At 40.3% G+C, this 144,179-nt stretch overlaps 2 protein-coding genes across 6 annotated transcripts in view; both read left to right on the top strand.

The window, feature by feature from the left end:
- Positions 1-4,336, top strand: part of LOC124798456 (cytosolic carboxypeptidase 1-like) — a 503,581-nt gene extending 499,245 nt beyond the window's left edge. For 2 of the 5 annotated variants that reach the window (XM_047261878.1, XM_047261877.1), the window contains one exon: positions 3,934-4,335. In XM_047261878.1, coding sequence (XP_047117834.1) covers positions 3,934-3,939 — 6 coding nt within the window. In that variant the 3' untranslated portion in view covers positions 3,940-4,335. Of the gene's footprint in view, positions 1-3,933 lie in introns of all 5 variants that reach the window. The other 3 variants (XM_047261876.1, XM_047261875.1, XM_047261879.1) reach the window with 2 other exon arrangements.
- Positions 4,337-71,661: 67,325 nt separating this feature from the next.
- Positions 71,662-132,464, top strand: LOC124798105 (protein TIPIN homolog). The gene is made up of 6 exons (XM_047261356.1): positions 71,662-71,804; positions 94,092-94,260; positions 104,330-104,432; positions 105,904-106,102; positions 129,820-130,041; positions 132,121-132,464. The coding sequence occupies exons 2-6, from the start codon at positions 94,104-94,106 to the stop codon at positions 132,394-132,396; spliced, it is 957 nt and encodes a 318-aa protein (XP_047117312.1). The 5' UTR covers positions 71,662-71,804; positions 94,092-94,103; the 3' UTR covers positions 132,397-132,464.
- The last annotated feature ends 11,715 nt before the right edge of the window (positions 132,465-144,179 follow it).

Below are 144,179 nucleotides of genomic sequence, written 5' to 3'. Positions count from 1 at the left end.
AAATACTTCTGGTAACACTTCCAAAACATGTTTTTCATCTGAGTCTTGATTGAGGGTGGAAAGGAGCAGCCATGAGATGGTGAACACCACATTTAAAAAAAAAAAAATCTTCAGATTCGTCAGATGTGAACTGGGTGTCATTGTCAGTAATGACGTATATGGAAGATGTTTTTCCATCGCAAAAATTTTTGACAAAGGAGAAATTGTTGTCACTGCAGAAGTAGGCAGACAATATATCACATACAGAAACTCAGAACAAGCATCAATTACAAGCCAGTAGAATTTCAAAAAAGGTCCCGTAAAATCTACATTAATTATTTTCCAAGGAGGCTGTGGATCTAGCCACTATGACAAAGGACGACAGGAATCCACCTGATGGTTGGCACACTGAGGGCAGGTTGCAACAACTCACACTATTTCCCTATCAGTGCCTGGCCAAAAAGGAGACTGCATGCCAACGTTTTTGTATGTGACACATCCCAGTGGTCCACATGTAATAAATGCATAACCTCACATCAAAGGGAGGACTTAACTACAACCTGAGGAGCGGTGTCCTCTGTAGCTGACAGCAGCACTCTGCCCCATACAGAAGGATATTTTTGTAATACAAAATAATTTCTCAAAGGATCAGAAGCATGGCCCAGAGGTTAGTCCAGCCAGCTGTTGTACAAAGCAAAACAGGTAACCTTATTTAAAACAGGTTCCTCAGCCACTGTGGCTGCAATTTTAAAAGTGCGGGCACTGCTGAAAAAGTGACCAAACAAGGAGCTGATTGCAACTTAGGTTTCAAAAACTTGTATGCCCGGTCACAAGCTAGTAACCAGTGGAAAGGAACATCTGTATAATAATGTGTGGAGAGGTCGTACCACAGTAGCAGCCTCCAGATTGAATTTGTGATAGTACACAATTTTGCCTAAAAATACCTGTAACTCCTTGATGTATGTGGGGTGTGGAAACATGGCAATAGCATCAGTATGCTGGAGCAGTGGTTTAATGCCAGTGTGTGACACTTCAAAACCCAAATAAATAATGGATGGTTGAAAAGACTGTGTCTCATCCATATTGAACTTTAACTCTGCCGACTGTGAAACAGAAAACAGAGCATGAAGGTTCTGCAAATGTTCCTCTGGAGAGGCACCAGATGTTACTATATTATCTAAGTAGTTGATGTGGCCTGAAACTGATGTAATAAGTTGCTCTAGAAAGCGTTGAAAAGTAGCTGATGCATTTGCCATACCAAAAGGCAAACGCTGGTATCGATAAAGCCCAAATGGGGTATTGACAACTAGAAGTAGTTTGGATTCCTCACTGAGTGGCAACTGTAAATATGCCTCTCCCAAGTCAATCTTCGGAAAATAGTGCCACTCCTCCCAGCAATAATTTGCTAATAGCCAGTCAGGGCGTGGTAAAGGATAGGTATCAATGATTGACTGTGCATTAATAGAGTTTTAAAAAATTATCACAGAGGTGTTATTCACTGGTAGGTTTTTTGACTATCACCAGAGGTGCTGATCCTTCACTGGAAGAAAGAGGTCAAATAACGTCAAGGCATTGAAGATGATCCAATTCTGCTTTTACCTGATCCTGTAAAGTTACCAATACCGGGTGAGCCTGGAAAAAACAGGGCGAGCAGACTATTTCATTGTAATATAAGCTTGAAATTCTGTAGCAGAACCCAGTTCTGGAGAAAATAGAGAGGAATATTTGGCACTAGAAACAAAATACTCTTCATCATCAATGGAGAATCCAAACAGTTTAAAAGGGCCCAAATCAAACAGATTTTCAGTGTAAGCATTGTCCACAGCCAGGAATGTTAATGAATGAACGATAGCCTTGTAAGTCACAGGTGCAGAAAAATGTCCAAGAATGGGATTCTGTTATTTGTTATAACTAGCCAGCCTCTGTGACACTGGAGTTACAGGGGGAGAATACAAGTCCACTTAAGTCTGAGAATCCAGCAATACTGCTGCTGCACCCATGTCCACCTGCATTCTCAATGACTTGTCAAACACACGCACTTCAATGTGTAACTTCCTTTGAACCACCATCACTGCTGACACATTGTTCAGTCCATGTTCATTTCATCCTCGCTCAGATTTGGAAAGGAGTTACATACAGAAGCAACATGTCCTTTCTTATGGCACTTATTACACGTTACACTGCTTGGGACTTGCTGTCCATTGGTGTTGAATGAAACAGTATTGGTATGAAGGCAGTAGAGCACGAAGCTGTCACTGTTGTGACTCTGACTGTTGTCACAAATGCCGATTACTTATATGATGCTGAGATGTCTGCTGGAATGCTGCTATAGTGTGTGTGTTTCCTTTCAAACTGACTGAAGGCTGGAAGGGGTGAGAGCAATTGATTTCTGAAACTTCAGACCAGGCCTCTATCTGGCCACCTGCAGCCAATGAAACTTCAAATGACTGAGCTATGTTCACTAATGCCCTAAGCTCACTCTTGAACTTCCCTACCAGGAGCAAACAGTATGATTGCATCACAAACCTTCTGATCAGCACAGGATTCCTTATGAATGTTTGTCACAAAATACAACAGCAGCTAAGTCCATGTAGTCCAGCTGCCAATGCCTTGTATGACTGTTTTGGCTACTTTAGGTACTGGTAAAACTGCACACGAGTAGCAGTAACCAAGTATATTTTCAGTGATAGGTAGAAAGTAACTCTCATATCAGATCAAAAGAAAGACTTGGAGATTCTTGTAAAGGGCCGAGCTTCCACAACAACTGATACCTGTGAGGTGAAATCCCTGACAGAAAAAAGGGCCTTGCAAACGTTTAAATCTGTTACCCTAAATGCCTGGAAATGTTGCCATGGGCATTTATTAGAAGCACCCCAGTCTTCTGCTGCATCATCGCACGCAGGGAACTGCAGTGGATATGTTGTTGGCAGAACCACAGGTTATACCAGTGTAGTAGCTAAAGTAGATATAGCAACTGTCTGCACCTGCTGTTGCTCAAGAAGGGATTTAAGCACTGCCTCCATGAAAAGTAAACTCAAAGGACTAGTGATTGAATTGGAACACATGGACTCAAATCCCATCCTCATCGCCAAAAAGTGTTCTGACCCAAGAACCCTGTAATTTATTGCTTGAACAATACATACTCCCAGAAGACAAGGTACAATACAATACTTCAGTTCTATATTACAACAGTGGGCACAGCCAGCAGGCTGCATATGCAGCTGTTTCTGTATTAGCAGGCCGGGTGGCTTCGAGTGACCAAATCAAGCACGAACGTCATGCTCAAAATGTGGAGCTGTGCACATGCAAAATTGGTAGTTACAGCAAAAAGCCTGCAATCCAGTCTCCATGTTCTCTTTCTGTACATTGGCTGCTGATTCTCCACCATTTGATTATTCTTTGCTGTTTCCGCGTTACTGCTCAGTTCTTCCATTCCCTCACAATGTAGTATTTTGCTATGCATTTTGACTCCACTCTTACTCCCAATCCCTTGCCATAGAGGTCATGTCCCTGTGAAAGACCCATGTGCACAAACTGTCCCAAGCATCTACCCAGCACACCTATTCTGTTTCCATCACAGCCGTATCCTGTGCCGTCAGAGGCCATCAAGGTCACTTGTGGAAACAGTTATGTTACACATCAACTCCTCTCCAACTTCTGTCTTTTGCAAGGGTATGACACCAGCTAACTGTTCACATATGTAAATGTTTGCTTTTAAGTGGGAAGGAGGGGGAGGAACACACACTCTGTGGTATTAGTCTATTAGTCTCTTTGCTCCGAGGAAGGACCAAAAAGCATAGCCACAAGTTGAGTCTTATTTATGTCTGTCTATCGACAATGTTACTCCTTCAGTTGTTTATAAATGATACTTTCTTTCAATATAACATCCATTAATGTGGAAATTGCCAACTGAACTGAAATACAATTAATTTGTCGATTTCTTATTTTTTCCAGGTGTGAAATACTTTCGCCTGGAAGCCAAGAAGATGCAGCTAGTGATTCTCCAGACCATAGTGACAGTAGTGAATTTGATGATGAAGAATATCATAGCTAGGTGCCTGATTGCAGCTATCAAAACATGTGAATGTTTGGTTTTTATATATTAACTAATATGTACCTTGTCAGTGTGTTCAAAAATTATTTGTCTTTTGTATAGTGTTTCAATGGGATGTGCAAATGTATAAATCCTTCGATTGTTCAGTGCATTTCAAAAAGAATAGCTTGTGGGAATACTTGTGTAGTGAAATATTGTTTTTGTTTGTTGTTGTTGCACTTCTGATACCTCGTCCACTAATATCTCTGTTATAGATGAAGTAGTTCAATATTTCCATTTTATGCTTCCAAGGAATAAAACAAGTATGTGTGTACTGTGTATTTATATTATAGCTGTCAAGGCACTATTGCAGTATTCTACAACCTATATAGATTCATAATTGTTTGTGACATTTTCTCCCCCACCTCTTCCTTTGAATTTCATGTAACATTTATATTTTGGTTCCAGAGAAAGAACCATTGGTTACAAAACTGAGAGATACATGCTATTTTCTTTTGTGTTAAGTAATAACTTTGCTTCCTTTCCTTGTATCAAATGATTGTGTTTCTTACTTACATGGAAGGTTCTACATAATAAGAATGAATTTGATAGCACCTCATAGATTTTCTGTAGTTGCAATAATATGAAGTAGGATAGACAACTATTCACCACTTCGAAGAAGGATCGAATGGCAAACAGGAACATTTGAAAGTATATTTTTGGGTATTATTAAGTTGTCACCTAAGTTCTTCATCAAATGCAGATGGAGACACACACACACACACACACACACACACACACACACACACACACACAATCTACCTCTATATGACTAGTATAGGTTCTGTCGTCTGGTCAGACAGACGAAACAATAAGTAGGAGGTGCTTATGACACTTCCCATCTTGAAGGATGCAGCAAACTGAAAAAGGAATAAGTGATTTTTACCACTACAAGAAGATGCCACAAGAAGATATCATGATGCAGGGATTGAAGCTAATACTAATACATAGAGAGATCACAATGTAAATTGTCACATTGTAAAGAGCAAATAGTGAAATGCATTTTTTTTTTTTTTTAAGAAACTATCATTGCAGTTTGTGAACACTGATCGGAATCACACCCCATGTATTATTTCACAAGAACAATTCATTCACAGACAAAAAAGTATTGTTTGTGGTAATTATCATGATTGTCTTGCAAAATTGTAGTAAGAAAGTTCTGGTAGAATGTAAATACATTCACAGTAAAGGAGGCAACTCACCAAAAATCAAAACATTGAATCTTCAACATGAACACACAAGAAAGACAGAAAAAAATTGCTATCTTGCAGAGTAAATCCTTTCTCAAACTAGGGTACACACTCATGAACAAAAGTGCGCATGCAGATCTGTGATCTGTGCCCCTACATAGTACCTGCTGGACACACAGTGCCAGGAGTGCAGTTCGGCAGGATGACTAGGGTGGGGTTGGGTTGGAGTAGTGGTACGTGGGGAGGGTTTAGAGAGAGAGAGAGAGAGAGAGAGAGAGAGAGAGCTAGTGACTTGGAGGGACCAGCCGGTTTGCTGGTTACGAGTGTGGTAGGGAGGAGTGGTAGGTGCGTGGGCTAGGCATTGTGATGCACAGGTATCGGAGCAGGAATGGGGGTGGGTGAGTGGAGGGGAGCAGCGTACAGTGAAGATGACCAGAAGAGGTGAATTGGGAGAGGGTGATAGCTCCTCTTCCTTTGTCCTATGACCCACTCCAAGCTCCTCTCCCCTTGTCACATTTATTGTGCACTGTTACTCACTGGCTCTGACATCTTTACATCACATGCCTAGCTTGCACATCTGCCACTCCTACCTCTCACATTCCTAGCCAGCAACCTCCCTCCAAGCTGATAGCTGCCAATCCTCAACCACTCTTCCCGCCTACGAGCTCTCTGTCCCTCTATCCACCCCTTCTGACATGACACCTACCCTACCCTATCAAGGTGTCAAATGGCACTCCTGGCTCTCTCACTGTGTGTGTGTGTGTGTGTGTGTGTGTGTGTGTAAATCTATTATTTTGGTGGAAATTATTAAGTGAAACAAAGTAAATACTCATTCTGTTGAAGTAATTGATATAGTGGCATATACAGCAATGATTACATATTGTGCTTTTCTTCCTGCCAGCAAGAAATGGGCTGCTGAATTAGCAACTGTCTGTCTGTCTTCAAAAGCTTACACACAAACTAATAATTCTATGGAAAGCTGTAAGAAAAGAATTACTACTACACGCAGTAATTGTGTGAGCACAATAATAATAATAATAATAGAACTAATAATAATAAAAATAACAATAATATTGATTTTAATCAAAGAATGTCTAGAGAAAATGGGTTCGTTACATAGCTCTCACAAGAAGTGCTGTATGAATATGGAGTAAGCAGATGTCAGTCAGTGGGAAGCATGCAAGAAGGCCTCCTCCATAGGCATGTAAGACTTGGAAGGAATGGTATTTATCTGTGTGAGTATTACTTCCTCTGGATGTGTTGTCATCTAGTGGGCAGTCTGAAAACTTAGTGCCTAACTTCGATTTTAGATCTACAATAATGGATGTAGACAAGATTAAACTTTCTCAATGGCTGAAAGCTCAGACATTCAGTGACACCTGCTACTGAATGGAATTCATTTAATATTCAGAGAATGACCAGAGGGAAGATATGATTCACCAATCAGCACATTAAGGGTAACCTTGGGATTGGATGTGTACTGGTATATGTGCACGTACGTGGGTATTTTTGTATTGTACAGGTTTGCAGTCAGTGGATACTGCATTATATTATCCAGAAACAGAAGACTGAAACTTTACAATATTATGAAAGGGATAGATTACTACTCACTGTAAAGATGTCCATCTGCTTAGCTGAGTGGTAATGTGCTTGCCTACAATGCAGTGGGCCTGGGTATGGTTCCTGGCCAGGTTGGAGATTTTCTCCACTCGTGGTCTGGGTGTTGTATTGTGTTGTGTTGTGTTGTCATCACTGATGCACAAGTCACCCAATGTGGCATAACCTGAAATAAGACTTGCACCAAGTGACCAAAATTCCCTGGACACAGCCTCCCGGCTAACAATGCCAAACAATTATTTCATTTCATTTTTACTGTAAAGATGACCATTGAGTTGCAGACAGGCACAATGAAAGGATTGTTACACATTTAGCTTGTGATCAGAGCCTTCTTCAGGAAAGAACACACACACACACACACACACACACACACACACACACACACAAGCAAACACACCTCATACACACGACCGCTATCTCCAGCCACTCTGGTCAGAATGCAATGGTACTGCAGTGAATGCAAGCAGCAATCTGGAGTGGTGAAGAGAAAGGGAAGTGATAGCAGGTTATGGATACAAGGAGAGTTGTCAGCATTACCTGGCGGAGTGTGCAGGGACTACAGATGGAAGGGCACAGCTGCAAGGTGCAGCTTCACGGGACTGTGGGGGAGGGAGAGAGGGGGGAGGATAGGAGTAGAGAATCCACCACTCCCAAGAATCAGATACGAAGGAGTACTCCTTTTCTTACCCAGTAACACCCTGAATTGGAAAACCTGAACCACATCCTTCGCCAGGGATTTGACTATCTCTCATCATATCCGAAATGAAGTACATCCTACACAAGATCGTTCCCACCCCTCCTAAAGTGAAGTTCCATCACAACATTCCTAAGCCACTCTCAATCCCAACTGCTTGCCACAGGAATCATATGTCTGTGGAAGACCCTGATGCAAGACCTGCTCAATCAACCCAACCAGCATCCCCTATTCCAGTCCTATCACAGGCGTGCCCTACCCCATCAGAGACTGGGCTACCTGTGGAAGGAGCTTGTCATGTACCAGCTCTGTTGCAATCATTGCACAGCTTTTTATGTTGGTATATCTAATAACCAACTTTCAGGAATTCCTAAACTCCAACTTGACCTCCTTCACCAGGTCCCTTCCTAAGAGAAGAAAGAACAGCCATACACGGGAACAGCCATACACAGCCTCAAATTAGATCCTGACCTATTCATCCTACCTGCAAACGAAGGTTCCACCACTGTCATTATGCATCACAGTAACTATCTGGCAGAAGACCTCTGTCAATTGTCTGACTCTTCCAACTATAAACTCTGCCTGAGTGATCCCATCCCAGAAGTCCAGCATAACCTCCAGTCTCTGCTTAAGGTCTTAGGCCCTTCCCAGAACCTCTCCCCTTATCCATTTCCCTCCTCACCTCTATGAAACACCACACAACCACCTTCTGCATGTTCCCAAAATCCACACACCCAAACAATCTTGGATGCCCCATTGTAGTTGGTTGTTGTGCCCCACTGAAAGAATTTCAGCACTCATTGACAAACACCTCCAACCTGAAACTTCCTGGCAGATTAAAACTGCGTGCCAGACCGAGACCCGAACTCGGGACCTTTGCCTTTCACGGACAAGTGCTCTACCAACTGTGCTACCTAAGCACGACTCACGCCCTGTCCTCACAGCTTTACTTCTGCCAGTATCTCGTCTCCTACCTTCCAAACTTTACAGAAGCTCTCCTGCGAACCACAATATCCTTTCTTCCAGGAGTTCTAGTTCTGCAAGGTTCGCAGGAGAGCTTCTGTAAAGTTTGGAAGGTAGGAGACGAGATACTGGCAGAAGTAAAGCTGTGAGGACAGGGCGTGAGTCGTGCTTGGGTAGCTCAGTTGGTAGAGCACTTGCCCGCAAAAGGCATAGGTCCCAAGTTCGAGTCTCGGTCCGGCACACAGTTTTAATCTGCCAGGAAGTTTCATATCAGCACACACTCCGCTGCAGAGTGAAAATCTCATTCTGGAAACCTCCAACCTATTGCCCAAAATCTAGCTCCTATGTCAAACATCCCAACCACGACTTTCCACCATCCCCATCCCTTTACCTCCTGGATCTCCACTCATCACTACTGATGCCACTTCCCTTCACACCAACATCCCTCATTCCTACAGACTTTCTGCTATTGAACACTACCTCCCAATATCCTTCAGACTCCACACCCACTTCCTCATTCCTCGTACACCTTACTAACTTTTTATACTAACTCACAAATGCTTCTTCCTTGAAGGGAAGGTATATAAAGAAATCAGCAGTACAGCTGTGGGCACCCACATGACACCTTCTTATGCTAACCTGTTTATGGGCCATCAAGAGCATATCTTCCAAGCCTCCCAAAACCTCAATCCTCTAATCTGGATCAGGGTCATTGATGATCTCTTCATGATCTGGACTCAAGACCAAGACACCGTATCCTCATTTCTTCACAACCTTGACACCTTCTCTCCCATCCAGTTCACCTGGTCTTCCTCAACCCAGTGTGTCACATTCCGAGACATTGACCTTTCCTCTCTGATGGCTTCATCTTCATCTCTGTCCACATTAAATCCACTAACAGCATGTGTATCTTGACAGCTGCCATCCCACCTACATCAAAAACTCCCTCCTATACAGCCTGGCCACCTGGGGACAGCTTATCTGCACTGACAAGAACTCCCTTGCCTAGTATACTGAAGGTCCCTCAAAAGCCTTCACAGATTAGCACTGTCCCCTAGACCTAGTCCAAAAATGATTTCCCATGCCATATCCATACACACCCAAATCCTCTCACAATCCCCAAGAACCAGGTACAAAGGAGTGCCCCTCTTTGTCACCCAGTACCATCCCAGACTGGAACAGCTGAACCACACCCTTCATCAGGGCTCTGATTATCTATCACCATGCCCTGAAATGAGGGGAATCCTACCGAAGATCCTTCCCACCCATTCTAAAGTGGTGTTCCATCACCCAGCCAAGCTCCACATCATCCTTGTCCATCCCTGCATCACTCCCAATCCCAACCCCTTGCCACAGGGATCATGTACTTGTGGAAGGCCCAGGAGCAAGATCTGCTTAATCCACCCATCCAGCACTATTCCAGTCCTGTCATAGGCTTATCCTACCCCATCAGAGCCCAGGCTACCTGTGAAAGCTGCCTTGTCATATACCAGCTCTGCTGCAATCATTGCACAGCTTTTTGTATTGGTGTGACTACCAATCAGCTGTCCACCAGGAGGGATGTATTCCACCAAACTGTGACCAAGAGCAAAAAGTGGACCACCCTGTGCCCCAAATGCACCTGAACATAACATCCTTGATTTCAATGGCTACTTCACAGCCCTGGATATCTTGATCCTTCCCTCCATCACCAGCTTATCTGAATTGGGCAGATGCGAGTTATCCTCACAACACATTCTCTGCTCCCAAAATTATCCCAGCCTCAACCTCTGTTCCCACAACCTCCACCTAACAGTTTTCTTCCCTCTGTCCTACTCCTCCTCCCAGTTCACATCCCCTCATCCTCATTGTGTGCTGCTCTCTGAGAATGCAACCACCAGTCTTTTACGTGTTCTCTGCCCCTCCCCTTCCCCCCCCCCCTCTTTTCCACTCCTCCCCCCCCCCCCAAGTCCCCCTCCTCTCATCCCCATAGCACCCCGACACTGCATCTGACAGCCTTGTCTGGCTAACATCTATTCCTGGCATACTCTACCAGCCAGTGCTGACTCCTCTCTCCCCCACCCTCACACCCTTTCCCCCACCCCTCTCTGGATTGCTGCTTGCATTTGATGCAATACCAGTGTATTCTGGCCAGATAGGCCTGAGATAGTGGCCATATGTGCCTGTTTGTGCACGTTTTCTTTTCTGAATAAAGCTCTGGCTGGAAGCTAAATGTGCAACAGTTGTTTGGTTGTGTCTGTCTGCAACTGAAGGTGTTGAACGGCAATCTATTCCTTTCATAATATTGTTGGTATTCCTACCTGGACTTGCCACTGTTTGAAGACTGAAGTTTTGTTAGGAGATGTTTGTATTTTTTTGATTCTGTAAATTGCAGTTGGTAAGACAGTAATCACATATTTGTATGTGGGAGAATGTCTGCTTTGCTAAGTTTTTTGCAACAATTTAAGATAAACAGCAAAGGGCGGGCCTTCATAGAATTTTCTTCTATAATGGCAGTGCACCAGTTCACGAAATGGCCAAAACAAGAATTTATTGAACAATTAAATCAAATCTCATCTCAAAACCAGGTGCTTCAGCAGATGTCTTACATTGCACATTTGCTATCACGTAATTTCTCTTTCTTTCTAAAAGCAAAAGAAACTGTGTGCGTATCTCATTTGGAGTCCTTAGGAACTGCTGTGTGTTCTCATGAAACATTAATATACAACATTCTCTACAAGATATTTCATGGATTACTTCTGAAGTCACTGAAGGAAATGCACTGGTACGTAGTAAGTGGAGAAGAGTGCTTGGAGGATGTATGAAGACAGATTTGAAACGAGAAATTTACATTGCATTCTAAAAGAAATCCACACAAAGTGTTGGATGATATGTGGAATGTATACATGGGCTTATGTAACAGATTTAATTTTTTTTAAAAATATTATGAAAAGGAAAGTTGCTACTCACCATATAGTGGAGAAGCTGAGTTGCAGATAGGCACACCAAAAAGACTGTCACAAAATAAGCTTTTGGCTATGGGCACCCATATGGCACCATCCTCTGCCAACCTATTCACGGGCCATCTAGAGGAATCCTTCCTAAACGCCCAGAATCCTAAACCCCTCAACTCCAGTGCCGAGTGGTCCCTCTCGAAATATACTGAGGGTCTCACTGAGACCTTCACAGACCATAGTTATCCTCTCAACCTTGTTCAGAAACAAATCTCGTGTGACTTATCTTTCCAGTCACCCACCACCTTCCAGTCTCACCATCCAGCCACAAAGAAGCATTCCCCCTCATAACTCGGTACCACCCAGAACCAGAGAAACTGAATTATATTCTATCATCAGGGTTTCGACTACCTCTCATCGTACCCTAAAATGAAAAAGTCCTGTCCACTATCCTTCCCACCCCTCCCGCAGCGGTATTCTGCCATCTACCGAACCCCTACAATATACTCGTCCATCCCTACACAAACCCTCCTCCCAAACGCTTACCTCATGGCTCATATCCCTGTAATAGACACAGATGCAAGACCTGTCCCATACATCCTCCCACCACCACCTACTCCAGTCCGGACATAAAACTCACAAATTTCATCAAAGGCAGGGCTACCTGTGAAACCAGTCATGTGATCTACAAGCTAAGCTGCAACCACTGTGCTGCATTCTATGTGGACATGATAACCAACAAGCTGTCTGTCTGCATGAATGGCCACCAACAAACTGTTGCCAAAAAACAACTGGACCATCCTGTTGGTGAGCACACTGCCCAACATGACATTCTTCATTTCAATGACTGCTTCACAGCCTGTGCCATATGGATCCTTCATCCCCAACACCAGCTTTTCTGAATTGCACAGGTGGAAACTCTCCGTGCAGTATATCCTACATTCCCGTAACCTTCCTGGCCTCAGCCTTTGTTAGTCATTGTCCTCACCCATCCATCCCTTGCCTGTTCCGATTCCAGCACTACACAGCCCCCTATTTCACCAACACATATTTTACTTCTCTCCTTTTCCGCTATCCCCATCTCCCACCTCTGCCCAGCTCTCCATCTAACCTCCTGACTGTGCCTAGCTGCCCTACCCTCTCTCCCTCTCCACCTCATCCCTGCACAGTCCCCAGCAGCACTTCAGTGTCCCTCACCCCTACCCTGCTATCCCTCCCCCTCAACCTTCACCTTACCCCCACCTAGTTGTCTCTCCCATCATGCACTGCTGCTGCTGCTCGTAATGTGGCTTCAGCTGCCACAGATTGTGGTCATGTGTGTGTGAGATGCACTTGCGTGTGCGTGTGCATGTGTGTGTGCGTGTGCGCATGTGTGTGTCACCTATTTTTGACAATGGCCTTGTTGGCCAAAAGCTTATGTTGTGACAGTCTTTTTCTTGTGCTTATCTGCAACTCAGCATCTCCACTATATGGAGAGTAGCAACTAACCTTTTCATAATATTGTTACAGTCCATCTTGGATTTTCCATTGTTTAATAAAAAATTAGCTCCTTGTAACAGCCAATCATCTCCTGCTTATTTAAATCAAATGACTCAGAGTTTTCATAAATTATCATTCATATTAATTTAGGGAAAATGTGCTTAAAACTATGTCATTAATTAATTTGTCACTTTATGGGACTGAAGGAAAAAGATTGATTTACGTTTCACTAATTTTTAAACATTCAGGGTCTTGAAGGTAAAGTTGAAATTCTGGAGGAGTTATTGCCACAGAATAAGTATTTTTTCTTATGTCTATCTGAACATTTGCTAAAAAACCAGAACAAATACAATACTATGCACCAGAAGGTTATAAACATGGAAACAGTTTTTGCAGATCTCAGTACCATAACAGTGGTACTGTTATCTATGTTTCAATTGAAATAGAGTGTAGAGCACTAGATATTAGATGGGCATGTGTATAGAAACACTTTGAAATTACTGGGATCATATGTGATATAATGAAACTTTATCATAGTATGTATCTACCATTCCCAACTCAGATGATAAAACTTTTTTAGATAATTTAGGCACTGTACTCTGCTACATAACGAAGTGGAAACACTATGTAACTGCAATTGGGGGAGACTTTAATTCAAGCTTTGAGGCAACATGTAACAAACCCAGTGTAAATAAGTTACTGAATATGCTAAGGCAACACAACGTTCATCATGTAAATTCAGAACCAACAAGACTAAAAGCATGCTTGGATAATGCTTTTGTCAATTGTGTTGTTGATATGTACTCCACCAAGGAAAAGGAATTTGTTTTCTCAGACCACTCCATGTTAACAGTAGAGTTAAGACATTTTATAAAAGGGGATGAGAGCAGGCCTGCACAAAAGTTAACAAAATGTAATACCTTAATATTAAGACAACACAATCTCAGAAAACTAACACACCAGCTGAGCATAACTAAATGGGACAAATTATTTCAAAACTGTGATTCCAGTGCCCAAACAGTTTATGAAACATTCCACAATTACGTAATAGGTAATTTAAAAGCCCATCTTGTTCAAAAGAAATATCATAAAACAAGAAAGGGTAAATTGTGGTACACCAAAGAACTGGAGAATCTAAAAAATGAGCTACTGCTGTTGAAGCGCCTTGGAAAAATAAATGTTGTTGTTATGTGGTCTTCTTCCTGAGACTGGTTTGATGCAGCTCTCCATGCTACCCTATCCTGTGCAAGCTTCTTCATCTCCCAGTACCTACTGCAACCTACGTCCTTCTGAATTTGCTTAGTGTATTCATCTCTTGGTCTCCCTCTACGATTTTTACCCTCCATGCTGCCCTCCAATACTAAATTGGTGATCCCTTGATGCCTCAGAACATGTCCTACCAACCGATCCCTTCTTCTAGTTGTGCCACAAACTCCTCCCCAATTCTATTCAATATCTCCTCATTAGTTATGTGATCTCTCCACCTAGTCTTCAGCATTCTTCTGTACCGCCACATTTTGAAAGCTTCTATTCTCTTCTTGTCCAAACAATTTATCGTCCATGTTTCACTTCCATACATGGCTACACTCCATACAAATACTTTCAGAAATGACTTCCTGACACTTAAATCTATACTCAATGTTAACAAATTTCTCTTCTTCAGAAATGCTTTCCTTGCCATTTCCAGCCTACATTTTATATCCTCTCTATTTCGACCATCATCAGTTATTTTGCTCCCCAAATAGCAAATAAGTGTCTCATTTCCTAATCTAATTCCTTCAGCATCACCCGACTTAATTTGACTACATTCCATTGTCCTGTTTTTGCTTTTGTTGATGTTCATTTTATATCTTCCTTTCAACACACTGTCCATTCCGTTCAACTGCTCTTCCAAGTCCTTTGCTGTCTCTGACAGAAATACGTCATCAGCGAACCTCAATGTTTTTGTTTCTTCTTCATGGATTTTAATACCTACTCCGAATTTTTCTTTTGTTTCCTTCACTGCTTGCTCAATATACAGACTGAATAACATTGGGGATAGGCTACAACCCTGTCTCACTCCCTTCCCAACCACTGCTTCTCTTTCATGTCCCTCAACTCTTATAACTGCCATCTGGTTTCTGTACAAATTGTAAATAGCCTTTCGCTCCTTGTATTTTATCCCTGCCACCTTCAGAATTTGAAAGAGAGTATTCCAGTCAACATTGTCAAAAGCTTTCTCTAAGTCTACAAATGCTAGAAACGTAGGTTTGCCTTTCCTTAATCTATTTTCTAAGATAAAGCCCGGTCCACACGCAACGATCTGTCTGCGCAGATGTCTGTACATGCAAAAGATCGCTGCAAATGTGGTGTGTTCACACGACACAAACCCCAATCTACTACTCGCCCGCCATCTGTCGGTGTAGAAAAGAAATATCAGTGGCAAGCGACTACGCTCCCCGAAAACGTCAAAATTTAATTCAGTTATTTTGAAAAATAGAAATGGAGGAAGTTCTGTTGTGGTCTGTGTTCGCAACTTGTGTTGCAAAAAACATTCAGACCAACCGCAGGAAACAGAGAAAGCGGTCAAAATGGTGCAGGCAGTGGCTGCTAAAGTGAAAGCAGTTTTGTCACGTAAATTTAGTGCGAGAGTTGCAGGGCGAACCTGTTTTGTTTTACATAACCTCGTGATCCATTTCCTCGCACATTGGCACTCCAATTTCATCTTCAATTGTACTCCTGCTTGGTCTTGGCGTTTCTTGATCACTAAGAAAGCCAAGTAGATCAAAATACCATAACGTTGGCTGGTATACTTGATCTACTCCTACACCAGATCTTCTAGATTTCTGAACTTTGGATAACTCTTTTCGGTAAACAGTTCGCTGACAGACTAATTTACTTGATTTGCCTTCATGAACTCATCTTTCAGGAAAGCGTAAATAGCTTCACATGTGTTGGGTATTATTTCACTCAATGCTTGTTTCGATATTGCAGATGAAAATTCCAAATCATTGTAGCTCCTTCCTGTTGCTAGGAATCTTAATGTTACTGCCAGGCGTTCATGAGGAGAAATTTCCCTTCTCATACAAGTATTTTTCTCATAATATGAGGGGTTACATGCTTTAAGAGATAATTATAAGTTTCGACATACATCTGCAAATAATTTCACCAGTTCGCAACGAAATTATTTTTTTATTACCGTTTCTCTGTTTGCCGAGGCGCCAACTGCCCGCAATTTTTCAAGTAGAGCATTGTATGCTGCTGTCTTTTTGTCTCGATCACTATATTCTTTACTTTTAATCTTCCACAAACATGGGTGGTTTCTGTATATTTTAATGCATTCACTTACAAACTCTCGAGAACACTGACGAGTATCAGCCATTTTAATGCCCTGTGCACACAAATACAAACACTAGACTGAGCAAACAGCTGTTTCGCGCCAGATTTGCGACGATCTCCTGTCCATAAGCCTGGTCCACACGCAACGATCTGTCTGCGCAGACATCGGCGCAGATGTCTGTACATGCAAAAGATCGCTACAAATGTGATGTGTTCACACGACAGAAACCCCAATCTATTACTCGCCCGTCATCTGTCGGCGTAGAAAAGAAATATCAGTGGCAAGCGACTACGCTCCCCGTAAACGTGAAAAATTTAATTCCGTTATTTTGAAATATAGAAATGGAGGAAGTTCTGTCGTGGTCTGTGTTCGCAACTTGTGTTGTAAAAAACATTCAGACCAACCGCAGGAAACAGAGAAAGTGGTCAAAAGGTATAGACAGTGGCTGCTAAAGCGAAAGCAGTTTTCTCACGTAAATTTACTGCGAGAGTTGCAGGGCGAACCTAACGACTGGCGAAATTATTTGCTTATGAGAAAAAATACTTGTATAGAGAAGGGCAATTTCTCCTCATGAACGTCTGGCGGTAACATTAAGATTCCTAGCAACAGGAAGGAGCTACAAGGATTTGGAATTTTCAACTGCAATATCGAAACAAGAGTTCAGTGAAATAATACCCGCAATTTTTCAATTAGAGCATTGTATGCTGTTGTCTTTTTGTCTCAGTCACTATATTCTTTGCTTTAATCTTCCACAGACATGGGTGGTTTCTATATATTTCAATGAATTCACTTACAAACTCCCGAGAAGACTGACGAGTATCAGCCATTTTAATGCCCTGTGCGCACAAATACAAACACTAGACTGAGCAAACAGCTGTTTCGCGCCAGATTTGCGGCGATCTCCTGTCCACACGCTCCAACTTGTCTGCGCAGATGTGGTTTGAACCCACAGATTTGAGAGGTTTCGCTCAAACCTCCAACTCCAACTTCCAGGTTTGCACACACCTGAGGTTGGTGCAAATCTTCTGTCCACACGCAACGATCTGTCTGCGCAGATGTGATGTGCGCAGACATTTGCGCAGACAGATCGTTGCGTGTGGACGGGCCTATACGCTCCAACTTGTCTGCGCAGATGTGGTTTGAACCGACAGATTTGAGAGGTTTCGCTCAAACCTCCAACTCCAACTTCCAGGTTTGCACACACCTCAGGTTGGTGCAAATCTTCTGTTCACACACAACGATCTGTCTGCGCAGATGTGATGTGCGCAGACATTTACGCAGACAGATCGTTGCGTGTGGACGGGCCTTAAGTAGTAGGGTCAGTATTGCCTCACTTGTTTCAACATTTCTACGGAATCCAAACTGATCTTCCCCGAGGTCGGCTTCTACCAGTTTTTCCATTCGTCTATAAAGAATTCGTGTTAGTATTATGCAGCCGTGGCTTATTAAACTGATAGTTCGGTAATTTTCACACCTTTCAACACATGCTTTCTTTGGGATTGGAATTATTATATTCTTTTTGAAGTCAGAGGGTATTTCGCCTGTCTCATACATCTTGCTCACCAGATGGTAGAGTTTGGCAGGGCTGGCTCTTGTGACGACCTTTAGTAGTTGCAGTAAAAATTTGCTTTGAATTCAGTAGATTGTATTTAGTAGATTGGTAATTTCTTTAAGTATTGTTTAAATTCTATTGTTTTGTATTGCATATCACTTGCTTGTAAATGTCCGCTGCCTGTTCACGGAGCTGACCAACCTTAGTTTTCATTTATTTTGACCAGTGTGCAGCCATACTTTCTTTACGGTCCAGAATAGTCTCTTGACAAGAGGAAAACAAGAGACTCTTGTTCTCGTGACGTGCAACTCCCGACATTCCGATCGTGTGACGTAGCAGTGAAAACCGACTCACAACCGATAAATTACAACTCTGTTGACAACTGACGGCCGTAGGTCAAACGAACGTCATTGACTTACCGTTTGTAAATAAGTGAGCTATGGCAGACGATAAACTGTCAACACTAGATTCAAACGAACAGAATGAAACGAGTGAAGTGTCGCGTCACTTGCGGTCGCGCAGGATAATTAGTAGGGCTGAGACACCAATCGAAACAATTGTAGAAAGTGAAGTGGGAAATCTTATGGACTTTGGTGCTTCACACCATAATGTTACCGGTACTGTACTAGACAATGCCAGCATAGTTTCTGCCACTAGTACTCGTAGCCATATACCAGTTACAAGGGAGGCAGGTGAAAGCAATTCAGGGGTAGTGACAGAAGATGTATTCAAACAGCTACTGAGTCAAATGATGCAGGACGGAAATCGCCAAATGGGGAATTCCATTAAAAATGATTTGAAAGACGAAACTCGTCAAATTAAAGAGGAAAATAGACAAATGTTTGAAGATAAACCTTCTACAGTAAGCGAAGAAATAAAAACTGTTAGAGAAAACGTAGCCAAAGAAGTAGCAGAGCAAGTTAAGGATGCTGTTTCTCAAATGCGAAGTGGAATAATTTTCGAACTGAATGACACTTTAGCTGCCGGCTGAAGTGGCAGTACGGTTCTAGGCGCTGCAGTCTGGAACCGCGAGACCGCTATGGCCGCAGGTTCGAATCCTGCCTCGGGCATGGATGTGTGTGATATCCTTAGGTTAGTTAGGTTTAACTAGTTCTAAGTTATAGGGGACTAATGACCTCAGAAGTTGAGTCCCATAGTGCTCAGAGCCATTTGAACCACTTGAACCATTTGACGCTTTAGCTACCATGCAAAGCGAGACGGCTGACATCCGAAACGCAACCAAGAATCTTGACTCCACCATAACCACGGTTAATCACAGATTAGAAAGAGTAACTACTCAGGTAGAAAAACTAACCGAGGGAATGTCGAACTTGACTCTGGAAACTGAAACGAAAGTAAAGAAGAGGCTAGATAGTCATGAGAGAGAATTTAGAGAAAAGTATGAGAACTGGATTGCCGGAAAGGGCAAATTTGTCGAAAAATAAAATTAACAAATACCTAGTAGAGACTGTGAAAGCAACCACTCTTGGTATCTTGTCAGCTCCTGGAAGCTCCGGAGATACCGTAATGTCTGAACTCGGTAGCATTAGGCATACCCTTCAGCAACAATTTACAAATGGGAAGCAAGAGGTAACGGAACAACTAAATAACCTGAAGGCACTAGTGAGTAGTAGTTCCCGAATACAGAGACCGAATTAGCCTAACTCTTTAGCCTCTCAGAGGAAGAAGATGAATTATTTCGGCAATTCCGAATACCTGTTGTATCTAATGAACACACTTCACCACCACATATTCCAGTTAGTCACCGAAACCAAGGATCTGACTCAGTAGTACAAGTGATGCAGGAAGAAAGCATGATAAAGCATCGAGTTTTTCAAACCTTTAACCCGGAAAAACGAAATATCCACCCAACTGTTTTTCTTCGTGGATTCTCTGGCATTTTTCCAAATTCGTGAACTGATAGACAGCGTATCCAATTTGTTACCGGATATATAGGTGGCGAATCGGCAATATGGGGAACAGAACTGGTTGATAAGTGTCGAATTTATGAGGAGTTTGAGCACTGTTTCCTCAGTAAATTTTGGAGCGAAGGTGTTCAGAAACGCCTTCGTAAAGAAGTCTATAGTGCAGAACAATTTGGCCCCAGGAATAGTAGCCTCAGAAAGTACTTCGAAAAATATCTTGGCAAAATCAGGTATTGGGATACCCCTATTAATAGTAAAGATGTAATTATGATTCTCAAGTCTAATTTACCCATATCGATTCGTGAAAAGCTGATAGCCAAACCAGATGATGATCGATATTAGATTTCTGTCGATATTAGATTCCCTAGACCTTATCTATGTGGACATGAGAGCTAACCAACGAGTTAAAATTTCATAGAGTGGCTGAGATACTAGTTACAGCGCTCCTAGCGGCAACTAACGCTAACTCGGCCGCCATGTTCTCCTTAGTCAAAACATTAGGAAAGCGTTACTGTTGTTTGTGTTGGAAGTGTGTCAGCTGTTGTGATATTACTGTAATATTTAACTTTTCTAGTTGACTTTTTTGTTACAAAATATAAAGTCAACATGCCTGCAGTGTGTTCAGAGTTCAACTGCACAAATCGCAGCGATAAAACAACAAATATTTCATATTATAAGTAAGTATATTAGTACCGAAATACGACACACGATTTTTAATGTTTATTAAAGAGTCATTTGCATTGGAACTGTAATTATGCTTAAGACAAATGCAGGAAAGTAATTTATTTATCGTTGATTACAGATTTCCTTTAAAAGATAAGGAAATTACAAAAAGATGGGTTATAAATATGAAGCGAGAAAACTGGTTTCCTACTACAGCCAGTTACCTCTGTTCAGCTCATTTTGAAGAGAAATATATGTACCACACAAATGTCCAGAGGCGCCTTTTGTCAAAAGCAGTACCTACTATCTTTAACTTTCCATCACATTTACAAAAGCAAGATAAAGTATTACGACCACAACCCAGAAAGCGATCTTTCGACAATTTGCAAGATAGTGCTGTTACAGTGACATCATTAGCACAATGTAAGTCAATAATTTAATTTTACTCAGTGTTCTTATTACTTTGAATTACATACTTTCTATTATAATCTTATGGTGTAACTCTGTTTTAAACTTATGATGTAACTGCATTCTTTCAGTGCCTGTCGGACTCACATCTGTTTCTGCTGACCACGATTACTGTCTACCAAGCCCAAACAAGTTGAAAACACAATATAACAGAGTACAAGTAGAGAATGTGCGACTAAAGAAGAGGATAATGCAACTTAGTGTACGACACAAAAGAAGAATAGTGCAGTTACAGACTTTAGTTGCTGGTTTGAGAAGAAGGCTATGTAGTTCAGTTTCTGATATGTTAAACAGTGAACATGTAGTTGGTTTGTTGAAGGAGCTATTGGAACTTTAGTGCATTGCTAAAGTATGCCATTATTCTCAGCAAATAAGGAAATTTGCCCTGACCCTACACTTTTATTCTGCCAAGGCATACAGCTACTTACGAAAATTTGTGAAATTACCCCACCCAAGAACGCTTCGACGTTGGGCAATGTCAGTGGGTGGCCATCCAGGTTTTGCTGAGGAGGGTTTCACTAAAATTGCCTCTGAAGTTGAGAATAGCACAACCCAACTTTTTGCAACATTGATGTTTGATGAGATGGCTATTAAGAAGGACCTTGTTTGGGATGGGGAAAAAATAAGAGGCTGTGTATAGTGAGACAGGTGACAAACAAAATTAACTGTACTGACTGCTTAGAAGGTATTTTTGCTTGTATTGAGGCTAAAAGAACTGGATTGATTGCAGTGAAAGATGTGAAAACCAGTTTAATCAATCCAGCTAATGATGTTAAACTTCGTAATGTTGCTGAGAAGGTTTTCAGAAATAATGAGGACATAATCCTGAAATGTCAGAAAAACGTTTTGTTGAGGTTCCAGGCAGAAGTGTTGCAATTGGTGAGAGGCTCCTTATTTATAAACAATGAACGTCTTTTTACAGAAACTGAATTTGGTGAAGAAACCCATTATGTTAAACTGATAAAACTGCTGCTCAAACATTTTTTTGTATGTCGAATAAATCACCTATGCAAATCAAAATCATCTGAGCAGAGAGGTAAAGTTGTGAGACAACTATACACGAAGCTTATTTTATTTAAAGGTCAGTGAAAAGACCGAAAAAATACGAATGTCAGTTAAAACATTGTAAAAATTAAATGTAAATAAATTATTTTACTTTTCTTGTAGATTATTATTATTATTATTATTGAATTACTATGCTTGTGTTAACTACTTGTAACACATATTTCAAATAATATTCTCGTTCACAGTGTACTGGTTTTTGAGGCTTTGACTGTTTACTTTGAAATAGCGACAAAAATATCGCATTTTGCGCCCGTTACTGTTTCTAATAGTTAACCACAGCGTGTTTAGGAGTTTCACCGTAATATTCTGGTGGTACCTGCTCTAATTGTATTAATTTATGGGCAACAAGTAACGTTGGACAGACTTATTTGAGTAGTCTTGTAGTGTTATCTACCTCGAAAAGTTTAGGCATATTTCGACAAAAACATCCCTTTTTGCTGTCAGTGTACACTGAAATCACTGCTGTCTATTGCTTTTTTTAGAAAAAATAAAGCTAGTAGAGGCTATTTCAAGTAAGTCAAACGCAGTTACAAGGGGGCGGGACACAGCAGACGAATGCCTTGACTAAAGAAAACGGCGGACAGAACTTCAATTTGCTTCAAACATGGCGGACCTATAGCCACTCTATGAAATTTTAACTCGTTGGAGCTAACACACCGTGGAATACTCCGCACAATTCTTGGCCACAACATTACGAGAGTAACGGCTACGAAAAGCCAGAGAACGGTTACAAAAATAGTAACGATTGGCAAAACGGAAATAAAGGCAATGGGTATCCGTACAAACGGAGTAGACATAATCAACACAACCGATTCAATCCCGTGTATAACACGACTGGTAACCAGTACGGCAATCAACCGTACGAGCAGAAGTTTGGAAATGGTTTCAGTCAAAAAGGTTGGCAATATCAGAGCGGATCGCAATGGAATGCACCGTACTCGCGCAGCCAACACTCAGATTACGGGCAGCAACAAACAGCTGATAACGCCCACTCATACCCACACAACTCCGCGCCTAGTAAAAATCAAGCGCAGGGAATGTACAGAAACACACTTTTTTTTCGGCAAGCCACAGTGTGAAGGTGGCTTTCACCGTAACAATTCCGGAAATCATAATAGTAATAAAAATCATCAGACCCAGCGAAGGCAGTACAATCCCCCTGTATTTTTCGCAAACGCGGAAGACAGTAACACGTATTGGACACCAGAACAAACGCAACAACATTTTGACACAAGCTTTGTGCATAACAGTAATTTTGTTCCTCAGTATTCTCATAATGCCAGATTGGTCGAACTTTCTTATGATGAAGGCCAATCAAAACCACACAAACAGGAAAACTCCATCTGAAAGCTCCCTAAGTGATGCTGAGAGACAGAATGGGGGCGACCACTTCGATGGAGAGACTAGCCATGAAGTACTTGTACTGAGATACAATGACGGGATTGACATGAGACAAGAATTATTACAAGAGAAAGAGACGAGTGACGGTGATGAGCCGATAGATGACCAAGTGCAAGCTATGACAAAACTTCCTATAGCCGGATTTTTGACGACTGTAATCCTAGTCACAGGTGCAAATATTAATGCTATGTCCTTATGTTTCTATAAGCAAATTAGTAAATTAATTAAAATTCCAACATTACCCGTCCAAGGATGTTCAATAACAGGAGCCATCGGCTCCCAGACACAAAAGGTCAGTATGCAAGCTTGGGTACCAATGGATATTCAATCAATACCCATCAAATGTATTTTCCTCGTTGTCAAGAATTTGGCAGTGCCATGTCTCTTGGGAATGGATTTTCTGCGACGAGCCCGAATAGATCTCTATACAGGCGTTTGCACGCTGTTAGTACAGCAGACAGAAGTTGCACTGGAGTTAGTGAAAGAAAGAGTAAAAACTTCTGGCACTTCTAAGAGCATTAGATTACAAAGGATGGGCAGAAAACCTCCTTGTCGTAATCATTTCAACTTGTTTTATGGTAACTGTGATACATTTAACGATACAATAACAGTCTTACCCTCTCAGCAGGAAATAACCAATAAGGCTGCAGAATCAACAAAGTTATCCGAGCCCCAGCGACAGGAATTATTCAATTTGTTCTCACACTATATCAATGTGTTTTCAAAACGACCTGGTATTATAAAAGACTATGAATATACCATGGAAGTGGTGCCGCACAAAACTTTCTGTCGCACGACATATCCCATACCGTATGCAAGAAGGGAAGCAGTTCGTAATGAAATTAAGAAAATGCTGAACTGGAAAGTCATAGAGTATTCTAATTCGCCATATAGTAGCCCATTGTTGACGATTTTGAAACAGGATAACACAGTACGACTCGTACTTGACGCACGAAACATAAATAAAATTGTTGTGCCAGTACGAACGAGACCTGAAGCTATTGAAGAACACCTGCAGAGATTTTATGGAATTAAATATTTGAGTAGCATAGATTTGAAAATGTCATTTTGGCAAGTGAGACTAAATTCTAACTCACGAAAGTATACGACGTTTATCTTCGCCGGCAGATCCTATCAATTTCAGGTCATGCCTTTTGGATTGAATGTTAGTTCTGGAGTATTCATCTCTGTCCTAGATCATGTTCTTGGTCCAGATCTTATTGATGAAGTCACTCTCTACGTTGATGATCTTTTAATTGCCACTAAAACCTGGGAAGGCCACGTTGAACTAATACAGAAAGTGTTTCAGCGATTCCTGGAATACGGAGTCACTGCCAACTTGCTAAAGTCACACTTTGGCTGAGCCGAAATCAATTTCTTAGGACACGTCATTTCATCTGACGGAATCCGTCCTGATCCGGCTAAGCTAAGTGCAATTAAAAATTTTCATATCCCATCTTCAAAACGACAACTTAAAGGTTTTCTTGGACTCGCTTCATTCTTCAGAAGATTTTTATCAAAGCAAATAATGAACAACCCTGAGTTATTAAAATTGTTAAAGAAAAATACTCAGTGGAATTGGACTGACGACTGTCAAAAGGCACTCCTCGATATCAAAGAAGCTTTGTTAAATAGCAACATTCTTTCAGGGGTTAGGCGCATGTCTCTTCCAGATCCATGAAGCCAATGGAAAACCAGACATCAGAGTAATTAGTTTTGCTAGTAGGGTTCTTGCAGAAACTGTACGATCCTATTCTGTTACTGAATTGGAAGCTCTTGCAGTAGTTTGGTCTTTCGAGAGATTCAACTACTACATCAATGGCAAGAAAATCAAAGTCTATTCTGGTCATCAGGCTCATAGTTTTCTTCTGACATGTAAACTCCTACATCCTCGCGTAATGAGGTGTGTCTTTTCTTACAGGAATATGACTTCGAAATTATCTATATAAAAGGCAAAGATAACATTATTGCGGATGCTCTATCTCGCATTCCTGAAGGCTCTTCGGACAGTACTGAACTTTTGGAACAAATGTCAAATTACAGAATTCTTTTGATGAAGGATCCAAACATCTGAAATATTTTCTTGATCTTTGTCCAATTGCAGGAAACTGATCCAAAATGGAGAGGTGTGAAACAGATCCTCGAAACTAATCCTACCCATCGCATGTGCAAATATTACAGATTGCATAATCAAGTTCTTTTCCGCACAACATCATTGTCCGCAGGAATACACATATTTCGTGGGGACACTTTGGTCCAGAAAAGTGTAAGCGTAAAATAGCAAAGTACTGCTACATCCCTAACCTTCATAGCATTCAGAAAACCTGAATTAATTCTCTCAGACAATGGGCCTAACTTTGTCTGCAAAAGATGGAGACTTTTGCTTGCTAGTTATCAAATTAGGCAAATCCTTATCTCCAAGCTTAGACCGCATTCGAACCCGACTGAGAGGGTGTTCAAGGAGTTTAATCGTTTTATTCGTACTTCTATACCAAATCAGCAGACTCGCTGGGTTGACTTTGCGTCACCTTTCGACGAAATTGTGAATAATCTACGACACCTGTCTACTGGTTTCACTCCAAGTGAGTTGTCTTCTGACCAAGAGAAAAATGAATGGGTCAATTCAATTCCTAAGTGTAACAGCACAAGCGCTAGTTTAGAAGCCAGAATAAGACAAGCTCTAACAACATTAATAATAATAATAATAATAATAATAATAATTTTATTGTCATTCGGTCATTACAGCAATAGACAACGTCATATACATACTAAAATACAATTAACAGTTTGAAAGAAACAACAGGTTTCTTGTTAACATTATAGTATTATATTACAGTTGATAAATTCTCTTATGTCATAGAATGGGTGGAGGACTAGCCAGTCATGAATTGTTTGTTTGAATAATTGTTCAGGTAATTCTTGAACAGATTGAGGAAGTTTATTAAATAATTTGTACCCCATGATTTCGTAGCTGTTGAGTGACTTTTACAACCTGTGGTAAGGAATATAGAGGCACCTATTCCTTCTTGTATTGTGGCTGTGTACATTTTCTCTGGTTTTTGTTTCTGGTAATTTCTTCTTCGTATAAATTAGAACATAGTATATGTACAAGTTTATAACAGTCATGATTTTCTGTTCACAGAACAATGGTTTACAGTGTGCCTTATATGCAGAACCAGTAATTATCCTAATAGCTTTTTTTTGCAGTATTAATATGTCATGTACACAGCTAGAGTTCCCCCACAAAATAATTCCATATGTTATTATACTCTGAAAGAATGAAAAATAGGATATTCTAACATATTTTTCAGGAACACAATCCATAAGTCGCCTTAACAGGTAAATAACTCTAGACAATTTACCACTAATATATTGTACATGTTGACCCCAAGATAATTTATCATCAATGTATACCCCCAAAAATTTGACATAACTTGGATCGTCTGACAGAAGCTTGTCTCTAAGACTACAGACCATCTGCTGTGTTTTGTTTTCATTCAGCAGGAATCCATTTGCCTTGAACCAATAGGATGCTTGGTCAATTGTCTTTGCTGCACAAGTTTTAAGGCTATTGAAATCCTCACTAGCATGAAGAAATGCTGTATCATCTGCATACAACACAGTGGTGGACTTGATAAATGACGGCAGATCATTTATCATTATCAGGAACAAAAAGGGGCCCAGCACAGATCCCTGCGGAACACCTACCTTGACTTGCTCTATACTCGACATTTCTCTCCCTACACAAACAACTTGCTTACGATTCTGAAGATATGATTTTATTAATTTAAGGCTGTTATGTCTAATGCCATAGAATTCCAGTTTTTCTAGGAGTGGCTTATGCTTTACACAGTCAAAAGCTTTGCTTAGATCACAAAATGTGAGTTGAGCATAGCCCTTATCCTCAAACACTTGACCACCCAAGCCAATTTACGCAAGAAGGTGTATGACAAACGTATTAATAAGGTGTTAACTTATAAAGCAGGCGAAAAGGTCTTGCTAAAAACACACTTTAAACCATAGTTGCTCTTACGCAAAAATCGAAAATGGCAAAGCCTTTTCGAGGGACCTTACGAGATCCTTCATGTACCGCACACAGGTTGTTATCTGATTTCTGATCCCGCAAATGGAAAAATAAAAGGGTTATACCATCACTCTGATCTTAAAAAGTATCATGCTACAGAATAAGTCAAAAGGAAAGCTTTATAATGGCAAGAGAAGGTTAGCCACTAGTGACTAAGTGACAACTGATTTGACTTCGTTAAAAAAAAAAAAAAAAAGAAGCTTAGAATAAATTACACAACAGTGAGTCTATCTTGCTATAAAGCAGAGAATTTAAAATATGTTATCTTGAGCCATAATTTAAGTACAGACAAGCTGATAAATAAAAAAGTTCTTGTTTAACAAAGAAAGTGATCAACTCCAAGAACTCTAGTTTTAAGATTTCGTTTTAAGGAGATAATATTTAAGAGAGAAAAATGAAATATAAAGCGAAGGATGTGCCTAACAAGCCGGCTTCTGCGATATGAAATGGTAAAGAAGTGAAAATAAAACATAGTATGTAAGAAATTTTTTTTAAGTTCAAGGAGCAATTTTCGTCAAGGTCGCTTGACAATTATTGGTTCCTGATCCCACTAAAAAGGAAAACAAGTAACCAGTTTCTAAGTCAGCTATGTCTAGATTAAGTTCTAAGGTACATAGAAATCTGGAACAGGTTCATCTCTGCATTAAAATAATGTAATGTTTACGAAGCATGTGAGTTACTTGTAAGTACAAACATGACCACGAAAGCGGTATCCTTCAGCTAGATAAACAAAGCAGCATTAATTGTAATTGCAATACGAAGGCAGATACATTCAAAGCCATAAGTGAAATAAATACCACGTATAAGAGCGTAAGTCACAAGGACAAAGCAATGATGACTTACGGTCATATATAGAGGTCAATGCAGTGTAGCGCAAGCAGGCGTCAACGCGAGAATAAAATGACAATGAAACCGCCGGCAAAACAAAGCAGCTAGTTCTTAATTGGAGTGCGTACGCAGACGTACGGCGCAAAGGAAAATTAATTTCTAAGTCATAAGGAACAAGGAGTTGCTTGCTAGATTTCTTCTTCTGTGTACTATTATATCTATGTCTTTCTTCTGAATTTGTGTGAATATCCTAACCCGCCTAAAACCGTCCCGCAGACATGACGTCAGAGATTGAGAAATGCGGTTGACGTGGAAGGCTGGTTTGGCATACGATATTCAAAAGGAAACGAGTGAACGAAATCGGGAAAAGCTAGTTTTGAAATGTCTTTATTTTGCCTTTTAAAGTCAATCCGAGACGCAAACCGAGATCGCGATAAGGAATTTGAATATTTTCTTGAATGGTGTTCTGTCCTGATGTGAGAGGGCGATCAAATGTGACTGATTGATCCTCACATCTAGTAAAAAGAAAATTTTTGTTGAAATGACAGTGATAACTTTAATGAATCTAGTGAATAGAAAGAACGATTCAAATGAATTAAAATAATAATAATAATAACCGCTAACAGATCGGAGAAACTAATGTATTGTGACTGTGTACTAAAAGCATAATTAGTCTTAGAGATAGATGATGAACAATGTAAAGCGAAATGTTAAGGTAGTTACCAACAAAGCAACAGAAATTGAAATGGACATGATAATCGAAGTTCTCAATTAGCAAGCTTCAAAGTGAGACAAACTATTTCATTATAAACTGTAAAAAATTTGTGTACATAGTAGTGTATAAGTGAAGGCTTAGAATGGTGTGGAAGTCTGCCACAGACACGAAACAATGCGTCGCTGTTATAAGTAAGTGATAATTTCATTCACGATGAAGATAAAAAGTTTTAAACGTGCAGGTAGGCCGACGGACAGTGATAGTCCGGTTGTGTAACCGAAGGCGGTGATGTGATTAAGCGCAGTGCATCGGAAACCAAGTGTAAGTGTTAGCTGCTTTGCAAAGTGCGAACGCTAGCCTACCTTAAAATCTTCAAAATCGGCTAGAAAATGTGGAGACAGGGATGGTTTCAATGGAGTCTCTGCCCCTGCTAATCCTCGTCCCTCCGCACCAGCTCAGCAAACCACAAAATACCACAACACCAACGACGCAACGTTTTCACTAAACCGTGCGCGGAAAAGCTGAAATACCGCGTGGAGGCTAGTGAACGCCTCGAGTTGCGATTCAGCTCTAGCAATCAGCCTGTGCCAACGTCCATCGACGCAACAAACGCGTTAAATTTAAAGTGATGTACCAGCACAGCACTCCCGCTGCAGTTCGACGTGACGGACTTTCCATGAAAGCCGCTCCCAAAATAAAAGACTCTTCCATGAGTTCACAACATATCACATACTATGCTAATGTCATATCCCGTGAATGAAATGCGAACAGCCAAACCACACGCGAATAGTGACACAGGCAAATTCCTATGAATCCCACGTCCTAAGTTTAGCTCGGAGAACGCAAAGTAGCGATCCAACTTCTCAAGGGATAAGCTTCACCTGGAGAAGTATCAAATTTTAACGTACCTGTCAAATACACAAACAATGAAAGCGTAAAAATCATGACAACTAGTGAGCAATGGAAAATGGACACGTGTGAGAAATTCTATGTGTGAGAATTATATGTGTATAAAAACGGACACGTGTGAGAAATTCCGTGTGTGAGAATTATTTGTGTATAAAAAGATGAATCATATGAGTTTTCTTTCAGGAGAAGAGAGCCGATGATCTCTGGACAATGTATAATCTCCATTGTAAACATCGTAGATTTACTTTCTTAGTTTTTAAATTTTTTGTGTATCTTTACCTTAAGAATTGTCTTTGTCTATGAATGAGAGATCACCATATTATTTTTTGAATAGGCATTTACTCTCCTCTGCAATGCAACTTCCGACTGATCAGACGATCCAACAAGAAACAGCCGCACACGGTCGGCGTTCGCAAATACATTTCCACCGCTGATTATTGCTATATGTTACAGCACAAAAGTAAACACTAGCGACTACGAACGGGGACATTTATAACTGTATGTTTATGTATACACATTACGTAAACATATCGTCATAACAACCTTCTTTTATGATTTTTGAACCAAGTGTTAGCTATGATTAAGTTATGCTCTGTGCAAAATTCTACCAGGCGGCTTCCTCTTTGATTTCTTATCCCCAGTCCATATTCACCCACTACGTTTCCTTCTCTCCCTTTTCCTACTGCCGAATTCCAGTCACCCATGACTATTAAATTTTCATCTCCCTTCACTATCTGAATAATTTCTTTTATTTCATCATACATTTCATCAATTTCTTTGTCATCTGCAGAGCTAGTTGGCATATAAACTTGTACTACTGTATAGGCATGGGCTTCGTGTCTTTCTTGGCCACAATAATGCATTCACTATGCTGTCTGTAGTAGCTTACCTGCACTCCTATTTTTTTATTCATTATTAAACCTACTGCTGCATTACCCCTATTTGATTTTGTATTTATAACCCTGTATTCACCTGACCAAAAGACTTGTTCCTCCTGCCACCGAACTTCACTAATTCCCACTATATCTAACTTTAACCTATCCATTTCCCTTTTTAAATTTTCTAACCAACCTGCCTGATAAGGGTTCCGACATTCCACGCTTCGATCTGTAGAACGCCAGTTTTTTTTCCCCTGATGATGACGTCCTCTTGAGTAGTCCCCGCCCGAAGATCCGAATGGGGGACTATTTTACCTCCGAAATATTTTACCCAAGAGGAAGTCATCATCATTTAACCATACAGTGAAGCTGCATGCGCTCAGGAAAAGTAACGGCTGTAGTTTCCCCTTGCTTTCAGCCGTTCGCAGTACCAGCACATCAAGGCTGTCTTGGTTAGTGTTACAAGGTCAGATCAGTCAATCATCCAGACTGTTGCCCCTGCAACTGCTGAAAAGGCTGCTGCCCCTCTTCAGGAACCACACATTTATCTGGCCTCTCAACAGATGCCCCTCCATTGTGATTACACCTACGGTACAGCTATCTGTATCACTGAGGCATGCAAGCCTCCCCACCAACGGCAAGGTCCATGGTTCATAATTCCAATGAAATTAAGGATCTCGAAAAAACCGCTGAGAAACTATATAAGAAAGAGTTACAATTGGCGAAACAAAGATACAGCACAAATCTCATAAAAAATAGTAAAAACCAATGCAAAACAGCCTGGTCTGTAATTAATACTGTTAAAGGTGAAGTCAGAAACTTTGACAAGACAGTCCCAATACCAGCAGACACATTCAACAAATATTTTGTAAGCTGTGCTGATGATATCAAAAAGTTGATCAGTAAACTCAAGTAACACATATCAATTATCTTAAGAGTGCAAAGCTAAATCACAATCGGGACAGATCATCATTGAAACACTTTAAAGAGGTATGCCAACATGAAGTTCTTAAAATAGTCAAAGAAATGAAAAATTCATACAGTACAGATATTTGTAATATATCAAACAATCTATTGAAAGAAATCATACAATACATTGCAGCACCATTAACATATTCTATAAACCTGTGTCTCATAGAAGGCGTTTTTCCTGATCCTCTCAAACTATCCAAGGTGACACCAGTCATTAAGAAGGGTATCAAATCAGATACTGTGAACTACAGACCAATTTCACTAATTCTAGTACTAGGAAAAGTCTTTTAAGGCATAATATATCCACAGATGTATGACTACCTAGAACTAAATGTTAAGTGCATCACAGTTTGGTTACAGAAAAGGAAGGTCAGCTATACATGCCATAGAGCTCTTAGTCAGAGACATTTTAGCAGCATTCGAGGACTATGCTCACACACAGGTAACCTTATGTGATCTAAGCAAAGCCTTTGACTGTGTTGACCACTCACTTTTGCACTCTAAACTTGAGTACTATGGAATATATGATAAAAGTTTAAAACTCATCAAATGATACCTCAATAAAAGGAAACAGGTGGTGAGTTCAGGAAGTCATCTGTCAAACGCACTTGAGGTTCAACATGGAGCGCCGCAGGGATCTAAATTGGGACCACTTCTCTTCCTTGTACACATAAATGACTTACCAGAAAATATAGATGTAAAGACATACAGGTATGCAGATGATACAACTTTTCTATCTGTAAACCACGTATTTGATTACCTTGTAAGTGGTATGAAATTGGTGTAATGCAAATGCTCTACTATTAAATGAGGAAAAGATCCAGAATATATGGTTCAGTCTATCAAAGACTACAAAAATAGAAAAACAAAAGTCACAGTTTTTAGGTATCATACTTGAAAGCAGTCTAAAATGGAACTCTCATGTTGATCACATAGTGGTTAGGTTGTCAAGAATTAGATATTTGTTAAAGCGACTGATGTGTTGTGTGACATTCGAGTATGTAAGGACAGAGTGCTTTGCCTTTTTTCAATCTGTTTTAAGGTGTGGTTTAATACTCTGGGGAAACAGCAGAAAAATAAATGAAATTATGATGATCCAGAAGAAAGCAAATCAGAGTAATGGCTAAGATAGATAATAGGACACATTGTAAACCATTCTTCATTAAATATATAATTTTAACAGTTATTAATTTATATATTCTTGACAGCGTTATCTACATACTTGCTGAGCTACCTAGTTTAAGTGTAACAAATCAAAGGCATGACTACTACACAAGGACCTGTACTTCTCTGCTGTTGCCACAAAATAGATTAGCTACAACTAACAATAGTCATAAGTATATGGCAATTAAAATATATAACAAATTGTCTAAGAATGCACAATCAAGCCTGAAAAATTATTTATAGAAAATGTACATAACTTCTTGTTAACTAATTCATTCTATTCATTAGAAGAATTTTTAGAAATGCCCAATATCAACATAAATATGTAAAAATTTATTTTCTAAAATTAATAGGTTAAGTGAACTGACGGATGAGCAATAAAGAATCTGAATCTAATACTGGAACATCAGAATCAAAGTTACTGGAAACATCAAAAGCAAAAAGCATTTTTATGCTGAACATCCAGAATGAAAGACTTATTCATGGTACAGGAAAACAGTCAGTTAGTCAAGTGAAGGGAATGTAAGTCAGAACCCTGGTAAAGACACACACCCAGGTGAACAGTAGGAATACATAATACAGGATTATATTCTTATACATGGAGTGCAAGTAAATCTTTCTAAAAGTAATACTGATATAATGCACATCCATAGCAAGTTTATTGTTGTCTGGACCTATTGAGCAGGTATACAAAAATTAAGCAAACAGGAATTGAATAGCCAAGTTGCAACTTCCACAGTACCTAAAGTGATCATAAGTCTGATAGCAGCCCACACAAAAATGCAAAGAAACTGTAGCTGCACAAATTGAGTTCAGAAGCACAGAGTATGAAAAGTTTCACTGTTGTCGCAAAAATATTAACACCCGTTAGTTATACAAAAATGACAAAACACTTGTATTATGTTGAGCACAATTACTCATCTAAGCAGTGAGAATGAAACTTAATGAAGCCACTGTTGAACAGACATGAAGTTTACAGGAACACCAGTGAAGATACTAAAATATTGCATGTTGACATTACCATTTTCCAAATTACATCAAAATGCTAAAAATTCTGATCTCTTGAGGAAGCTTACAGCAATATAGTCATGGAAAATGGGATTGCGGGATCTCATTTTAGTCACTTGTGAACTTTGAGAGTAATGGTTTCAGTCAAGTACAGTGTTTTGACTTTCAATAATTTAACTGAACTGTTTCCTTATTCTAATAATTTTCCTCTCAGACACTTATAAATTTAACTAAATTTACATACCACATTGACCAAGTTTCGACTATGAGAAAACTTTCTGGTCCCAGAGTAGCATACCAAGTTTAGGCTAATTATATTTTCAGTACCTTTCATTGTTAAGTATCTATTTGAATAATTACTCAATTACACCAGATATTTCTATTAGATTAGAACTGGTTCAGAGCTTCTGATGTTTTCATATTGTTTTGATTCTGTGACTAGTAGTGTATCTTCTGACTTTACTGCAAACAGCAACATGGGCTGCAACTCACAACTGCGAGGCAGTACGTCAGTATCTGATGGTGATTGGGTAATGTTCATGACATTATAGGAAGGCATCTGACTCTGTAATTAATGCCATCTGTTGATGTTAGTCCGTAACTTGCCTCTTGACTCTGACGTCACTTGAGTCAAAAGGCAAGTTAGGGGCTAATGTCAACAAATGGCATTATTTACAAACTCAGATACCATTCTTAGAATGTTACAAATGTTAGTCAGTCAGCATCAGATATTGATGTGCTGCCTTGCAGCAGTGAGTCACAGCCCCAGTTGCTGCGATGAGATGATGCATGATCTCTTTACCTCTCTCATAGGTAGTACCTGAATGTCATTGTTACTGCAAATGGTGGCCGTCAACAAGCATTTTGGAATAAACTCCTTTGAAGATTATTACTCCGAAAATTAGACTCTGGATCATCAACAGACATGAAGTAAAAGTTTTAAAGAATACTTGTAAAATATCTGTATTGGATTAAATGAGATGTTGCATGAAAAGAAATCAGATTGTTGTAATAAAAAGGACATGTCCACTTTTACTATTTTTGTCAGAAGATGTGCTTATTTTTTGCTAAAGACTCTTCTCTGAAAGTTTATGTTATGCTCTTCACACACTGTCTGATAGATCTGATAATGTTGTTGGTTCAAATTATCAGGTAAAAGTTTTTTTTAATATTTTCTATTCTTCTTTCTCGCCAGTGAGTCTTCACCACCCAGACTCCTCTGTTTACTGTTCAGATCTTGTTCCTCTAGCCTGGCTTCTCTATAATGCATCTGCCATCCTTGTGTACAATAAATAACCAAGGGCTCCATATATTGTCATCAAACAGTTCTAAAACATTGTATTCTGCACCAACACTATGACAGATTTCAACATTCTTTTCTAGATTAATACGTACTTTGTTTAGTATTCCTTTTACCCATAAAGCCCAGATTACTACTCCTCCAAGATGTCACTTAACTGAATTTTGTAAAAACCATGGACTTTAGCCTACTTTCATCCTCAAATTACAAGTTCACGGTCTCCCTCTCCATCTTTCGCTCACAACTCAAATCATGTTTAACCATAACGGGTATACCACTTAATAAATTAACTTACAGTAAGTTATTGTAGTATACAAATTTCCATAACAGGAACCTTTTCACTAACAATCCTTTTACACAAAAAATAAACTTATAAATAATTTACATCCATATTAGCAGAAATAAGTTAATATATTTAAAAAGGAATTTATGCTTGAGACAAAAAAGCAATAAAATAACTGTAGCAAATCACCAAGTTGGAACAGACACATATGCTGACATCCCTCTTTAACTGTTCCCTGTTGCTAAGTACATGCCTGCCATGCCCATTCATTCATTTGAAATTCCTCAGTTCCATCTGGCATTTCACTCCAGCAGATACACCATTCACTTTTGCATCAACAGTCCTCTCAATAATCAGCATATGGTTACACTGATTCTCTGTTTTGGTACCAGTTCAAGTCGTCTGTCATGATATTGTGTAATTTCTACGATGTTACCACTTTCATTCTCTTCTAGTTTGAGCAACAAATAAATTTTTCTGTATTTTGTTAGTAGTACATTTGTTTTATAAATGAGAATCTCAGTCCATGTCTGCTGTGTACCAATAAAATTCTGCCTTTTCAAATTTATATAACTTCTAATAAAAATGATGGCTAGTTGCTAATTCTTTACTCTCTGCTTTCTCTACTTTACTCTGCTCCCACTGCTTCTCCTCTCCTTATACTTCTTTCTTCATTTCTTCACTGTCTTCTTTGTTTTCTTCCTTACAAAATCCTCTTCTGTCCCGAGACCATCTACTTCTTGTCGCTCTCCGCTCTTTCTAAGGTATAAGTCTTCATCGCCCTTTACTTCCCTAGCATCCACTGGGTCCTCTTCATACTGATATTTCTGTTTTTGTATGCTCCAGAGACACAGCAACATTACAGTCTTCTCTCCTTCCATCTCCTCCAATGATCTCTTCCTCCCTCGCATCTGTAGATCTCTCTCTCTCTCTCTCTCTCTCTCTCTCTCTCTCTCTCTCTCTCTCTCTCTTCAACTTTTCTGTATTACTGCCTCCTCTGATCTACAAACATCTTCAGTTTCCCTCTTCTGCCCTTCCTCATTCCTTCTCTTATCTTTTCTTCTCCAATATCCATCATCATCTTCCTGAAGTCCCTCCATACTCATTGCCTTTCCTTCCTCTTCTGGGTTTTCTCTATTTTCATTGTACCCTCACTGCTTCTCCTCTTCTTCCTCCTGTCTTTCTTCATATGGTTCAAATGGCTCTGAGCACTATGGGACTTAACTTCTGAGGTCATCAGCCCCTAGAACTTAGAACTACTTAAACCTAACTAACCTAAGGACATCACACACATCCATGCCCGAAGCAGGATTCAAACCTGCAACAGTATTGGTTGCGCGGTTCCAGACTGTAGCGACTAGAACCACTCGGCCACCCCGGCTGGCTGTCTTTCTTCCCCCTATGATAACTCTACATCTTCTTCCCATTCATTCTCAGTATTCACAACCATTTTATTATCTCCCAAGTCACTAGCATCAGCCTCTTTTTTTTCCTGACCCCTGCTATTGTGACGTTACTTTCAGATCTTTCATCCTCAGACTCTGATACTGTGTCCTCTTGCCCTGTAAAGAGCATTCACATTATTCTAGCTTTTATTTCTTCGTTCACTGAGTTACACATTTTGTCTTTTTCTTCTCTTCTCTCTTCATTACATATTTTGCCTGTCTGACAGCTACTCAGAATAATGTAGCTCTCCTAAACTCCTCCATCGCATTTTCAGAAGAATTTTTATCAAGAATGTCTAGTGAGAATGCTACATGGATACTGCTTTGGTCAGACTGGGTGCAACAAGCAATTTGTGATGCATATAACCTCTTACCACAGGCATTCAGATGTAGACTGTTATCTCCTGATAGAGGTGCAAGTTATTAAATAACCTACAAAGTGTGAATCACAAACAAGAACACAAACATAACAACACTTGGCATACATAGAACACCATCAGTGGACTGCAACCACTGACACTTCTATACATTCTAAGAAACAAAATTAAACCATTGGCTTCTGTAGCCAGTTCTCAGAGGCCCCCAGGTTTCATGTTTGTTATTATGTTGCTGGCTGTGAGACAGGTCGAGCAGCTATAGCTTCTTAGTGTTTCTTCTTATCTGTCAATAGATGACATGACATGTTATATACGAGATATGTTTTTTAAGTAGGTACCATTTTGAAATTAAAAAAAAGACACGCTAAGATATCTCAATAATTTTATTTTTACATGAAAGCCTGTACCTTAATCTACGCACTGACGCCATTACAGCCTGATTCTTCCTTGTTTACGTTTTGTACTGAGTGTTTAAGGTGCCTCTGATAATTGTGAGTCGCGCTGACTGTGAAGTATGGGCTATTATAAGATTTCTTAGTACTAAAGGCCTATAAGCGATCAATATTAAGCATGTCTAAAAGTCCTTGGTGAGATATTTATCTACAGAGTAAGAGGAGTTCTCTACCAAAAAGTCTTCCATACTCTGTTTAAACTGTGCTTTATCTTGAACTGAGTTTTTAATGGTTGCTGGCAATTTATTGAAATGGTGTGTTCCTGAATACTGGGCCCTGTTTTGGACCAAGATTTGTGATTTTAGGGCTTTATGCAGATTGTTCTTATTCCTAGCGTTGATACTGTGTATTGGTTATTTGTTGGAAATAGACACATATTATTTGCAACTGTACTGAGAAGTAGAAGTTAGAATACCCAATTCCTTGAACGGGTTTCTATACGATGCTCTTGAATTTACACCACAAATGAGTCTTATTACATGCTTTTGCTCTCTAAAAACTTTTGCTCAATCTGACGAGTTACCACAGAATATGATCCCATATGACATAATAGCATGAAAGTAAGCAAAGTATGGTAGCTTTTTATGTATATTTATATCTCCTACACCTCATATTATTCGCAAATACATACTTGTCTCAGCACTTCAGCAATTCTGTGGTGTGCCCTTCCCAACTGAATTTATTATTGAGTTGTAATCCCAGAAATTTAACACTGTCGACCTCTCCTATCTGCATGTCTTCATATGTTATACATATGTTGGATGGACATCTCTTACAAGATCTGAACTGCATATAGTGGGTCTTTTCAATTTAATGACACTGAATCAGCTTTAAATCATTTATTACCATCAGTGAAAATTCGGTTAGCAGCCATCTCTAAATCCATACTTGACTTGCTATTCATTGCAATGTTTGTATCATCTGCAAACAAAACAAACTTGGCATCTGGCAATGTAATAAATGAGGAGACATTAATGTATACAAGAAAAAGCGATGGACTCACGATAGAAACTTGAGGAACACCACATTAAAACGCCACCCTTAAATGTGAGAGAAGAGAAGCATTTTGATTACCACTGACACTGAGTAAATAAAAAATATACAGTTTCTCCAGTTCTGACTATAGTTGAACACTGATAATAGTGACTTCTCAATCATACCGTCAGAGCAACTTAATAGCTTTGACCTCTACCATTCACAAGTACGAAGATGAGTGAAAACCAGAAAATTTCAATCACAGTTAATGAAAGTTCACATAATAACTTAGGTGCTCCATACAATGAGATACTCAACTTTGATATCCTTGAGGGTTGTTACTTCAGAAAGACTTGGATCTTACATTGTTGTTGTACTAATTCTTCAATAAAACACTTTTCTTTTCTTATATTGTGACTGATTATTAAGTACATAGGTGTAATATACATTGGCCATCTGCCAACCTCTGAAAGACGCACACAAACAGTTTCTGAAAGACAATAATGCAGACTGACTTCATAGCTCATGTGCCACTTCCTTTTACGTAAAACTAAACAGTTGAATACATTATTCAATGTAAAATTTACAAAATAACAATTAAAAATCATGAGATGATTTTAGTTACTGGCAGCAAAAATTGGCCCACATATTACCCTACATGTTCTGATACTGAATCTGGAAAAATTTACTTAATTTGATATACAGTTTCAATGAATTTACAGTGCAACAACTTAAATTGCATTTTAGTTAAGTATAAACAAACCACTTTGAATAACATATTATTAACAGTATTTTGGTTTGCTCTCAAGTAGAGCTGTAATTTTAAATGATCATAATGAATAAACATTGTAGCTTTTCAGAAATAAGGGAGAGGTAAATTTTCAAGAGTATGTGGTGCAATATGATTGCACAGTTCATATCACAAAATTTCAAAGACGGATTATTAATAAATGGCTTATTCCCATTAGCTGCTAATATAAATCAGGTAGTATATTAATGTGAAATTTTATCTTAAATAATAATCTCATGTGTTGTAATTTTTTAAAAAGCAGTTTACTACTGGAGCTGGGCATAGACAGACGTAACAGTATAAAGTCCATAAAGTTAAAAATTCAAACTAAAGTGACAGAGAATGTTGAAATGAGGAAGGAATTTCAGTTACGGATGGGAAGGTAGTCCCATTTCAGCAAGTAATTAATTCACTATCAAATGAAGACTAACTGCCTACTTCACAGGCATATTGCAACTACACTTTTTGTTCCCTTTTATTTGGGTAAGACTCGAACCATTTTACAGCAGTGCCAGTGACACAATAATATTCTGATTTACTTAGAGAATGCTGTGATTCACAGGTCACAGAAAATGTCAGTAGCCTCTAATTTGTTATCTACTGAATTAAATACATTTTCACTGTGTGTATACCATTCTCGATATCGTAACCATTAAGAAACCTGAACTGTGTTACTAGAATCATATAAAAAGTCGAATTGGAGTACACAGGATCAAAAAAATTGCTTGAAAGTTTTTCTCATACATGGAGTTGAGAAGTTTCATTAGGTCCTTTTCTGACTGGAAGACCGTACTATAGATGCTCTTCATGTATAGAATTTGTTCAACTAAGCTGTCTAAATCTGCTAAATCTGAAGAATACTTTAAGACTAGATTGGTAGTTTTAACCTTCATTTCATCATTTTCCAGGCCAATGGAAGGCAAAACTGGTGAAAACAGATCATAAATATGTTCACAGCTTGGAAATTGTGTTGTATAATTTGCCATGACAAAATCCAAGACAGGGAGAGTGACAAAAGGTTTGAATTCATTTAATGCTTCCAGCTGAAGCTGTTCAGATGTCTTTTTATCTGCATTGGCTTTCCTTTTGATAACAAACTCTGGTCAAATGCCAACTTCCTTGACAACTTCTTCCAGTTTATTCAAAATGGGTTCCCACAAATCTCATAGGACCTGCATCTCAGTAAGTAAGTCTTTAATTAGTTGTGTCCCTATCTTGAGGGAAATTCGTTTGTTCTGTATAATGCTGTTTCTGTGATCAAGAGAGGGCAAGATCTTGTGTCAAAATGATAACATCAATATGCCTTTGACAGATCCAAAGTACTTCTCGAGTCCCAAAATAGTATTACTTGCTGATGGAGTTAACGAGGGTACCTCATCCACCAGGAGCAAGTCTACAACTTGGAGGATCAAAGAATAGCTCTTCAAAATCTGGCACACAGCTTGTAGTCTTTCATTCCAATGAGTTTCAGAAAGGGTTTACACAAAGGGCCATGCTGTTTCAGCAATTATCAACAAAACAGATCTGCTAAAGAACAAAGAATAAAAACTTTCAAGGTTTCCAAAAAATGTCAACATAATAATTCAATTAGCAGTCTTGACACCTCCTCTGTTCAGAAAATGTGCTCCACAGGGAGAAAAAATGGCAGACCTTTTTTTTCTATAAGTATTCTTGAGTGAACACAACTAGCACGGCCCTGCATGTTGGAGCCATTGTAACAGCTCTGAGCATGACAATCTGCAAGTGATACTCCTTGTGTTCCTAGTGTGGAGAGTATTTAATCAGTTTTGGCTTCATCTGTTTTCCCACTAATATACATGAGTTCAATGAACCTTTCACAAACTTTCAATGAATTTATTTCTATATTTTGAAATACGTAGCACAGAATGGGTATGTTCTGCTCCTGGTGAGAACTGTCGGCATTTGCATTGTCAATAATTCTGTAAAAGACAGACTCTTCTCTTCGATGTAAAATAGTTTTCAATAGTTTTTCACCACAAGAGAAATAAATTCATTCTGTGAGTACCATGGTAGATAGTGAGCTTGACCTATTATACTTTTGTTCAGCAGTGGTTTTCTTTCGATTGTGAACATCACCAATCTGATTATTTTCCCTTAGAAAGCTAAACCTCTACGACTTAAGAATAAAGTTGTGTCCAGAATTCTTTGTAATACAGCTTTCCATCTTGTTGCTTCACAGTTAATTGACCATTGAAGGTTACTGTTCACACCATGTCCTCTCAAGATGTTACTTACTTGCTCTGTTATTGGCTGTTTTCATGTACAGCAATGTCTCATGGAAACGTTTCCCTGAAAGGCCAGTTAGAAAAGAGTTTGATCTTGTCTGAAAAGCTGGGAAACCAGTGTAAGATGATGCTATTTCCTACCACAGTTAATCGTTCACAGATGGAGGCCAAGTACCAGAATCATCCACAATACAACTATTGCTGTCATCAGTATTCATACTAATATCTAGATTAGCACATTTTTCATTGTTTTCTTGATGTACAGTAAGAGATTCTATGACATTTTTTGTTTTCTCTGCTTCAATTAGCTGTTTATAAGCCAAATTGCCTTATTCTTATTTTATTGTTTTAGATCTTTTTCATCTGAAACTAACTGAACAACACAGCATGGAGGTTGGCATTCTAGGGCTGAACTTCTTATAACTCTTCTTTTTCATGGCACTTAAAACATTTTATAATAGTCTGGTGACACTTAGCTACTTTTTCTAATTTGTCTTTTTGCAGCTTTCTTTTTAAAGCTCCAGATTTACGTTAATGGTTCAACATCTTAAGCTGTTGTTGCAGTATGTAATCTGAAATGAAATAATACATTCAAGCAAAATTATATTTTTTTATAATGTAAATCTGCAGTTCTCAGTCTGGATTATTAATAAAGATTACCTAATACTTGTTCAAGAATATTTTCACATAAACGAAATCCTAGCAAAACAAAGCATTTTTATACAAATAATGTAATGTTATCACTTTCAGTAGCAGAAGACAATAGTGACAGAATTTAACACAAATAACACGAAGCTGACAGGTGGACTGCAACCAATGAGCAATGTGATGCATCTGCTTTCAGAGAAAAGAGGAGGGGGAAAAAACTAGACAGAAAATAGGCAAGGCAGGTAGGGTGGTTAGGTAGGAAGGGGGCAGTGAGCCTTAAGGCCTGACCAGACAGAATGCACCTTGTCAACACCACAGTAGATGGCCAGGGTGCTCAGTGGTAAGGGACTCCACGCAAGCAAGAGTGCATGTTTACAGCAACTGCTGTTGCTTAGGTGCTGTGTCAGCTATCACAATGTGGATGTGGTCCAAATCCTATTACAGCAGCTTGCAATTACTGTGTGGCACGACAGAGCTGCCTCGCAATGTTGCCACCACATGGCAGCATGGCAGTAAAATGCGCCAGCAGATGCACACAGCTACTCTGGCCTGCATCAAATTTGTGTTCTGAGATGGCATGAAAGCCACGCTCTGTGCGACCAGCGTGATACAATAACGAGCATTATAATGATGCGGCATTGCTGTTGCGGTACCTCCAAGCTGCTTTTTGTCTGGCCAGGCCTTGTGTATTACATTATAATAATTAAAACATTACATTATAACAATTAAAAAATTAAATTCGCAGTAGGGCTGGTACCGGGCTGCCTTCCCACCTGGGCTGTGGACCAAGGAGTCCACCCTTGTGGGAGCCATGCCTAGGACTCCAGAACTGGGACTCTACCGCATCCCTTGCCAGTGTGGAAAAATGTATGTAGGCCAGACCATCCAGACAGTACAGGAGAGATGCTCTGAGCATAAATGCTACACAGACAACATACAGCTAGCAAAGTCCACTGCAACGGGGCATGGCATCTCCCGTGGACATGCCATGAATTACAATCACACAAAGGTGTTGCACTGATCAAACATCTTCTGGGACTGTATTCTCAAAGAGGTAGTGGAGATCTGACTACATGAAGAGCTAATAAATAAGGACCATAGCTTTCAGTGAAGCAGGACCTAGGAACCAGCCTTGAGCATGATCAAAGCACAGCAGCAGTCTACACGGAAGTCAATTCCCTTCAGGACATTTGTAGAATATGACACACTGCCACCTTGGTGGCAGAGTGCCATGACCACGGCAGTACTGTGGTCCATGATCCATCACAGGAATCGTGTTTCCCCCACCACCATACCAGGACTGCACTCGGAGACGGCCAGAAGGAGGCTGCAGGAGGGTTGGGGGTAAAAGAGGACATAAAGTTGGCATCCATCAGAGATCAATTAGACTTCAGGGATGCCTGAAGATGGCAAGAAGCCAGCTTGCCATGTTGTATTGCTTTCTGTAATATTTAGATTTCCTTTTAAGTAATAGCCTCTCAGTATACAAACACCTGGAATGAATGTACCAAAATAGCTCACCAGCTTAGAGTTATTTGTCCAACGAGGCATCTCACTATCCCTTACTCTTTACACTGACACAACTAATAGTAGAATTCCTTTGAATTAAGTGATAGCATAATTACACCATAAACCACTTTGAGCAACTTACATTTAATACATGGCAAGAATGTGCCAACGCATTTTACATTTGCTGCAGTAGAAGAATTGATTTTTAATGTGTTTAGTTGTGCGTACCACACATTCTGCAGTATGCTTGACAGCTGCACAATATTTAGTTTTTGTGTATCATTATTTTCGTCATTTATTAAAACCCCATTCTTGCCCATAGAAATGAAAATAATATTATTAATTTGATCTTGTGCGCAGGTGTTAACTGTCAAATTGTGTTTCTGCATGCATATATGACACATCCTATATACGGTAGTTGATTTCTGCATTGTACACAATATTCCATCACATTTTTTGTTATTTTAAACACTTCTTAACATTAATTTTGTCTGAATTTAAATGAATGAATAGACATTAGTGATTCTTTCTTGTGTTAAAGGCAAAGTTGCATGCATTAAAGGGTGAAGCAGGTTTGTTTATAATGTGCAACAAGATGTCCATTACGCAATTGCAACAATCTGTTTTGACAGCTATGTGATGTCATATTGAAGCCTCCAGCTTGTGTCATGTACTTAGACTACTGTCGATGCGATAAAATTGCAATTGGTGATGTAGATCACATCCTAGTACAGCATAGAAAGGCAGTGTTAAATTTTTAAAGGAACTCTTGAGATGTGGTCACTGTCAGCCACTCTGCACTTTCCCAATTCTTGGAAAGACAAGCCGAAGTGCATGTGACACCATAGTTAGCTTTATAGTACAATGCAAGAATACATAAAAAACTTAGCAGGATTTATGAACTTATTTAATTGCTCTAAGGGCTTGTGGCGCCTTTGGCATAAAGTGCCATATCTTTGGACTCTAGCATCTTTGTACTACCTTTGTTTTATGCTCTCTGCGTGTGCAGCTTTTGTACTGCCATGTTGTTCTTGCTTACTTCAGTGCTAAATAAATGTATAAACGACATCGTAAGCGTGTTATTACTGCCCTACGATACATGATAACCACAGTGGTGACCCCAACATCGTCGTTGTATGTTTGTGAGTTATTTTGTTCTTCTATTCATCATTAACGGACTTCGTGTGCCAATTCACATTATCTTTAGAACAACAGATCTACAAGCGTCTTTTGGTGCTAGTACTATGCATCCTATTAACTGTGATTGTGACCACAAGTGGTCAAGTGTACCTAATGTGCGTTTAGTTAAAAGTGAACAATTGTCTATGCGCAGCCATGTCAACGGCCACTTAACCTTAACTGGCTCAGCATGGCCACCGTCAAGTGCAATTACACAGCAACAGGCACTACATGGACAGTGCACACTACCTAGTGACATTGTGAATGACAACCCAGTCAAGGACATTGTGGTTTACCCGTCAACTACCCAGTCTCCTTCAGTTTGGTTTGATGTGCCGAAAAAGTTCCAGAACAGTGAATCGAACATACCAGTGCACGGGGTTGCACCATTCTTATAAACTTAATGTTGCAACATTCCCCCCCCCCCCTCCCCACCCCTCCACCGCATGCCATTTTGCAACGCCGGTCACCTCAACCGCGCCGGTTTCTGCGGCTGTCGCTCTGCAATTACACAATTGCCTTCTGCCCGCTTCCGTAATAACATCAGCGGTTCCACCTGCGCCGATTACCGGATCAGCTCCCCGGTGCCTGCACCACAACCTCCTTCCACCCGCTGTTGCAACGACATCGGCCATTACACCCGTGCCGTCTTCATCGTTGGACCTGCAATTTGGACTCAACATGCCATCTGTTGCACCTGCTCACTCCACATCGTGTACTACTTGCGGCTGCCCCCCCCCCCCCACGCAGACCTCAGGTGATGCACCGTCTACCCTGCACTCCCGGTGTCGAGGGCTTACTGCCCCACATGCACAGATCTTCGCCTACCAGTGCTGCATCAACAAGTATTACCCATTAGGTTTCCTAAGCTGCCTGCTTTTCAAAAGGACAACCCTAAGACTTGATTCACATTGGTGAATCACCTAATGGATATTCACGGGATTTCGAATGATGACGCACGTTTTGTCTGCCTGGTGAGTCACCTCCACGCTCATCCAGACCTCATCAGTGATCTGCTCCTCTCTCCACCCACCTCACCCAAGTATTTGACGGCGAAAACATTGCTCATCGAGCGCCTTTGTTGCCCACCAGCAGAGGCTATCCACCACATTATTCACAACGAGCACCTCGACAATCCCGCACCTTCGCAGCTTTGGCAGCGCCTTCATGCATTAATTGATGATCAAGCATTACCTGATGCCACGCTTTGGACTTCGAGGATAGTCAAATTGCCTTTGAACCTACAACTTCACCTGCTATCTCATGTTGCTGACCCTCTCGAGGTTCGCCTACGCATGGCCGAGAGAGGCTACACTCTCATTCGTCACTGACGCTGCCTGTCACGGACGACATCTCCATCGCCATCAGTTGGCACGCCTGCACCTTCGGTTCTGCACTCTGCCAGCAGAGGCCAGCGTGCTCACCTCAGCACCTCAGTAGCCTGTCAGGAGCTGCCACCTAGCAGCCTACAGGAGGTGCTGCCTGCAGCCTCCCGAGCAGCAGCCTGAGCGGCCACAAGCAATGACGCACCCAGCTGCGGCCGCCTCTCGCTCCACACCGCCCTGCCTCCAAGTTTACCCACTATGCTGGTACCATGCTTCTTACTGGGACGCCACACGCAACTGTTGTGCACCTTGCGCCTACCCAAACGATTCCAAAAAAATGGTTCAAATGGCTCTGAGCACTATGGGACTCAACTGCTGTGGTCATAAGTCCCCTAGAACTTAGAACTACTTAAACCTAACTAACCTAAGGACAGCACACAACACCCAGCCATCACGAGGCAGAGAAAATCCCTGACCCCGCCGGGAATCGAACCCGGGAACCCGGGCGTGGGAAGCGACCAAACGATTCCAGCAGGCAGGTTTAGGCGCCATGTCCCACCACGGCACCTACTGTCCAATGCTGCACCACTTGCTCCAGTGGCACGTCGCCTCTACATAACTGACTTGTCATCGGGCACTCACTTTCTCGTCGACACCAGCGCCGACATCAGTATTACGCCAGACAACCGCGCAGGCAACATGCCTTCCCCTGCTAACCTCACTTTGATAGCTGCTAATCATTCTCCTATCGCAGTCCTTGACTGCATCAAGATGTCGCTTCGCCTATCACCAGTCGCCACCTTCCCTTGTACTTTCCATGTCGCTAACGTGAATGAACCTGTGATCAGGTTGGGCTGTCTACACCATTACGAACTTTCACCAGACCTGCAGGCCGCCGTTCTCCGCCACACATCTGGTTCTACTGTTCCATACTGAACGAGTTCAGCACAATATCGCTCTCTGCCTCATTGGCCATGCTTTCCTCATGTGCATCTCTGCTCGAGTGTATTACTGCATGGCTCTCTGATTTGTCAGATGTGCGCTCACAAATCGATGAGCTCTGCACACACAACGAGGCGTAACGCACCCACATTTCCCGCACCTCTGCTGAATTATCACACGCATGGAGTACGATTCGCGGCCTGTCTACAGAGCTGCAACAAGAGGAACCAACACTTGCATCTACTGCGTCTTCGCACTACATTGCTCCTGTGACAAGCTTTCCTCTTCCTGCTGCCGTTTGCACGTCGCTGCAGGCGAATCTACGGGACGCTCACTTTGTAGGATTCCCCACATCACTTAGCTACTGTGCCATGCCCTCCCTCATCGTCTGCTGCCAATACCCTCCCCATGACGTTCCGGCCCGGCAAAGTCAGTGAACAGCCGTCACATCTGCCCCCCCTCTTGCCCCTCTCTGCCTGCCACCCTTCACGGGTATTGGCCATCAGCAGTGGCACTTCTCGTAGAATCCGCACCACGGACGGCCCACCTGTATGTTATAAAGCCAGGCATCTTAATGTTTGCAAACTTCTGCGTGCAAAAGAAATCGTTCAGGATTTATTGGTTTCAGGCATGCTCCAACAATCCGACAGCGACTGGTCTTCATCTATCCACCATGTCCCTAAAAAAGACGGCTCCTTACACTTGTACGGGGACTACAGGTCCCTTATCCAGGATTTCATGCAATTACTACATGGTTCCAAGTGCGTCTCAGTCCTAGATTGGTCAAAGGCATATCACCAAATCCCTATGCACCAGATAGATATTCCGAAGATGGCCATCATCACATCCTTCGGCCTATTTGAATAATGTTACATGCCTTATGGCTTGAAAAATGCTGTGCAGACATGCCAAAGGTTCATTGATTCCATTTTGCTACCTCTGCCTTTTGCTTTTGCTTATTTGGATGACATTCTGATTTTTGCCTCCTCTGCCAAGGAGCACCAGGTTCACCTTGATGCTGTCCATTGAGCCCTCATGGCCGACAGCGTGGTGATCAACCACAATAAATCTCAATTCTGTTCTACATCAGTTACATTCCTGGGCCATACTGTCTCGGCCGACGGCCTCCGACTAGTGGATTCTCTTGTTGAAACCATTCTCGCCCAGCCTCTTCCTGAAGATTATGCTCAACTCTGCCATTTTCTGGGTATGGTAAACTTTTACCAACGCTATGTCCCTCAGGCTGCCTCCATCCAATCAGCCGTCACCGACGTCCTCTCAGGCAAAATTACCTCGGGGAAGGAGAAGTTGGACTGGACCAAATACATGCTCGACGCATTTGATAATCTCAAAATTGCCCTCGCCAAAGGCATCACACTCACCATCCCAGATCCTGAGGTCTGTGTTTCTATTACAACTGATGCAAGTGATTCAGTTGTTGGCACTGTTTTACAACAGCACACAGCTGACTCCACCCACCCACTCCTTTTCAAAGAAACTAACTTAGAACCAGTGTAAGTTGTCGGCTTTCGACCGCGAACTTCTCGCAATCTATGAGGCAATCAAACGCTTCTGGAGTGACCTTGAGGGGTGACTTTTCATGATCTACACAGATCGCAAGCCTCGCGTGGACGCGATACGCAACACGGTTAAGGACCTTCTGCTGAGATGTTTCCGCCATATGGACTATATTTGTCAACATTCATCAGATGTTTGCTACATCCGCGGTGCAGAGAATGTTGTAGCTGACTATCTCGTATCTTGGTGCTCACTACACCTTTGAACTTAGATGACCTCGCTCGACTCCAGACTGAGGACACCAATACACAGCGATTGGTTTCAGATAGTGAGTCTTCACTCACTATCCAACCTCTAGTTCTGCATGGGTCGACGACCCCGGTCCTTTGCGACGTTTCTATGGGCACTCCTCGCCCCTTGGTACTGCCCACTCTTTGGTGTGGGGTCTCCATTGCTTTAGATAACTTATCCCACCCTGGAACGCGGGCCATGACGAGGCTAGTCACTGAACACTTTGTCTGGCCCGGTGTGACGCATGACTGCCATACTTGGAGCCACGCGTGTGTCCCATGCCAGCACAGTAAAGTCAGCAGACATGTGCAGCCTCCACTAGGCAAGTTCGATATCCCAAGCGGCCGCCTACGGCATGTCCACATTGACGTGGTCAGTCCACTCCCGCCTTCCGAGGGGTACAAATACATATTATCTATGATCGAGTCATTGGGTAAAGGTGGTCCCACTCATCGACATAACAGCAGAGACCATAGCTCTCTCTTTCATATCCGCATGGGTCGTGAGGTTCGGCTGTCCTCTTTTCCTCACTGCTGATCAGGGACAGCAGTTCGAATCCACACTTTTTGCTCGACTGTGCAAGCTTTGCGATGTAGCCAAATTCCACACCACGGCCTATCACCCACAGGCTAATGGCCTGGTCGAACAGTGGCACCGAACTCTCAAAGCCACACTACTTGACGGACAATGTGGATACACCTTGAGGTGACAGTGCCGTGACGTGATAGTGCCGTGACGAACAGTGTGAGTTGGCCTTATAAGGGAATAAACAGAGCCTGTTTACCTTATCCATCATGTTCTCTTTTATTACGTAACTAATAACATCATAAACAACTGTATTTTTCTCCTTCATTTTCACTTAAAAATGTTATTTATTGAAAATAACTTCGTCAACTCAGTTTTCTTATTTATCCATAGTGGAGACATCAGCTCTTTTATATTATTGTAAAACCTAAAAAATCTTCACTTTCCGATACCTGACCTCACTTACAGAAGAACACTCAATGTAAAGCCACTAGAAGATCAAAACCAATTGCAAAGCGATTTAGATAAGACATCTGTATGGTGCAAAAATTGGCAAGCGACTCTAAATAATGGAAAGCGTGGCGTCACCCACATGAGTGCTAAAAGGTACCTGTTAAACCTTGGATGCACGATAAATCAATCAAATCTAAATGCTGTAAATTCAACGAAATACCTAGGAATTACAATAACAAACGAACTGGGAAGAACACACAGAAAATATTGTGGGGAGGGTGAACCAAAAGCTGTCTTTTATTGGCAGAACACATAAGGTGGATTCATACTTGTCGGAATGGCACCATCAAGTTTTTGAGCATCGATGGCCAGCAGAATTCTTGACCATTCACAATATATGGCACTTCAAAGTCGAAAGAACGTCATCTCATTCAAGCTGGGTTGTAAAATACCCACCACAGGCGCTGTTTCGTAGTTCATGGTAGATAATCATAAAATGCCTAAATTTGGTTTAAAGCTTGCAGTGAATGCTGCTGTACTTGATGATGAGGTACGGAAAAGCGAGCAAAAAGAATTTGTGTTAGCAAAATGTTAAAAAAGGACTGTCAAGAAGAGTTCCACACTCTTTACAAGGAGGTGGAAGAGGAGGCGTCATCATTCTATAAATATTTCAGAATGTCTAAGAAACAGTTTATTTACCCGTTAAGCAAGATACAAATAAAAATTACAAAGATAAATTCAAAGTTTAGGTGTTCAATATCGCCACAGCAGAAGCTGATGGTCTGCCTAATTACGTCTACATGGGCCAACAGGGAAATATCACGTGGCTCCATCAATGGCCATCAAAACGTTCTTCCCGAGACATTTTGACATGATGCTGACATTACATGATGTGTCGATGGCGTTCCATTGACGGTGTATGTATCACCATTTGAATTACAGAGGAGAATCTTCTGATATGATGGATGTGAGATGATGTTCTGTCAAGTGGGATTCTACCTTTACACTGCATTCACATGGGGTTCCCAAAACTGGACTTCATAAACCGTACCAGTTTCCAAATATTGCTCCTGAGTGGTCATATAAACATTTCAAAATCGACTCTGAAAATCCGCGTTCAGTTGCCGGTTTTCCAATTCTGCAATCGATTTTCGCTCCTATGCAAATGCTTAACAGTTTTTGAAACATATTTTGGTTGCCAAGTACTCAGATTATTCGGCTAGTATGGATGGAGTGACTTATTGTGCAGAAGCAGAAATATTAGACTGAGCGTGAACCTGTCTACCGCTAACAATTACGTAAAGAGAAACAGCGATTGTGCTGACTAAAACATAAACTGTAACAGCTGTTTTCCAGACGGCATATTTAAATGGGCTGCCAAATCCACTTCAGACATTAACAAGTAAATATGTCACATGTAAATGTGTCACACGTAAAAGCACTGTTAGAAGATGCAGAAGACCTACTAAAGAGACTTCTTACACTACTCTTGTCCGTCCTCTTCTGGAATAATGCTGGGAATTGTGGTGTACTTACCAGATAGGATTAACAGGGTGCATCGAGAAAGTTCAAAGAGGGGCAGCACATTTTGTATTATCAAGAAATAGGGAGGAGAGTGTCATGGACATGATACAGAATTTGGGGTGGACATCATTAAAACAAAGGCGTTTCTTGTTGCAGAGGGATCTTCTCACATAACTTCAATTACCAGTTTTCTCCTCCAAATGCGAAAATATTTTGTTGACGCTAACCTACACAGGGAGAAACGATCACCATAATAAAATAAGGGAAATTAGAGTTTGCACGAAAAGAAACAGGTGTTCGTTTTTTCTGGGCGTTGTTCAAGAGTGGAATAACAGAGAATTATTGTGAAGGTGGTTGAAATAACCCTCTGTGAGGCACTTAAGTGTGATTTGTAGTGTAACTATGTAGATGTATATGCAAAATGAAAAAGTACTGAGGTCGTTGTGGCCTCTTTTTTTTATTCACATAAATTATTGCACGTAGCTTTAAAACATACAGAGTTAACACTTTATTTTTAACAGATGCATAGATCAGAGATTAGATTAGATTAGATTAATACCTGTTCCATAGATCATGAATCCGACACATCGTAATGATGTGGAATGTGTCAGGTTAATAAAAGATGTCTGTACAAGATATTACATTACACAAAATATTGCATGACACTAACGATTAAGTTTTTTTCCCCTTAATTTACATCTAAAAATTCAGCCAATGAGTAGAAGGAGTTGTCATCTAGAAATTCTTTAATTTATTTTTAAATTTTAGTTGGCTATCTGTCAGGCTTTTGATGCTGTTTGGTAGGTGACCAAAGACTTTTGTGGCACCATAATTTACCCCTTTCTGTGCCAAAGTCAGATTTAACCCCGCATAGTGAAGATCATCCTTTCTCCTGGTGTTATAGCTATGCACACTGCTATTACTTTTGAACTGGGGCGGATTATTAACAACAAATTTCATAAGTGAATATAGTTACTGTGAGGTTACTATGAGGATCCCTAGATTCTTAAATAGATGTCTGCAGGATGACCATGGGTGTGCTCCAGCAATTATTCTGATTACACGTTTTTGAGCAATGAATACTTTTCTACTCAACGATGAATTACCCCAGAATGTGATGCCATACGAAAGCAGTGAATGAAAGCAGGCATAGTAAGCTAATTTACTGAGATTCTTATCACCAAAATTTGCAATAAACCTAATAGCATACGTAGCTGAACTCAGATGTTTCAACAGACCATCATTGTGTTTTGGAGTTGTGCCATTTACTGTACGGAACTGAATATAGTGTGTTTTATGAAAATTTAAAGAGAGTCTGTTTGCTGAGAACCACTTAATAATTTTGTGAAAAACATCATTACAATTACATCACTTAGTTCTTGGTGTTTGCATGTTATTACTATACTTGTATCATCAGTAAAAAGAACTAATTTTGCATCTTCATCAATATGGAATGGTAAGTCACTAATGTACACTCCTGGAAATGGAAAAAAGAACACATTGACACCGGTGTGTCAGAACCACCATACTTGCTCTGGACACTGCGAGAGGGCTGTACAAGCAATGATCACACGCACGGCACAGCGGACACACCAGGAACCGCGGTGTTGGCCGTCGAATAGCGCTAGCTGCGCAGCATTTGTGCACCGCCGCCGTCAGTGTCAGCCAGTTTGCCGTGGCATACGGAGCTCCATCGCAGTCTTTAACACTGGTAGCATGCCGCGACAGCGTGGACGTGAACTGTATGTGCAGTTGACGGACTTCGAGCGAGGGCGTATAGTGGGCATGCGGGAGGCCGGGTGGACGTACCGCTGAATTGCTCAACACGTGGGGGGTGAGGTCTCCACAGTACATCGATGTTGTCGCCAGTGGTCGGCGGAAGGTGCACGTGCCCGTCGACCTGGGACCGGACCGCAGCGACGCACGGATGCACGCCAAGACCGTAGGATCCTACGCAGTGCCGTAGGGGACCGCACCGCCACTTCCCAGCAAATTAGGGACACTGTTGCTCCTGGGGTATCGGCGAGGACCATTCGCAACCGTCTCCATGAAGCTGGGCTACGGTCCCGCACACCGTTAGGCCGTCTTCCGCTCACGCCCCAACATCGTGCAGCCCGCCTCCAGTGGTGTCGCGACAGGCGTGAATGGAGGGACGAATGGAGACGTGTCGTCTTCAGCGATGAGAGTCGCTTCTGCCTTGGTGCCAATGATGGTCGTATGCGTGTTTGGCGCCGTGCAGGTGAGCGCCACAATCAGGACTGCATACGACCGAGGCACACAGGGCAAACACCCGGCATCATGGTGTGGGGAGCGATCTCCTACACCGGCCGTACACCACTGGTGATCGTCGAGGGGACACTGAATAGTGCACGGTACATCCAAACCGTCATCGAACCCATCGTTCTACCATTCCTAGACTGGCAAGGGAACTTGCTGTTCCAACAGGACAATGCACGTCCGCATGTATCCCGTGCCACCCAACGTGCTCTAGAAGGTGTAAGTCAACTACCCTGGCCAGCAAAATCTCCGGATCTGTCCCCCATTGAGCATGTTTGGGACTGGATGAAGCGTCGCCTCACGCGGTCTGCACGTCCAGCACGAACGCTGGTCCAACTGAGGCGCCAGGTGGAAATGGCATGGCAAGCCGTTCCACAGGACTACATCCAGCATCTCTACGATCGTCTCCATGGGAGAATAGCAGCCTGCATTGCTGCGAAAGGTGGATATACACTGCACTAGTGCCGACATTGTGCATGCTCTGTTGCCTGTGTCGATGTGCCTGTGGTTCTGTCAGTGTGATCATGTGATGTATCTGACCCCAGGAATGTGTCAATAAAGTTTCCCCTTCCTGGGACACTGAATTCACGGTGTTCTTATTTCAATTTCCAGGAGTGTATATCAAGAACAGTAAAGGACCTAAGACCGAACCCTGTGGGACCCCGTACTTGATAGCCCCCCTAGTTTGAGGAATCAGCTGCTGTTTTAACATTACATGAACCACTTATTTTAACTTTCTGCATTCTTCCAGTTAAGTATGAATTAAACCATTTGTGCACTGCCCCACTCAAACCATAATGATTTAGCTTATCTAAAAGAATTCCATGATTTACACAATCAAAGGCCTTTGAGAGATCACAAAAAATACCAATGGGTGATGTCCGGTTATTCAGAGTATTTAATATTTGATCAGTGAAAGTGTATATAGCATTTTCTGTTGAAAAGCCTTTCTGAAAACCAAACCGACATTTTGTTAGTACTTTATTTTTACAAATATGGGAGGTTACTCTTGAATACATTACTTTCTAAAAATTTTTTGATAGAGCCGTCAGAAGAGAGATTGGGCGGTAGTTGTTGAGATCCGATGTATCCCCCTTTTTATGCAATGGTTTTACAATGGCATATTTCAGTCTATCGGGGAAAAAACCCTGCTCCAAAGAGCTATTACATACGTGGCTGAGAATCCTACTTATCTGTGGGGAACAAGCTTTAAGCACCTTGCTAAAATGCCATCAATTCCGTAAGAGCTTTTACTTTTAAGTTTATTATTTTACTGATTTCAGAGAGAGAGGTTGGTGGAATTACAGTTGTTTCAAACTGCACAGGTATGGCCTCTTCTATTAGTAGCCTTGCCTCTTCTAGTGAAGATCTAAATCCTATTTTCTCCACAACATTTAAAAAATGATTATTGAAAATATTTTTTATTTCTGATTGTTTGTTAGTACACTTGTCATTCAGTTTTATGGCACCAAAGTCTTCCTGTGCTCTTGGTTGCCCTGTTTCCCTTTCAATAATATTCGAAACTGTTTTAATTTTATTATCAGAGTTACTGATCTCAGACATGATACACATGCTTCTGGACTTTTTAATAACTTTTCTTAGTACCACACAATAGTTTTTATAATATTGAACAATTTTGGGGTCAGTACTCCCTCTTGCTGTTAGATACAGTTCTCTTTTACGGTTGCAAGATATTCTTATTCCTTTAGTTAGCCAAGGTTTTTTATACGTTTTCTTGGAATTATGTTTAACTATTTTCTTGGGAAAACATTTTTCAAATACCCTTAAAATATATCGTGAAATAAGTTGTATTTCAAGTTTGCATCGGGTTTCTTATACATTTCATCCCAGTCTAGCTGCTGTACGCTTTCCCTAAAGTTTGCAAAATTTATATTGTTAATTGAACGCACTGCTTTGAAAGTCTAATTTTATATACTGCATGGAACTATGTCATGTACTGTAACTAGCTGTGCACCATGATCTGAAAGACCATTCTCAACAGCATAAGCATGTCCTTAAACTTATATTGGTCTATAAAAAAGTTATCTATCAATGTACTGCTGTTGTTTGTTATCTGAGTAGGAAAATCAATGATGGAGCTCAAATTGAAAGAACTGAGTAATACTACAAGGTCTTTCTTCCTATTACACTCTTTCAGGGAATCAACATTGAAATCCCCACAAATGATAATTTGCTTCCCCCTGTCTGACAGATAGCACAACAAAGCATCCAAGTTTTCTAGAAATGGCTGAAAATTCCCAGAGGGGGACCTATACACTGTTACATTTATCAAAGTGCCATCACTTGTTCAATAATAGAGACTAAAAGGACACACACTGAACTTAAAGTACCACAGCAAAAATAACTAAAACAAGCATCTGAGAGACATCACATGCCTGTCTTGATATTCTCATAACATACAACTGCAAAAATGTATCACTGCCACACAGACAATGTCCCCCCCCCCCCCCCATAGTGTGGAGGACCCAGAATGTCCTGGTACTTAAACCTGATTTGCCAATCATTTCTTGTGTGGATGAGATGTCATGGTGGCAGCAACAATGTCTGTTGTGGTGCAGGTGTGTCTAGGAATTTGGAGGCAGGGTTGGATGTCTTGGAAATGTGATCTGGAGGCTGGACTGGTTGATATCAGACATGCCAGCGAGCCATCTTGGATCCTTAAAGGTAAAATCCACACCGGTTTGACATGTAAAATGGATTTTTTCAAGGATGTGCCATTTCATAGGACGTCCATGGTGTGATACCTTCTACTTAAGACTAGAAGAGGGCCAGTGTACAGTGGCTGCAGAAAGTCTTTGGGCACAAACACGTTCACGGTTGCCATTGTGAGAAGCGATCGGGCAGTGGATATCGGCACAATTGTGTTTTAACTGTTGCTTTAACTATGGAAGTTCCGCTGCGTCAAGTAGTGGTGCTGGCACTCAGTAGCCCATTGGAATCCATAGAGGCTCACCATAAATCATTTTGACCATAGACACATTGTGTTTTTATGCCATTTGGAGACCTAAGAGGACTTCGGGAAGTGCCTCAGTCGACTTCTCTTGTCAAATGAAGAATGGGATACAGCTAGTCGTCTTTGACTAATGATATCACATTTCAGTCATAGATATTAATTTGTTTATTGTCGAGACTTAGATAATAAAACGGTTATATTCTGTGGCGAATCGTCATAATCGAAAATAGAAACGAATGAATGTGTTATTAAGAGACAAATACTTTGTACTTTTTTCACTTGTGAAAATTTTAAACCATTTGTGTCGATGTTTTGAATTATACCTGTATCTGATAGTGAGTCGTTCCAATTGCTGTTTCCTCTGCAACTGATACATATCTTGTGCTATGTAGATCAGCTGAAGAATAGGATACTAGTAATAGTGAAAGCAAAAAAGGCCCCATACTTATCAGTCGCATACCACACCTCTGTTGAGCTAAGAAGGTCGTATCTTATTCTTCAGTTGACCTTTACAGACCAATTGAAGTACAGGATACAACTTTTATGTTTGTCGCTTTTTTGCCTTAGCTAGTACTAGTGTTCTAATCAGAATAGGTCAACTATTGTACAGGATACAATTTATACATTTCCCGCTTTTTTCGACTTCGCTAGTACAAGTACCCTATTCTTCAATTAACCTATATAGCTCAACTGAACTACAAGATAAAAATTTTACGTTTGTCGCTTTTTCTGCCTTTGATATCTATTTTTCATTTGACCTGTGCAGGTCAACTGACTACAAAATACAAATTGTACGTTTTTCACTCTTTTTGCGTCGTCGATAGTACTAGTATCCTATTTTTCAGTTGACCTATGTGGGTCACCTGAAGTACAGGATACAAATCTTATGTTTGTCGCCTCTTTTCGCCTTCGCTAGAGCGAGTATCGTATTCTTTAGTTAATGACGTACATAAATTTGTATATATATGTCACCTCAGGTACTGCATGCCAATGTAAGGTTTGTCACTATATACAACTGTTTTCTACTGTAAAACAAGCGATGTACGCAACATTATGTTCGAAATATAGATGTACACAAATATGTCCACGATATGTTTTCTCTGTACTACAGCCGTTTATGTCTCAATATTCGTCTCAGCATTTGTAATATACAATCAGTGATAAATTCTACATCTACATGAACATGGATACTCTGCAAATCACATTTAAGTGCCTGGCAGAGGGTTCATCGAACCACGATGTGACGTTATTGCTGAAAGCCAACGGGTTGTATCCCATTCTTCATGTTCCCCTTCTCCTGATGACACGTTAGCGACCCCTTTAAGATTCTATCACAATGCTCTACCATACCATTACCAGTGGACTCGTACTTAGTTACGTGAAGTCACTGAAAACCACGCAGTTTAGCTATTTCATTGACCAAAATGGATTCAAACTGGCTCTCTTCATTGGTTGTAACGTGGAGAGGACAGCTGAAACGCGTAATCCATATACACCTAAAAGCATTTGCTGTAGTTTTGGCTGAGTTGTCAGTGGAGGGATTGCCTCGGGACTACTGAAGAACGGGATACAACCCTCTGCTTTGACTAATGAAGTCAGAATTTCCCAGAGATGATTTTTTAAACAGATTTAACAGCAGAGACGAAGTTTCACCTCAGTACTTCAGTATTTAGGTTTTTGGATCTCTGCACGTAAATCTCATTTATTAGACACAATTCCTGCGTTTTCGTCAGGGTCTACAGTAGAGTTGTGCAGCACGTGCCAATAGCCGTTTATCTGTATAGTTTAGTTTTCCACAGTCTTTAGTATGGAGAGGGACTGCGATTGCTGTGTGAGAATGTCAGCCGCGTTGGTGACACTTCGCTCTCAGCTTCCGGCTGCGACGGCTTCGGTTACACAGCTTGAGGCTGCAATGGATGGGCACCACTGTTGTGGGCCAACTGTGGGGATCCAAAGGAGGTCCAGCACGTCCGAGTCCTCCAATTGGTCATCACTGGTGGCCAACCCAGTTACTGCTAACAATGAGGTTGACCCCTCACCCATGGTCGGGTAGGAGGTCGTCCCAGGGCGCAGCAGGTGGCGACAGACTTCTCAGGGGCCACATATAAGGCCTCTCTGGTTAGTCTGATAACAGGTTCCACGTGTTGTCCGTGGCTCTGTCACTGAGCGAGATGCCGTTGCCTTTCCTGTTTCAGAGAAAATCTCTCAGCCTGCAAGAGCTGGACAGTCACAGAGGGTAGGATTATTGATAGTTGGTAGCTCCAACGTTAGATGTGTTATGGAGTCCCTTAGGGACGTGGCTGCTAAGAAGGGAAAGAAAGCCAATGTCCACTCAGTTTGCATACTGGGTGGAGTCATTCCAGACATGGAAGTGAACAGGGTGCAGCCAACTGCAAGTAATGGCTCACATTGGTACCAATGGTGTTTATCACACTATGGGTCAGAAGAGATTCTCGCTAGTTTCTAGTGGCTAACAGGAGTGGTAAAGGCTGTCAGTCTGGCTGGTGTGATGAAAGCAGAGCTGACCATTTGCAGCGTGGTCGACAGGACTGATTGCAGACCTCTGGTACAGAGCCGAGTGGAGGGTCTGAATCAGAGGCTTAGACGGTTCTGCGACTGTGTAGGCTGCAGATTCCTCGACTTGCGCCAAAGGGTGGTTGGGTTTCAGGTTCCGCTGAATAGGCCGGGAGTCCACTATATGCAGGGGGCGGCTAGGCAGGTAGCAGGGGCTGTGTGGCATGTACTGGGCGGTTTGTTAGGTTAGAGGGTCTGGGGAAAACACAAAAAGGGCTTCATTCACAAAGGCTGCAGCCCAAATACAGGAAGAATTTAGATACAGGAACCATTGGTATAACAGTTGTAAATTGTCGTAGCTGTGTTGGGAAAGTACCGGTGCTCCAAAGGCTAATAGAAAGCACTAATGCTCAAATCGTTATAGGCCCTGAAAGATGGCTAAAGCCGAAGATAAGATCAGCCAAAAATTTTACGAAGAACCGCACGGTATTCTGAAAGCATAGGCTGAACGCAGTTGGCGGTGTCGTGTTTGTTTCTGTCACAAGTAGTTTATCTTATTATGAAATTGAAGTACGTAGTTCCTGTGGGTTAGTATAGCCAGAGGTCATTGTTTGCAACTGGAATAATATAATAATTGGATCCTTTTACCGACCTCCAAATTCAAATTATACAATTTCTGTAAGGTTCAAAGAAAACTTGAGTTTGATTTCAAACACATACCTGACTCATACAATTATAGTTGGTGGTGACTTTAATTTACCCTCGATATGTTGGCGAAAATACTGGATCAATTCTGGACGTAGGCGTAAAACATCATCCAAATTGTGCTAAATGTATTCTCTGAAAATTATTTTGAGCAGTTAGTTCATGAGCCCATGCGAATAGTAAACAGTTGTGAAAACACATTTGACCTCTTGGCAGCAAATAATCCTGAGTTAATAACGAACATCAAAACAGATACAGGAATTAGTGAACTCAGGGTCGTCATAGCGAGATTTAATATTGTAACCCTCAAATCCTCCAAAAATAAAAGAAAAATATACCTATTCAAAACATCATATAAAAGTTCACTTGATACCTTCCTGAGAGACAATCTCTACTCCTTCCAATTTAGCAATATAAGTGCAGACCAGATGTGGCCTGATTCCAAAGAAATAGTATCGGAAGCAATTGAGAGATTTATACCAAATAAATTAACAAACGTCGGAACTGATCCTCCTTGGTACACAAAATGGTCAGAACACTGTTACAGAAACAACGAAGCTAACATGCCAAACTTAAACAAACACAAAATCCCAAAGATTGGCGATCTTTTACAGAAGCTCGAAATTTATCGCGGACTTCAATCCGAGATGCTTACAATAGATTCCACAACTTAGTCTCGCAACCTGGCAGAAAATCCAAACAGATTCTGGTTGTATGTGAAGTATGCTAGCGGCAATACACAATCAACGCCTTCTCTGCGCAATAGCAGTGGGGATACTGTCGAAGACAGTGCTGCTAAAGCAGAGTTACTGAACACAGCCTTTCAAAATACCTTGACAAAAGAAGACGAAGAAAATATTCCAGAATTCGAATCAAGAATAGCTCCCAACATGAGTAATGTAAAAGTAAATATTCTCGGAGTAGTGAAGCAACTTAAATAACTTAATAAAAGCAAGTCTTCTGGTCCAGACAGTATACCAGTTAGGTTCATTTCAGAGTATTCTGATGCAACAGCTACACACTTAACAATCATATACAACCGTTCGCTCGACGACAGAAAGACCGGAAACTTACACAGGTCTAACTTTTCAGAGGAAGCTGTAATTCGTCTTTATTTTCTGATTTCCAAAATTGCACTGTTTACTTTTAGTAATATGTGATATATCTTCCTTCACTCATGGTGATCCCATTTTCAGAGAACTTTCGTCCATACAGTTCACAGGCCCATTTATGAAGGCCACCTGGGTCGGGCTCTTTGCTCGCTCTGGTGAGTACATCGCGTTATATATGTAAATTGTTGTGTTATTTATGTAAATTAGGCACATTAAAAAGACGAATCATGCCAAAATAGTCTTGTTTATTTGGCGTGTGTTATAAATGCTGCAGTAGTGGAAAGGACTGTTTCATTTTATTTAGCAGACAGTGCCATAATAGGAATAACCATACTGATAAACCACTCCAGTTGTGGAAATTATGTGCATTAACAGTATTTTTAGTTTTAGAAAAAAAAACATTACAATTTTTCATGTTGCAAAACGTCTTGATAAAACAGTTGTCTCAGTTTCAATCGTTCACATTATGTCAACAGCAGAAAATATTGTCCCATTCTGTTTCCAACTGGAAATGACCCTATTTGTAAGCAATACAGCAGTGTCAGAGCAACTTCCTCCCTCCCCCTTCTGTGAAAATATAATGATCATAGGGTCTTTAATAGTTTAGAGGCAACAACGTTGTCTCCCACCTACCATAACTGTAGCATTTGGAAGGAGTCCCTGAAACGCAATGTTTATAACTTCACTTGAATATCAATGTATTTTCAGTGTCGTCCTTTATGTCAAAGTGTAGCTAGTTGAAGGTAACTTAAATTGGAATATCTTATGTTGTACTTGTGTGAAGTACCATTTTTCTGAAACTGATAGCTTACTATGATTTTTTAATGTAACAAAAATTTAATAGTATACCAATGTCTCAAGGGCACTCAGCCAAATCTATGGTAAAAAATATTGTTCACTCTTATCTTCGATTGGGACAATAATTTCCCATCTATTAGTGAATGCTTCAGAGCAACAAAGGAGTGGCTGGCAAGTAATGTATTTAAATTCCTCTTGAAGTGTCACACAAATTGTCTCATGTCAATCCTTTAATTCTTTCAGAAATGACACTTTTCCACCAATAAACTATCTGCTACTGACATTCAAATATCTTGCCTCTGGTAATTTCCTTCTATCCATTGGAAACTTCATTGATATAGAAAAGGGGAATAGTCAACATGATTATTAAAATGATGTATATGACACTGGATAACATGCATAAGAGACTGTTTTGCTAATCATTTCAATTCTCTGATGTAAATAAATGAAAATAAAATAAACAAATGTATTTTGATTATACATTTTTATTCTGATACCATTTGTTTCGATTTTTAATGCCTGAGCCTAATTTTGGGTTTTATGTTATTTTTATTAGCCATACAGCTCTTCCTGTGCGTTGTCATACTACTTTTGAAGCAGCACCATCTGCAACTCTGCTTATTATTTCATATTTGAGAACAGGTATTTTTATTCTAAAAACAATATTGACTGTTTTAAGTTGAGATGACTGTAGAAAAGAAGGAAGAACACAGTAAAGGTGTCACACCTTCTGTTCCCCTTTCCTCTCAGATTACATATAGCTGCTAGAGATGATTCCACAGCCAAAATAATATATGAAATAGTTACTGTTCCTCAAACATTTCAGGTGAGATACAATAAGAATAACCTCCAGTTTGGCTACGTGCCATAGGTGCATTCCTACTCAAGAACTACAAAAAAGATTATAGTTGTTTACTGTAAAAGTTTGCAAGTTATTATTCATATATGTAATTATTAATATCATCACATAATAGAAACAGGATTTATCTATGCCCAAGGATTGTAAAACTGCAGGCACAGTGTTCAATAATTCACCACTGGTATTTTCTGTGGAACGCCTACTGCCACTGTAATGAATTAGTCGTTCTAAGATATAAATGCAACAGCAAGTTAGCTAATAACAGTTCTCGTGATTGTCAGTCAGATCAATCTCCATGGTGTCTGTGCTGTCACACTTTGTAGGAGACTCTGAGAAGACCAAGCATTTCACAAAGCAGACAGCATTTCACAGTTGCTTCTATATTATGTTCCTACTTACAGTTCACTATCTGCCATACAAGTACATTTGATACAATACTATCAAGTCTCGAAATGTTGCAACTGAATCTAAACGACTGTGGCGTCCTTCTGTTGACAAGTTCATCAAATCCTGTATACCATTGTACACAACTTGTATATTACTTTCCTTTTATGGGATTCCACCTGTTTGTAATCTCTGCTACCTTTTCTTGGAGTAAAATTAACCTGCTCTTTCTTGAAAAAAAAAGTCATTGTCTTTTGTAGCTGCTCTTTCGACCTATGTGAATGGAAACAGTTGCAAATTTTTTCCCAAACTTTATTCGCAAATCTAGAAAGATATGTTGCTGGACAAATAACAAATACCTGGTCCTTTATCTAATTTCAAGCTAGATTGTTATATTGTTAGACATACAAGTATCCTACAAACTTAGTTAAACGTTTTGCACTAATATTTACATTAAATGAGACCACAGCAGTTTTCGTGCTTTCGCCTACACTCTTGAACACATTTACAGTATCTAACGGCCTCAAAGTATCCTCAAGCGAATAGTTTTGCGATCTGGAAGTTTTATGCACAATTTCTGCAGACGACGAGGAAGTACACATGAAATGACACATTCGAAAATACCAAATGTGCTGTTCAGTTGTTGCCAACTTCACGTCTATGGGAATCTTACACTGGAAATAACAGTCTAGCTGGGAATAAAAGACTGTGGTTCACAGTCTAATATAACAGTCGCGACACTCCGTCTCGTTTTTTTACCGCCAGCGATAGCAGCGTCCGGAGCAGCCAGGAAGCAACATTTCTGAATACGATATGAAAAGGGTGCGAATATTAACGTTTATATTGACTTTTAACTTAGTTTTTACAATAGATAGAATGTGTAGTATCATAAAAATCGACAGTAGCTAAAAATTACACCACATTTGTGATTATTTAGTTTCCTAAGGGCTCTGGGAGATATGAAACAGAACATCACAGAACAGTTTACTTACGATTCTCTTGTAACATGCAGGCACTTCCTGAATAACGTCGTTTTCTTTTAATAATGAAATGTTGCTAGCAAGTACCAAAGGATCTGACCTTTTACAAAAAGACATCATATATCTATCCAACAAAACAGAGTTGTGTGGCACACTTTCAGCCAAATCAGTAAAGGTGGAAGTTAGGAAACACACACAGAATGTAATATCTACATTATTTATCGTATCAACTGAGCCACCAGAACTGTAGCTTAAAGGAAAACCACACAAAGATGATAATAAACCGTCAAAAGCAATAAAACTGTTTCCAATACAGGAGAGTTCTGAACCACAGATGGAAAAGAATCTCCAGGACATTCGCTTCTGAAGCAAAAATAATTACTTTTACACAAATATACGTATATAAGAAAGTCGAGTGAAGTGTAAGAAAGGGAGAATCATTGGACTCCACAAAAAAATTTTAAGTCGAAAGGAAAGCGTCTAGGATAATAATAACAGACAAAGACAGAAATATATGCTTCTCATTCACGAACTGTGTTTATATTCTCTTACCTTTAGTGGTTTAAGCTGCAAATATAGACATATTCGAAAGTATTTCCATATGGCTTAGCTGTAGGTTACATCACTGAATCAGTGTGATTTAGCTGTTTTTACATGTGTTTCACGGTAATTCATGTCTCTTGGTAACTTACTAATCCACGGAAGGCAAATATATAACAACTGTCCTGTTAATTAAGTAGAAAATAATTACAAACATCCTTACGGCGCATGTGACTGTAAGCTTTCTCACCGCTTAGAGCACTAGTGTCGCTCCAGCTGTCAAACGGTAACACCTTTTGCACCATAGAGTGTCATAACTGTATTTATTAGATTGTGGAATAACTAACTGGGGAATAAAGTGGAGTCGTACAACATACACCCGAAGTTAAGGTGTGGTTGGCCTATTCCTTGGTTAGCTATCCCTGTTATTATCACAAGATTGTACAACTGGCCCTATGGGCCAGACGCACTAACTCCAGTTAGCTGTCAGTTAAGCTATATTCTCGGAAGAGCGAATAAAATGCTTTGTACGAAAGCAGAATAACGCCTAACTGGAGTATAAAGTTGGGATAATTTAACTGGCGATTTCAGGCCAGGTTATCGAGTTTAACTGGAGGATAAATTTTGATGATGGCGGGAATAGTGACAGAAATAGTCAGTGATGACATTAGATTTTAGCATTTCTCTTTGTAATGTTAGAATGAGGAAAGAGATGAAAGTGAGACGTCACCTAAATTACTTTGAAGTATATGACGATTCAGAATTTGAATCTAATTTTCGTCCATTGAAGGAACGTATAACTAGTCATTCTGATCTTGTATACAAGGAACTGGAGCAGATGGCTGACAGGTACGATTGTTTCTGTGTTTCCTAGCATGCACTGTTTATTTGCAGTTATATCCATATGATTTCAGTACTTTGCGAATGTTATACTGCTGTTTGATTGATACAAACTATGTGCACAAAAATGATAATTCATGCCAAAATAGTCTTGTTTAACTGGCATGTGTTACAACTACTGTTGTATTAGAAGGAACTACATCTTTTATTTTCCAGACATTGGCAAAACAGACCTACTCAAATAAAAAAACCACACTACTCTTGGATGCTGTTTGCATTGATACTTTTTTCTGTAAGAGACTCCAACAGTATGACTTCTAATGTAACAAAAAGTTTGCTAGTGTACGTATGTTCAGGTGGCTGATAGGAGAAGGCTCTGTGAACATGCTGGGTAGGCAGGAAATAAAATACCACCTATGGACCAACACACATTGGGACCAACACAGATTGCACAACCTTTGGTCTGCATCTGCTCTCCAGATCAGCGGCAGCTAAGAAAAACATCTAGGACTAACAACTATGGCTGTAAACCAGTGGCTCTGACTATAGGAGCCACCTCATACATAATATTATCAATCATGGAAGAATGTGATGTGAAACAAATTATCTCAGGTAGACAAACCACCACACAAAAGTGCACAAGCAGCCAATCAGATTCTGGACAGTCTACGGCATTACATAGAGTCGATTTGGAGCGTCCTGGACCCTCAAGCAAGATTAAGTGTAGAAAACCAAGTCACATAGCTACTTTCAACGTAAATTCTGTTCTAGAAACTGGAAATAGAGAAAGGTAAAGTAGGCAAAAAAAATTAGGAAAAACACGTCACAAACGGAACTTGCTTCATAACAGATAAAAATATGTTAGACTCCATTATCAACTTTTAATGACAATCCAAATGGTTCTCCACCCTTACCTTCAAATCTACCAATAAAGTATACACCATTGTCAGTGCACATGTCCTCATAAATGAAGAAAGTAGAAAGGACAAACACAAGGTGGAACGTTTTTGGGGTCAACTTGATGATGTTGAGCAAAAATGTTCGGAAAAATACAATGTCCCACCTCTGGGAGAATTCATTGTCCAGATGAGGAAGGTGGAGAAATAAAAATTACTGGAAACTACACAGCACTTAACAGGACTAACCAAAATAGCATCAGATTGATAGGACTATTAAACGCACACAATAAGATCCGTAAATCTGCAGCCTTTAAAAAGCTACCTCGAAAACAGAAAACATTTGTCACACCAAACCAACACCTAAGTAAATGCCAGCTTGATCACGTGGCAGTCAAACTAAATAAAGTTGCATAAAGAAATAGAAAACTTCAAAGTCCTCAGAGGAGCCAACTTAGATTCTGTTCACTATCTTTATAAAATCAAACTCAGACTCATCCCAAAAACTAAAAACAGGACCAATAACCCCAAAAGAAGAAAATACGATCTAGAAAAGATAATAAACTCCTAGGAGTTTCCCATTGCATCTGAGGATATGCAAAACTAAAACTGGGATCAGATAAAGGAAAGGCTAATAAGTAAAGCTGAACAATTTGCTCCCATAAAAAGAGTCAAAGAAACAGGCCCTGTGAACAGAAGAATGTGACAGACTTCGTGAACTATGAGGAAGAGTATGGCAACAGAAGCAATCGCAGAAAATGGAAAATATAAGAAAAAACTAATTAAACATAAGAAACTTAGTCAGCAAAAATATGGAAAGAATAAAAAAAGCCCAAGGAAGCCAGCCCTTCTTTCAGATCGATGAAAATTTCATCAAAAACAATGCAAGGAACTTTTATAAGACTTTTAAACAAAAAATAACCAGATACAGCCCACCGACCCTACAGACAAAAACGAAAATATTTCCCACAAGAGGGGTGATTGCAAAATCCTGGCAGAATATTTTAGAAACCCTCTTAACTGTGAAGAACCCATAAGAACATGGATGTTAACACCTCAACAATAACCAACCCTAACTCTGAACCACCGTCCACTGAGTAGCTGCAGGTGAAGTTTCAAGAATTATGAGGCCTTGAGAGTAAACGAAATCACAGCTTAGCTTTGGAAAATGTCAACGGAGCTGCCATAGACTCTCTGCAAAACGTCTGGAAAAATTAAAGAATCCCAGCTGAATGGAAGAGAGCTCTCATTCACTAACTCCATAAGAAAGAGTGCGAAACAGACCCTCAACAACTACAGAAGGATCGCATTCCTGCAGCAACATACAAGATATTCCCTAAACTCCTATCAAACAGGGTAGAACACCAATTAGACCATCAACTTCGAGAATACCAAGTGGGTTTTCGGACAAGCAGATCCTGCCCAGAACAAATCCAAAACCTCAAAAACCTCGTGGAATACCAAAAATCAAGAGCAAAATCATATGTTATCACTTTCACTGACTTTCAGAAAGCATATGATTCAATAGACTGGGAATCCTTCACGTCTGTACTCAAAGAATTAAACCTATACAACAATACCACGAACTTAATCAGAGAAACCCTTGCGAACATATTCTCCAAAGTCAAACTCATGGGGGAACTCTCTGACCCTTTTGAGATAAAAACTGGTGCACAGAAAGGAGATGGACTCTATCCACTGCTATTTAACTGTACCCTAGAAAATGTAGTCGGAGAGTGGAACTCAAAGATTCATAGAGGAATCCGACTAGGAACAGATACCAAAGACATCAAAGCCAATTGTCTAGCCTTTGGAGATGATAAAGCCCTACTAGCCGAGACCAGGGAAAAAGGCTAAGAACAGACCCTCGAATAACAAATATCTTTTCACATCAGTCATTTGAGTACAAATTACAGCTCTGCCAATGCATTGCCCTTTTATACCTTGTGTACGTAATATTACCACAATCTGTATATGTGCATATCGGGAATGCCCTGACCTTTTATACCTTGTCTATGCAACACTACCACAGTCTCTATATATGCGCATATTGCTGTCCTCAGTTTGTTTCTAAATCAAGATTTTCAGTTTCCTGCCTGAAGTCTACCAGTAACTTCTTTACCAGAATTTAATTACATTCTGGATCCTAGACAGAGATTAATAGTATATGGAGCGTTTTACCTGTAATATTGTGGCAGCGAATTCTAAAGTTCACCTCTAAATCACTCTTATTATGAACCCAATATTATATTAGGAAGCAAAAGAAGTGTAACAACAGCTACATCCCTGAAGGCACTGCTCCAAGGCCATCCATTATCCACTTAACTCAGTAATCTGACTGCCCTCTCCTTGAGAACAAACAGGACCTATTTTGTTTTGCTAGCTGTACAACTCTCATTTGTTTAACATAGAACAGTACTGAGTGGAAGTACGTTAGCAATCCCTTGCACCAGATCGAATAGATATGGCTACTTTGCTTAGCTCTTTACAGTAAACAGTGCTTAACGATTTTCAAATCATGTACTGTTTCCCAGTTAGCTATGGGGTCAACCACTCGTAATTTCTCTGTTAAATAGTAAGAAGTATCAGCTTTCTTCTCCCTGTCGCTGTATTCTCTACTTTTAATTTTCCACAAGCATGTCAGACTCTAGTACATTACGAAAAATTCGGCAATGAACTGTATAAAAAAATGATGAGCATCTGTCATTTTAAAATTCACTCCACATGCACAGACGAGAAGCACCTGACTGAACAAACGATGATTCAAACACGTTTTAGTGCCACATTTACAGGGTGATCTCCTGTCCACATGCTCCAACTTGTCTGTGCAGATGGCATTTGAACCCATAGATTTTAGCACTTTCGCTCAAAAGTTTCCCCACATCTTATGTTCACACGCAACAATCTTTCTGTGCATATGTGATGTGCGCAGACATTTGTGTAGACAGATCGTTGCGTGTGGATGAGTCTTTAGAATGTGCTCCAGGTTCTACATCTACATTTATACTCCGAAAGCCATCCAACGGTGTGTGGCGGAGGGCACTTTACATGCCACTGTCATTATCTCCCTTTCTTGTTCCAGAACGACTGTCTGAAAGCCTCTGTGCGCGCTCGAATCTCTCTAATTTTACATTCGTGGTCTCCTCGGGAGTATAAGTAGGGGGAAGCAATATATTCGATACCTCATCCAGAAACGCACCCTCTCGAAATTTGGACAGCGAGCTACACCACGATGCTTATCCATGTCCTCGATTAGCCATCCCTGGAGTTATCCTGCAACTGTACAACTGGCTCTTGTTTTTGTGGAAAATTGTAGGTGTTCGATGACGACTTGGATACATTTTCCACTGAGTGTTCTTTCACAATAATAACAGAATAGAGTTGATGCCTACACTTGATGTAAATAAGAACATAAGTTTAAGACGCAATTTTCATTTAAGCACATTTTAACTGAAAGAGTAAGCTCTGATAAAGAAGACTTACACAATTGTTTATGATATTGCTGGTTACGTAAGAAAAAACGTAATGCGTAATGCATACCAGCTCGGTTATTTCCAAGAATGATTGCCTATCGATGTCGAGGGGTCCAAACGATACGTATCGAGTGTGCGATCGTAAATCGGTCATACGACTCCGCTGGTGGTCGTTCTGATCAATTATTTGTGACCTTCATTTTCGTCTGTTTTGCATCGTTCCCTTAGTTGCTCTAAATTACATAGCTCCGCGAATTATTCGTGAGTTGCTAGGGAAACCCAGACGATTTATGTCGTTAGTCAGTGGATGTCTGGTGTTTCATCGGCGGTTTCTCTCACATGGAAGAATCTAATTCCATGTTTATCCAATGTACAAAATTGTTCGACTTCTTGTCGCAAATATGGAGAACTACCAGACGAGAAAAGAAGGGACTGTGTAGACTGTGGTGGTGCAAGGTGTGTAAAACTTCGTAAGAACAGTTTCGATGCAGAAATACCGTTACACTTTCATTGCGGGCAGTGCAGAAAACGAATGAGTTTTAGGAAGAATACATGGTTCCACTCATCCAAATTATCCATCCAGAACACCGTAATGGACTTTCACATGATGAAAATACCGACGACGTGTAAGGTAAGTCGTCTCCTTTGCAGTGACAAGTACTTTCGTAACGCTTTTCTTTTGTCGTTACAGTAGTGACCCACGTAAACACACTTATAACGCCCGCCACCAGAGTCGCATCATCGATTTACGATCGCACGCTCGACTTGTATCGTTTGGATCCCTCGACTTCGATAGGCAGTCATTCTTGGAAATTACCACTGGCTCTATTTATTGCCTTATTATAATTATTGTTTGATGTGATTGAATGCATACATTTTCGCTAACGAATAAATGTCGACATTTCCTATGTTGTTAAACTTCTCAGCATTTTAGTACACAATACTGACGGAGAACACACATGTATGTGGCCATTAATAAAGGCTATCGTTGTTAGTTTCTCAATTCTGTTGTTATGCTCCTGCTTTTTGTGTCACGGACGGTATCTCATAAGCTCAAAATCAACGTCCGATACCGGACTTACCACGGAGGGGCTTAATATAGTATGAATATAATCTGACGTGACGGTGACTTAATGTGAATCGATCGTAATAATTTCAGTCTGCATACAAATTTACGAATGGATGCCCTAAAATGCATGTATGGAAACGGCGAAATGTTAGCTTGCTGTATTTTACAATCTTTATCATTTGAGATGACTATGTTGTATGTGTGCTAGAAGCAACAATAAATTTTCTAAAGAGATAGAAAGTGATCTCTGATTCTCTGAAGAACTTTGCAACATTGTGCAAATAATAAATATCTTCTTAGTTGCGTGTGACAAGTGGTATCAGTTTGTGGATATAAAGAAACTTTCTCGAAAAAAGATGCCTGGAGAACCAAATCGGGAACCTGAAGCGTGTGATACATGTGATTTGCAAACTAATGAGGAAGTTAGGGAACTGACACTGACTGATAAACTAAACAAGAAACTTTTGATGTCTTTGCTGGAACGAATGAATACGGGGAACCAGTTTGAACGTTTCATTGATAATAAGGACACCGAAAATGGGAACGAAGAAGATTTCGCATAGGGATTTTGGGTACTGATACAGTGCCTGCCAGTATAGAGTGAAAGCTTGTAATTGTCGTTAACTATATTGCTTATCTTTGACACTAGTTTCGCGCGCTTTTTCTACAACAAACAAATTACGACGGACTACTGTGTTACAGGTAAACCTAATACTGTTTTATGTGCGAAGTAAATTGAATGAGTGGAAAGTTGATAGTATTTGGCCATAAATGAGCATATTTGAAGAGCAGTCGTCCTTTACGTACAATGATCTGATAAAAACATTTGTTCACAAACACGGTTAAAATCTGTACATATAAAATTTATACCATTCGGTTAAAAGAAATTTGTTACTGAAAAAACATGCTATTAATAGGTATTTTCATACAAAAGCCTAAAGATGTGTTGTAATTACGTTGACTCTTTTTCGCTCAAGTTAAAACTGCAAAACGATTATTTTATTTTTGTTTGTTATAACCCTCTGAAGCAGTTTTGACCCATTTGTTTCATAATGATCACACAGGTTGTGAAAATCTGCTGCTTGTAACCTTCTGATACCGATAATTGATAAATTTTCACTTAAGATATCTGCACGCATCACAGTACGGCAAGTCTGGTAAATTTCTTGCAACAACCGTGACAAACAAGCACTCCCAGTGGACTGCAAGAGTCTCCCAGTCTGCTTGCAGGTCCATTTATTGTAGGAACTCTGATTATCTAGATGTGGGCTTGTGTTCTCACACTGGAGATTCAGTAGTGGAGCATTTTTACCTGTTTCTCCCGTAGAAACTAGATGCCTCATCTGTTTCATTTCTCTCCTCATTACCAGATTCACTGGAGCCAAGGCCTTATTCTGAAGCAGTTTCATGTTCACTTCTGTGAGAAGGATCATTTTACTCTTCAATATCATTTACATCACTAGCTTTATCTTCTTCTAACAATTTCTATACAGAATTTTGGACAAATCACTGAGATACATTAATTATAACTCAGAACCATAGTATAAGTGACAATAAATGAAAACTCCGCTTAAAAATAAGATGATTTAAGTTGATACATAAATTTTGACCATATAGAAATGTGTTCCGAGGAAGTGGATCAATTTACAATGCGTGCAGTGTGTCTGCAGGTGGTTGTCAAATGTGAAAAAAAGTATGTAGAACCACCAAAAATACAATGACCAACAGAGGAAATAGGAGGGGTTTACAGTTTCTTTGGTGTCAAAAAGATCCCACAAGTGTGAGATTTAAGATGATGATGTAATTTATATGTAGGGTAAAGAATGACTCCCAAGTTTGTTTTGTTGCAGGTACTGTTGTTAGTTGCCTAACAGTAAAAAATGAGTTGCCCCAAACAGTGGAACATATTCCACATTTATCATGCGTGGATGATATTAAATAGTGTGTCTCACAATGGTAGTAGGCTATATTTGAGATGTTTGTCTGTTTGCTTTAATCTAGCTTATTTACATGAGAATGGCTGATGAATGTGCATCTGCAGTCTACTATTGGGAGATTCCATGGTGACATTAGATTTTGAAATCAGTGTTTCATTGGTGACTCGTTATCAATCTATAAACCCGTATTTTCTTTTGTAAATCATCGTTATAAATTGTTGTTCAGGCAAAGATCTTGAAGTGTTATTTAAGCAGGGAAGAGCATTAAAATTAAAGGACAAGAATGTAATTTATGTTGTGATTTATGTTACAAATTTGGGACATCCTATTCCTAATGTGCATTTTAAGTAAAAAGCGTCATCAAACTATAAGGAGTATGGATCTGGTTTTTAACACAGAATATGCACAGTAGGTTGGCCTTTAAATGACAGAGTTACAGATTTCTACTTCTTGTTGGAAAAACTTTTTTCCTGCAAGCAGAGAAATGAAAGTATGACATTATGTGTCAAATAAGACAAACTTAACATTAACATTTCTTTTTTCAAACACCATGAAAATTTGTAAGAGAATGACATCTGGGAAAATGAATTGAAAATTCAATTAAAAGTCAGAGAAATGAAAATATCCTCTTGAATTGATATCAAGTGGATTAATTTTCTGTAAAATTTCATCACATTTTACAGGTCATTTCTGATAGTGACCAGCACACTCAATTGCACTGATTGTACATGCTTCTCCAGCATTGAATTTACTGCCATATTGTACTTTTTACCAGACTCCAATTTTCACATTTTCTATAGTTTCTTCAGTTTGATGATCTGCAGCAGCAAAATTCTTTGGAAACAGCAGATATGTTTGTAGTAGTTCTTTCTTGTAGTGAAAACTGTGAATGCTTTTGTGTTTGGTACTGGTGGTGCTGAAGAAACTATTTGAGCCAGCTTAAGTTTCATATTGATTCCTTGAATTTCATCGATAGACACATGAAAATCCTGCATAGTTGCAGTACTTGCAGCTACCTGAGCGAAAGTTGATGCATCACCTAATATTAATTTTCACTTTTTTACTGCATTCCCCACTAGCCATTCTGCAACTGCACCAATTCCATCTATGGCTCCTTTACTGTGGGGTGTAGCCAATAAGTTCCAGGAGATTTCCACATTATGAAATGATTGAAATTGAGGTACAATAGCAGTAATATATTGGTTTTAAAATTGTGAGGCAGGTCCATCTGACCACATAGAAACGACCTTCACATTTTCAGGTATGTGAGCAACTGCAGAACTTGAGCCATGGCTTTATCCAGAGCACTATGTGACTTATACAGTGACAAAATTGCTTTAGTAGGCTGCTGATATCGCATCTTATGTTACCAATGTTTTCTAACTGTCTCGCTATTTGTAGCTCGTTCTTTCTTCAACTGTCCTTACTTATCTTGACTCTACGGTAGAAACTTTTGTTTCTGCTTCTGCTGGCTTTTTCGAGCTTCTGCCAGCTGCATCTTCTTAAATTCTTCATATTTTCCTTTACTCTGTAACTTTTGCCTTCACCTACTCTGTCTTTATGCTGCTGCTAAGGGCACCATTTTCTTCTAATCTTAAAATAATACAACTGTGACTCAGATTACGTGACTCACATTACACATTCAATTTTCTATTTTTACAGTATTGGTTGAAATTGGGAAACTTTTAGTACTGTTAGTGGTTACACAGTCACACTGATGAGTAAATTACTGAACAAGATAAAGTTATGTCTAATATTTTTCTTGGTAAAAAAGAAACTTAATTACATGAAAGTGACTCATTTTACATGAAAGTTTATGCTGTTATATTATTTACCCCAGCCTATAATTTACCTACTTCAGTTTTATACTCTTTATGCAGTACATTAGGGTATGTAACAGTAATATAAAAATAATGATGTGCTAATTCTTACCTGTCAATTAGTTGAAATGAAGGTCCAAAATCTCCAATAATTCACACTGTCATCACATTAAAAACGTATGGCATTATAATAAAGGCTACAAATTATGAAGGGAAAGCAATAATGGGCCACAAACCATTGTTGCCATTCAGTAAAAAGTCCAGCCTTTTCAAAAAATATATAAAAAGCACCAAATTTTAAACTTTTAATATCATAAGTGTGTTCTTCTTTACATGGAATATCCCTATTTCATTGTTTAACACTGTCTGTTGCTACAAATGTTTGGTTATTTTGAGCCATAATATTGAAAACTACTAACTTTTGAGCCATAATATTGAAAACTACTAACTATCCTGTTTGGCAGTAAGAGTTAGCCACTCCCCTCTTTCTCTCCTGCCCCTTTGCTGTATGTTTTGTAGTTAACGCGTATTGTGTATGCATAAAATGCACCGAAGGAATTGTCAAAAAGTTCCTCAGTTTTCCCCTATGTTGTTGTATGTAGTGTTTTAATGAGACCCACATGTAAAGAAATGTATAATTAACATGGAGTGAATGATGGTCATAGATTTCAGAGTGATATAGGCAATTGTCACCATAATCAAGATTTTGTATTCATATTCTTTGGTTTCGCCAATTGTCATCTGTATATTCACCTTCCAACCTAAACTCAACTATGAGCCGCACTACAGTACTGAAGAACATTTCCTGGAAACCACTGTCAAACATGTCTGGATCAGTATTCATATGTAATCACTGATCACTTGGATGGTGTTAATCCATCATTTCACGTCTAGTGTTTCATCTGAAACACCATAGTACCTCTGTCGGTAATCTGTTTTACACCTGTACCTGTACTCTGTGAACCACCGTGAGGTGCCTGGTAGAGGATATGTCTCATCGTACCAGTTATTAGGGTTTCTTCCCATTCTAGGCACATGTGGAGCACAGGAAGAATGATTGATGAAAGCTCTGTGTGTGCAGTAACCATACTAATCTTATCTTCATAATCCCTATGTGAGCGATATGTACGGAGCTGTACTGTATTCCTAGAGTCATCATTTAAAGCCAGATCTTAAAACTTTGTTAACAGACTTTCTTGGGATAGTTGACGACTGTCTTCAAGAGTCTGTCAGTGCAGTTCTTTCAGTATTTCTGTGAGTATTCCACATATCAGATATATCTGTGACCATTCGTGCTGCCCTTTTCTGTATACCTCCAATATCCCCTGTTAGTTCTATTTGGTGCGGGTCCCACACACTTGAGCGATATTCTAGAACCGGTAGCATGAGTGACTTGTAAGCAATCTCCTTCATAGATTGATTGCACTTTTCCAGTATTGTATCAGTGAACGGAAGGCTATGGCCTGCTTTACTGAAGCTACATGATACTCCATTTCGTATCCCTACGAAGTGTGACACCTAGCTAGGTATTTGTATGAGTTGGCTGATTCCAGCAGTGATTAATTGACATCTTTGAACCACTTCGAAATCTTATCGGGATGTGGCTGAATAGTTATGCACTTCTTTCAGGCAGGACTTCATTGTAGGTAACTGCATCATCTGCAAAAAGCCTGGGATTACTGTTAATGTTGTCTTCAAGGTCATTGATATTCAACATGAACAGTGAGGGCCACACACACTTCCTTGGGGCACCACAAAAGTTATTTGTATACCTGACACTTACTCTCCATCCAAGGTAACATGCTGCGATCTCCGTACCAAAAAGTCCTGAATGCAGTCACAAATTTCACGTGATACCCCATATGGTTGTACTTTTGACAATAAGCGTAAGTGTGATACTGAGTCAGATGCATTTGGGAACTTACTGCATCTATCCGAATGTCTTGATCCAAAGCTTTCATTATGTCATTTGAGAAAAGTGAGTGTTGGGTTTCACATGAGCAATGTTTTTGGAATCCATGCTGGTTGGCATTGAGGAGATCATTCTGTTCAGGATACCTCATTATGTTTGAGCTCAGATTATGTTCTAAGATTCTAAATCAAAAAGATGGCAAGGCTACTGGATGGTATTTTTGTAGATTACTTCTACTGTCCTTCTTGTAGACAGGTGTGACTTTTGCCCCTCCCCCCCCCCCCCCCCCTTTTTTTTTTTTTTTTTTTTTAAGTACGGGGCACTGTTATTTGTTCGAGGGATCCAAAATAGATTACAGATAGAAGAGGGTCTAACTCAGCTGCAAATTCAGTATAGAATCTGACAGGGAGTCCATCACACCTGGAGCTTTGTTCAGTTTTAACGATTTTAGCTGTTTTCTAGCACCACTGATACTAGCACTTATTTAATTCATCTTTTCAGGTTTAAATTCGGCAATTCTCCTGTGTGTCCCTTTGTAAAGGAACATTTGAAAATTGAGTTCAGCATTTTAGCTTTTGGTTTGTTATGCTCAGTTTCAGTTCCTTTCTCATTCTTTGTGGACTGGACACTAACTTTGATGTCACTAACTACCTTTACCTATGATCAGAATTTCTTTGGGTTTTGTGAAACGTTATTTGACAGTATTCTTCTACAATAGTCATTGAAGGCATCACACATTGACAGCCAAAAGCGTTTCATTCAACATCTATTTATAGCCCTACGCTTTGTTTTACATCTATTATGCAGCAATCTTTGTTGTTTCTGTAGAAGTTTCTTTGCAGTGACGACAGACCATGGAAGGTCCCTCCCATTATTAACTGTTCTGCTGGATACATATCTATCCAGTGTGTGGTCAGTTATTCTTTTAATCTTGAGACATAGTTCCCCTATATGCTCCTGCCCTGTGCTGAAAGTTTCAAGCTCCTCATTGAGTTATGACATCATTGATTTTTTTTTTATCTAGCTTATTGAACATATAATAATGTATGGAAAGTTCTGGTTGAGAATTGCGACTCACTGAAAGGCAGAGGCACTATGCTGTTGGTAGGTACACAAACAAAAGGTACAGAGCTATACTAGCCTTCGGAATGAACTTCCTTTTTTAAGCTTGTAGGAAAAACATGTACACACCTGTCTCCCTACATTGTGCTCAGTCGACTACCAGTTCTTTCCAGGCCCACAGTGAGTGTACTGAGGTGAGGTGAAGGGTGCAGGTTGGGGCAGGGTGAGTGATGGAGATAGGTGGGAGGCAGAAAAGAGGTTGGGGGAAGTGTCTAGTGGCTTGTGGGAGAGTGGGGAGCATTCTGTGGGCTAGCTAGGGATGCTGGTAGAGGGGGCACGTGGCAGTTGGTTGGGCATGCAATCTCACAGATGAGTGCGTGAGATCAGCACACATCTAACTGACACGAATTGGGGGGGGGGGTAGTGGGGCGCCCACACACACACACACACACACACACACACACACACACACACACATTCACTAGTGGATTAGTGAATGAGTAGACAGCGATTTACCTTAAGTGTAGGCCAGGAAAGGTTATGGGATTGAAGGATGTGCTGTAAAGATAGCTCCCATCTGTGCAGCTCAGAAAAGCTGGTGGTGGTGTGGGGAGGACCCAGATGAGATGGGTTGTGAAGCAGTCATTGAAATCTCGCATGTTGTGCTCTGCTGCATGTGTTGCCACTGGGTGGTCCATCTTGTTTTTGCCAACAGTTTGGTGGTGCCTATTCATTCTCGTTTGCAGTTTGTTTGTTGTCATATCAATGTAAATCACTGTGCAGTGGCTGCAGCAGAGATGGTATATAACATGGCTGCTTTCACAGGTGGCCCGGCTTCCCGTGCCATATCCCCGCCCCCCCCCCCCCCCCCCCCGCCCCACACACACACCTGATCCTCGCATCCATCCCAAGAACCAACCGCAAAGAAGTGCCCCCTTTGTCACCCAATACCTTCCAGGACTGTAATGACTGAACCACTTCCTTTGTCAGGGCTTTCATTATCTATCATCATGCCCTGAAATTAGGGAAGTCCTAAGATAACTTCCATCACCTCCCAAAGTGGTGTTCCAGTGCCCACCCAATTTACACAACATCCTAGTCCATCCCTTTGCCACTCCCACCCACAGTTACCTGCCACAGGGATCATACCTGTGTGGAAGACCCAGATGCTAGACCTGGACAATCCACCCACCCAGCACCACCTCCTCCAGTCCCATCACAGGCTTATCTTGCCCCATCAGAGGCAGGGCCACCTATGAAAGCAGTCATGTTATATATCAGCTCTACTGCAACCACTGCACACCCTTTTACATTGGTATGACAATCAACCTGCCAACTATAATGAATAGCCACTGCCAAACTGTTGCAAAAAACAGGGTGTACCACCCAGTGGCACAACGTGCAGCAGAGCACAATATGCAAGATCTCAATGGGTGCTTCACAACTCATGTCATCTGGATCCTGCCCACCAGCACCACCAGCTTTTGTGTGTGTGTGTGTGTGTGTGTGTGTGTGTGTGTGTGTACACAATGTCCCAAGTCCCAATAGCACCCCCCCCCCCCCCCCTCCCAATTCGTGTCAGCTAGTTGTGTGCTGCTATCTCACGCCCTCATCTGTGAGATCGCGTGCCCAACCATCTGCCACCTGCCACCTCTACCAGCATCTCTAGCTAGCCCACAGACAGCTTCCTACTCTCTCACAAGCTTCCAGATGCTTCCCCCTCCCAACCCCCTCCCTCACCTCACCCCACCCCGGGCCAGGAAAGAGCTGGAAGTCGACTGAGCACAGTGAAGGGAGACAGGCGTGTGTGTGGGTGGGTGGGTGGGCGCGCGCGCGCGCATGTTTTTCCTACAAGCTTGAATAGGGAAGTTCATTCCGAAAGCTAGTAAAGCTCTGTACCTTTTCTTTGTATACCTGTTGACGACACAGCACTACTGCCTTACTGAAATTGTGTATATTTTTCTGCTTGTTTTAGTTGTTCTTTGTACTTTGGTAATCATTTTTACCACAGCTGCATCATGGTCACTGTTACCAGTCTCGATGTGGAAATTCTCAGAGAGGTCATGTCTATTTGTTGCAATTAGATCCAATATATTTTCATCTTGAATGGGTTTCCTTACAGCCATTTTCCTAGTGGAAACCTCCATTTTTCCAATGTGGATGATTTAAGTCACCAACAACAATCACATTATGATCATAGAACATCTATACAAGTGAATTGGGGTTTTTTCCAAAGTTTTCGATTACATCATGAAATGATTATTTTATGCCCACACAATCTCACGAGCAGCTTTAATTTCTGTCTCTGTGGATTTGAGTTTCTCGTCTACTGTGACAAATACACCACCTCTATTTCCCAATTGCCTGTCCTTTCCATTTACACTCAAATTTTCTCCAAAGATCTCACTGCTATCAGTTTCAGGTTTCAACCGGCTTTCTGTACCTGATATTAGGTGAGAGTTGCTGTTTTTCAGGAGTGCTTCAAACTCTGGGACTTTGTTGCAAATGCTTTGGTGGTTTACCATTAGGATGTTACTACTCTCACGCGTGGGATGCATTTCTTTCGATCTTACACTGATACTACCGTGTTTCCTACAGTTGTCATTATCTAGATTGGGTGGAGAGTTGCCTATTTAAAAATTCTTGTGTGTACCGCCCACACAGGTACGAGAGTAGGAGCCTCTGGCAATGTAGTGCACACCTGACCCAGCTAGGGGGACCGTACAGTTCTCAACCCTAAGGTGCAGGTCCAGGAAGTCACAGCCTAGCCTGGCACAGAACCCCCAAAGTCTCTGGTTCAGTCCTTCCACTCAAGTCAGAACCAAAAGCCCACAATCAATTATGGGGACAATACTGCAAACTGTGAGCTTCATTGAAATTCCATGTGCAAGGCTGGTCTTCTCTGCCAGTCTCTGGAATGACCCAAATATGACCTCAGATCCCAGGTGATGCATTGTTTGCCCCAACGTGCACTACAATCTACAATTGGTTACACCGTGTTCCTTCAGTGGCTGCTGGAATAGTGTCGTCAACATGTTGAAGGAGAAGCCCATGCATACACAGTGAGTGCATCTGGCGTCCTTTCCTGCCCCCTGCTGCCATTTCTCTAAGGAGCACCATCATTCACTGTATGTTGGAGCTGCCGATAATTAACAGACCCCGACCCATTTGCATTTGCCTCCTCTTGACACCAGACAGAACACATTTCCCCAAAAAATGCTTTGCCAACAAAGCATGTCTTGTATGGCTAACATTGTTTCACTGCTTTCTTCCCATGCCATTTATAAAAGAGGATATTAATATTTGCAGTCAGTCAAAATATTTCATTACAAAAATTCAACCTTTTCCATTTCTTCCCATTGAACTTTTTCTGATGTCAACCTACCTACTGCAATCTGCAAGGCCTCTCAGTATAGTTTTGTAGTCTACAAATTTTGTTTTTCAACTAATAATTTGTGGTTCTTTAACATGCAGATGACACCACTACAGCACTCAAAAGTTTCTTAAGACAGTTTGAATCTACCGACCAATGAGAGCCCTCAGTTTAGATTTAAGAGAACCATTTTATGTAGCTCTCATCTGCTATGTTCTTGTTCATATATAATTGTAGCGAAACATGTAGTTAGTATGTGTAGTAAAATAAATTTAGTAGACAATCTCACAAAAAACATCTTACCTCTCACGACTGAGTCATGTTCAACCACATTGGCAAAAGCAGGATGTTTTGCTGTTGCACGGCAATGCACGGCCACATGTCAGTCAAAAAACCATGGAAGCGATCACAAAACTTGGATGGACAACATTGAAACACCCGCCTTACAGTCCTGACCTGGCTCCATGTGACTATCATCTCTTTGGGAAACTGAAAGACTCTCTTCATAGAACAAGGTTTGAAGATGATGACTCCCTTGTGCACACTGCCAAACAGTGGATCCAACAGGTTGTTCCAGAATTTTACTGTGCGGGTATATAGGCTCTGGTTCCAAGATGGCATAAGGCAGTTGAGAGAGATGAAAATTATGTGGAGAAATGAAAATATTGTTCCTAAAGGATGTATCTACACACTGTAAAACTTTCAAACATGTAGAATAAAAGATGGGTTTTAAGAAAAATACTGTGCATTTCTCTTGGAGTGACCCCCGTATTTCTGATTAGATGGTAAGCTGAGATGATACAGCATTTGAATCTTCCCTCTTTGTGCCCACAAGGAGGCTCAAACTCCAGGGTCCTTACCACGGTACGTGAAAGAGTTAAATGGTACACTTTTAATTGGATTCCTATCCAGAAATTATAGCAAAACACGTAGTTAGTATGTGTAGTAAAATAAATTTAGTAGACAATCTCACTAAAAACATCTTACCTCTCTATCTGCTCAATCTTCCTTTTCACAACGCTTTTCAGCCCCTTCCTGGATCCAGAGGAGTGGCTCCCTCCGTGTACATCTCCCTCCATGTCAGTCATATTTTTCACGAGCAACAAGCTCCCACATAAACGAGATAATGGCCAACCAATCTGTTTTGTTTGACAGTGTGCAGGCAACAATAATATGTGGTACGGGTATACAACAGACACTTGTAATGAAGTTTCAAATGCATTGTGTCTTGGCACCACAGCTTTTATTTGCCTTCCTGAAAAAACTCGTTAGAAGCAGCAGTAAATGGACTTATCACGATTTGAACCAATTTCAATTAAGGAGTTACTGCACTTTGAACCAAAAGTCAAATTTTGCACCTGATTTAAACGGTTAAAAATATAATTTTTAATGAAAACAACACCATAGCTTGATATAGCATACCTTGTAAAGTAGAAATTTGCTTCAAACTAATTTTTGACTGCAAGTGGACTTACTGCATTTTGATATGTTACTCCTCATATATATGTTTAATTTGTTTCCATGATTGTTCTTCAGTTGTACATGGAAGTTAATGTTAATCAAAGTTGATAATTTGATTGGGAGTTGGTAAAGCCAACAAAAGTGAATGCCAAGTAAAGGTTGTGGTAATAAATTGACCTGTAGCATAGCCTTATGCAGGGACAATTCTAGAAGTCAGTAAAGGGGGGGGGGTGGGGGCTAAGGGGTGAAGGGGTTTGTGTGAATGGAATATCACGTAACACAAGGAGAGTTGGGGTCCGCCTCTGTCTAATTGGTAAAATTTGGTTTTGCTTAAAGTAGTTTCTGGTAACTGTTTTGGAGTTCAGGGTAAAAAATTTTTTTTAATAAATAATAAGACGCCCATTTTAAGTTAAATGATATTTATTGGTTTAGATAGTAAGCTATTTGCTGCTCTTATTCTGTTGTTAAAATGTGTTTGAAATACATTGCAACCTATATTGCTACATAATTATTTAAAAAAAATGAATAAATCTGTTGGAGTAATATATTTGCTGATTTCTGAAGTCATTTTTTCCTGTGCAATATGATGCTCCATTGGGGGGGGGGGGGGGGGGGGTGACTATAGCCCACTGCCCCCCCCCCCCCCCCCCCCTCCGACCCCCCTCCTTGCCACCGCCCCTGGCCTTATATTTACTTTTGCGCCATATTTAAATGCACATTACCATTTTTAACATACTTTTTGTCATAAAAAAATAAAACTTCATGATAAATTTAGAAAACACATATCAAATAATGGAGAAGTCTCCAATGAGTATTTTGATGCATGCTACGGTAGCAATTAATTGACATTGGTGGGCATCCTGTAATTTGTTCTAACCATTTTTGTGAAGTGAGGTTTTTGATAATAGTAGTGCAAGTTCTGTTTTTTGTTGTTGTGAAGTTCGTTCTAGCTCTGAAGGTCAAGGAAAAGTTTAGATTTCAAATTGTTAGTTGTTGTTTCATGGTACTGTGGACTCCGTTCTAGCTGTATAGGTCAAGTGAAGTTGTCAATAACAGCATTTGGAGCGAGTTGTGGTTTTGGGGTGTGTAGTTTATCCTAGCTGTATAGGTCAAGTAAACTTTTCGATGCCGATGTTTTGCAGATTTGCTTTAATTTCTTATTTGACTTGAGTATGCATTTGATATCGGTAATGTCATTTATTCTGTGTCTCCCCACCCAATTCCCACGATTGATCCATTAGTTTCATTTTCTTCTTTGAATTATTTTGATTAAATAATGCATAATGAGATTGTTTCATGTCTTTTTATTGTTTGATGACATGGTCACCACGTTGAGTAAGTGTGAAATGGGTCAGGTGTCCACTACACATCAGAGGTTGGTGATTGTATTGGGGGCACTCAAGGGGTTTTTAGATGAGGGAACTCCATCTAATCCAGGTAATGACAGCTGTAGGAGACCCATGAGTATAAGTGAAAGATCCAAAAGAATGCCTCTCCACAAATAGGCGAGGGTATTAAAATCCTAGTAGTTAGCTGCTGAAAGCATTTACAATGAAGTGCCAGAGTTTGAAGTGCCCCTGAAAAGCAGTGATGATCACATAATACTAAACACAGAAAGCTGGTTGAAACCTGAAATTGATTGTAGTGAGATTTTTGGGGGAAATTTAAGTGTGTATGGAAAGGATAGACTAACGGGAAATGAAGTAATGTATTTATTGCAGTGGACAACGAACTCAAATCCACGATATAGAAATTGAAGCTGCATGCGAGATTGTGTAGACCAGACTCAACAGTCGTGGGCATAAAACAGTAAGTGGATCCTTACAACACCCTACAGATCCACGATATAACTGAAAAATTTAGAGGAAACATCGGTTCGCGTATATGGAAGTCCCTCATCATGCGGTAATCATCGATGGAGACTTAAATTGGACAAAAATCAATTGGGAAAATTGGGTTTTGTTATTGGTGGCCATGACAAGACATCCTGTAAAACTTTACTAAATGCCTTCTCTTAGAACAGACAGCTTGGAACATCACTCATGATGAAAAAATATTAGATCTGATTGCAATGAATAGACTTGACCTCTTTGAGGAAGTCCACATCAAAATTGGTACTAGTAACCATGAAACGCATGTAACCTCAATTATTGTTCAAGTACAGAGGACAAGTAAAACAATAGAAAGATACAAATGTTCAGTAAACTAAATGAAAAAGCAGTAGCGTCATATCTCAATGAGGAACTAGAAACTTTGAGCACAGGAAAGGAGTGTGTAGAGGAACTATGAATAAATCTGGTGTCAGAGGACCCAGAAGTTGAGCACCAGATGGTATGGACCTGGATACCCACTACGGGTCTCTGTGCTCCAGCACGTGTGTGCACTCCGAGCCTTGCCATGCAAGTGTACCACATGAAGTCCGCGGCCAGTCGCGTTTCCAGCGGTCATGTATTTAGGTGCTACCCCAACACTCTAGTACTCGCCATAGTTCGCGTGTGCATCTCAGCTGTACTGTGTTCCAGTTCCGTGTGTTGAGATACATCCTGTCATTGTTTGGAGTGTTTCTGGGTTGTTGTCTCGCTGTATTTATCAGCTCAGTTCTTGATTTCTTGCCTCGTGTTGTGTCCTGGTCGGTTGTAGCGTCTGTCGTCTCCTACTTGTTCGTCTCTCCTGTGTGTCATCGTTAGCCGATACCGACAGTGGCTCCTCCACCTGACGGCTTCACGTTTCCATTCTCTGCCGCACACTGCTCGCCGGTGGCTCACAGCTTTAAAGTCGGCGACAAGGTAAAAGATTCGATAGCAGGAGGCTAAGTTGGTCTGTCTCCTGGAGCAAGAGCAGCAGCTCATGCAGCAGCAGTGCCAGTTTAGACGTCTTACAGCAGTCCTTGCAGTTGCTGACGGACAAAGTCACGGCACGGGATGCCCTACTGCACCAGCTCCCGGTCGTCCCGGATTCTGACACTTCCCCACGTCCACTGCCATTTCCACCCTTTAACAATCCTAAGGAAGACTGGGAAACAAACTTTCATCATCTGAAACATCATTTCACAGCATGAATGACTCCCTACAGTGGTCGTTATTCTTGTCCTGGGCATCACGTTCTTTCTGCTCTGCAAGTTGGCACTATTGTCAGATCCTGTGGCAGATGTGTGTAATGCTGACCAACTGCTATTCCCAGCAATACCATGTCATGGCGTCTTGGCTTGAGTTCCACCAGTACCATAAACAGTCCAGTCAGTCATACCATTCTTTGGTTACAGAAAACCATATGCCGACTTGTTGATTTGTGATGTTGTCATTCAACTAGCACCCTATGCAGAAGTCCGCACAGCTCTGTTGAAACTTGTAACCCCTCACTGGAAGACATTCTGTGCATAGCCCACTCCTTTGAAATCGCCCAAGTGGCGAGCGAGCGTTTCATGTCAAAGTCACAGGTGGCAGCAATAGAGTTCTCCTCGCGGGTGCCTCCCTCGTGCTGTCGACGTGGTACAAACCACACACAGCAATGTTGTCGAGACTCCTGTCCGACATCTCTGTGGCTTCGGAGCTGCCGGTCGCCAGTCATTGGTGGTCGCGTGGGTCACTTCCATCTTGCCCCACAGTGCTTTTCCACCACTCTTGTGCAGACTGTCCCCATCACTGTAAGACGTGCATGCTTTGTCAGAAAGATGGCCATCTCCAATCTGTCTGTCTGCAGCCGCTCAACCGGCTCGCTCCTGCCACTCACCCTCGAAGCATCAGGATACCGTGCACACCCTGCAATCAGTCGTGCCACTGGACATCCCATTGATGCGGAAGTTGTTCATCACACTTCGCATTTTTAATGTGGATGTTCGTTTTCCAGGTTGATATGGAGACCATCGTCTCCTTGATCAATCTGGCGTAGTATACACACCTAGGTTCCCCAGTGCTTTCTCCTCTTGGCAACTGGTCACATACGGTGACAGTTCTGTCACCCTCCATGGGCAGCTCTCTGTCCTCTTCCTCTTCGTCGTCATCATTGTCCTCTTCATATATAAAATAGCCTCACTGCCATTGACAGTGTTACTTATGCTGCATTCTTGAAAGTTTTAACGATAATGTCTTCTCTCACTCTATACCATGACCGTTTTATCTATTGACACACTTGTTTGATTGTAGGTTGTTTTAAAGCTCCCTTTGGCAAGAATTCATGTTGGCTTTCATCCATTTGTTTCTCATATACACTTTAAATGGTTTATTTACCAAGACATCAAGAGGTTGCTTTTGTGAAGTAAGTACCCCAAGAATAAAAGCAAGCTCTATATTTCCTTGTCTTAATTTCTCTTTCACAGAATTTTTCAAAAGACTACTAAACTGATCTAGCACAAGAAGAGAACTCTTCTTCAGTAAAGCACCTTTCCTTCTCCTCCACGCTGTTAATCCGTAATTTCATACCAACCTCGTCCATCCAACCCTTGACATGTATGTGAACACCACCACTTGGCGGTATTTCAAAAGGTTTTTTCATGTCCACTTGTTTTATAGTTGCAGTTTTAGCAAGTTTCATGGCAACAGTTCTGGTACTTGGCACATCAAATGTCAGAGGAGTTTTGTGTGTACTCACTATTTGGCTTAGTTCACACTGGTGTTCTTTCAATGTTGAATAATAAAGCAATGGAAAGATATTTTCTTTTCATTCTGTTGTGACGTTTATTGATATGTTTTGGTTTTGGTTCACACGCTACGTCCGTGACGCTTCATAAACCTGTACACCAACTCCACCCTTAAAGAATGTTAAGTTCCAATGTATCACTAGGTTACAAGCATACATTTGAATCATTTTTGTATTAATTCCAATGTCCTTGAATCTATTTCAATACGTCATCTTCTAGTTTTGGCGATTTTTCATTCAGTCTTCTGTTTGCACATTTAGTCTTCCTCATTTTTTTCAGATCTTCTTCACTAGCGTGCCAATCACAAATGATTTTTTTCTGTTGGTGGAGGGTTGAAATGCTGCTCAGTTGCTCTGTTTTCATGTTCTTCTGCATATGCTATAACTTTTCAATTTATAGCCCACATCATTTGAGTACCTTTTATTTTTTTTCCATTTTACTAACAAAAATATAATACTCTTACTGATAACACGTATCATTTTCAACTCAAATTCTCTGGAACCGTAGGCCACAATGATGCTTCATAGGTTAGACACTGTTCTGGGTTTGTGATGGCTGGGCAGGAGGCAGTTAGTTTTAGCAATCTTGTGAATCCCCACACTGTCACATTGGTGCACTACTGCTTCCAGTTGATACCAGTGTTGCCAGATAGGGATAGGTTTCACATGCCATCAGATATATGGCCATTTTTAAGACTGTCAGGAATTGTAAATCAAACACTGGAAACTTTTATATTAATTTCCAGTATAAGACAAATCTGAATATTGGAGGCAATCCTTCAAACGAAAAAGTGCATCTTAGAGTCTGTAAAATACAGTGTATATTACCACTGTAAATTTAAGCCTTGGCACAGGTATAGCTGTGAAGGCATCAGAGAATCTACCTGTCTGATGTGTGTCATCTGATGTTGCAGTTTGAACAGTGACCTCCATTGTTCACTACTATTTATTTTTCGGTTTTCCTGTCTTTGTCCTGAGGTCTTACTGTATTTTCCTTCCACTTCCCAAAATGTTTATACTTGTTAATACATTTATTGAGTCATCAATACGTTTTTATATTACATCCACAATAGAATCAATTAATCTATTTTGATTTTTCTTGTGTGCCTCACCACCAAGTAATTTCATATCATTTTTGGCATAAGACAGCATTGTTCCTTGATAGACATACTTTGTAGATGTGGTTCTGTAGCACCAAACTCTACACCAATCTGATGCGTGCATGCTTCAGAGTTTCTGCTTTAGTGCCCACTGACATGTTTCTTGAAACGTGCACTTGCTGAAGCGAACGGGAGAAGTTGTGTGTAGATAGATGTACCACAAAGTATCTGTCACTAGATCCTACTGCAGGCACAGAAAGAAAGCTGTCATTGTGTCACATGCTAAAAGAAAATCAGCAGGTCTTGCTTTCTCTACAGGCACTGCTTTATGTGCTATGGCAGTGAACAACACAAAAAGAAGAAAACAGCCATGACCAGTGAAAAAGTGGTTGAGCTGGTGGGAGGAGAGGGGAAGCTGGACATTCATTTGAAAATAACGTCTTTAAGAGGATGAGTACTTATTTCAAAATTAATTGATAATAAGTGAGGATAATTATTGCTTTCTAATAGAGCTTGTGCAACAGAAATTAAGGTAGCAGGACACTGTGAAGAGGAAAGCAATTACTACTTCTTAAAAGTTAACAGCTACTATGAGATTCCATGCCACTGGTGAATTGAAGACTGTCAAGAAACTATGGTTTTGATACATACGAGGTGCGGCTAGAAAAAAACCGGACTAGTGCTGGTGAAACAATAAAACGAATGCAATAAGGCTGAAAGTCGCGTGGCCTGTCACGTGACTCTCGCTCCGCGTACTGCTCGAGTTTCATCTGCCTCCTGCGCTCAGTCTGCCCGTGGCGTCTGTTTGCAGTAGTTGACGTTTTGTCTGTGCGTCGTAAAATGTTGAGTGTACAGAAAGAACAGCGTGTTAACATCAAATTTTGTTCCAAACTAGGAAAATCTGCAAGTGAAACGTTTGTAATGTTACAACAAGTGTACGGCGATGATTGTTTATCGCGAACACAAGTGTTTGAGTGGTTTAAACGATTTAAAGATGGCCGCGAAGACACCAGTGATGACACTCGCACTGGCAGACCATTGTCAGCAAAAACTGATGCAAACATTGAAAAAATCGGTAAACTTGTTCGACAAGATCGCCGTTTAACAATCAGAGCAGTGTCTGAGTTAACAGGAGTTGACTTGTTGTCTTGTCGAACAAGTTTACCGATTTTTTCAATGTTTGCATCAGTTTTTGCTGACAATGGTCTGCCAGTGCGAGTGTCATCACTGGTGTCTTCGCGGCCAACTTTAAATCGTTTAAACCACTCAAACACTTGTGTTCGCGATAAACAATCATCGCCGTACACTTGTTGTAACATTACAAACGTTTCACTTGCAGATTTTCCTAGTTTGAAACAAAATTTGATGTTAACACGCTGTTCTTTCTGTACACTCAACATTTTCCGACGCACAGACAAAACGTCAACTACTTAAAACAGACGCCACGGGCAGACTGAGTGCAGAAGGCAGATGAAACTCGAGCAGTAGACGGAGCGAGAGTCACGTGACAGGCCACGTGACTTTCAGCCTTATTGCATTCGTTTTATTGTTTCACCAGTACTAGTCCGGTTTTTTTCTAGCCACACCTCGTACATGTTCTCTCTACTTGCACCACTTCTCTTTTTGGTTTCAGTGGCATATCTTTTTCGCAGTACTATGAATGCAGACTTTTTATTTTTTTTTAATTTCCTCCCCAGTCGTCTGCGGCCTAAACTCCTTTAACGGCATATTTTCTTTAATGCTATATCACTTTTGTTCCTGTTGTGGTAATATTTAGTTCTGACCTCAGAAAGACACAGCTTCAATCCATATTCTCAGTTAAAACAATTTTGTGTTCTTAGTAACAAGTTACCATATTCTGTCTTCACCCTTTTGGAAATTAGTCAGTGCGCTATGGGAGCTGTGAAACACACAGCTGCAGATGTCTTCACCACTTAGAAATGCACCTAATAGTGAATGCTTCAGGTTCTCTTACCAACATTTGTCTATAGTGGTATACACTTTCATGCACAAAGGTAGACTTGTCTTTGGTTTGGCACAGTATGCTGCAGTAGAGTGAGGGTAGCAAGTTTAGGCAGTTTTTTCAGTTCTGCATAATTGTGTAACGCACTAAAAGGAATGTGTAATCCTCACTTAAGATCTAATGACACGAAGTTCGGTCCAACCCTCAACTCCACACATAACCCTATTTATTGAAACATCCCTAATATCTCTCCTCCATATAATACCATAGTTGTATATAGGCATTGGTAAGATGAAGATTTTTTCCATGGTTAGCGTGAGATGGTGTCATCATCAGCATATTATTTATTTCCTTTGGAGGCTTAAAGTTTATTTTTAATTGCAATTTTATCCTGGATGCAGGTTTGCTAGTCCAATGCTAACAAGGTTGTAGGGCATGACTCGGACATAAAGTATGCAAACAAGAAGACGCAACTCTCGACTGCTCTTGAGAATATAGAGTTTGAAAATTTTACACATGATTATCTTCATTGTATGGTTGTGGCTACTGAAAGAGTCTGCAGCCAAACAATTAAGCAATTAGTTTCAAAAGTGCTAGGTCTTGGATTGAATTTGCCTGCCAGCACTTTTTTTTACCCTCCACCCACCCCCCCCCCCCCCCCCCCCACACACACACACACACACACACACACACACACACACACACACACACACTCTACGACTATGCATATTATCAAAATTTAAAGATTCATAATATTCATCCTGAAAACAGTAGAAAAAATTGTCATAAGGAGATTGGAAATAAAAACAGGATACACAAGAACTTTCAGTCAAATCTGCATGGTTATTTTATTTATTACTGATGCTGATAAAAGTGAAAATAATGAAGGAATTTTTAAGTATTGATGATTTACGCAGTCATAATAGATCTGTTGTTAGAATTACTTGGGAATTAAAAAAATATTAATAATAACAGTAACAATTACCAGCAGCAAGATTCGATCCACAGACTTCATGTTTTGAAACGAAGCACTTACTCAGCCAGCTATGGAATCTGGATTCCTTGAATACTAGTGACCATATGAAATGTATAAACATGATTTAAAATTTTTTAAATTGAATTTCTTGAAAACAATTGGGAGTTTCATGTTTCTTTATATGGATGTTAATTTCCACATACCCTGTTAATATGAATCAAATTGGTGAGGGGAAGTATGTACGGTCCCCTTGTAAGTAAAACTAAAAGGTTCTCACACCATTCTTGACTGTTTAATGTGTGAATCTTATTGACTGACTGCTGCAATATTGGTATCATGGCTGACGAACACTTAAATAGTGACCCCCCCATAAGTTCGTATGTATTTTATGCAAGGTATGAACATGCCAGGTTACTATTTGAAACTCTTACAAGGTTTGCTCTTGCAACTGTAGGGGTGTTAGTGCTGAATGATGGCAGGGTGTGATTTTGTTTCAGTGAAGCTGATTGATTTTGATGCCTTTTTAGGCTTTGCGCTGGATTGGAGAAGGCAAGATTCCCAGATCTTGATTTGATTTTTTTTAATTCCAGGAGCGACCTCTCTCTCATCTGATCGCTTGTATGCAGAGTGCCGACCAAAAGCCAGAACCCACTTCTTTTACCAATGCTAAGACTGTGCCCTGTGTATAGCAGTTCAAACTTGACAGGTTGTCCTAGAATGTTTGTATATTTCCCCCTTGTGAAACAGTCAATAGTGTGCAAATGTTGATAAGTCAAATCTCAGTTAAAAGACTACAAAGATGTATGTCATGTCAATTATAAGGTACTTCACAACTTCAGAAAGCTTAAAATGTTATATTTTTAAGTGACTGTCTGCTTTTAAGTACCTCTTCATTGGTAAATAGTGTCGTAATATAATTAGATGGTTCAATCACATTAATGTGACCACTGCCTACGTTTGATGTCAGTGTGCAATAACCATTCACAGATAGGAGGTTGCAGTGCTAGCAGTGGAGGTTATATAGAGTGTGTCGGGGGATGCAGAAAACAGAGCAGTCATTGTCGTAATACAGAAGTGGAGCAATTTATCTGATACCCAAAAGGACATGGTCATTGGCCTTCGGGCCAAGGCAGGAAGCATTTATGAAATGACTAAGTTTGTAAACTGTTCTCATGCCGCTGTGTTTAAAGTGTACCATACGTGGCAAAGTGGCACTATCCAAAACTAGTGCCAAGGTAACTGTGGTGCACCACAGGCCATAGATGACAGAGTTGCATGGCGAATAGATGTGCATCTGACCACTCATATGAAACAAGGAGCTACCAGTAATGTCTCCTCAATTACAATTAAGCTAATGTTGCTATGTATGGGCATCCATAGCAGGTGCGTGGTTCATGCGACCAAGTTGACTGCTGTCGATTGGGGTAGAAGACCGGAATTTGCATGCCAGTACTGCAACAGAACGCCCACAGCGTGGCGACAGGAGGCCTTTTTAGCTGAGTCACATTTTACGCTCAGTTGGATGCTCCTGGGTGGTGTCAACATTCTGGAAGACACACTGGATCAAAACAAGTATGTATCTATCATTGGGGACCATGTCCACCCCTACAAGCAGTTTGTCTTTCCTTGGCATGATGGCATCTACGACGAGGAAAATACAATGTTACACACAGCTCGCAGCGTACGTGCATTTTTTGTGGAGCACTTGGTTTACCATACTCTCCTGGCCACCAAACTCCCCAGATTTAATCTCACACTGCCTCAATTGGGTTTTTCACAACATGGATCCTCAACTGAGAAACCTAGTGCAGCTGGCCACTACACGGGAGTCGTTATGGCTCCGCATCCCTTTTGGTACCTTCCAGAGCCTCAGTGACATTTCCTGCACATTTGGCAACCGTCCACACTACTGAAAGTGCTTATTCAGGCTTTTGACTGCTAGTCACATTAATGTGACAGGACAGTGTCTATTCCACCCTTGAATTTCCATTGATTTTATGAGCAGTTGGTATGGTAAGTGTTAAAAAGTTTGATTTATAAAAAACACATTTGGGTAATTGTAAACAGTTTAATATTAAGTATGTAATGGTGGTGACTAATATTCTAACAAACCAAGTTTCGGTTGTGTAATTGGGGGGGGGGGGGGGGCATTGAGGCCGTGTGAGACAGATTTAACTAACCATAGTCATGAGTTTTTAGCCTCTGTAACTGCTGTTGCCTTTGGGAAGAGCACTTGTACTTTCAGACAGATAACTTATCCACTGAGATGTGTTCTTCGCATCATGCTGTGTTTAAAAAAAATATTCTACTCTGACATGATCAGTACCAGGGCAGTGCTGCTGTGTATGTTGTGCAGCAGAAATTGTTCATTTGTATTACACAAAGATGAATGGGAAATAACATTAATAAAATATGTGACAAGATCATGAAGGGAATTCTAGTTTGGAATAAAAGATGCAATTGCTGTAATTTTATTTATGACATTCTTTACAAGTGGAGAAAATTTTAGAATTTTACTGAATTCCTGGGAGGACTCTGTTGGCTTATATTTTTTTTCATTATTAGATATAAAATTTATTAATTGCTTAACCAAGTTAAATGTATAGCAATTTTCTCATTTAAAAGTTTCACCATAGCAAATCTGCTGTTTACATTCATTGTTCCTAGCATTGGCTCTTGAGAACTTATATCTGTATACTGAATTTTCATACTGCACTAAACGTATAAAAATGGTATTTTCTTGTTCATAGGAAAATTAAAATATGTCTTCAAGTGTCTATGATGATGATGATGATGATTTACTGGGTGATCCAACAACTATTGAAGAAATAGTAGAAGTCGAATTAGAGGAACAGGAAGAAGCAGAAGGCAGTGATAATGATCAAAATCATGTGGAGGATGGCCATGCTGAGACTGAAGGTTGGTGTTAATTAACGCATTTGTCATTATTTGAATTACGTATTTTACAGAAGTAATAGGTTTGGAAAGGATAGATGCTACTCGCCACATAAATGAGGCTTTGAGTCGCAGACAGATGCAATGAAAAGGTTGATAAAATGATAAAGCTTTCAAACAAAGTCCTTCTTTTGCAGTAGAACACACACACACACACACACACACACACACACACACACACACACACACACACACAGAGGCAGTGTCTCAGGGTGCTGGAGCTGATGCAGCAGTCTGCTGGAATAGATAAGAAGGAAGCAAGAGGAAGGTATTAAGAGGACTATCAGGGTAAGTGTGGGGGAAGATGCTAGTGCTGCTGGTGAGAGTGTACTAAGACTTGGTTAGGACAAGATAGGGCTGTTAATTGTTGCAGTGTTGAGTTGCTGTGCTGGGGGGGAGGGGGTGGGGAATAGAGCAGAGTAGTAGAGAAGGAGAAAGGTGCATTGGTGGCGGGACAGAAGACATGTCGTACTGGAGTGGGAACAAGGGAAGGGGATACGTAGGTGAGAGACAGGGACTAGCAAAAGTTTAAGCCAGGAGGGCTACAAGAACAAAGAATTTGTTGTAGGAAGAATCCGGATGCCACAGGCGAAATTGTAAAGTGAAGAACATCATTTGGTCAGCATGTTCATCAACTGGGTGGTCCAGCTATCTGTTGACATCAGTTTGGCAGTGGCCATTTATGTGGATAGACAGCTTAATGGTTGTCACACCCATGTAGAAAGTGGCACGGTGTTTGCAGCTTATCCCCTACTATCCCTCCCACTCCCCACATCGCACTGTTTCTCAACCCCCACCACACATCCCAACAGATTCATACTCAGTCAGGCGCTGTCACGAAAGGGCTCCAGCAGCCTGTGACTCAACGCCTTCTTTACATGGTGAGTAGCCATCTGTCCTTTCCTTATTATTGTTTTCTATTCTTAACTTTCCATTGTTAGAAATAGTATGTTTGAAATTTTTTTACAGTATAGTGTTGTCACTGCTATCAGTAGAAATGTGTTAGTCCTTCTGTTGAGGTGTTACAAAATCTTATTGGCTGTTTGCCAGTTGGACAGTGATAAAAAATTTTAGTTCAGTTGGATAGCATAAATGAGTTCATCAGCAACCCACCCTTAATCTTAGCTAGGTGATAGACCAAAGGCTGTGGCAGCTTCTCATTCCCGTGTCTGAGGAAATTGTCTGATGTGAAGTTCAGCAACTGTCAGATCAGTTTTACCCCCAGGGAGCTCACAACTCTGGTGAGTTCATACTTGGCTGTCATGGACTCCAGCCTTTGCAACACCTTTTCCCTTTCCGGGCTGTGTTTCTATCATACTGCTTGTTACCCTCCCTTGGGGAACATGTCTGGGATATTTCTCGAAATGTGTCCTGAAGTTTTAGTAGCCTGACAGAGCAGTCCCTCAACTGTTTTTTCTTTCTCTGTTCATTCTCCATCTCGTACCCTTCTTCCGTTTCAGCATTTGAGGTTTCTCTTTGTTTCTTCTTCCTCCCTGTGCACTCTTGATGACTGGCCCATGTGTTTGATGCATAATAGGTGACTGGGTAACGAGTAATTCCTATCCCCGAGTTGATACGTAGGGTTCATATGTAACATCTGGTGCAGGGCAGGCCCAGGGAGGGGTGATTGCTAGTTGGTCCCTCTGTTAAGAGTTCGGGAGGTATTACCTGAGGTGGGAATAATCACATAAGGTGAGCGCCCCTCTGAGGGGACCCCCAGTTGGAAGGAGCACACCATCAGACACACTTGCAGTTATGGAGGATTTTCTTGCAATTAACCAATCAGCATCTCAGTCTAAATTTACTAAACATAAATGGAATGAAGCTAAACATTCAAAGATTCTCCCCGCTGCATTTCGGTTCTTCATGGTATCACATACTGAAGGAGGTCAGTCCTTTGCTACGGTTAATCCTCCTATATTCAGAAAGGTGTTGATACAGTTGCAGGCCCTGTGAACTCTGGCTATCATTTACGTAATGGGATTTTGTATTTGGAGACCAGTTGTGATTTTGAAGCCCAATAACTGTTCGCAGCGTCGCTCCAGCGTGGCTGTCCTGTTTGTGTCGGGGCTTGTTGAATGTTCAATTCTTTGCATAGTGTTATTTACACTAGACTGCTCGGTGGTCTGACTGAGGAAGAAATCCAAACTTAACTCTCTGATCAGGGCGTCACTGCAGTCCATTGGGTAATGAAGAAAGTTGATGCAAACTAGTGCTTACATGCACTCCTTTTCTGATGTTTGATCGAGTAGCATTCCGATTGAAGATCAAAGCAGGCTATGAAGGCATCATGGTCCAATCGTACATTCCAAACTCAGTGCTTGTTACCAGTTTCAGCGTTACAATCCTATTAGCATGTCCTGTCGAAACACAGCCAGATATATTACTTGTAGGGATGTTCATCAGGCAATTTCTCACCACATTCTCCCCCCTGTATCAATTACAGTAACGATCATGTAGCCTCGTTCCGAGAATGTCTGATGTATCTTGATAAATGGGCTGTCCAGGAGATCTGGGCGAAGGAAAAAGTACCTTATCCCGTTGTTTGCAAGTTGTCAGCTAGTCAAAAGCCCATCTGGTACTTACAGTACTGTTCTTGCTATGCCTTGCTCCATGAAGGATGTGACCACACTTGCTCGTGACTTCAAATTCAGCACTGCAGTTGTAAAATGAATGGTAGCATCCCTGCTCCTTCTCCTCCTCAAGCTTTGCAACAAGACACCCAATCTTTGCCTCTGGCGGTGAAGTCACCTGCTACACAACTGTCAGGCTGGAAGGGACAAAGGGAATATTCCTGCTAAGTCTTCTTATGTCCCTTCAGCCAACAAAAATCCGAGTCTTCAAATGTCAACTGCAAAGGCTCTAAGAAATCAAACAAAGGCTAATGGTCTTCTCCTTGCTTGATACAGAGTTCCACTTCAACAATGTCGCTGTGTTATATTCCCACCCGGCCGACATCCATTTTGCCAGTGCGCACCACCTTCTGTTTTTCTGCCCTGGAATCTGCAGGCAGGCCCAATGAGAATGCCAATGCCTCTGTAGATCTCATGGAACAGGAATTTCCAGCTTCTGCACCCTGTACCACTGAGTCTTAAAGGCTGGCACTTGTCAGTTGCCGAGGTGACAACCCTTAATTTGTTCCCTCCTCCCCTTTCCCCGTTATTATTCTCCTCAATGAAATGTTTGCAGATTAGATCCAAAATGGAGGAATTGCGACTGCTATTGGAATCGCCGTGTCTACTTTTCCTCTGCCTCCAAGAAACAAAATTGCGTCCTTGCAACCGCTTTAACATCTCACATTTTGTTCTAGTACAGTTTGACGTCCTTCCTCCCCCTCCCCTCCCCGAAGATGGCATTCTGCCTCATGGGGGAGTTGGGCTGCTCATCTGGGATGACGTTCATTGTCAAACCACACCACTGAACCCTTGGCGGCAAGCCTTTACAGTCCACATTATTCTTCCTCGCTTCACCCTTCCTCTTTGCAGCATCTGCACCCCTCCGTCTTTCGGTGTCAGCAGGGCAAAACTTCCTCCAGATTATTGATCAACTCCCTCACCCCTTTTTGCTGCTCAGTGACTTAAATGCACACCAACCTCTTTGGGGCTCTTGCAGAACATGTAAGAGTGGTGCCATCTTGGCTGACCCCAATCAGCTCAATCTCATCTGTCTGAATACTGGAGCACCCATGTACCTTTCACACACACACACACACACACACACACACACACATTCCCATTTGGACCTCTCATTCTGCACTGCCCAGCTTGCCTGTTGTTTTGAGTGGTCCGTTCTGACACGTCTTGAGCAACCATTTCCCATGTGCTATCTGTTTGCTGACTCCTGCCACACCTACATGTAAACCCAATTGGCAGCTTTCTAAGGCTGACTGAAACTATTCCTCCTTGGCGACCTTCAGCAAACAACATTTACCCCCATTTGTCATGACTAGGTAGAGTACCTCACAAACATTATCCTTATCGCTGCAGAATGTTCCATACCTCGCACTTCATCTTTACCACACCGTGCTCTGGTCCCCTGATGGACTGAGGCGTGCTGTGACTTTTCGGAGACGTGCTTTCTGAGTTTCTATCCGTCATCCTGCAGTGATGAATTTCATTTGGTATAAACAGTTGCATGTGCAGTGTTCTCATTCTTCACTATAGAAGAAAAGTTTGCTGGATTTAATTTACTAATTCTTTTAACAGTTCTACTCCTCTTGTTGTGTGGGGCAATCTCCGTTGGTTCTCTGGGACCAAGGTTCATTCCCCAATTTCAGGTGCTGATATTGGCTATCTCCAATACCTTGGGTCGCTATTTTGCAGAGATTTCGAGCTCCACCCACTATCATCCCGCCTTCTTCCATCAAAAATAAGTGCAGGATAAGTGGGTGATACCTCCTCTCTGAATCATGAATCCTACAGTGTCATCTTTACTATGAGGTATCTAGATCATGCTCTCACTTCATCTTTATCTTCAGTTCCAGGACCGGATGATGTTTGCATTCAGATGTTGCAGCACCTTTCTCTCATGTTGTTGCAGCACCTTTCTCTCGTGGGCAAGCATTTTCTCCTTAATACGTGTAGTCATATTTGGACAGATGGCTCGTTTCCCAGATGCTGGCGTGAAGCCAGTGTCATACCCATACCTGAGTCTGGTAAGGACAAACACCTTCCTTCCAGCTACTGCCCCTTTTTCTCACCAGCTGTGTTCGCGAGGTTATGGAACATATGATTCATGGCCGGCTAGTATGGTGGCTCGAATCTCGCAATCTACTAAGCACTGCACAATGTGGATTTTGAACGTGCCATTCTGCAGTTGACCATCTTATCACGAATGGTTTTCTGCAGAAATACAAGACTGTGGTCACGTTTTTTGATTTGGAGAGAGCCTACAACACCTGCCGGAGGACTGGTAACCTTCATACTCTTTTATGGCTATCTCCCACAAGGTATCCCAGGTTTCCTTTTTTTCGGCGACTTTGCAATCTATGGCAGTTCTTCACGGACTTGTCTCCCTGAGTGGCGTCCTCAGCAATGTCTCAGTTGTCTCTACTCTTTGAGTATTGACATTCGCTTTTGCTTTTCCACTGCAGAAACCATTTGTTTGAATTTCTGGCAGTGCAGTCGATTTCTTCCACCATCTTTACATTGGAGCCTGTTCCTCTTCTGTTCACTGATGCTACAAAACTGCTGTTGCTCATGCGTAATAGAAAACTTTCTTGGTCCTTCCATGTGTTTTATCTGGCTCCACGCTGCACCCGGTCTCTCAGTGTCGTACTCATTCAAAGCAATACTTCCTGGAGAGTGGATCGGACCAGCCTCCTCTGCTACCCTTGAATTTATTGGTGGTTTGTCTCACTTAAAGTGTGCCATTTATTCAAAACATAATGAGGTAAAATACCAGATTGTGAACATGCTTTCTAATCTGACAGGTACTACCTACAGGTGGGAATTCAGGCAAGTATTCAGATGATGATGATGATGATGATGATGATACATAATAATGCTTTCCTTGAAATAGAAATAATATGGAACTTTTCAAGGGAAACAATATCCAACTTTTCAATAAAGGGTCCATAGTAGAGAAAGATTAAGGAATATGTCCACTGAAGTGGCGAAACTGGTATAAGCATGCATATTCAAATACAGAGTTATGTAAACAGGCAGTTTATGGCGCGGTTGGAAACAACTGTATAATACAACAAGTGTCTGGCGCAGTTGTTAGATTTGTTGCTGCTGCGACACTGGCAGATTATCAAGATTTGAGTGAGTTTGAACATGGTGTTTAGTCGGCACACGAGCGATGGGACACAGCATCTCAGAGGTAGCGATTAAGTGGAGATTTTTCCATACCACCAGTTCACAAGTGTATCATGAATATAAGGAATTTGGTAAAACATCAAATCTCCAACATCACTGCAGCCAGAAAAACATTCTGCAAGAATCGGACCAACGAGGATTAAAGAGAATCATTCAATGTGTTAGAAGTGCAACCCTTCCGCGAATTGCTGTAAGTGTCAGTACTGGGCTGTCAACAAGTGTCAGTGTGTGAACCATTGAATAAAACATTATCAATATGGGCTGTCGGAGTGGAAGGCCTACTGGTGTACCCTTGATGATTGCATGGCACAAAGCTTTATGCGTCGCCTTGGCCCCTTGACACCTACATTGGACTGTTGATGACTGGAAATGTGTCACCTCATCTGACGAGTCCAATTTAAAATTGTGTCATGCGGATGGATGTGTATGGATATGGAGACAACCTCATGAATCCATGGACGCTGCATGTCAGCAGGGAACTGTTCAAACTGGTGGAGGCTCTATAATGGTGTGGGGCATGGGCAGTTGGAGTGGTTTGGATGCCTGATATGTCTAGATATGGATCTGACAGGTGACATGTACATAAACATCCTGTCTAATCACCTGAATCCATTCGTGTCCATTGTGCATTCCGACTGACTTGGGCTATTCCGACAGAACAGTGCGACACACCACAAGTCCAGAATTGCTACAGAGTGGCTCCAGGAACACTCTTCTGAGTTTAAACGCTTCCGCTGCTCTCCAGACAAGAACATTATTGACCATATCTGAGACGCCTTGCAATGTGCTGTTCAGAAGAGGTGTGTCACTCCGGCAGCAAGCAGAGATATCGTGGGTGCGTCCAGAGTTCAGAGGAGCACAGAATAGAGTGATGTATGTAGCGGATCGCCGTTTGGCTGAGCCTGCTCGGTCAACAGCCCCATTCGTCCCCCCCGATTTACGATGACTGGAGATGCTGGTGTGGCAGACAGCCGTTCTCGAAGGAGCGTGATCACCCGATGTCTTTGTCTGACCTGCCATCTAGAACGACCCGGCCGCCATCGGACCTCGACTTGGATGACGATTCTGGAGAAGATTATATTGTAGTGCATGATGCTCCTTCATGTCACTCCAGGCTGACGAGAGGGCACAAAGGATGATGGCCAGCACGCTGCAGCGCCCAGATGGCGAGTGGCGCAAACGACCAATCTCCGCAACACCAAATGGCACCAAAAAGACACCCAAGGCCCAAGAAGAAGACACAGCTAGCTGTCTCAACTACCGGCAACAGAAGACGCACTATACCAGATGAAAGCGTAGCAGGCGCAACATGGACTACCGTCACATCTTGGTGGGCGGCCAGACCCAGGACGACACCTTCCGCGCCGCCCACAGCTACTGCTAACTGCTACAGCACGCTAACAGACGAGGAGAAGTCGGAGCAAGCAACAGCACCCAAGCAGATGGAGACCAAGGCCACTGGCCACTCAGCAGAAGAAGAAGTGACTGCTTCTCGATTAGGCACCACTGCCGGACGGTCGCAGCGACAGCCACCGCCCATAGTCTTTGAAGTGGCCAAAGACTATAAAGGCTTCCTGCAGCTCGTGAAGCAGTGGACGAGTGCACACTTCATGGTGCAAGCTGCAGCAGGAATCCTCGTGTGATTGCAAGTCGCGAATACGGAGGACTTCATCAAGGTGACGAGCGAGGTGTCAAACCAGGATATGCACTGGTACACGCACGCCGCCATCCCTGCAAGACTACTGAAAATCGTCGTGAAGGGCACCGGCAGAACCTGAACTGAGAGACGAACTGGCGCAGCTTGACTCCAGCATGCGCAACGTGACGTGAGTCAAGTCCCACGTTACGCACAGGGAGTCGCTTTCTCTGCTGGTGATTGCCACTGACGTCCCAGAGAACAGGCGACTCTACCAGCTGCATTGAGTGGCTAACATGAAGATCACCACTGAAAATCTCAAGTAGGAGAGGGGCTTGGTGCAGTGCTTCTGCTGCCAGGGGATGGGCCACATGGCTCGTTACGACTTCTTGCCCGAGGTGTGCGTAAATTGCACAGGCACCCATGCAAACAGAAACTGTCTGCTTCCGAGGACAAGTGTTCAAGCTCTGGCGGACCACATGTGGCGAGTTACCGCGGTTGTTAAGTAATCAAAGCCGCAGTTGTTCGCCAACATGAGCAAACAACAAAGAAGACTGCCGACCGCTCCCTGGCTGTCCTTGCACAGGCGGCCAGGAGCCCGGCAAACACGAGGGTGACGCTGGCAGCCGATGCTGCCACCTCTGCCTCCACAGATGGAGGCATCAGAAAACGATGCATTCATGCAGGAAAACATGCTTGAGAGGGCACACCTAGACTTACGCTCCGACACTCCTCCCTCCCGCCCCGGGGGAAATTGCGTAAAGAAGACGTCACCTTGTTAAGAGGCGGCAGGAGTGGACACCCCCAGCTGCCGCCCGCAACAGAGCCGAAGCACAGCATCCGCTGTGCAAGAAGACCAGCTATCTGCAGCCGTCTTCGCACTCTCTGCAATAATCGAAAAGGTCTCGCACTTGGCCGAGATGCTGCAGAGTTGCACAGTCAGTGCTGACCGCCTTACTACTGGTGGCCATCGGGCAGCTATTGCAGCAAGGTGCTCCCCATGCCGTCCACACCGGGAGCAGTGAAGAATGGCCTGTAATGGGCTGCCACAGATTACTGCAACACGGGCAGTATAGAAGAAAATAAATCCTGAGAAGGGCAATAGGAAGACAAAAAGACAAGAAGAAGCAGACACCTCACACTATACCACAGAAGATCTGGAGGCAAAGTACAGACAGCCTACTAGGACTCCGCCTGCCCAAGGGTCAGGAAGCCCCTGATGAAGCCCAGTTGTTGTCGTCATCCACCCCTTTGTACTTTTTCAGACATATGGACACCCCTGCAGGATTCATGGCGTCAGTTCCTTCCAGCACTACTTCAGACATTAGTCGAGTCCATGCCACGTTGTGTTGTGGCAGTTCTGTGTGGTCGTGGGGACCCTACACAATATTGGGCAGGTGTACCTGTTTCTTTGGCTCTTCAGTGTATTTTGCTTATTTAAAGGAAATAAACAATTCCATTTTTCCTAATTCAGAAAAATCCAATTGTCCATTTCCATTCACAGAAGTAGAATTTTTATATTGTTGGTTGCTCAAACATTGGCTGACTGTATCCTCCAGATATAACTACTATGCATTCCAGTGTAAGATGTAGAGGTGTATGTAATCCTGAAACTACTGGAGCTGATGAAGGACATAGATTTTGTCATACACTCAGTTTTTATAATGCCTTCAGGCTACTGGACAAGTGTACCCAGTGGTGAAAATATTCAGAACCACAAGGTGGTCTTGTCCTCCTGGCCAACAGGAATATCCAGCTGGGACGGTTTGTATTGTCTTGCAGTGAAGAGGGGAGAGTTAAGATTTATTAATTGCATTGCTATTAAATAAACACTGAAGTATACAATAGACATCGAATTGAAATTGTTGTGACTTGGCAAGACAGCCAAGCCACTATGAGGAAGCCGAAAGGCACGCGTTTAAGCTCACGCAGGCTGGCGTGAGGTCTGGAACAGGTAAAGTAATTGAGACTAGCAAATAAAGTACGAAGCTGCTGGAATACTTAACTTTAATCCAGAAGTGGTGAACATGGCTCTTGGCAGTACATGCATCACAAGATAAATAGCAAATGATAATGGCGCCTTGCTAGGTTGTGGCAAATGACGTAGCTGAAGGCTATGCTAACTATTGTCTCGGCAAATGAGAGCGTAATTTGTCAGTGAACCATTGCTAGCAAAGTCGGCTGTACAACTGGGGCGAGTGCTAGGAAGTCTCTCTAGACCTGCCGTGTGGCGGCGCTCGGTCTGCAATCACTAATAGTGGCGACACGCGGGTCCGATGTATACTAACGGACCGCGGCCGATGTAAAGGCTGCCACCTAGCAAGTGTGGTGTCTGGAGGTGACACCACAGAAATATTCATGCTACTCTTTCTTCATTAGTTTCCTAACTCATAGTGTGTTTGTACTTTGTTTATACTTATTATGGACTTATCTGATAGCGGTTTATTAATGGGAATATGTTCGCTGCATCCCAACATGTACTGAGGGAACTTGCATTTTGAATTTTTGTTAAGAATCTCAGTTGATCTTATGAATGAAGTATAAAACAAGAAATATAAACTGAGCATTTAATTTTCAGAAAATCCTCTGCCAGAGCTTCAAACTGCACCAGAAGGAGTTCCAGTTGACCCAAGGAAGAAACGAGTTGTTAAAAATCCACAACCAAAATTAAATCCTGTAAGGTTAGTGTGTTCATTCTATTGTAATGTATTCCAAAGTGTAGATGAAGACAAAATGAGTTGTTAAAAATACATGAGCAAAATTAAATCCTGTAAGGTTAGTGTATTCATTCTACTGTGACATGTTAGAAAGTGTAGATGAAGAGAGAGAGTAAGATGCAATTTTTCTAAATTAGAGAGAAATGACTGTTTACGATATTATTGGCTGATAACAAAAAATATAATGATATAGTTTTTCCCTGATAGAATCAGACAGTTATCTTGGGCAGTGCGTCAGTGTTCATGCGAAATGGAAGTGGTGGTGTGTGTGGCCAAACCAGAGCTTGTGTTCACTCAATAAGCGTAAAACACACTATTAGTTTGAGTACCAGTTGGTGGAATCTGTGAACCATGTTATATTCCTGGATAAATGGATATGTTGTGGCATTTAGAACCGTTTGATTCCAAACACCTACTACACCCTTCGATGTTCTTTTGTTTTTCAGAGCTCGCACTGATATTCTATGAAATGCAAATTCTCTCAGTATTTCCAACTGTGATTGATGTGATGGCTGGCAAGATCTTAATAAATTGAGAGCCAGGCTGTAGGCATTGGTTAAATTGAAACAACTGTGCAAATCAGTTGTCACCAAGCCCTGCCTCTAATATAATCATGAAATAAAATAAGATGAGGCCAGTATCATTGAGCAAACAAAACGTTACTGGTTCAATAAAATTAATGAGTCTGTCAAAATTAAGACATTAGAAAACTAATAAACAATTGAAATAATGCTTTGAGCTAGCACTTGATTTATTAAAATCTCACAGGCAGTCACATTCTCTAGAACTTGAAAATACCGAGAGGATTAGGATTTGCGTTTCACAGGATATCAGCACAAGCGCTGAAAGACAAACGAGCATCTAAGGGCATAGTGCATATCAGGAATCTTAAGTATCAGTAGCAGCATGAGGCCAACAACTGTTCAGTACACAGGCAGTGAAAGTACACAGGCAGCATGTACAAGTAACCACAAAACTCGTAGTACCTGAAGAAGATGGCTGGGCGAATTGTCAAAATATGGTGCATAACATTGGGGGGGGGGGGGGGGGGGGGGAACTCAACAGAACACCCAAAAGCACACAGTTTAAAGATATTGTTCTTTAGTATTCTCTCTCTTTCCCTCTCCTTTCAATTTCTGGTATGACTGCAATTTGGTCTGCATATTCTTTAACATGTAATATCAGGTTATAGTTATTGAGCAGAACCAAAATATGTTTGTGCCATATTTGAGATCATTCATGGATTGAATTGTTACATTTACCTTGATTAAATGCTAAATGATCAGTAAAGTTAGTTAATAGTCTTAAATTAATAGATTTGTTGCAGTGTCTGTCATCTAAGATTGTGCCAATGAATTCGTACCAGATTATAATTTCAAGCAAAGTGTTTGCGAGTTTAAATGTTCAAGGATCCTACATTGCATTTTTATTTTAGGCTTATGGGCCCACGTGGGATCGCAGTGCTTGAAGATACATTTAAAGATTTCCAGTTCAGTGGTAAAGGTTTTGAAAAATCAGATTTGAATCAGTTGATGAAACGTCTTGAACATTGGGCTCACAGACTGTTTCCAAAATTCACTTTTGACGATTGTCTGCAGAAAATAGAAACTTTAGGCCACAAAAAGGAAGTGAAGGTAGGTAAAGTACTTGAACATTGGAAGTTATTAACAAATTCAAAATAATAATGTAATTGTAGAAAACTATAACTGAAAATATCAAAGGTAAGTACTAATATCTGTAACAGAAACAGCCAATTGTGAAGGTGTGCTTTAGTCAATAACTTGTCATGAGGAAGCTTTAAAAATTTGAATAACTGCTTGACAATTCAACAACTGCGTTGGAGCAGCAATCATGTGGAATGCTGACCTAGAGAAAATATTGTGAAGTTTGTAAAAAAAAAAAAAAAAGGGGGGGGGGGGCGATTTATGACTGAATAGTAAAATGTGGTATAGGTGTAACCACAAAATAAAGTAAATATTATTGCACATTCAACTGTTGTTGTTGTTGTGGTCTTCAGTCCAAAGACTGGTTTGATGCAGCTCTCCATGCTATTATATCCTGTGCAAGCTGCTTCATCTACCAGTACCTACTGCAACCTACATCCTTCTCAATCTGCTTAGTGTATTCATCTCTTGGTCTCCTTCTGCGGTTTTTACCCTCCACGCTGCCCTCCAATACTAAATTGGTGACCCCTTGATGCCTCAAAACATTTCCTACCAACTGATCCCTTCTTCTAGTCAAGTTATGCCACAAATTTCCCTTCTCCCCAATTCTGTTCAATAACTCCTTGTTAGTTATCTGATCTGCCCATCTAATCTTCAGCATTCTTCTGTAGCACCACATTTCAAAGGCTTCTATTCTATTCTTGTCCAAACTATTTATCGTCCATGTTTCACTTCCATACATGGCTACACTCCATACAAATACTTTCAGAAATGACTTCCTGACACTTAAATCTACACTCAATGTTAACAAATTTCTTCTCTTCAGAAGTGCTTTCCTTGCCATTGCCAGTATACATTTTACATCCTCTCCACTTCAACCATCATCAGTTATATTGCTCCCCAAATAACAAAAATCATCTACTACTTTAAGTGTCTCATTTCCTAATCTAATTCCCTCAGCATCACCTGACTTAATTCAACTACATTCCATTATCCTTGTTTTGCTTTTGTTAATGTTCATCTTATATCCTCCTTTCAAGACACTGTCCATTCCGTTCAGCTGCTCTTCCAGGTCCTTTGCTGTCTCTGACAGAATTACCATGTCACCAGTGAACCTCAAAGTTTTTATTTCTTCTCCATGGATTTTAATTCCAACTCTGTATTTTTCTTTTGTTTCCTTTACTGCTTGCTCACATTGGGGACAGGCTACAATCCTGTCTCACTTCCTTCCCAACCATTGTTTCCCTTTCGTGCACCTCAACTCTTACAATTGCCATCTAGTTTTTGTACAAATTGTAAATAGCTTTTCGCTTCCTATCCGACTATAGGTTTCTTCTGGATTAACATTGGAAAATAGGCTAATAGGGTATTCTTCTAAAAGGAAATTCAACAAACAACATGGTTATGAGAAACCAACAACTAATTATTGGGTCATGGCATGACAGGGCCAGCAAGAGCCTGTGCATGACAGTGTAAAGGTCATTTTCCCTCCAGGATAGGGTGTCTACGATCCGGGAGAAAACCGGGAAAAACCCGGGAATTTTTTTGAAATCCGGGAATTTTTTCAGTGTTTTTGTTCTCAGTTAAATTTTTGTTACTTTGACTGGTAAGAACCAATACTCTAACAAAGGATATTACTGTATCCTGCCACTGCAGAATAATACTGCAGCCATAAAACGTGAACGAGAGAAAAAAACTAATATAAAACTTAAATTGCAAAGGAAATGCGCCATATACAACAACAGAACACAGTGCTCGTACAAGCATCTGCCAACAGCAAAATGTGTCAAAGGCTTTAGGAAGACTATGCAATGCTTCGTAACAACAAATTGCCTCCGATAGCATGACGTCACAACTGTTAACATTAGATTTGTTTTAGCAGTTACGAGTGGGATCATGCGCATGCGCAGTTGAGTAGTACCTTCTTCTGCTTCTGGCTACAGAAAAAAAAGCAGATAGGTGCTACCGGGAAAAATTTTACTGGCGTGCCCAAGCTGCCAGATTCTTGTATGCGCAGCAGGCCCAGTTCTAGAAGGGGGGTGGGGGGGGGGGTGGCAAATTCATACAAAACTGTTTCACAAAGCGCCTAGCATCCACCGCATGTTGGTCTATCGATTATTCGTATGACTTTGAAACATGTCCCTGTTGGTTTGTGAACATTGTTGAACACATTCCGAGTTGATTTCTGAATGAATCATAAGTTGATTTGTGAATGCGTGCATAGTGTACGTGATGTCTCTGTCAGTGGAATCCTCGTCGCATCTAGAAATACACTTTCCTGCAGACAAAGGGGGCTATACGAGCTGAGCAGAGTATAGCCGAACAAAAGAAAGCCAACCACTGTCTGATTATGTGGTTGATAGAGTTTGCGAATGATGAGTGTTGTTACGATTACCAGCGAAATCCATAGATTCAGACTACCAGAGTGCGAATAAACGACTAAGAGGAATAACAGGTAAGAAAGATTACGTATTATCTTCTCAATCTATCCAAGAAAATGAAATTTTGACATAAAATTTTTGGCCAGATCGCAATACTAGCAAGGGCCAGTTCTACAGTCTCCGGCTAGCAGCCGCTTTAAGGTCTATTCTGGAAGTAGCATGGAAAACGCATTGTACAAACACGTAACAATGCCTAACCGGAGAATAATGGCGGGATAACTAAACTGGTGATTCTGGCAGAGTTAGTGAAGTTAAGTGGCAGGAATAGATACGGAACTAGTGATGACAACATTGTTTGTTAGAACGAGGAAGGAGAAGAAACGGGGACATCAAACAAATTATGGAAGAATAAGACGATTCCAAATTTCTATAAAAATTTCGCACTACTAATTTTCGATCTCATGCTTGAGAAACTGGAGGGTATGAATGAAGTGTAAAACTATTTCCTAACATAAAGCTTTTTGCTTGTAGTAGGCCTAATAGGCATTTGATATTGGTACTTTGTGAATTATAATCTGCCATGTTATAAAAACGACCATTTCTGCCAAAACGGTCTCGTTTATTGGGCGTGTGTTACAATTGCTGCAGTATTAAAACCCCTATTTTGTTTTATCTCGCAGACAGTGACAAAATACAGGTAATCAGGTCGAGAAACCACACCAGTCTTGGGCCTATTTGTAATTACAGCTTTTTCAGTATTAGACAACGACATTTCGATTTTTCATGTAGCAAAACGTTTGACAAACTTTGATAAGGTAACAGATCCTTTCGCAGAAAGGAAAGCACGCCATGTAAAGCTGTAGCAAGATTAGGCAGAAAAAAAATCTAGGAGCTAAGGATTGAAGAAATGTGGACTGTCTTGTTTGTCTCTTCTCTTTACTCGCTTTATGTATCCTATACTTAATTTTATGTCACACAAAGCAGCAAGTTGTTAGCTAATAGGGAATAAAGTGTGCATATTTTCTGAAGTTTTTTTTTCTTTTTTAAAAAAAGAAAAGAAAAAAAAAAGAGGGGCAGGATGTCAAACCGGCAGACTGGAAGCAGGAGAGGCACCATAGGACATTTTAATTTCCGCTGTCTTGAATATAGTTTGATGGAATCCAGTACAAAATATACACGTTTCAATTCCACAGACCGAAATACAGTGACATGCGATAGAAGAATGCTGTGTGAAGAGGTGTGGTGCTGCACTTTGGCACACTTAAGGTCAGATAACATGTCTTACAATTCCTCGGACACGTATGTTTTATGTATCGGAGTCTTCAGAAAGATGTGCGCTACAAAATGAACGTATTTTTCAAAATTCGATTTTTTTAAATTTTTGGCGTCCTGTCTCAAACGCTCGAGGGACGCCACTATCTTCTATTGCCCCGGTTCGGAAATATCGTAGATACGGGTCTGATGCGCAGAGCAGTCTGTGTTATAATGGGGAAGCGGGTAGTCTCCACGTGACCCGTGGTTACATTCAGTGATTTTGCTGTTTCCTCTTTGTCTACTGCACTCACGTCAAATGAAAACAAAATTGATTTCTTTGGCCAGGAGCTGTCATGTGAATTAAAATACATTCACATAATTACGGATGGCTAAAATACGTTATTAGTTTCAGATTTTATTTTATTTCCACCTTTCTGACAGTCAATCATTAATTGCCATGCAGAACAATGAAGTTATTTTTATCGGTTTGCTGAAGAAATTTTCTTTTATTAATCTGTTCCGCTGAGGCAGTCAATATATTTGTAACAAAGGGTTTAATTTCAAACTATTGGCTAGTTTCAATTGTTCGGAACATTTCAAGTGTACGTTTTCATCTCCTAGAACGTATGGCATTATGCCATAACAAAGAACCAGACATGAGGTGTTATAACCAGGAATAACACAATAACCTCTTCAGTCTGGTTTATTAAATCACAAATCACTTTTTAAAAGTTATGTTAGCCAAGCGTCTACCCAGGCTCACATTCAGAAGTAATGCAGAATTAAAGTTTGGTTATACCAATGTCCGAATGTGCATGGTGGGGTGCACGTCCCGTAATTATTCCCAAGTCCAGTGAAGTCCAGTCTCTCCAAGTGAAGTCTCAAGATTTTCCGCCGAGCAACCAGGTAACCTCGAGTGGTGCGGCGAGTCATCCACAAGCAGCTGGAACACGGCGTACTGCACTTCTCAATGAGAACTGTCGTTTGCGGCGGCGGCCGGGTTTATATAAGGCTTGCTAGTTAATGGAGCCGTCGGCTGGGGTCGCTGTTTTCCAGGGAAAACCAATTGCAATGTTTCCTGGCGTAGCCAATTGCTGTGTACTGACAAATGCGCGCGCGCGAAGGCGGCCAGCGATGGTAGCCGCAAGCCGCCTGGAGAAGTGCGGCCAGCGATGTATTTCTCGGCCACGTAAGGGAGCGTTCATGTGGAGACGGCCAGCGATGGAAGCAGCGGGCAGCCCAGAGAAGTGCGGCCAGCGATGTATTTGGCGGCCGTGTACTGGAGCGCGTTGTTCGGTGTTTGTTAGAAGTTGTGTATACCACATGAGGTAACAAAGTACTGGTACCCAAGGAAATTTACATCCTTAAACAACGTTGAAAAGCTTAATATAATGTCGATGCCTACTTCACTGGGAATCTGGGACTCATTTAAAAATCAGCTCTTTGATGACGAGCTACTTAGAAGAATTTATAGCCCAGAAGATCACACTTTTATGTCGTTATTAAAAAATTTACTGATACATTTGTGTGATATATCTTAAAATGTAATACGTGCATAAAAGCCCAACATTATATGTGAAAGCTTAGCTTCTCTTGCAGCGTATTGGCCTTAGAGATCAATATTATATGTGAAGCTTTGTTTTTCTTGTAGCAACATTATATATATTAATTTAAACCATTAACTTTTCCTGTTCGTGTGTTCGCATTACTTAACAGTGATGTTGCTATTGGCTGACTACATCACGTATCCGAAGCTCTGAATATACGCTGTCATCGGCTGGCTAGATCACGTGACATGAACTATGACTGGCTTACAAATACGCATCGCAATTTCGATTTCAATGCTTCGGAAAGTAACATGCGGTGCTTGGTGGAATTGTGCAAACTAATTTTTAAGTCTTTTCTAAAGATGATGTTTGATTTTTCTCTACTCTTTTTTCAAATGCTCATTGTAAACAATCTGCATTGTCAATTTTGCAGTGGCACTTGTTTTGATAACAACAAATAAAAACTTTAAAGCAGTAGAATTGTTACTCACCAATAGTGCCACATAGTGTTACTTTGTGAAAACATAAGAGGCATAGCGTAACATAACATTTTATTTAAGTTATGTGTTGCACAGTATATTTAGGACCAGGACTGCAGCAGAAAATGTGTTTAATGTAGGTGGGAAAGTGGGACATGTGTGTTGAACATGGGGGGCATTGCTACTGGGCGGGGCTACACTGGTGGTGGCTTGCCACAGTTGCTGTTAATATTTTCTCTGTGCAGCAGATCACTACTAGTTAGTAATTTTTTTCCTAATAAGTTTCAGTGCACAAAGATGTTGCTTTTGGCAATGAGGTCAACAGCGAAGATTACTTGGTGCAGTAGTCATTAGTAATACTGCATCTGAGAAATGAGTATTAAATAACTTGGTAATAATAATGATGCAGAATTAAATGCGAGCCCATGACCCAGAGGGTCGATGATTCTGGTAACTATTGGCTGTTTGAGAGTCATCGGTTCCACATCATCACTTGCTGGCTAGCTGCAGTTATGTCGGCAGTGCGTGAAACACCAGTGTCGTCCACTGCTGTGGCAACTTTGTCACAGAGATAGATACCGCAAATGCTAGCCTTGGACAGCACATCTGGGAATCTCATTAGGTGAAACAAGAGATAAATAAAAAATAATCAACTTGCAAATAATTTTATCCGGTTTACAAGAGGAGTTGCATATTGAGTTAAACTGACAGTGTGATCTTGTAAGAAATTGGGTTTTATAATAGTCTAAGGAGGTAGGTCAGAATAGAAAACAAATGAAACCATTAAAATTAATTGAATAAAAGTTTACAGAAACAAATGAACAAATCTTAGACAGGCAGCTATGGTTAAATGTATCAGAGCAGGGTGGGTAATGATTCGGATATAACAGCTTCATCAGGCTCAACTTTCACAGCTGTTTAGGAGTGGGTAAATTAATTAATTACTCAAAAGATACAAGGAACAATAGATTCATTGATCAGTACACCACGGTTCACAGTTTAGGAAAAACGGAAGGGTAAGTACAAAAGCTTTGGGAGGAACTTAATAAAACCAAAGAGGAGTTAAGTAAATTGAAATTTAAAGAACTGCAACTACTGGAAGAATTTAATTTAGGTGGAGAAGACTTAAGATTTATTTACACTCAGGGGCCTTGAGGTGGTTACAGTATTTCACCTAGAGAGCTTTAGAAGTACTAGTGGTGCAGTGTCCCTCCCATGTGGCCTTGTGTAGTATTACATGAACTTTTATTTAGTTAATAAGAGTACACAAGTATTGTCTTTGCACTGATATTTATTTATATATTTATCTCAGGTGCTACAGCCATGTTTTTTCATTTATTTTGTCTGTAATGGAAAGAGGAATCCAATATAATCAAAAAACAGTAGAGCCAGATTTTGAATCAAATGACTTAGTGTTAAGAGCCTCTCACTCAAGCTCAAATCTTAAATGACAAAATAAGACGACTTTTATAAAGTAGTGGGAATACAACACCCAAAAGCAGTATTCCTTGTAGACCCACTGACTGGAAAGGAAAAGCCTTCTGCAGTGTTGACACCATAAAGAAGTACGTCACATAAAAATGAAGTACTAGGGTAGGCGAACCACTGTCCATCACATTCTGAGATATTTTCTCATACTCTACAGATGTTGCAAGTGTCTTTAACGCTTTCGCTGCTACAGATGTTCTCTCAGCATCTGTGATCAGGGCGGATTTTTTTATGGCTGTACTGTTCACCAAATACTGATGCCTGTGCTGAAGAGATGGCGTCCGGCTGATATGAAAAACTTACCATCTGATTTTTCGAAAACTATTAGTTAAAAAATTTGATTTTTGCACATCTTACAGTCTGATAATCTTCACTCAATAAAGAATTGAATTTCTTTTCATTATCCATCATGCTTATTTGCTGCACCAAAAGAAGTAAAATATTGGCACAAATGTTTAAAGATTTTGCAGAGGTAAAAATGCATTTTGTAAACTTTGTGTATGGTTGTTTTTTAGCTCATTGCAGTGAATGAAATGTAGATGAGATATAGAAATTTTATTTAAAATTGACAGCAGAATGATATCTCATTCCCTACTTGAGTTATTGGAACTTATATCCGACAGACAGGTGCACGTGACCTGCCCATTCACATCCAAGCGCACCGTGAATCGTGGTCATAACAATTGTCATATCACACAAACGATTTATGATATTGAAACGAGGTTTTTTGCAAGTGATAGCACACCGTGAGGCTAGTAAATACTCAAAAATTTTTTATTCACCAACATCTGGAAATAAGTCTTCCGCACCAGTTAGAAGTTGGTGGCTCAGGGCACATACTGACATCCATAGCATTTTAAGAAATTCAAACGGCATGTGTATGCAGATCCACAGCACCTGGGGAATGCCCACAGCAGTGAAAGGGTTAAGTTCAGTACAGATAGTGGCTCATGTAGAATTTGACAACCTCTAATAGATTACTAATTGCTATGAAGATCACTAGATGTTAGTCATGTAAGATTTGATGGCGGGAAGGATTGATAGGTCCTCAGACTTACATTAGGTGATGTGCTAACATTCAAATGATTAAATATGTTAGATTAAAGTACTAATACCTGTAACAGATGGTGCATAGAATTAGTAAACAGGAATAGTGGATAGAATGAATGTGATCAAAGAGGAGTGCAAGAGAATTTACTGGAAGCATGGGTTAAAGCATCTGAAACGTAATTTAAGCAACTTGAATAAGTCGAAAAAAGAGTTTAAGGTAGTAGGGAGGAGAGAATATTAGGCAGGACAGTGTACCCATTTATAAATTAGGGGAAAGTATGAGTGTACGATTGAACCAAAAGAAAGGATGACCCATACTAAAAGGAGAGTATAAAGAATGTATATTGAGACACTATCTCTGTCAGGAGATTAGATAAGAATGTAGGAAGTCATGTATGGCCAGCGCCTACAACTCAGTTGACCGATTCCCAAGTTGCGAATGATAAATGCATTTTACTGATTTTAGAAGTTTACTTGTAAGTGCGGACACTACATGAATGGTATGAAGGAATGTGTCTGAGCTTTGTGTGTACTAGTAATAATGCCAGAAGAAGAATCTAGTAAATACGGCAGCATTTGGTTGCTGCTGTTTAGAAGTCTGTCACTCCTCAGGTGAGAAACAGAGTGAAGCTGGCATACAGCGTAAGTGTTTGTACCAAAATACATGATGAGTGGTGCTAATTGTGGGCAAACTAAGAGGAATGCACCTTCATACATGTCTCAAGTTTTATATTTCTTTGTGGTCAAGCAGCGTTTAGCGTATTTGTAAAGAAATTTGGTACAAGGGTTATCAATGATTTTTGGTTTGTTTTTGAAAACCATCATGGTTGGATTAAATTTTAGAATAGCAAGGAAAGGTTATACATTCTCATAATTGTGGTAGTATGTTATATAAACTGAAAAAGAAGTCTAAATAACTTAACTCATAGTGCTAAGAATTTTCTAACAAGATTTTTCCATATAATTTTTTGTAGTTGTGTAGATTTTATAACAGAGACAACAACATTCCTCTGAGGTGGATCATATATAACGTAACACATTACTTTGTTAAAGTGATGTGTTGCACAGTGTATTTAGAACCGACAAACAGTGATTGTCGACTGTACAAGAAAATTTATTTTGTGTAGTTTGAAAAGTGGGGCACACATGTTGTGTGTGGGGTTTCTCGGTATGTGTGTGCTGATTGAATAGCAATGGAGACAGCGTCGCTACTGGATGGGGTGATGCTGGCAGCAACTCGCATTCCGCCACACTTCTTATTGTTAATGTTTTCTTCATGCAGAGGATCCCCACCTCAGAGTTGCACTGGCATTCATGGAAGAAGACAACCTTGGCAATGCATAAAAGAGTCATGGAACAAAAGAAGCTTAAGTTAGGGTCTGTGATGAATTGGGACCCTGATCATTGTTAATGTATTTAAGATATACTTCTCAAGCAGACAGAAAATTGTTTGAAGTTCGTTTCCTGAGTGTGAGAAGGTGATGTAATATGGTTTGGCTTACAAAAGAAAATTGTCTCATTTAGTGGTGTGTAGAGTAGTAGTCCATTGTAGAGTTTTCAGCACTCAGCACCACGCCAAAAAGGAGAAGAGGTCAGTGATACAAGGCATCTTATTGCTGGATGCTGATTCAGGTGGGGGGGGGGGGGGTTGGTTGGTTGGTTGGTTGGTTGGTTGGTTGGTTGGTTGGTTTGGGGAAGGAGACCAGACAGCGTGGTCATCGGTCTCATCGGATTAGGGAAGGATTGGGAAGGAAGTCGGCCGTGCCCTTTCAGAGGAACCTTCCCGGCATTTGCCTGGAGTGATTTAGGGAAATCGTGGAAAACCTAAATCAGGATGGCCGGACGCGGGATTGAACCGGGGGGGGGGGACAGAGAGAGCCCACCTTCCAGATAATATATAGTATTACTCAGCACAACTGTCCTCGAGATACCCAGGAAACATTTCAGAGGTCACCAAGGTTGAGAAAGATGTAAGTCTCAGCAAAAACTGTGATATCTCTTTAAGTGATGATTGGGCATTGAGTGAAAGCACAGTTTCTCCAGAATGTGTTCTTGTTATCGTAAAAAGACTTGGATATATAGATTAGGAAGGTGAATATTGAACCAACACATAATTTTAGTGCTGTGGTCGTCAGTTCCATGTAGCTGGGCATGCGGGTAGTGTTTAGCCATTACTTTAATGTACTGTGCATTGTAAAATGCATCTCACACAGACAGATATTACAACGCAAGACAATACAACATTTTATGTAAAATCAGAGACAGAATGCATAGGTGCAGTTGCGAAAAACTAATGGAGAAAGATTGGTGCAACATTCCTTCCTGTGCAGAGTTGGAGTCACAATCTCAGAAAAGATTGCACAAGAGAAGCCTTATCCCAAGGATAATATTTTGTCCGTCCAAGTTGTGATATTACAAATATTGCAATCAAAGCTGCAGGGTGTTCATTTAAATGTTCCTCGTTTGTTACAAATTTTGTGATTTATTGTTATTCATGGAGTCTTAATGACCACAGTACATCAGTTACAGATGACCTGAAAAAATGTAAGAAGGGCGAATTTTTAATGGAAAACATTGACTGTACCATTTTAAAAGTGTTATTTATGCCTAGTTGCATCTTGCGTTAACATCTTTCATAATAATCAGATTGGGTTAGATGGCTCTTACTTTATGAACAATCAACTGAGCTGATCATTTGATTTATAGTTCAGAAAATATATTGAACTATGCCATGCCTGGCAAAGCGTGGCTTGTTAGTGAGCCATTCACTTCCAGCGGTGCTCTCCCCACCAAGTCAACACATGCGGTGCAGTCATGGGCCCATCACAGCCTACTGTTTGCTTGTTTGTCTTTGCTACTGGAAGATTTACTCACTTTACTTCCATTGTTTGCAACAGCGTGTTTGATATTTTTGATACCATTAAAAATGTGATGAGAAAATTGGTGTTCTTTCAAAAATGCACTGTAGTTTGTATTGGTAGTGCACTAGCTATGGTTGGTTGCGAAAATGGCTTCATTGATCAGTTAAGAAAAAATAGAATAAATTGTCTAACTTCTCATTGAATTGTATGTATTCTGTGTATATAGCCTACTATACATAAATACATACATACATACATACATACATATACGTATACATGTAATAATGGTGCAGGCCTAGAGGAATTCACTTGTCAGGAAGCACTGCATGGGTAAAGTTCCAGAATACTGTTGAAAAATGTAACACAAATTTTGAACATAATATGCGGAGGAAATCTATTGCTATCTCATCAAACAAGTTAAACAGATTTTTTAAAGTTGAAATGGAATATGAAGATCAACTTCCTAATTCCAAAATTAATTGACTGAGTGCAGAAAAATTTTTAGCTCTTCTTATTTCACTTAGAAAAGAACTTAACAAGTTTTTGAATAAAGAAGCAAAACCGGAAACTACAGAATTTGAAGATAGCATTTCTAACAGATTTTACAAATCTCTTAAATAATTTGAATTTGTGTTTGCAAGAATAGGAACACACACTTTCTGATGTGTGTCCAAATATTAATGAATTATGGTCTAAACTAAACAAACAGGTAAAAGATTTGTTATTTCCCAAGTTGGTATGAACTGAAACAAGAATACAAGAAAGTAAAATTTTCAAGATTTACTTTAATTGTTGATGAATTCTCTAAGAGTTTCACTGTCACTTTAAAGATTTTAAATCTTTACAATGCCTTTTAGAACACAATGGAAAATTAGTCTTGGAAGCCATCTTCAAGAAAAAGTGTGCAATTTACAGAAGATCTGTTTAGCTGTCCAGAATGGAGAGAGTTTCTGCAGTTTTTGAAGTTTAGTCTCATGATCAGTACAAAAAACTTGCCGAGTTCACTTATAAAATAAAATTGTTTTTGGGATCAACATATATTTGTGAAAGTACATTAAATCCCAGCATAATGCTGTGAGCAATGAGTTGTTGGGTCACCAGCTTCAGAACACAGTTAGGTCAATGTTGCAGAAATTGTAAAGACAAAATTATATAAATTTAATGTATATATTTTAATATCTCATTAATGTAAGTAAATGTTTGACACACATGATGAAATAAAGTCAAAGATTTAATACTTTTTCTTGAGGCGTTTACATATAGGCAGTAGGTAGGCCTCACGATCCACGACGACAGTCAGTTACCCTGCAGTTGACAGGTGTGGCTGTGGCTGCAACGTAGGGGTAGAGTGTGTGGGGGAAACTGCTCAAAGGAGGGAATGGCTCACAAGCCACTGTTTGCCAGCCCTGAACTTAAACAATAGAAGGCACAAGCAAGTAGTAAGATTGTGCCCATGATGACAGTAAAAGAATTTTTCACTTTCATTTAGATTATTGGAGTGAAATTGAAGATTAACTTTACTATTTAATGATTGTGGGTGCAGTGGACTTCAAGCCTGATGAGCAGCTTCTTTATTAGTGCAGCCAGTGAACATGTCTTAAAAACACAGTCTCGCAGTGGTACCATTCAGTAAAATGTGGTCTTTAACACAGCTGGAAGCCTAATAGTATTTTATTGGAGGGGGCAGACTTGTTCTTACAGATGAGCTCTTTGATAAATTTTTAGAAGAATTTTTGTCCTTGGTGCAAAGTTGTAGGACGTTCCAAAAGCACTAGACTAGACGAGATGTTACGGTGCTTTGATGATCCTGATGTGTGCTGAGTCCTCAAGTACTTGGGAAGTCCAACAACATTGGAATAAAGATGCTCTTTATCTAAGAAATCTGAGTATGTAAAAATAAAAATTAATGGATAGCAAATAGCCCAAATTAGGGAGCTGTTATGCAGTGCATGGTTATATACAGTTGAGCCCTGCATCCACGTTGCAAACCTGCGTGAGTGGTGTTCGGTCTCCAGCACTCACTTTGCATGCAATGTGAAATCACGCAGCTGGCTGTTTCCTCACTCGCCATCAAGCGTGCATTTACTCGCTAACTGGCAACAGGCATGTGGCCCTGCCGTGCAGCTAAGGAAGTTTGGACACTACAGCTTCATCTAATGGGCCTGACAAGCATTGGAATACACTTAGAATTATAATTTCTTTTTAGCTGTTGAATTTCCATGTTTTCTACAGAGAATATGTGTATGCTGGTGTGCCTCAGTCACCAAATGTTACCACTTTGACTGAGTATGATAACGTATAACAAAAATTAAATTGCTAATCAAATATTGAATGTAATTGAAGGTCATTGATGTAGTGTGGAACTGTAAATTTGCCCAAATGAATAGCTGATGAGATAATGCTCACATTTGGTCTGCAGCTAAAATCACATTGACGTTGAGAAATGCTTTAAATGGAACAAATGAAAAAGACCTGTGTGGAGGAGCACGACAACTAACTGTAATTGTCAGCTTTGTTTACTATTAACAAAATACTTTAGTCCAGCTGCACTGTAGGCCCTTGTGAGTGTTTGTTCCCATGGCTCAGTGCAATATCTGTTTGTAAATAAGTTATTAATTGTTCGTACAGAAATGTGTCTTGGTGGCTCATTGCTTTGACTTCCAGACTGCAGAGCTAAAGGTTGGGGTTCGAGCCCCACCTTGATCCTCCTCCTCCTAGTTAAAATAATTACCCAAGTCTTACTGCCTTTTTTAATAATTAGTGTCGTGGTTATTAAAAATTAAAAATATTTTTAGTAATTATTGTCATGATTGTCCGCAGCTCGTGGTCTTGCGGTAGTGTTCTCGCTTCCCGCACACGGGATCCCGGGTTCGATTCCCAGTGGGGTCAGGGATTTCCCTGCCTCGAGATGACTGGGTGTTGTTGTCATCATCATCATCATCATCATCATCATCATCCTCATCCTCATCACTCATCCCCATTACGGTTGGAAGAAGGCAATGGCAAACCACCTCCACTAGGATCTTACCTAGTCGGCGGTGCGGGTCTCCCGCATTGTCCCCTATGCTCCTCAGAGTATGGGACCCCATCACCATCATCAGTGTCATGGTTATATTCGTTTGACAGGTACATCTTATAGCCCCATCTGTATCCGTTGTGGAAAGATTTTTGTTTAAACAAATGGCTCATTTGATGAATGAAAACGACAAATATGTAATAAAAAAAATAAAGAGAATCATTTTTCATTTTCCAAATACATAGTATGTGATTTTAAGGATTTAAAAAAAATATATAAAATGCTTTTTGGAGGGAAAAAAATGGATTTCAAATGCAAAATAAATATAGGTATTTTACATATTGAATTTGCATTTCAAATGCCTGTATTTCACATAATGCAAATCTCTGCATGACTAATAAAGCACTGCAAATGTTCAGGGCCAATTGAGTGCAGCTTTACTTGCTTTACCATGTAATAAATGTAACATAAAAAATGCTTCGTAGTTGGACTACCTTAACAATTACACTACAGATCTGACTCAATTCAACTGAGTCTGCATTTCCCTGCAACTCTCCTGCCCCCTCATCCCTGCTAATTTGGAAGTACTCTACGTAACTAGCCAAAGATGAGAATACAGCTAACAGAAACTCGTAATTTGCAATACCTTCTCCCAATCCAACACGCATCTGTGCACTTACATAAAGCTTCGAGATTGAAAAATCTTGGAAGAGACGGTGTGTTTATGTACATAAAAGAATTCATCGTATTGCAGCACAGTGCCATCTTTTTTATTGAATATGTGTCGAGAGATGATTGGAAGTTTTTTGTACGCCAACTACAGTTACTGCAGCAGTGTCTTACCCACTATTCAAAACCAAATAGTTCACTTACTGTTCAAGCCCAGGGGAGGCTTACAACAAACTGCTAACACACAATAACCCAAAGAAATGCCGAAGAAATTGGGTCACAAATCTCAAAAATGACGTTATGAAGTAAAAAGAAAATTTATTTCAAATGTGATGGAGATATGAAGCTGATGTGGAATTACAATGAAGTTATTGCCAAAAACTACGGTGGAATTGATAATTTCTCAATTTTTCTGAAGAATACTATATCTTTAACCTGGAATAAAGATGATTTCAAAAAATATCACCACCCAATATCCTGTTTGCATCTGTTGAATGTATTTTCTTTAGTGTGTTACAGTGACAAAACTTTGAAAACCAAATAAACTTTCTGATGAGATGTTTGGAAATAAGAGTTGTTCTAAAAATGATTTTAAAATCAATAAAAAGTACATTTGTGTAATAAGTGATAAAGAATTGGAGCAGTAAATCTTATTCATAATACTTTTTATTTACTGATGATGAATAAACATTTTTATCCAAATAAATATACTTGTAGTCTCTGTTTGTCATTCAAATAAATTATGCGCATGGGAACTGTGTTATGCATGTGCACACTGCAGATTTGCAGACTGTATGTGAGTGAGTACAGCAAGCACAAGGTGTACACGTGGCTTTAGACAAGCGCTCACTCAGATATGCCATTTGGCGAAGGAGCATCAATGCTCTTTGACAACATCCGTCACCCTGTGCAAAATGTATTTGCACTCTCTCTCTCTCTCTCTCTCTCTCTCTCTCTCTCTCTCTCTCTCTCTCTCTCTCTCTCACACACACACACACACACACACACACACACACACACACACACACACACACACACACAGAGAGAGAGAGAGAGAGAGAGAGAGAGAGAGAGAGAGAGAGAGAGAGAGAGGGAGAGAGAGAGAGAGAGAGAGAGCCATGTGCAGACCACTTTTGCACGAGGCGTGTGCCTGCAGTGCTCTGATATACAGTTGAGTTTTCTCGTGTTGAAAATAGCCTGACAGTGCGGAAGAATGAATGGCTGAATATACCTGTGAAGCCATGTGCATGGCTGCCTCATTCCTCCATTTCGTCACTCAGTCTGGATGCAGTGATCGGGATGGGATATAGATGTGTAATACACTTGACAAACAGTGGCAGGACACACCACCATGCAATTCTTGTGGCATATGATCCCCAACAAATTTTTTTAGGGGAGTTGTTTTGCATGTGGATAAGAGTTCAAGAATTGAATTACTAAAATTTTCCATACAAATGTGAAAAGTGTGCAAGTTGAAATACTATGAAGAGTCTCATCTCCTTCCTGGCCAGCTTTTCCTCTGCTGGAAGGTGAAAGTTGATGCCATGTACTGGCTCTCTCAAAGATTGCCTTCACTGCACGGTTTCAAAGTATAATGGCCATTTTCCAAGGCCGCATTATTGCTAGTGAAAAAACCTCACATATACACATGAAGTTACTGATCAGTTCCAGATATAGCCCGTGTCACATAGGATGGCGCTTCTGCTCGTAGAGGCAAAAGCGGTAAGAAAGTGTGGAGAGTTGAAAACTACGCGTGCGCAGCAGCAGAGAGTGGGCAAACTATGCCTATGTTGCCGAATTGGATTGCTGCGGACAACAGTCAGGCTCATTTGCCTAAGGTACATCGTATTATACATTCAAAGAGGAATTAGTAAATATTCCTATGAGAGGAATAGTAAATATTAAAACCAAGTTTGATCAATTGTCATGAGAGAAACATTAATTCATTTCCTGTGGACGTTTGCTTCCACTGCATCATAGATGTACTCTGCGTGGCGTCGGGAGGCGAGAACAACTGACACAGCTTTGTGAAAACGTGAAGTACAATTTTTCTCAAAATGATGATTGTCTAATGACAAGATCATTGAAAGTGCTTGCAATAATCATCATTTATTGCAATTTGAACTGTATTATAAGTAAAAATTTAATACATAATTCATAACTTAAACAAACCGAAATCATTATATTTGCTTGAGAACTGCTTCTACTCAATAGAATTTTTAAAAATATTCAAGGTGTGTGTGTGTGTGTGTGTGTGTGTGTGTTTGACTATAGTTAATGGTAGAAAATACTAGTGTAAAGGATTATCGTAGAAATAGTCAGTAAGTTGTCATATTTTTCACTGTTGACAGGCATTATGAGTGTAAACTAACTCGTTCGAAATTATAGTGACAGACCGCATTTATAATCCATTGAACAAGCAAACAATTAACCATCATTCGCAGGTAACTCCAGAGAATGCTGATGGATAACATCGAAAACCACTGATATCTCTACAAGTAATAGTTACTGTTATTTTAGGGCCTTATCCAGTTTGTGCCTTGAAAATAACAGGGGTTTACATGTGGAAATATTGGTCTTCTGACAAATTATCCAGCTGCATTCTCGCTTGTTATTAGAACATCAACATTCTCCTTGGACAATATGTTGAACATTATAGTCTGTTTAATTCAAAGGATACAAAGTTCTTATCAAAAAGGCTAGGAAGTTCTCATTATCATGTATGCAACTGATATCTTGACAAACACAGTTTTCAAACGATGAGTCTTTAAAACTAAGAAATATTATTACTTTGTTCCAAAGTCTACATCATAATACCATTGTCACTTCTATTTGAATCTGTTTCCGAACAGTCTGACTGTAAATTTACAATGATAGGTTCAGGGCTTATATCCATCATCACTTTCCAATCAAATTCTTCTTTCTGAAGCTTTTTAACCATGCCTCACAGACTGTGCTAACGCTACATGTGGGACGTTGTCTGTTGTCTCGTGCACATGTGACTCATGTATGCTATCTTGAAATTATTATTATTAATTTTTTTTAACCACGTAGCCTTAACACTTTGCCCAAATTAATTCCATGGGGCCACACTGACAGTGACACATGGGTAAATGCAAAACTGTGCGACTCCATTCACGTGCAAGGAAGTCGAGTTTGTACTTTCCTGTCGTGTGACTTGCATTAATTAATGAGGTACTGGAGATCGGCACGAGTCGGTTTATACTGTGCTTGATATTTTTATTTTTAAGCCAAGGAAGAGTATCCATTTTTCTGGTGTGTTCTCTGTAACAGTTGAATTATAACTGGCAATGACGGACTTCGATGCAAGGTGTGACAAGAATTGTGAATCACGTCACAAAACTGACAGCATTCATTTACGAATGGTAGTCACTGCTGTTTTCTTACACGTAAATACAAGTTTGTTCTCAGAAACAAAACAAGAGGAGTCAGCATGCAGAATAATTATCCGAGAGCCTATTCGTGTGAAAACTTTTAAACCACTGGTACAGTCACTCATTTTCCAGCAGGTCTTCCTGGAATGATTCTAATTTCCTTTGTTTCATCAAGATAACACACTGTTGAACTACACCTTTCTCTTGTATCATAAATCTTTATATGGGATGCAGTTTGTGCTGCAACTGTGTCACTTCTTTGAATTAAAAACTGTCGTCTTAACATATTTAACCAACATCTTTTAAAATTCTTTACATTGGCAAAGCACTTACCGTTGAAGCCAGTTTTCTCCTGCATAACTGTTACACGTTTTTGTGATTTTGGGCATTCATCATTAATATGGAGCACTTGAAATCATGGTTGTTAAAACCATCCACTTGTGTTACAGGTTCCTTGCAATTTCGAAACTTAACTTTTCTATGGTTCCTACAGCTCTGACACATTCGTTTACAGTTCTCTTTACAGTTCTTTTGCCGACACCACCTGTTTCTGTAGTCCGTTCTTGTGTACTCAGATGTCCTTGTATCCTCAGATGTCAACAGTAGGAGACCTGCTTTAAAGTTCACATTTGAAAAAGTTATAAATGTGGCAAATAATCCCCCACGCCTGCTTGTGAAGCATTTCAGATTTATTGCCCATCACCTAATTTTTTTTTCGAATCTCGCTTAAACATTTACAGATACACATTCACAGTTATACTGCTACAGGAGGGGGAGGCTGACAGTTGAATGACTAATTCGATTGTCGTGAAGTATGGTAACAGTGCTGCATGTAGGAATGAGATTCTCACTGTCCAGCTGTAACTCGCTGCTAGCTGCCCAGAAGAAGAATTAATATTATTAGCTGATGGTGGGTAGTGGAGGGGGTTGCGCAGAACGGCTGAAAATTGGGCCGCCTTCTTACATGACACAAACTTTAGTAGCATCAAAACACCCTCTATCAAGTAGAACCTTCACATTGTTCTCATTCTGCCCTCTTCTGTTCAGTGTGAAATTCATTCATAATGGTTATTTGCTTTTACTTCTTATCAGCAAAAATTAATTTGTTTCCCATGTTCAGTTTTTCTCCCCGTTTAGTTTTGTACTGTATATTGCATGTCTATTTCAAATATGCTTTTTTTCTGTTTCAAGTAAATTGAGTTTATCACAGTGCAGTTGTCATATTCTTGGTCACTATTTGCCACATCATTTATTAGATCTGTCACATTAGATTTGAAGCTTAACTAAAAATGTTGTATGTTTCATATTAAGAAAATATTAGAATTGGCTATTAGATTAAAGTACACTTCTACCTCAAGCTTACGAATTGTGTCCGGAAAATGAAGCAAACATCAATTTAAAAAAAAAAGGGGGACGCAGATCATTGTGACTGTTTAGATTATGTGGGGTGGGGCTATAGGATCTCAGTCTCTGCGTGTTCCTGTTTAATGCCTGTGTCACAAAACACAATGGAATAATCACTAGAACAACCTTAAGCAATGAAGTTTTGTTTGAAATTGAACAGATCTCTTGTGAAGAACCAGCCTATGGAAGAGTTTTTAGCAAACAGAACACAGCATGTTGTTATCAATGGAGAGATGTCTACAGACGTTAAAGTAACCTCTGGCGTGCCACAGGGGAGTGTTATGGGACCATTGCTTTTCACAATATATATAAATGACCTAGTAGATAGTGTCGGAAGTTCCATGCGGCTTTTCGCGGATGATGCTGTAGTATACAGAGAAGTTGCAGCATTAGAAAATTGTAGCGAAATGCTGGAAGATCTGCAGCGGATAGGCACTTGGTGCAGGGAGTGGCAACTGACCCTTAACATAGACAAATGTAATGTATTGCGAATACATAGAAAGAAGGATCCTTTATTGTATGATTATATGATAGCGGAACAAACACTGGTAGCAGTTACTTCTGTAAAATATCTGGGAGTGTGCGTGCGGAATGATTTGAAGTGGAATGATCATATAAAATTAATTGTTGGTAAGGCGGGTACCAGGTTGAGATTCATTGGGAGAGTCCTTAGAAAATGTAGTCCATCAACAAAGGAGGTGGCTTACAAAACACTCGTTCGATCTATACTTGAGTATTGCTCATCAGTGTGGGATCCGTACCAGATCGGGTTGACGGAGGAGATAGAGAAGATCCAAAGAAGAGCGGCGCGTTTCGTCACAGGGTTATTTGGTAACCGTGATAGTGTTACGGAGATATTTAACAAACTCAAGTGGCAGACTCTGCAAGAGAGGCGCTCTGCACCGTGGTGTAGCTTGCTCGCCAGGTTTCGAGAGGGTGCGTTTCTGGATGAGGTATCGAATATATTGCTTCCCCCTACTTATACCTCCCGAGGAGATCACGAATGTAAAATTAGAGAGATTAGAGCGCGCACGGAGGCTTTCAGACAGTTGTTCTTCCCGCGAACCATACGCGACTGGAACAGGAAAGGGAGGTAATGACAGTGGCACATAAAGTGCCCTCCGCCACACACCGTTGGGTGGCTTGCGGAGTATAAATGTAGATGTGTAGATAATTGTTTTTGCAAGCTCACTGGGACAGTGCTGTATCATATTTGCAAGTTTCTGGTTGGTTCAAAGTGTTTCAGGAAAAGGTGATCGACAAACCACGTGCTGTGGCCATTGACCGGCACAACCGATAACAATTTGGCCCATGTACACAATCTGTTAAATTCTGACCATTGATTGAGTGTCTTGATGATTGCAAAAACTTGCAACCTTCCAAAAGGTGATCGACAAACCACGTGCTGTGGCCATTGACTGGCACAACCGATAACAATTTGGCCCATGTACGCAATCTGTTAAATTCTGACCATTGATTGAGTGTCTTGATGATTGCAAAAACTTGCAACCTTCCTGAAACAATTGTGCATGAATTGTAAATGAGGAAGGTGTGTGCCAAGCTTTTACAGACAATTAGAAGAATCACCGGGTGACTATCACGACTGAACTCCTCGAACACATGACAATTGAACCTTCTTTTTGGACTATGTCAAAGTTGCTAATAGTACATCTTGGGATCCCCAGAACTGGAAAAAGCAAGAATGAGCACATCAAAAGTGAATACTATGTTGATTGTCTTCTTTTTTGACACCAAAAGTTTGGTCCACAGAGAGTTAATTCCTTAAGGTCAAACTGTGAATGTGCCTACTACTTTGATGTGCTGGGACAACTGCGAATAAGGGTAATCCGAGTGAGAAAGCAGATTGCCAGTACGTGGGAGCTCCATCATGACAACGTTTCAAGCCACACCGCTCTGAGCGTCCATGAGTACCTGGCGAAGCACAACTTGGCATCCAAAGCTACTGCAACACCTCCACAGTCTTGATGTTGCTCCAGCCGATTCCTTTCTCTTCCCGAGGATCAAGACCGGCCTGAAAGGAATCCGTTTTGAGTAGATTAAGGCCTTCCAAGACACCATATCGAGAGCCTTTCTGAAGTCCCCATTGAAGTCTTCCAGGATGTATACAGTGTCTGGCAGAGCTGCTGGAAAAATTGAGTGGATGCCAAAGGGAACTAATTAGAACAATATTGTAATGATATCTACAGTAAATCAATTGGTTAAAAAACGCAGTAATTTTCACACACATCTAGTACAAACTTGTGTGTTGAATTGATTATGAACAGATTGTACACTTGTTTACAAATGCTATTTTTAATCAAGCAAAAAGAAGAAATAGAAAGAAGAGAAAGTTGTCAATCACTGTAAATAACTACGAAGGTGTATAACAAGACTACAGCTCTTTGTGGAGGAAAGTTATACTCATAGTTTTGAACGGATGTGATTAAAGGAACTTGAAAGAAGTGTGTAAGACCCATATTTCCTCACTTATGAGTATTTTTGCACTTTTGCAGCATTTAAATGCCGTTTTGTGGATAGAATACACAGATACGTTGAAGAATGTCACAAACACACACTAAAGTCAGAACAAATGAATTGGTGCAGTGGTAATCCTCTGACTTGACACTCAAGAAAAGCAGGACATTTAGCTTTAAATTTTTCATGGTTACACTAAATCATTTTAGGAAAATGCTAGGATGGTGCCTTTGAAAAAGGACGCTGACAATACCGTTCCCCGTTCATGTCTAATTTGTGCTTGTACTCCATTTCCAGTGAACTCATCATTGGTGAAATATTAAACCTTGAGCCCCTTTAGCTATCTCAACCACATCAAATATGCAACAGAGTATCATTTCAAGACAATGGTGACAGTTCATAGGCCCAAGAAATGTCCTAAGGCAAAAGCAAGGTCGACCAAGAGGAGTTAGTCCATAACAGAGCTTACATGTTGCTTAAGTTACACAGCAAAATCAAAGAATATCCACAAGGTAATTGTCTGCTAAGATTATAGCTGTGAAACAGTCTATTGCTTTTACAATTATTTGAACATCATGGAAAGAAACCAGTTTAGTTGTGGTGGGGTTATGGTATGAGAGAATAGGTGTATCAAGTTTTATATCTTAGTTTGTTGCCAGAGGAATATTGTCGGGCATATTTAATCCAGACTACCTGTTCAAGATGTCTACATGAGTTGTTGTGTTCAGGTAGATGTGTATCTTTTCAGTGAAAAAAATCAGCTCTTCTCTAGGGTGGGAATTGACTGCCAATACAGCTGTTAAACTACCATGTAGATAGCATGCCACGTCACTGCCCAGTAGTTTGTTGGACAATATGGCATGACCATATCCTGCTATTTTTTAAATAAGTATCTTCATTTTGAGAACCCTTCTGATTAAATATTTTAGATTTTGTTGTAGGCAGAGTATTTTGTGATTAATATTTACCTTGTTATGTAGCCCTTCAATATCTTCATGAAATACAATTTACTTATTGTCCTTTGCTTTTGGACACTAGTGTATGTGTGGTCAAGAAGTAAAATGTTGCATTCAGAACCTATACTTCAATGCTAGGGCCCCTTGTGTAAACTTCAATTTTTTTTGAGAAAAAAAGGAGGGGGGTGGCAGCCTTAAGTAGTATTCCGAATCACAAGATGTGGTCATGCTACTGGTAGAGTTATTGTAAGCTTCACTCATATTCATTTTCCTTAAGAAAGCAGCTAGTATTGAGGATGGAAGAAAAAGTTAAAATACTTCCTAGACGTTCCATGGTGTTCAAACTAGGTTTATTGCTCCATAATTATTGTCACCACTTTATTGTGGGAACAAGTGTGTGTAGATCACGTCAAGAGCTTGTGATACTGTATGAAAATTATAAAACGAGAAACATTCAGTCAGCTCTTTGTGTTTAAATCTGGGGAAAGCTGCCGATTTAAATAGCTTCAAGTTTGGTGGTTTGATGTGTGTTGAATGAGTATTGCAAAAACAACAAGGTTCGTAGGGTGTTTGCAAGCTGTCAATTATTTATTATAAAGACTACAATTATTAGCAGATACTAGATGCCACAGTGTCTCTCTAAAATTAAGTGCTGTTTGTCTGTTGCCTACAAAGTGACTGTATGACTAATTACTGAAATCTCATTTTGCAGACGTATGTGAAGAGAATTAGGATGGGTCTTGTCAATGAGGTTGAACCATCCTCACTTTGTGATGAGGTTAACGAAAAGGAAGAGCAGATTGATGAACCAATTGATGCTTTTGATGCTCTTATTGGTCAGCAATTATCTTTAAGTCATTTGTCTCAGGCTCACATGGCACATCAGAATGCTTCACATTCTTCAGCACAGCTTCAGACGCAGTCAGTAGTCAAGGTAATTACTCACTAAACTTCTGTGGTCTGGAAACTTTCTTTGCACTGCCATGCTTTCACTGCAAATGATAAGCTGGGTGGAGTAATAATTGGAGTGCAAAATTTGTTATTTTCCTCCACTCCCACCTAAAATTATAACATAGTTTATGTAAACAACAAACTGGTATATCTTTAAATATTGGCATATTAACTCTAAACTATGAAATGCATAAAAGATTCCACACTGGTGAGAAGGTTAGTTCCTGTGATCTATATCACAGAGCTTAAAAGTACACATGCAACTCTTGATTCTAATTTTTAGTGCCCTAACTCTTTCATTGACATCTTCCAACACTACTAACTTCGCATCTCATCTGTCTGGTACAGGAAGTTGCCTTTGTTTCTGTTATTAGCCTTTGTTTCTGTTATTATGTTTTGTTTGTCATTTATTCCACCTTAACCAGTATGAAAGAAGCAGTCATTTCTAGCTTTATTAATTTCTTTGTGGTGTATGTACATTGTTCATTTGAAAACAGCTACTTTTAAGTTATGTTACAGTAATGCATTATATAAAGTAATGCATAATATTGGTACATGACATTTAGATGCCCATATAATGAAGCATTTTTACTAGTGAATAACAAGTGTTTTATCAGATTAAAGAAAATAATGTCACACGGTATATACAGGGTGTCCCAGCTATCTTGTCCACCCAAAATATCTCTGGAACAATAAAGCTATTGGAAAACGACTTTCACCGGTATCAATGTAGGGTTGGGGCCCATGAGTGTACATATTTGGAAACATTGTAAAACGAAAGCATATGTGTTTTTTAATACAAACTTATGTTTTTTTTAAATGGACCTCCTATATTTTTTCTTCAGCAATCCATAGCATGACAAAGCACATACACAATGGCGTTGATTGCATCGCAATATTCCCATTACATCCCGAGATATTGAGACGCGAAGTTGACGCCTGAAATACCCGACATGCGCTGCTAGCACACATCCTGAGGCTCAGGCGTGAACCCCATGCTGCCCGTAATCGCGATGTGATTGACGTGTCACACATATTTATCAAGAGGTCCGAAACAATGGTAAAACTTTTAGTACACTTGCTCGTTTCACTAAAACTATCAACATGAATTTTACTGTTACGAGTGAATGATTAACTGTCACTTGCACTAGATCTACAGTAAAGTCTTTTTACCTATTTGATCCTCTGCTGCCTTCACTATTTCATCCCTCAAAGCTACCCATTCTTCTTCTACTGTATTTCTTTCCCCCATTCCTGTCAATTGTTCCCTTATGCTCTCCCTGAAACTCTGTACAACCTCTGTTTCTTTCAGTTTATCCAGATTGTTTCATATGATGACATTATCATCATACCTAAGACGGATGTAAGTGTGCTATATGAAGGAAATAGTTGAAATAGGCAGTAGTGGGTATGAGAGTGGTGGGGCAATGAAGAAAAGAAGTCACCTAGAGCCTGTTTTGCTGTAGCTTCTGAAGAACATGATACTGTTGTAAGCTTCTTTCTTCGGTGGTTCTTGTAGCATCACCTCCCTGGTGTGAGAACTGTCAGTATGTTATACTTTGAGGTAGATGTAAACTACTGCTTTTTTCCCAAAAAAAATCAAAGACATTATTTAAGTAGTTGTCTTTAACATTCGTCATCATCATATTTAACGTGTGCCAGAGATCTGCTTCTCTATGAATTATTCAATTAAATTAGGATCATATGCTATAGTTTAAACTTCCAGCACGGGCTACTGCTGTGATTACAGATTACTTTTACGACTTAATAATTATCAAAGTAAGTCTCTGGGTCACTCCTTCAATGTAATCTAGTCAAACTCAAATTTAAGGAGGAGAAAAAAAGTGTTGGGTTCCCAGGTGTTTGCTAAAGAGGAGTTTTAGTGGACGACCATTACAATGCTCCAAAGATAAAATCTGTTGGGTAATGGTATGAAGTGTCAATTTATGTGGTTAGATTGTTACAGTTCACTATAAAGTATTGGTTGTTGTGTCCTTTTTGTCATGCAGAAGTAGTTTACAAATGTTACGTTGTAATTGTTGTTCATTTTTAATGTTTACAGACACTTACAGAAGAACAAAAAGAACGTATGCGACGTAATAGACTTATCGCAGAACAGAGAAAATTAGAGAGACTTAAGGCACAACAGATGGCCAGCGTAAATGAAATACCAAAAGCTACACAGGATTATAACTCTTCCTCAAATGATGATTTGAATCCACAAAATACAAATGATGCAGTGATTTCTACTGAGACTGAAACAAGTGCAGCAAGTCAAAACAGTGCTAATATTAATCAATCAGACAACATGATGGAACTGGATTTGCAATCGAGTTAATTTATCTGCTTATTTTATAACTAAAACTCATAAGGAACAAATACAATTATTTTTGCATAATGCGTAAAAAAATCCTTGTGTTTCTTTTATTATTATTATTATTTTTTTATTTCCAACACTGGCGTTTATTCTTGGCTAAATTAACAGTTATGTTTCAATTTACGCAGTGTTGCAATCTACAACAAACAAAATTTTATGGACATTACTTTCCTTTAATCCAGTCAGTACCTCAACCATAGGTTTTCATTGAATGACAGCAATTTGCTTTTTTTCCTAAAGTGGTTATAAATATAAGGAAAAATCATTTAATATAATTCCTTTTGGTTTGTGGGGAAACGTCACAAACCTTAAATACAGAGGAGAACAAATATAAGATGTTCCACATAAAACCAGTATGCCTCAGTACTAGTTAATCATCTGTAGTCAAATTGCTTGTGAAGTAGCGACACTGTCTGAAGTTGGCTACACTGAATTTTCTCAGAAATCTGATGGGGCAACCACTCACACATCCAGCGAAAGTATAGTCCACATCACCAATGTATTCCCTGAACATGGACTTGCCAGTAGAGGGCTCTAGCCACCCAAGGTCCCGGGATTGAACATCATCTGATATTTATTTATGGGGCATACTGAAGAGCAAAGAGTTTATTGACAATCCACGCACAATAGATGATCTTAAATGGAACATTACTAGAGAAATGAACATCATCACGCATGCAGAATTGTAGAGTGTTGCTGGTAACATCCATCGCAGTCAGTGGAATGCTTGGATGCCTGTCGCCACCACTTCCAGCATCTCATGCAGACAGGTAGATTTAGTTCATTGTTATTTGAATCTTGGGTGTGAGATGTGCTGGTTTTATATGGGATCCCCTGTATGAGACAGATAATTAAATGAAGATAAAATCTGGGTATAATACAGTTACATTAATATTGACAACCGTTCACTTTGCAGAGGAAATGTTACATAGCAGATATACATACCCACAAGAAACTGGACACTAGCCCACATTTTCACCTTTCATGGTACTTGCATGAACGTTCAATCAATCAAAGAATCTCTCTTCACCGAATAAGATACAGGAAATACCTTTATGAGGCATATTTGCCACGCTGCTGATAAAAACGCTTAAAATAGAAAATAATATTTCTAACACTGGAAGTCCATGATGGAACAATAATAATAATAATAATAAAACCTTAAATGTGTTGAGTGTTTTCATTGTGCCTGTCTCTACATTTCATCTGTATGGTGAGCAGCAATCTATTCTTTTTCATATTATTGTTGTTATTATTATTAAAATATTTCTAGCTTTTAAACTGTGCATTTCTCCTTCAAGGAGGAAATAGACACAGGGTTGGAAGAGAGCAGTGAGAAGGTGTCATACCCAAGATTGGGAAAAACCCACCAATTGAAAAGATGAAAAGGGGGGGGGGGGATGAAGGAAAAAGTGTCAAAGATAGTACATTAGTAAGAGCTTTTTCAGCTTCAGTTCAGAGATATAAGGGACAGAGTGATAAATGAAGCAGGATTACAAGACAGAGAGAAAATTAAAAGTGGAAAGAAAAAGGAAAAGAGAAATCGGTACAACGACAATAAAAATGTGCAAGTAAGTAATCTAACAAAACCACATAGGATGGAGAACTGGTTTTAAGTAACTGGACACTATAAATAGGGTCCTTAAAAATTGGCAGTAAATGCGAATATAGATGAGAGTTCTCCCTCAAAATATGTAATTACCTAATAAATGCCATTACATTGCAAATGATATCCAGATGAACAATTTTTTTCGGAAATAGTGTAAAACAGCTTCATTTTCTTCACATAAATACTGGAAATGTTACTGTTAATGTGAATCATGTAGTGAAGCACAATTTTGAAAGATAATTTGTGTAAGAATGTGTTTACAGAATAAAAAGGGCATGAATGCTTCGCACTATCAGTGAACTCTGGAATCTGGTGTCATGCCAATAATTGTGGATGGTTGAAAGGTCTGTATAACATACACGCTGTGTAACGCAATGAAGTACTATCTGTGGGACCTCCTAGTATCTTAGAACAAAAGAAATGTGTATATTTGTGTGCTAGCCAAAGTTCAAAAGTTGGTATAATGTGGACACTTCAACATGGCAGTTTTAGGTGGTGAGCAGTTTGAACTGTGGTTGCATCAAATACTGTTACAAGTCAGAAATACCTCATTTACGATACTGCCAACATCATCAAGCAATAGCGAGGTAGCACTTACCGAATGCTTTGCATTATGTGTTGCTCATTGTTTTCTTTTCTGATTTTGAAATGAGTGAAGAAACTAATCCTGGTTCATCACAGAGTTTAATTACTACCATCAAAACACCAGTAGGGATCAGTTCCACTTTTGCAGAAAAATGGAACATGGTCATAGGTGTGGGACAGTTTTAAGAAAGTGTGTGATCCACTCTTGAGTACTGCTTTATTGTTTGGAATACCCAAAAGGTCAAATTAAAGGAAGACATTGAAGCAATTCAGAGGCGTGCTGCTAGATTTGTTAATGGTAGGTTTGATCAATGAATGAGTACTACAATGGTGCTTCATAAACTCAAATGGGAATTCCTAGATGGAATGTGATGAGAAAATTTAGAAAACCAGCATTTGGAGTTGACTGCAGGATGATTCTAATGCTGCCAATGTTCATTTTACATAAGGTCCATGAAAATAAGAAAAATTAAGGCTCATACAGATTGTTTGATTTGTGACTCTCTGTATTTTACACACTCAAACTGTGTACTGTATGTTCGTTCCATTGGACTGAATAGTGTAATAGATCTCTTTTAATTCTTTACACAGCATTTTTCTCTCTCTAGTCTTGCTACAGCTTTACACTGTGTGCTTTCCTTTCTGAGAAGGAATCTATTACTTCATTGAAGTTCATCAAATATTTTGCTACCCGAAATATCAAAATGTCATTGTCTAATACTGAAAAAGCTGTTAATATGAATAGTATCCAAGACTGGTGTGGTTTTTTGGTTTGATTACATCTATTTCCCACCCCTCCCCCCCATGAACCATGGACCTTGTGTGCCTCAGCGATACAGATGGCCGTACCGTAGGTGCAACCACAACGGAGGGGTATCTGTTGAGAGGCCAGACAAACATGTGGTTCCTGAAGAGGGGCAGCAGCCTTTTCAGTAGTTGCAGGAGCAACAGTCTGGATGAGTGACTGATCTGGCCTTGTAACATTAATCAAAACGGCCTTGCTGTGCTGGTACTGCGAACGGCTGAAAGCAAGGGGAAACTACAGCCGTAATTTTTCCCGAGGACATGCAGCTTTACTGTATGATTAAATGATGATGGCGTCCTCTTGGGTGAAATATTCCGGAGGTAAAATAGTCCCCCATTCGGATCTCCGGGCGGGGACTACTCAAGAGGACGTCGTTATCAGGAGAAAGGAAACTGGCATTCTATGGATCGGAGTGTGGAATGTCAGATCCCTTAATCGGGCAGGTAGGTTAGAAAATTTAAAAAGGGAAATGGATAGGTTAAAGTTAGATATAGTGGGAATTAGTGAAGTTCGGTGGCAGGATGAACAAGACTTTTGGTCAGGTGATTACAGGGTTATAAATACAAAATCAAATAGGGGTAATGCAGGAGTAGGTTTAATAATGAATAAAAAAATAGGAGTGCGGGTTAGCTACTACAAACAGCATAGTGAACGCATTATTGTGGCCAAGATAACCACAAAGCCCATGCCTACTACAGTAGTACAAGTTTATATGCCAACTAGCTCTGCAGATGATGAAGAAATTGATGAAATGTATGACGAGATAAAAGAAATTATTCAGGTAGTGAAGGGAGACGAAAATTTAATAGTCATGGGTGACTGGAATTCGTCAGTAGGAAAAGGGAGAGAAGGAAACATAGTAGGTGAATATGGATTTGGGGGAAGAAATGAAAGAGGAAGCCGCCTTGTAGAATTTTGCACAGAGCATAACTTAATCATAGCTAACACTTGGTTCAAGAATCGTGAAAGAAGGTTGTATACCTGGAAGAATCCTGGAGATACTAAAAGATATCACATAGATTACATAATGGTAATACAGAGATTTAGGAACCAGGTTTTAATCTGTAAGATATTTCCAGGGGCAGATGTGGATTCTGACCACAATCTATTGGTTATGAACTGCAGATTGAAACTGAAGAAACTGCAAAAAGGCGGGAATTTAAGGATGGGACCTGGATAAACTGAAAGAACCAGAGGTTGTACAGAGTTTCAGGGAGAGCATAAGGGAACAATTGACAGGAATGGGGGAAAGAAATACAGTAGAAGAATAATGGGTAGCTCTGAGGGATGAAGTAGTGAAGGCAGCAGAGGATCAAGTAGGTAAAAAGACGAGGGCTAATAGAAATCCTTGGGTAACAGAAGAAATATTGAATTTAATTGATGAAAGGAGAAAATATAAAAATGCAGTAAATGAAGCAGGCAAAAAGGAATACAAACGTCTCAAAAATGAGATCGACAGGAAGTGCAAAATGGCTAAGCAGGGATGGCTAGAGGACAAATGTAAGGATGTAGAGGCTTGTCTCACAAGGGGTAAGATAGATACTGCCTACCGGAAAATTAAAGAGACCTTTGGAGAAAAGAGAGCCACTTGTATGAATATCAAGAGCTCAGATGGAAACCCAGTTCTAAGCAAAGAAGGGAAAGCAGAAAGGTGGAAGGAGTATATAGAGGGTTTATACACGGGAGATGTACTTGAGGACAATATTATGGAAATGGAAGAGGATGTAGATGAAGATGAAATGGGAGATAACATACTGCGTGAAGAGTTTGACAGAGCACTGAAAGACCTGAGTCGAAACAAGGCCCCGGGAGTAGACAACATACCATTAGAATTACTGATGGCCTTGGGAGAGCCAGTCATGACCAAACTCTACCATCTGGTGAGCAAGATGTATGAGACAGGCAAATACCCACAGACTTCAAGAAGAATATAATAATTCCAATCCCAAAGAAAGCAGGTGTTGACAGATGTGAAAATTACCGAACTATCAGTTTCATAAGTCACAGCTGCAAAGTACTAACGCGAATTCTTTACCGACGAATGGAAAAACTGGTAGAAGCCGACCTCGGGGAAGATCAGTTTGGATTCCGTAGAAATGTTGGAACACGTGAGGCAATACTAACCTTACGACTTATCTTAGAAGAAAGATTAAGAAAAGGCAAACCCACGTTTCTAGCATTTGTAGACTTAGAGAAAGCTTTTGACAATGTTGACTGGAATACTCTCTTTCACATTCTAAAGGTGGCAGGGGTAAAATACAGGGAGCGAAAGGCTATTTACAATTTGTACAGAAACCAGATGGCAGTTATGGGAGTCGAGGGGCATGAAAGGGAAGCAGTGGTTGGGAAAGGAGTAAGACAGGGTTGTAGCCTCTCCCCGATGTTATTCAATCTGTATATTGAGCAAGCAGTAAAGGAAACAAAAGAAAAATTCGGAGTAGGTATTAAAATCCATGGAGAAGAAATAAAAACTTTGAGGTTCGCCGATGACATTGTAATTCTGCCAGAGACAGCAAAGGACTTGGAAGAGCAGTTGAACGGAGTGGACAGTGTCTTGAAAGGAGGATATAAGATGAACATCAACAAAAGCAAAACGAGAATGATGGAATGTAGTCAAATTAAATCGGGTGATGCTGAGGGGATTAGATTAGTAAATGAGACACTTAAAGTAGTAAAGGAGTTTTGCTATTTAGGGAGTAAAATAACTGATGATGGTCGAAGTAGAGAGGATATAAAATGTAGACTGGCAATGGCAAGTAAATCGTTTCTGAAGAAGAGAAATTTGTTAACATCGAGTATAGATTTAAGTGTCAGGAAGTCGTTTCTGAAAGTATTTGCATGGAGTGTAGCCATGCATGGAAGTGAAACATGGATGATAACTAGTTTGGACAAGAAGAGAATAGAAGCTTTCGAAATGTGGTGCTACAGAAGAATGCTGAAGATAAGGTGGGTAGATCACGTAACTAATGAGGAGGTATTGAATAGGATTGGGGAGAAGAGAAGTTTGTGGCACAACTTGACTAGAAGAAGGGATTGGTTGGTAGGACATGTTTTGAGGCATCAAGGGATCACAAATTTAGCATTGGAGTTCAGCATGGAGGGTAAAAATCGTAGAGGGAGACCAAGAGATGAATACACTAAGCAGATTCAGAAGGATGTAGGTTGCAGTAGGTACTGGGAGATGAAGAAGCTTGCACAGGATAGAGTAGCATGGAGAGCTGCATCAAACCAGTCTCAGGACTGAAGACCACAACAACAACACAGGGGCATATAGACTGTCGTTTTTCCTTCATGCTGTTTGTTAGTGGAACGGGAAGGTAGTGATACAGGGTACCCTCCATCATGCACCATGTGGTAGATTATGGAGTATGTATGTAGAGGTAGATGCAGGCTGGCTGCCCTGCGAGAGAAATTGTTTTCCCACAGCACTCCTCTCCCCTCTGGTAGACATAATTCTAGTTTGTTTACGCTTGTGTCCAACTGCCACATTCTGCACTGTATTTATTTTATTTTATTTATTGCTTACAAGAATATAGGGTGTAGGAAACCAGCCATTTATGCCTTTATTAAAGTGGTATTGGTGCAGATGTAATTTATGTATCAAAAATACTAAAAATGGGCCAAAGTTAAAGATTTATTTTTCATATTTACTTTAGTTTTTTGGTAGATTACAAATTTTAAAATAATGATGACAGGAAGTATAATTTTCCTCCCAAGAAAAAAAAAAGTGAGGTGTGCTAGTGAGGAATTTCTTGCTCTTAAGCTTCCAAAATTTCTTGATCACCCAACGTATGTGACATATTTGTAGCAGAGTTATAACAAACTGCAAAACCTTATGAGTACAAGCACAGAACCGTGTCAGTGCAATCATATTGGCTCAGCTTCACAATAACAGAGCTTTCACTTTCTTTTCCACAAGTTTCACAGACTTTTGTTGTTTGAAATTGTCACTCAAAATGTAGGCCACCACAAATTTTGTGCAGGGTGGGTGCCCAAAATGCTTACAGAGCACCATAAAGAACAGCAAATGGGGGCAATGTTGACATTTCTGGTGGCCTACCACAAACATTGTGATTCATTACTGGATCAAATCGTAACCGGTGATGAGACTTTGGTGAAACACGTTAATTGCGAGACAAAATCACAGTTCATGGAGTGGGGGCACACAAGGTCCCCCCAAAAACCAAGAAAATGTTTCCAAAACTTGTCAGCAAGGAAGTTGATGGTGACAGTGTTTTGGGATAGGTAAGGTGTGCCTCTTATTGATTTTCTCAAATGTGGAGCAACCATAAATTCTGCCCGGTACTGTCAAACTTCGCACGGCCTTAGAAGACCAATTTAAAACAAACGCCGTGGTAAGCTGATGTCCAAAATTTTGTTTTTGCACAACAATGCCCGACCTCACACAGCAAACCGCACTAAAGAACTCCTTAATTCATTCAAATAGGAAATGTTCTCTCATCTGCCCTACAGCCCCAATCTTGCTCCAAGCAACTTCCACTTGTTCCCCAACACAGCAATTTGATGACAACGCTGAACTCCAGGTGGTGTGACTCACTGGCCGAAGTCTCAGGTGGCAGAATTTTACAACGAAAGTCTGGCAAAGCTTGTCCACCGCTACGATAAGTGCCTCAATGTGTTTAGTGACTATGTGGAACAGTAGTATGTCAGTCGCTCTTTCAGTTGTATATAATAAAATGTATTTCTTGTATTTAGTTTTTTGTTAATGCCAAAACGTTCCCTAATTTCTGAATAGCCCTCGTACACCATATTAAATTTATTAATCAATACAGATCATGAATTTACTAGTAACTGCAGGGCTGAAAAGCATTAAGTCCGTTTTTGAAAAACAAAAATAAATGCAGATGAAATGTTCAAATTGTATTTTCACTAACAAAAATTAAATTCTAAGAAATTACTCTATAGATAATAGGAGTTGTTATCAATATTTATTTGGCTTACAAACATCTTTACAATTTTTGTTCTCCTGAAAAGTTGCGAAAATAGACTTAATGCCTTTCAGGTCCGACCTATTCAAATATTCCTATGTTCTTTGCAGCATTTAGGATTAATCGGGAAGAGGATTCTCTGAACTGAGGGCTAATAAATCTTTTGTGAGTGACTAAGATTGCTTGTGTTTTAGATGGATTAAATTTCAAACCTACGCTCTGCACAAACACTGTTAGGGCAAGGAAATCAGCTTTTACATGCTGTATGGCTGTGCTCAGGTTTGTTGGACTTGCACTTAGTATAACAAAATGTTGTAAGTGTGTAGGCGATATTTGCAGTGGGAGAGAACAGCTGCCACATCATTAACATGTAATAACAGTACTGGGCCTTATACTGATCCTTGCGGTACCCTGATCCTACATCCCTTCAATGTAACCTTTTGTAACAATCATTACACATTGTAATGTACACCACTTAAAGAAAATTTACAACTTGTAAGTTTAGCAAGTAGAATATCAAACTGAACATTGTTGAAAGTTTTGCAGAAATCCAAAAAGCACATAATAGTCACCTGTTGTTTTTCCATAGCTTCTTTCAGTTCATCACTCACATTTATGAGAGCAGTTGTGCTGCAATTTTGCTGGGAACCAGACTGGTATTCATCTAAAAGGTTACCGAGCGAGGTGGCGCAGTGGTTAGACACTGGACTCGCATTCGGAAGGACGACGGTTCAATCCCGCGTCTGGCCATCCTGATTTAGGTTTTCCGTGATTTCCCTAAATCAATCCAGGCAAATGCCGGGATGGTTCCTCTGAAAGGGCACGGCCGACTTCCTTCCCCATCCTTCCCTAATCCGATGTGACCGATGACCACGCTGTCTGGTCTCCTTCCCCAAACCAACCAACCAACCAACCATCTTAAAGGTTATTTGATGTTAAATAATTAATAAGCTGCTCGCGAACTATATATTCTAAAGCCTTGGGTAGTGCTGGGAGAATTCAAATGTTCCTGTTGTTGGAAGGCTGTTTGTCAGATTCCTTCTTGGGTAACAGTTTATGGCTTCCTGGTCCCAGGCTGTGAGAAAGTTGCTGGTGGTCAGAGAACCGTGAAAAAGTCTGTTATTTTGCCGTATAGGATTGATGAGAAGATGGATCATTTGCTCTGTTACAGTATTGTGCCCTGCAGCTGCCGAATGAATACATGCAGCTCACTTCTGTACCATTTTTGGGAGTACCAGCTGTAGAAAAAGTTTTGTTTTTACCATCCACTGATACTTAAATGGACTTAATGGTTTGTGCCCTAGTGTGTTGGTCAAGTTAAGATATCAGCATAGCAAAATACTCATTTAGAGCCTCAATAGGAACTAAAGGGTCAGCTGAAGATGCTTTACTGAAGGACACAGCCAAGATTTTTTCAAAAGGGAGGTCCAACTTGTTAAAGAGGGCCTTAAAAAGGTTCATCTTTTTCATTTACTCTGAAAAAAAAACATTTTTTATTTATTGATTTTATGTACATAATGTGCTTTTAGGAGGCCTTTGTACAGATAGTAATTGGTCTTTAAAATTAACAAGAAAAGGTTTTCTTGAAGTATTTTAACATTAGGCTGAATAACTTGTGAAGTTAAATGGGCTCAAATCTGTTTGGACAATAGCTACCTCTCTCCAACTACAACTACAATCTTGTGTTTAAATTTATGATGTAACTAAAACCAAGCCTTCAGCACATCAAAGCATCTCAACTTCCTCAATTCAATCATAAATTTGATTAAAGTACCTTTCAGTTCATTAAAATTCTTCAATTTCCTTAAGTGATTGAGAACTTTTATAAAAAATATTATTTCAGCAGTCAGCTTGAAACTGTAGCAACCACATTTGTTTGTAAAACAAAACAGAATACACAAATACAGTGAGCACAGTTTAGGGGTCTTCAATTTGATACATGCATTGATTTCAACAAGACTTCTAATGTATGTGACCTCATAAATGAGTTGGTGTTTATCTGTGATAATACGGCTATACAGTGTCTGATGCTAATAAATTCCTCTATGATGCACAACATACGTTGCTGTTTTTATGACCTTTATTCAAAAAATGGCTCTGAGCACTATGGGACTTAATGACCTTTATTTACAAATACGTAACAGTTGTGACTGCTGTACTCATTGCCCAAGGATATTTTGAATAACAAAATAGAACATGTTTGTGAAAATAATAAGTTGTGATTTACCTGTTACTGTGCTCTGTGTGCCAGAAAATGAAATCGCCAACAGCAATTTGTATTTTTCGGTTCTTAACACCACTGGCACACACAGCTAATGTACAGTACATAACCTATCAGCTGATGTATAAGTAACTGTATAATACACCTGATGATGGCAGCATGCTACCGAAATGCGTTGTGCTAATAAAATATTTATAAAAAAAGTGACTGCAGCAGGGTAAATTATTCCACATAACTTTGTTATTGTTGTAAAACTTGAAAAAAGATATATAACTGTTCCACAAATGATGATCACTAGCTGCCTTCCAATGTAAACATCACTATACTACGCAAACCAACACATAATTAAGTACTGGCTGTCTAGGAAATAAACAACTATTCCCCCAAATCAAGATTTTTTTTACGTATTGAGTCCTTTGATCATATGTAGTACAGTGTACAGGATGATATTGAACTTATTACTCAGTTCAAAATGATACATATTTAAATAATCATTTTTCAACATGCTACCAATTTCAGTAGTTGTAGTTCTTACAATGATACAATGTTACAAATTACAGTAGCTTCAGTTCTTAAGTTATTCTGGTCCAAGTATTCCTTTACTGAGTAGAAACAGTGGTACTGTAGATATTCTCTGACAGATCTTTCAAAAGCACTAATATTTTGTAAGCGTTTTATACTATTTGATAGTCTATTATAGAGTTTAATACCCAGATAGCATGTACCTTTCTGATACAAACTGGTACTGGCTGGGGGTACATGCAAGTTACATTTTATTCGAGTATTATAATCATGTAAATCTTTGTTTTTTAAAGTATTATCATAATTTCCAATCATATACTTTTTTCCGTACATTAGTGTGTCAACAATAAACATACACGGTAGAGGTAGTATATTCAGTGCTTTAAATATTGGTTTGCAGGAATGTTGAGCACCAGTCCCTGTCATAATCTTAATGGCTCTTTTTTGTATTCTGAAAGTCCCTTGAGCTGCTGGGGAATTTCCCCAGAATATGAGTCCATACTTGAGATGGGCATTGAAGTACGCATAATAGGCACACAGTAGTGCCTGTCCATTTATGCATTGTTTGAGAACCCTAAGAAGATAACAGCCCGTGCTCAGCTTGGCATTAATTTGTTCTATGTGTTTGTCCCATTTTAAGTCTCTTTGTATCCAGATGCCGAGAAATTTTGTAGCCTCATCATTTGCAATAGGGTTTTGATTGATTTTTATTTCTGGATATATCAATGTGGTGTTTTGGTGGTTATGGAAATTTAAGGCTACTGTTTTATTGTAGTTTATTATCAACTGATTTTCTGCTGTCCAATTACTTCGATGTTTTGTAACTGTGTTTACTTCTTCTTGTATATCTTCATTTTTTGCTGCGTTGACCAGTATTGTTGTGTCGTCAGCAAACAGTATTACTTTGTGGGAATCAATATGTATATCCAAATCATTGACATATGACAAGAAAAGTAGGGGTCCCATTACCGACCCTTGCAGTACCCCGTAAGTGATTAAGCTTTCTGATGATACATAATCTGTGATTATTCGTGCTTTATCATCTATATGTCT

Source organism: Schistocerca piceifrons, chromosome 5, assembly GCF_021461385.2.
Source record: "Schistocerca piceifrons isolate TAMUIC-IGC-003096 chromosome 5, iqSchPice1.1, whole genome shotgun sequence".
Classification (NCBI taxonomy): domain Eukaryota; kingdom Metazoa; phylum Arthropoda; class Insecta; order Orthoptera; family Acrididae; genus Schistocerca; species Schistocerca piceifrons.
This window is presented reverse-complemented; position numbering and strand designations above follow the sequence as displayed.

Bases quoted from the DNA above. Each gene is read 5' to 3' on its own strand.
- LOC124798105 (XM_047261356.1), top strand. From the start codon at position 94,104: ATGTCTTCAAGTGTCTATGATGATGATGATGATGATTTACTGGGTGAT. The intron at 94,261-104,329 runs GTTGGTGTTAAT...TTTAATTTTCAG, and splicing joins TGGCCATGCTGAGACTGAAG to AAAATCCTCTGCCAGAGCTT. The intron at 130,042-132,120 runs GTAATTACTCAC...TAATGTTTACAG, and splicing joins AGACGCAGTCAGTAGTCAAG to ACACTTACAGAAGAACAAAA.